Source organism: Chaetodon trifascialis, chromosome 24, assembly GCF_039877785.1.
Source record: "Chaetodon trifascialis isolate fChaTrf1 chromosome 24, fChaTrf1.hap1, whole genome shotgun sequence".
Taxonomy (NCBI): Eukaryota; Metazoa; Chordata; class Actinopteri; order Chaetodontiformes; family Chaetodontidae; genus Chaetodon; species Chaetodon trifascialis.
This window is the reverse complement of record NC_092079.1, coordinates 3,705,901-3,819,829: the sequence shown is the minus strand read 5'-3', so window position 1 is coordinate 3,819,829 and position 113,929 is coordinate 3,705,901. Positions and strand designations below refer to the sequence as shown.

At 43.4% G+C, this 113,929-nt stretch overlaps 4 protein-coding genes across 6 annotated transcripts in view; 3 read left to right on the top strand and 1 right to left on the bottom strand.

The window, feature by feature from the left end:
• Positions 1-1,082, bottom strand: part of LOC139327830 (rho GTPase-activating protein 6-like) — a 67,929-nt gene extending 66,847 nt beyond the window's left edge. Inside the window, exon 1 of the mRNA XM_070957833.1 lies at positions 475-1,082. Within this exon, the coding sequence (XP_070813934.1) occupies positions 475-969 (495 nt within the window). The 5' untranslated portion in view covers positions 970-1,082. The remainder of the gene's footprint in view (positions 1-474) is intronic.
• Positions 1,083-4,113: 3,031 nt separating this feature from the next.
• On the top strand, positions 4,114-14,355 carry LOC139327742 (MSL complex subunit 3-like). 2 transcript variants are annotated; one of them, XM_070957680.1, is made up of 14 exons: positions 4,114-4,316; positions 5,709-5,791; positions 5,981-6,076; positions 6,421-6,515; positions 6,591-6,688; positions 6,908-7,036; positions 7,238-7,395; positions 7,577-7,735; positions 7,863-8,098; positions 8,266-8,355; positions 9,050-9,159; positions 9,833-9,932; positions 10,084-10,168; positions 12,781-14,355. In XM_070957680.1, exons 1-14 carry the CDS (start codon positions 4,218-4,220, stop codon positions 12,878-12,880), a joined length of 1,638 nt encoding a protein of 545 aa, XP_070813781.1. In that variant the 5' UTR covers positions 4,114-4,217; the 3' UTR covers positions 12,881-14,355. The 2 variants fall into 2 exon arrangements, with proteins under 2 accessions (XP_070813781.1, XP_070813782.1); XM_070957681.1 differs by lacking the exon at positions 4,114-4,316 and adding an exon at positions 4,773-5,070.
• A 28,765-nt stretch (positions 14,356-43,120) lies between these two features.
• LOC139327769 (FERM and PDZ domain-containing protein 4-like) lies at positions 43,121-88,247 on the top strand. Of its 2 annotated transcripts, none has more exons than XM_070957725.1 (16): positions 43,121-43,584; positions 65,246-65,368; positions 70,641-70,792; positions 71,672-71,774; positions 72,852-72,897; positions 74,376-74,480; positions 74,765-74,872; positions 76,074-76,205; positions 77,414-77,533; positions 78,053-78,189; positions 78,958-79,084; positions 81,403-81,492; positions 81,656-81,838; positions 81,972-82,110; positions 82,578-83,600; positions 83,770-88,247. In XM_070957725.1, the coding sequence occupies exons 1-16, from the start codon at positions 43,544-43,546 to the stop codon at positions 87,150-87,152; spliced, it is 6,012 nt and encodes a 2,003-aa protein (XP_070813826.1). In that variant the 5' UTR covers positions 43,121-43,543; the 3' UTR covers positions 87,153-88,247. The 2 variants fall into 2 exon arrangements, with proteins under 2 accessions (XP_070813826.1, XP_070813825.1); XM_070957724.1 differs by lacking the exon at positions 43,121-43,584 and adding an exon at positions 64,074-64,169.
• A 956-nt stretch (positions 88,248-89,203) lies between these two features.
• Positions 89,204-92,327, top strand: LOC139328003 (uncharacterized). The gene is made up of 6 exons (XM_070958110.1): positions 89,204-89,341; positions 89,676-89,780; positions 89,927-90,057; positions 90,194-90,355; positions 90,671-90,897; positions 92,054-92,327. The coding sequence occupies exons 1-6, from the start codon at positions 89,275-89,277 to the stop codon at positions 92,154-92,156; spliced, it is 795 nt and encodes a 264-aa protein (XP_070814211.1). The 5' UTR covers positions 89,204-89,274; the 3' UTR covers positions 92,157-92,327.
• Positions 92,328-113,929: the final 21,602 nt, after the last annotated feature.

Here is a 113,929-nt window from a genome sequence, read left to right as displayed (position 1 = left end):
CGCATTTCAGTTGGTCAGGTAACTTTTTGGATGTGCGCTAAGAATCAGGCTGTAGTGAAAGGAGATTTTCAGCGCATGTGTCTCCTGCCATGTATTGGATTTGCTTCTAGCAGAAATAAACGGTGAGTAACGTTAGATGATGCCTTTTTCCTGTTGTTCCAGGAGCTGTCATTTGGACTTTGTCGGTCAAACGAAAGGATGGAGTTAGATGGCACCTAACCTTGATTAATCACTTTCCTACACTGACGTACAGCATTTTACTTTGCATCCATGAGAGTGAGGAACTTCTTTCAGACATATGTTAGCAAACACAAATGAACTGTGGCTGTTTGCCTTGATGGTGGATGCTTGGTAAAGCATCGCGCTGAACACGAACTCAAACTCTGTGACCCATTTTCCTTCAGGATGACTGAATTAAAACCACAGAAGAAGACAGGTATGCACTGCTCTGGAAGCAAAGTTTACAAAGTTTACCTCTGATTTCCACACGACGTAAGCGTGAGAGCTGGACGGCTGCACTTTCCTCTGAAGCCACCTCCGCGGGGAGAAGAGCGTGCCGGTGCTCCCGGACGGCGCCGCGCCGGGTCCCCTCACCAGAAACGGTAAATCCCCGGCGGTATTCCTTTTGGCACGCTTCACTGTGTCATAGTCAAAGTGGAAGTTGGAGGATGGAGAAACATCCAGAGGTATGGAGGGAGAGGAAAGGGACGGGGTTATGGGCTCCTTTAATGTCGGAATCTTGGTGCGTAAAGCCGGTTTCACAGCCAAGCGCTCCGGGGACGCACCTGCGTCCGCAACCGCCGCTCCGGAAAACGATGCGCCACTTACTCCCTCGGTCCGGGTGTCACAGTGTCTGATGATAGCGGGGTCCAGGCTCCGGGTTTGGCGTAGCCTCCGTTTGGTTATGGCTTTGGACGCAGGAGAGGAGCAGGAGAAGACGCTGTTGAGAAGACCCTGAGCGGCAGACATGGCTCCTTATTCTGGATCTCACATCAGCCCAGGTCAATGCGTCTCTCTGAAGCTCCCCTTCACTGTAAGACACGAGTTCAGCGTTTCCCCATTAACTGGAAGGTCCAAGTGCAAGCTGGCGAGGAGCTGGAATGCATTTGGCTGCAGACGCTGCGCAAAGTGGACGAAGAGCAAGTCTTCCTCTCCTCTGCTGCGTTCCTCTGCTGCGTTCCTCTGCACGCTGGTCATTCCCAAACTGGATTGGAGTGAGGAGACAATTTGAGAGGGTGTGTGTGTGTGTGTGGGGGGGGGGGGGGGGGGGGGGGGGGGGCGCTCGTTTAAACAAAACTTAAGATCTGACTGTATGTTTTGCTTAATGCCAAAATACTGTATTATAGAGCGCTTGGATTTTTGCTTTTCAGCTCTCCAGGTGAGCTCTCCATGGCTCACCATTGGATTTGTTGATAAAATGTTAACCCCCAGTGGGTCATCATTCATTTCACCCACCGAAATCCATTCAGAAAACCACCATTTTATCCTCAGCGTCCTGAATTTACACCTGTCTGACACTTTTAACTTTGATTTCTGTTGCCCTTTTCATAAAGATGTGGGGGTGAGTGCGAGTTTCTGTCTTTAATAAGTTCATTTTCATAGAGGTAATTAGGCACGTAGAGCAGTCAGACAGGCAGAAGGTCACGCACACAGACAGACCTGATTTACCCAGGGATGAAAATAGACATATTAATCCTTGTCTCTCATTAATCCATCTCGCTGTCTGGGAATAATAGGCCTATCAGTGAAGCCTGCTGTGTGCTATAATTAGCTAAACAATAAGTGAGCCATAGGATTAAGAGCCAATGGCTTTCTTTATACTCCGGTGCAAGAGGCTATATTCCAGACATTTGTTTACACAGATGCTTGTGCAGGAGCTCACTAATCTCAGTGTGTTAAAATGGCTGTGTGCATTTATTTAAAGTGGAGAGGGTAAGTTTGAGAGAGACAGAGAAGGCAGGAGCATGTGTGGCCCAGAGTGTGAGAGTATGGGAAAAATGAAAAGAGACAGCAGGAGTCCGGAGAGGAGGGTGCCGGACGGCTGATAAAGGAGCTCATGAAGCCGCGCTGCGTGACACACTCACACACATGCACACAACACAGCACGACATGACACTGATAACAGCTGAGATAGATCTGACCCTTCTAAAAACAGCCCGCGGGGTAAAAGAATGAGACTAGACAAGCAGGAGTAAGTGAGGGGAAAACATGATGCTTTGCTTTAGTTTGTAAAAGGTTTATGGAAAGATGCCAGCACTTGAGGCATTATTGCCCTGAAATGTGGCCATGCTGCTCCACTGTTTGGGGACAAAGCCAGAACAACAGTAATATAAAATAATAATAGTGTAAAATTGAGAAGACATTATACAAAAATACATCTAATTCCACCAGAAACCCTCACAGCATCCTTCACTGTTTGCAGCCTTTCAGCCCTTCATCCTGTGTTCAAGACAATTTGTGCATTTCAGGACTCGTGTTACTAATGTGTTACCATGGAAAACATTTAATGTGAAACAGCAATCATTTGACATGACTGTCACAATATATAAGACATGGTCAGGGTGGAAGGGAATGATAATATATCAACAGGGATACTCATAGCCAGTCACATACAGCGCTACATGCACACTGTCCATGTTTGGCATACAATAGAAGAGCAGTGCTGCCTGAAACCATTTTAAGTAGATGAGTCCAGATTCAGTAGAGACATGGTTTCCTGTCGTGGGCATCAGAAATCAAATTACTTGAAAGCCTAGATTTTAAGTGTGAAACAATAAACAAGTGATACAGGGTTTATTTTTATCTGTTCAAGACAATATCTTTATGTGTGATGGAATGAGGACGGAACAATATTACCAACAAATAAATAATCTGATGATTCAACTCAGAGATTGGAGAAATAGTTAAATAAGTTTGCAAAGCCACGCACAGTTTGCACCCTACAGCGATTGAACTATCCGAGATCTCACGTGTTCCTGGCGTCACATGTAAACATCCCCGTGCTGTGTATATTTAAGAGCCCCCATATTTTTCCAATAGAGGATGATTAGATTATTGAGACATGGTGAATTTTCTTTACTGTATTTTGCCTCGAGGAAAAGGATCTTTTCCTAAACTATGTTAACTGATTCCCCCCCCCCCAAAAAAAACATGTTTCGCTTCCCGAGGTATAGGGTGCATGACACCCAGGTTGCTGAATTTGTATAGGGTGGTTTAGTTTAGATATTTAATCTTAGAATAAGATCAGCAGAGTTATTATTGAGGCCATTTGCATATATGCCTTCAGGTTCTTCATAATTTTCATGTCATAGATCCCTAAACAGACACAGATGTCTTTACTCACTGGTGAGAGCCCATGCAGGACATAGTTTTTCACAGGGATGTGGAGATTCTAAAAATGGTACTAAAATATGTAATTAAAAGTGTGATAACCACTGGTGAATTATACTACAAATCTATTTCACGTTTGTAAGGTGATACATGGAGTAATGTAAAGGGCTGGAGGCCTGTGAACATGAGTTTGGAAACCTAATCTTCATTATGTCCCTCGTGTGTGTTCCACACAGGCATACTGTTTTTGGTCATATACTGACATCTTGTGGCTATTTCATGAAATTGCACTACTAGTACGATGTCCGCGAGAGACAAGTTCAATTTAATTTTTCCCATGCTGCCTTCACGGTAATATGACTGTCCTTTAACGTTGTACATCCATAAGTGGTTCAAAAAAGCAACGAAATGGCACACTATGAATGATAATGGAAGGATAGATGTACATTAATGTCTTTCTCTGGCAGAGTGTGGCGAAATATCCTCACACACAAACGTCATGAAAATAAGCATTTAATGAACTCATGATCTTGGTGGCTTTACATAAATGTTGAACCTAATTGTAAATTGTTACAGGCGGAATGTCCATGCGTCTGACATGTATTCTCAAGCTTGGTTTTTGGAAGGAATGTGTTTTGACTGACACAACCACAGCCTGGTTTCTGTGCAAGAGGCCGGCGCTGTTGCCGCAGGCCTGATGGGAAAATTACAACGACCTGTGAAGGCAGCAAGACAATGGTTGCATTTGCCTCAACAGCGCCATCCCTCCATCGTCTGTTTTTGGTGAAAGAGAAGACACTTTATAGGGAAGTGTTCGGCAATGAAAGGGTTAAGGAGGTTGTAGTGTCCAGATCGATGCCCCCTCTCCCACACGTCGCCATGAACAAATGAATTCGCGGGGAATTAAATATCAATTTCACCAAGGAGAAAGAGTCCTATGCTTTGAACCCGACCCTACCAAGGCTAAAGTGTTGTATGACGCCAAGGTAATGTTTTACGCAAGTAATTTAGCTGTTCGGTATTTCGACTCTGAAACGTTATACAGGAATAATTTATAATGGAAAAGCGGGGTTGTTTCATTGAAGTTTAGGATATAGAAATCGACCATGAAGACCACTTAGGCCACCGAAAAATAACGTTAACGAAGCTTTTTCATGTCACGCTGACTGAGTTGTTGAATTGTTTCCGGGTGCGTTTGATTTCACGTTTCTTCTGCAAGCTTGATTTAAGGAAAATTCGCGTTAACTAACAAAGACATTTTGTTTATTTGTAGCTGTTAGTTAATCTCATAGGAGGCTGCAAGATGACGCATTTCAGCCAAAAGTAATACCAATGCATTCAGTAGCGTTAATGCATTTTAATTAACGTCAGAGCTATTTAAGAAGACAGTGAAATAGTTAACGTTATAGCCGTGTGGCTATCACCTACAACAGTTCAATTCCAACACCCAATGTTAGTAAACAAACACACCACCGTACCTAACCCGTTAGCTTGACCAGTACTAGCTTTTGTAACGTTCATGCATCAGTTAGCGATATTGCTGAATAGCTATTTTAATGCCATTGCAGTCTATTCAAGAAGATAAGGTGCTCCAAGTAGACAAAGATGCGGCAGCCGAGTCTGAATGTTATTTCTTGGGTGCAGTGTCGTTTCTGCTAGCTGGCTAGTTAGCCAGCTAACGCTGGTAAAGGGCAATTGAGTGTACCACTACGCTTTCTAGCTTGGCGTTTGCTAGCTGATGTAAGCTAACAATGAACGGTTATCTGAATGTTTGTGAATTGCAGTGACACAAGAAGCGACAAGGACTTTATTTAACAGCAGTAACTTAGCTGGAACAATGTAAAATAGCAATGTAACGTTACGAGTGTAAGTAGCATTCTGCTTTCAGTATGTTTGCAGCAAAACGTAACGCTAGCTTCTTTGATTGGGGATGCTCCGTTTTACTGCAGATAGTTGAATATGTAACCATCATTTTAGTGTTATAGCTGGTCAATTTGATGCTAAGCTAACGCTCAATAAGTGACATAGTGTTGTGTATGTAGTCTCTGTTGAGAATGTATATTGTGCATGTAGAGAAAGCTTAGGCTTCAGGTCCGAGGTAAACTAACTAACTAAATTAGCATCATAATTCATGTGTTGTTTTGTTCAACCTAACGTATAACGTATCTGGAACCAGGGCCATACTGCATTCACTAAAATCATGATTTGCAGAGGGTAACTAGTGACTGCAGCTGACAGAAAGTCTCAAACTGTGAAAATACTCGGAGAACGTGCTAAAGAACAGTCCTTGCTGCTGAGTTGTTTTTGAGTGGAAGCACAGGTCATCAAAGCACATGAGCCTTCAGCAAGACTGTACTTACTCTGTGTCCACATTACAGGTCATTGATGTCTTGATAGGTACAGATGAACATGGAAGAAGAATCCCAAAATACCTGATTCACTTCAACGGTTGGAACAGGAGGTAATATTGACATTATCTAACTATGGATTTACTGCCACCTACCCACCTACCTAACTGTTGTACTCATTGTAGTGTTTATTGTTGTAAAATCTTACGTTCATCAACTTGTGGAATGATGTAGCTATAAAACACTGCTGTCAAAGCATACAGATGTTTATATTTTAGTTTTAAATGTGTGTTTTTGTGTAGCTGGGATCGTTGGGCTGCAGAAGATCATGTCCTAAGGGACACAGAGGAAAACCGTAGATTACAACATAAACTGGCTCGCAAAGCTCTAGGTCGCATGTAAGTTCATTTGCGTTCATTCATTTATTCATAGAGGTAAATGTCATCAAAATATCAAAACTGAGTATATTTTCTAGTATCACTTTGGCCTCTCCAAGCAAGAATTTAGATTAGCATCATTGAATATGCTTTGTTGCTTAATTATCAGGTTATGGAAAAGTTTTATTGGCGATTTCAAACAGGCACAATGCTGTTAGTGAACATAATGGCACCTGTAACTAAAACCACAAGTCCAATGAACTGCAGGTCATTGTCCGCTTTGGATCCTCATATTTTCTATTTGACCTTTCTATTGTGTTGTTCTATCTTTCCACGTATGTTTTTGTCTTTTTGCCTGGCGGCAGGAAGAGAAAGGGATGGGCAAAGAGGCGTCGTCGTCAGTCTGGCACTAAATCTTCTCTGAAGACTCTCCCCAAGGAGGACGACAGTGATGACGCATGTGAGAAATCTTCCTCTGTCTTTGTGTGTCGCTCCCAGTCTCCCATAGCAATCAAACACATTTTTCCGCCTCTAGGTTTGATTTCGTCTTCAGAGAGCAGTGACGGCGACGATTCTGACCCTGAATCTTCAAATAGCGGGGACAGCACCTTCTCTGAGGACATCAACAAAATGGTGAAGTGGATCAGTTCAGTTTTGCTCTCAGACAAGGCCATATATTGACCAGAATCTACTTGTATCACTTTGGTACACCAGTATTTCTTTATAAATTGTCTAATCGACCAAAGACTGGTGACAGCAAACATTAGTTTTAAGACTTCTGACTATAGAGACCCACATTATTTTAGTTTCTACAGAGCACGTACCTGAAGGTCCATGTCATGTTTGTTTCAGAGGGTCGAGCCGGACATTAATGTGAAGAGGGAAGGCGAGGAGAAGATCGTCCATGTTGACATCAGCATCCCTGATATTCTGAAGAAGAAACTGGAGGATGACTGCTTTTACATCAACAAGAGGAAGAAGGTACATGGAGCAGAATTTAAGCAGTTACACGTTGATTTTGGCGACTTTTCATCACATTTGCCTCAAGAATAATTATAAGTGGACAAACATAAGTTTGATTGGCTTCAAACTGGGACGTCTGGAAAGCATGGTAAGCTATGGGTGCTGGAATTGAATTGACTTGAGGCTCAACTGTGATTGACCATGTTTTTCCTCTCCTAGCTGGTGATGGTTCCCTGTCAGACGAACGTGGTGCACATCTTGGAGTCCTACGTGAAGCACTTTGCCATCAACAAGGCATTCATGGCCAACGAGAGGTACCGGCGTCAGCAAATCAGCACACAGAGCAGCAGCCCACAGCCAGTCCCTCCGGAGAAGAGGTGAGTCTGCACACTGTGAACAGAGCGTAAATACATGTTAGTTCAGACAATAATTGAATATTATCTGTCATCCTTTCTGCTCATATTCACAGTCTGGTTATTATTTACAGTATAATATGATTCCATGTCGAGATTATATTAAAACTAAATTGAATTAATTCTGATTTCCGTTGTTTTTCAGTGAGGAGTTGTGTAAGGAGATGGTTGACGGCCTAAGGATCACATTTGACTTCACCTTACCCATGATCCTCCTCTACCCATGTGAGCAAGCTCAGTTCAAAAAAGTCAGCTCCTCCAGGCTCTTCCTGACGATCAATGAAAGCTCCCCCTGCTCCAGCAAGTAAGTGTGCCATGGTAAATCAAGTCCCACGTGTTGTTTGAGAAACCACTGGGCTGTGTTTTATTGCATTGGACTATTCTGCTTCATCATCACGCCGTAAGCCTTTTCCCTCAATTCGTGTTTGAAGCGCCCAACGAGAACGCAGCCCGAGCCCGCTGGGCCACAACCCACCCACCCCCCAGTCCACAGACAGTCAACCGGCGCTGAGCGACATTTCTGCCACCACGCCTACCGCCCCAGCCCCCACCCCGAAGCGCCGGCGTCACCCTGACATGGACTGCATCTCATACCAGTCGCAGTCACTCAGACGCTCCACCAGGAACACGTCTGGAGGTGAACGGCCAGCTGAAGGAAGCAGTGGAGGTAATCAGTTTTTACTGGAATCATCCAACAATGCATTGCACATACACGGCCCGCATCTGTTCTTATGTGTTTTATCAGCCATTTGTGTGACAGCTTATGTTTTGGGATTCATATTGTAACAATGGTTACGCTCTTCGAGATTCAAATGCCGTGTTTGTAATGATCAGGTGGAGGCAGTGCCACAGCGTCCCCGCAGCTCAAACGTCGTTCGGTCGACACCTCGTCCCAGCCCAAGTTCTTCCTCAATCTCGACAGAAGTAAGCTGATACTCCATTCAAAGTTATTCCTGTAACTGTGCCACTGGTTTCACTCTTTTTTTGGCCATTACTTAAAATTGAGTTGCGTTCCTTTCTGTTTAGGACAGTTAGTATCTGGAAAATCAGTGACTGTTTTCAGCCGACCATCCAACCTTATTCTCATCTAAATAATAGTTTAGTCAAGCATTTCAAGGGCAGATGACAAAGTGGTTTCATCTTTAGTCCTCTTTACAGTCTGTGAAGCTCGTCCTCAGCGACTCATTTGATTTGTCATCGCAGGAAAAGCACAGGTGCTATTAATAACAAATGACGGCTCTGTTCCATTGTTAATATCATTAGTTAAACCAGTATTGGGCAAATCAAGATGTACGCAGTGAGACAGATCTATTGTCCTCATCACATTAATACCAGAATAATGGATTTCATGAAAAATTAAATCTAATCATTGTCAGTGTTGTGGCAACTTTTTATTCTGTAATAACCATTTTGGCCCAGTAGATGGCGTTATCTCCTTTCATTCCTTCCACATTCTGATCCTCTCCAGTGCTCAGCAGCTCCACTTTCAGAAGAATGACTTTGCTCCCTGAAAACTTTGTTGCACGCATTCATTCTTACTGTCAGTGGTGTATTTTGTTCGCCATATTTCAGCAGTGACAGCCCTTTAATCACGTGATCCTTCTCTGTCCTTACCCAGAAACCCCAGTGCACAGTGGTTCATCTTCCCCGTTGCCCTTGACACCAAGCAAAGAGAGAAGTGGGCCTTTCTATGGTCTGGAGAGCCGGAGAAACAATGAGCTCAATGAGGTGATGAAATGATGTGTGATGAACGTGCTGTTAACTGGAAGGGAAACGATGTCTGGCTCAAGGACACTAGTGCCTAGTCCAGTTCCTGCTTCGTTCTCAAATAAAAATCCAGTCCACACAAAAGCTGTGTGAAAATGCAAAAACAGAATGAAAGTGCTGTCAAGAGCATGCTGGAAAAAAACAGGCAGTGATATAAACGCTAACCATGTTTGCCTGCACAAAAGCTGTTACTGGTTGGCTACCTGCAACTCGAACACCATTGCACAAAATTAGCTCATGCAAACTAAGGTGATAAGGTCACACAGCAAAAACTCAGTTTTTCCCATCTGCACACCAACACTGCAAATGAAAAGGTCCATTTTCAGTGACCTAAAAGCATCTTTGTGTGTGGACAAAATGCCAAAATGCATAGGAAAAGCTGCCTGTGGACTGTGGCACAGGAGATATGCAGGAAGAAGTAGAAAGTAACTGAACTGGAATAGTCAGACCAAGCAAAACACAGAGTGGAGACAAGTGTTTGGTCCTTGCTTGAGTTTCATCATTCAATTCTATGGTGTTGCCAAATTCACAGTGACCAATCAGTGGAAATGCAGCAATCATTGATCATAAGCTTCAACTGTCGTCAGTTGTTCACCTCAAAGTTTCTGTTAAATGTTTTTCCTTCACTCTTCAGGTCCTGAGCTGGAAGCTGACTCCCGATAACTACCCTCTGAATGACCAGCTTCCTCCACCCTCCTACCTGTATGGAGCACAGCATCTCTTGCGGCTTTTTGGTAGGTGTCTCGGACCATTTGACTCTCAGTGGTTCACTTGTCACAGGTGATTTCAGGGATTGGACAGTGGTTTAGGGGGAAAGGCCCCTCTTATTTTGTGATTTTGATCTCATTCCCATCAGTCTCACTCAGCGCTTTGCTTTTCTTCCAGTGAAGCTTCCTGAGATCCTGGGAAAGATGCAGATCCCTGAGAGGAACCTCCGCGCCCTGGTCAAGCATTTGGAACTCTTTCTAAGGTAAATGCTCATTGTGTTCAAATTGAATATCAGCATTAGAGCTAACAAAGGTAAGTGCTTTACAAAGCAAGAGAGGGACAGAAACTGTTTAATTAAAATGGGTTGAAGAGTACAGGTTTCATGTTTCTTCAGGCTGTGCAGATGGCAGAGTAGCAGTCTTTGGTTCACTCTGGCCTGAAGGCTTATCGTCCACTTGCTAAAACATTCAGGCATCGTACTGAAACACACACATCTTGAAAAATGGATTGTGCCGCCAGGTGGACAGAAGCTGTGTGGAATCATGTGTCATTTCCTCAGATAAGTCATTAAAAAGGTGAGGCGCTGCATTCAATGAATGGAACATTAACTGTGAACATTCTGCTTTAAAATGCACTTTGCTAATAACCTGCGCGGTTCATTAACCAACGTTTGACCTGGCTATAAGCATTAAAGCTCAGTAGCTTGTCAGTGTTGAGCTGTAAGAAGTTCTCATTTCACAAAGACACCTGGAAGCTATTGTTACTGTCTCTTCAACACCCTTGACAAATACACTTAATGCCTTATGCACAAGTAACACAGTGAAAGCAAAAGATTAAAAGATGGACCACAATGCCAAAATTCATAGAAACACAAAAATAGTGATTGTCAGGAAATTACCAATACGCCAAAGTGACCCAAAAACATCAAAACAAAAAGGCAAGAGTAAGTAAATGAGAACATGGAGGGGAGGGAGAGACGGAGTGAGAAAGAGCATGTGTTGGAGGGAGGGAGATGAGTGGGCGTTACACAAGCGCGGGAGTCTAATCTTTAAATCCTCCCGAGCGATCTTCGGTTCAGCCGGTCCCAAACCTGGGGGATTTAGGTCCTCTCATTCTCTAATCAAATGCACGCAGTACTGCCTTCTGCCACCAAGTAGTGCTGTGGAGCAGCAGCTGAACTCACCATGGAGTGGGTACAGGGGTAAACCTGAGTCAAGTGCCAGAGTGACTTCTAGTCCACCACTCCACCAAAAAATGTATTAAATATAGACACTGGAGCTCTTCTGGTCTTCCGCATGTGGGAGTGGTGTGCAGTCTGAAAGGATTACAACATTCAGCTACGTGTGTGATGCTTCACCACGGCGGGAATGCATGGCTCTTATACAGCACGGCTAAAACGAGATGATAACACTCCATGAAAATGCAGTGTCACCAGGAGTATGGTGACAACACCGGTCCAACATCTTATAAGTCAGTCCTGTGGCACTCAGCTGCAAACCTCTGGTGCATCTCTTTCCCTTTGAGCATTGCTCTGCTGAATGACAGAGACAATAACTTGGATGCAAAGAAGAGTGAAGTGATTCAACGCAAATTACTTCTGCAGGTTCCACTTCCTCTGCAGCTGTCTAACTACAAGTCATAAAGACAGGGTTGATGATATTTAATGCAGAAAGGCAGACATTTCTCCTCAGTAATTAATGAATTTATTCTCCGTGCTGGAGACTCTGCAGGACACTAGATGCAAACCGAAATCATGGTGTCTTTTGGGAAAGCCTTCATGCCTTTTGCTGTGAAATCAGCCTCGTGGCAGATTGTGCCGAGCGGGAAAAAAAAAAAAAAAGAAATCTGATTGATGTCGCAGAGACTGAAGTGCAATGCATTCTGGGATTTGGCCACAGTTGATCTCTCACTCTCCCTTTCTGCGCAAGAATGATTATGATTAAGTGCGGGTGTGTGTGTGTGCACATGTGTACGCACACGTTATGCTGATTTACAATGTGTATGCCGAAAGCGGCTTGTCTTGTGTTATAACTGATCTTACAGCTGTGAAGATCAACACAAGCTGGAATTTTTTGCACCGAACGGCCCAAAAAATAATTTTCCAATTAGATAATATACTTTGAAACCCATTCAGTGCCTTTCTGTGAATCAACTTTTGTATTTCACATTGAAGAATTGGGCTTAAATAAAGTTAGTGTCTTTAAAAAGAGTCTTGCTTACCTTGAAGTTGTTCGTTATGGGGTTCTCACACGTTCCCCTGATTGTCCCATGGGGTTGTCTTGTTTGTTAGCTGTTGTCAAGGAGTTCTTAAGTTCTCCTCTGATGAGGATAATTTGTTTGCATTGAGATTAGGAAGGCCGGTGGAGCTAAGATGAGATGGCAAGATTTAGAGGATTTGGCCGAGTAGCGGATACTAAGAAGATTCCGGATTAGTTTTCCCCGCTACTGATTAGATGGGAGGGTGGGGGGGTGGGGGGGGATTTTTCACTCTTTCCCTCTCTGACTGTTGGTCGGTCATTTTCATGTTCTCTGTCTGTCTGCCATAGTGATTGGTTCTCTGCTGATGGTATAGGGATGGATGAGGGGACTTTGTCTCTGGCATATATACCCCGGGCAGAGGTCAAGGGGTCCGGGATTTGTGTGGAATGAGCCACAGATATCTAGGAAAACCAGAAGTGGACGTGACATTTGAGACGCGTTCCTTTCATCGCTTTATGGTTTACGTGAGCCTATCAGGTCGGCACCCTTTGTCATGTGACAAACGGCTTATGCTGCATGTTTCATGCGAGGACTGCTGAACATTGTTGGAATCAAAATATCTCACCAGATTTCCCTCTCTTGCACTTCCCGCCCTCTTCCCGCCCTCTCTCTTAGGTTCATGGCGGAGTTCCATGAGGATTTTTTCCCTGAGTCTGCATATGTGTCAGCATCAGAGGCCCACTACAGCATGAAACAACCGAGGCCAGTGTATTGAAGGAGACGTCGGCCATTCTGTTTCCTTCTCTTTCTTGTCTCTACCCTGACTGACCCCTAAGCTTGTCTAGACTGACCTGTCTGGGCTTGTGTCCAGAGGACTAAATCGCAGCTCTATTGTTTTCCTGGAGCAACCTTCCTTCCTCTCTGGCCTAACATTAGTTTTCCTGCTGTCACCGCGTGCGACCGCTTGCATCGACCGTGCCACTAACCCTCACCCATGCTCTGTTTGTGAGACTGTCCTGCATGTCACGCCACCCTGCGCTGCTTTGCTTCAGTGTCCTGCTCCGAGAAATGTCGAGCGCTGTGTGTTGGCATGCGGTAACTTTTTGGAGGTGTAAGATTTAATTCATAGGAGACGGCAGCTCGTCTGCTTGTTTTGTAACCCGGCCTGCCCTTTTTTTTTTTTTAATGTAAGCTGAGGCTGGAATGTTCTCCAGGCTCTCCGGTTTTCAAGGCTGGCCAAAACAAAACCGTTTTGAATCACTCAGCCGTAGAATTCGACACAGTCAGCGCTTTCTGACTTTGTCGCTCTTCACAGCCACAGTTCTTGAACATCGTGGCAAAGAAGGGAAAGAGACACAGATTGAAAAGCCCTGTGTTCTTGTTCTGCCCGCATTACTAATTTTGGATACCTTTTTGCGCATCATGTGCTTGTTTGGTCGTTTGGCCCCTTTATGTAGTGACTTCCTGTAAGCACCTCCCATGCAGTGCTGCCAGTGATGCTCGTCCGGATCTGATTCCTCTGAAGCTACAGTCGGACTTGCTCTTCTTATCCTGGAGATGCTTCACTGCTTTCGCTGAGCAATCCTAGCTTACTGACTCTGACTCAGGAATGTTGTTTTTCCTGTGGATTTAACAGTTTTTCAATGTGTTACATCCACTCAGAGTCCAGAATTTCACATTTCTTGCTTTGCTTTTCATGTTGTCCTATGCATGTCTGATAAATGTCTAACCTTTTTCTTTTTTCCCCATCCTGCCTGTTGCGCTCACTGTGGCCGCCTTGGAAAAGGAAAGGATAAGGCACAACTGCAAATGTGCTGTGTGCAACATATTCAAGAGCAAACCGTGTGTTATTCCTTCATTTTCACACACGGCAGTGTCGTAATGTCTCGTTCTGATGCTAATCTTTATCAACAGGGAATCTTGAAAAGCAGTTAGAGGCTGCTCGTATTTGCAAATATTAAAGATTGTTTGATACCGGCTCAGTTCATTGAGCACCAGAAAGATTAGACAATCACTTCAGTGTCTCAAAAACAAATTTAGCATACATTTATGTGATTTGCAGCATAACCACTGAAGCTGAAGTTGAAAGAAATATGAGGAATTATTTTTGCTGTGTTTCCCCGTCATGACATTGTAAAAATGTACAAAAAACACCTGTTGATCACTGTTTTTTTTATTTTTCTTTGCACACCACTGCATCACTCTGTTCATGTTTTTTGTTGAATTGGTAATAAAATACTTGACAAAGCGCATTCCAGACTTGTTAATACAGAGTTTGCCTCAGCTGTCAATGCAGTGTCCCATGAATCGCTGTATTGTAACACACTTGTATGTATAATATGTTTCTGTTTCTTGTGTTGTCTACAGAGGTATGATTAGTAAATCTGTCTATTGTGTTTAGTAACAGTAGTGTCTGTTTCCCTTAAGTCCTGTTTTCTTTATAGAGTTTAAATAAAGAGGTTTTTTTTAGTTTAATCTCATATCCATAAAGCACCATGATTGGTCGAGCAGTTTTTATGCATCTTCGTTCTTCCAATGTGTTGTACTTCCTTGATTGGTCCCTGCACTTTTTCCTACTTTTGTACCTTTTACTGGAACGATGAATCGGCAGGGAACAGGCAAATGGATTTGAATCGCCGGATACCTCACAAAGCACTCCTCTATTAAAAATTAAAAGCAGACAAGAGACTTTTATCAGCTACCTTGACCTTCCATGTCCCCGGACTATAGCTGATTAAAACTTATACCCGGAAAAAGCTGTCACTACAGCTTGACTTTTTGATTCTGCTGTCCTTGGCTCATTTCCGTGCCTCTTCTGTTTGTCTTAAAGCAATCGCCCGCTGAGTCGAGTGGTGCTCATTTCTATGAGAACTTGACTATTTAATCAAATGTGGTTAAGGAAAAACTGCCAGAGTTTAAGCTAAACCAACAAGACAGGTCCGCTATTGATGCGGGGTGATTCGGTCATTCCTTCCCTGGTGACCATTGGAGAAGAAGTCTTTTGATTAAATCAATGTGCTGTCGTCTGCTGAAGGTGGACGGTGTCTTCCAGTGCTTGTTCGAGACAGAGGTGGACCTGTTTTTGACAGAGATGAAAGTTCAATTTGTTGTTGAAATCAGGTAATTACAGTCAGACCATGTTTTGCACCAGGTTGTCCAGACACACCACTGTGTTGAGTGTCCAAAGTATTTTAACACCTCATTGGATGTCATTAGATGTGGTCAGACAGCACTGGTTCATTTTGGGCATGCTGAACCCTTTAGGCTCTCATACTGCTGAGGATGTATCACGCCTGTCTTGGGTGAAATCGATATTTCGGTAAATGGGCTTCTTTGCTTTCTTGCCAAGAGTTAGGAGAGAGGATCATACTACTGTCATGTCTGTGCATTAAGTCTGGAGCAGCTCACGATACATAACCCCTTCAAATCCACAGTAAACAAATGAGATGCAATGTAGCATTAGCTTGTCTCCACCAGGCTTTATGCTAAGAAGGTAATTGACTCCTGGCCCTCACGTCGTAGTTCATTTGCACACATGGAAGTGAAATCAATCTTGTCATCTAACTTTCAGAAAAAAGTTAATCAGCCAATTCCTAGAATGTCTCATGTCATGATTTCCCTCTATTTGTAATTTGGCGACTGTTAAATATACATACATATTGGAACTATACATTAGAGTGCAGAAGATTTGCTGTTGTGTTAGATGGGGGTAAACAGAACCTCCTAAGCTTAAGTCTTTTAAAGCTCTCATGTAGATGCTGTTCTTTTTGTCAGATCGCCATGTTTTATGCATCGTAATTGTCTTGCACTCTGTTCTGGTGCACCCTTGAACACCTTGAAAAAGGTCTCTTCTCTTCTGTAACTGTGTATAGTATCTTTCTGCAAAATTGTGCTCTTAGTCTACCTCCTATGGGAGGCTGGTTAGCCTGGCCTCCCCATATCAGGGTCCTAATGGGTTTTAGTGGTGAGCCCTAATTGTATTTGGATTGGGTCAGAATTCTTGTAATGAACCGCTTATCACCGCAACCCAAGACAGCACTCTGCCTGCTGCTATCATGTAGCCACCAGTTCAAGCCTCTCCATGTATCTCAAATCGATTTCCCGTCCGGCACCGTCTCTCTCCACTTACCACATGATTCAATTGTTGGGGGGGAAAAATGGGATGTAATGAGACGTAATGAGATGTGAGCTATCGCCTCATAAGTGCTGCTGCCCGCACCTTTCACCTGATTCCACCTCTCCTTTTGTTTGCGTTCACCCCCTTCCATCTGCAGCAGCCGGGACCTATCTTTCCATCCCACTCTCTGGTCTCTGTGTCTGGCTTCTTCCTTAGTCCCTGAGTGGTTTTCTTTTCCTGCCCTCACATCCATATCGCCATCTCTGCTGTCTAATGTTTCCTGTGATTGGTCTTTTGTCTTTTCCTTTCCTCTCCTGATTCTCTTCAGTCCTTTACTGAGACAGAAGAGAAGAGGCTGAGAAGCTTTTGGCCAATCGGAGTACACAGTCATATCTCTTTCCATTCGGTCATCTAATTTAGAAGTGCTTCCTGCTTCCTTCCTTTTCATCCACTCTAAGCTTTTGCTTTATCAAGACATCCTTTGACGCCATCATCTCCTTACCAGCCTTCATCCAAGTCTTTTCCGTCACACTCATCCCCACTTCATTCCCCAGTTTACTAACCCCATCATCCCATTCTCTTCATTTTCATTCTTGAACAATGAACCTAGGAGACGGATTGCGAGAGGAGATGGTGGACACCAGCCCTTCTACCTCCTCTGACTCCTCTTGGACATCATTTGACCTTAGCACTGACCTCACATCAGTCAGCTCTGACCACGTCTTGACTCCTGTAACAGCTCCCAGTGGCTGTAATCCATTCAGTGACCAGAAGCCGAAGAAGTCTCCTTCAGTCAAGGCAACCAGGGAGGTCGCATGGAGGGAGACATCTTTTCTTGGAAATGATGAGTAAGTACATCTAGTGATAACTAGAGCATTCATTAGTGACAAGGTGAAAATAAGCGAGAGACACACTTTCATGTCCAATCTACAGGTGAGAAATCGGAATTAACTTTTTCACAGTGTCGTGCAGATTCGTGTTGCAATTAGTCCTTGTCTACATATGTTGCATATGTCACAGGAAGATGGACTTTTCTGGGTAATTTTTCTAAAGGTAATCTGCTAAAGGAAAAGAGTCTGCAGCCTTGCTAGTGACTCTTCGAGGCTGCACTCAGGCACAGCATTGCCAAAGTCAGCATAGCGAGCATGATAATATCAACATGCAGATGTTTAGCAGGTGTTTACCGCATTCGCCAATTCATTTTAATGCATGCTAACATTTGCTGATTTGCACAAAACATGAAGTACAGATGAAGCTGATGGGAATGTCATTAGTTTAGCAGGTGTTTGATCTTTGGTCCAACAGCAAAGCATTAGACAAATGAAAACAAATAGACAATATCATCTTCAGGGTCGCACCACTAGCTTGAGGCAACAAAAAAGGTCAACGTGGCTGTGTGCCAAAGTGTCCTTGAAAATAAAGGCACATCAATCATGCTAATGCTATGTGACTCCTGTGGTAAAATGCCTGAATGATTGTCTGTGTTAGATTCAAATTTAATCAAGGCAACAGCAAACATGCAATTCTCCACGCTACAGCCAATTTGAAATATGCCACCTTGGTTTGACCTGTAATTGTAATAACGCTCTTCAGGCTTTTCAGTGTGTGTTAGTTTGTGCCCAAATGCAGCATAACATACATTATTTCCCGCATTTTCATCAGTGAGGTGAATCTGTTCTCATACATCATTTCACTCATGTAGACTTCTACATAATACAAACAGTTCACTTGATTGATCGATAGAAACAGGGTCTAATCATGTTTTCATTAAGCCCACCAATATCAATATGTGGGCTGCCTACTTTTTCAGCTTGTGATGGCATCACATTGATATTTTGATAAAGGTGTGTGAGTCATTAAAAAAGGTTTCATTCAGTGAAAGCAAGCTTTGTTCTTTTCCCTTTCCAGCTGAGACTTTGGCAGCAGGAAAATAACACTACCCTCTCTAGAAGGGGTGGGAGAAGAGGATAAAAGATTTGTACCAGCGGCACATGAATGCAAGTGTTCTCACTGAGACTTAGCTTTCAGCCCACAATGGCGATGATTATCTGGTTTTAATCATGAGTGGTTCTGTAATGGGAGTCTGATTCCCAGTAGCAGGACTGTGAGAGAGGATAAAACAAGCCCTGCATTAGTTTCGATGGAGACCATAAATCACTTCTCCTTGCGTTCTTCAGAGAATCATCGTCTCTGGCAAGTGGGAAAACCCGAGGTGTTGTTCATCAAGCCTTTCTTTTCTCTCTCCTTTCTTAGTCTCCATCACTCCACTATGACCCGATATATATAATTAGCCTTCCACAGAAAGACAAAAGTCTGAACACATTCATTGGCTGACTCTCACCGTGTCTGTAAATCACCCCGAACTCCCTGTAGGGTGTTCGGTATCTTTGCATGGCGACTGATTAAACTTTGCTTGAGGAACATATCGGAGCCAGCTGAGGAATATGAATGTTTTTTGGCCTTTTCTCTGTCTTTGTCAGTAGCTGGCTTTCCATCTGCGAGATGGAATGTCTGAATAGAAATGACAAAAGTCAGCTTGACTTTATTGTATTTTTAAACATATTCACTTTCAGCCGTGAAAATGGGAATCTTGTTGACAATGCTAAGTTTTCTTGGGTTAGGCTTAAGGTATATGTACATCTGTACATGTAAAGGATATTCAGTATACAATATGTACAAAAATGCATGAACTGAGTATGTTATATACTGGAACAAACTTCAAACTATCCATTAGAGAGTTAGATGAGAAGATTGATATCACATCCATGTCTGTGGTGTAGGTATGAAGCTGGAGCAAGGAGGAGAAAAGCTTAGCTTAGCATAAAGACTTGAAGTAGGCTAGGAAATAAACAGCTAGCCTAGCTTTGTCCAATGTTCAAAAATGCAGTTAATTGACCAACACCACCACCAACACATTAGAAAAATGCTGTATCTTGTACAGAGTACACAAGAGTACACAAACAGAAATGTAACAAAAACAGCAATTTGTAGTTTTAGAACTTTTGTGCTGGAGCCATGGCTAACAACAGACAGGCATAGCAACGTCCTTGGCTCTGTTTGTCACTGAAGTATATTTGATGAACAGATAAACTGTTCATCAAGAAAGAGCTATACCATGGAGCTGCCCCATAAACCTGTTTAATTTAAACATGTATAACTTTGAAGATAGCCAAGCTAGCTGTTTCCCCCTGCCTTCAGTCTTTTCGCTAAGCTAAGCTAAACGCTTCAATATTCCTTTATTAGTCCCGCAAGGGAAAATTCCAGTTCCACTTCTTGGCTCCAGTGAAATTTGCTTCCCTGTTGGATGGAAGTTTTGCACTCGACTCTCCAATGGTATTTCCTTTTCTGCGCTCTCTTCTTCTTCTGCTGATCTCTGACTCGGTGATGTGCAGGTTCTTCTGTGGTATCTAAAGTCAAAAAAGGCCACAGCAGTCAGTGTGCTTAAACCCCATTGGTGGGTGCATTTAGAGAAGCTTAGTGACGATTGGACCATCTGGAACAAGATGGCGTGCCTCACGTGAGAATAGTAATACAAATGTTACTATAATTAGCATTTCTGTTAATATAATTAGTATTTCTGAGCATAAATCGTGTGACTGACTGAGTTTTATGAACAAAACAGAAAAAAAGAAAACATTCCCAGATGTTAAAGGGGAGGGCTGGGGAGAGGCAGCCTGAAGAGGATCATGCCACAGAGGGAGAGAGCTAGAGATATAAAGAAACGGGGAAAAGCAGATAAAGAGATTGAGCGACTTTCTGCTAGCTGGTGAATCACCTGACCCCGATCATCACTCGTCTGGACCCTCTGCCCTTGATTCCCAGCTTTCTCCAACTCTCGTCATTTCTCTCTCGTCTCATTTGATCTTTTCTCCTCCACTTTCTGGTATCTGTGCTGCTTCACAACAACTTTTCTTTTTTTCCCATTTGTCACCCCACCCTGGCTGACCCAAACATAAAGCAATTTCACTGCACTTGTGGTTATTGTTTTTGTTGGAGCCTGCCGCTCTGCTGGTGGCAGCCTGAGGATTAGGATACAGTCGGGCAGAGACAGGCAGCGTGATGGCACACTGAGTCATGAGGTAAGATAAGATATAGTATTTACCCAGATCTCATCTTCCGTGACCATATGATGTGATGATGCGAATTGTTTCCTCATGCCTTGGCTGTTTATTTCATACGTTTTACATTCTGTATTGCACTAGTTCAGACTTTTCTGCACAAAATGCTGCCTCTATTCAATTTCGCCCACTTATGGCACAGCACAGATAATTGAATAAAAGTGTGTTTCCATGTTCTAGTGCACTTAGTGCCTCATTTCATTTGGGTCTTCTGGAGAAAGTTGTACCTGTCTCCTCAGGCGCGCTCAGTGTGTAGCACTGTAGACATTTCCACAGCTGGGTGGAGGCACTCTGACCAGAGCCCTCCCACTTATCTTACTGTAGTAACTGCGTTCTGTACTCTACTTGTTTCAGCCTCTCTGGTTCTGACATAAAATTTGAGAGGATTTAAAGTCGGGCCTCAGCGTGAAGCTCTGCAGTGCAGTCTGCCGGCTAGCCGCTCATAAACCCACATGTAGTATATGCGCTGTTACTTCCTAGCCTAGATTTATAGAAGTCAAGAATCTGAACACTTGTCGCACACTATTTCATTCGAGGCATTAAAACATGATGGATTTTAATGAGTTTGACTCGAATCTTAATAAATCTTAACAGTGGGTTCAGAATATGTTGAATTGTTGTCGTCCCCATCATGGTAGCAATGTACTATCAGTCATTTTTAGTGTCTTTCGGCTCATTAGCTGTGTTTTTATCTAAAACTGGTTTACAGTGAATAAACTGGGCTAGTTTCATGAGAAGTTGGCGGTGTAAGACATTGTGCATTGCTCTAAAAAATGGAGTAAAAGAAGAAGAATGTTGAAAACTGGAAACAACTCACCTTAGCCACCTGAGAGAAAAATGGAAATTGGTCTGCAGGGATTTGTAGGTTTGAGCAAGTTGTAATTGCTCTGTCATGTCAGCTAGCGTCGGCCATATTTCATGCTGTGCATAGATTCAGATTATTGTTATGGGAATATCCAGGAAGAAGAGGACAGCAAAAACAGCTTCTTCTTCTTTGGTTTTGTCGTGGAAACAGCTGATAAGGCGTGTGAGTTATGTTCACTTTATTAGCAGAACTTCACCGGCTTCTACAGCTCCCATTTAGTGCATTAAAACCTTCTTGAAAAAGGCAAAAGCCACCTCAAGTGAGTGTTGAAATGTTTTTGAAAAGTGAAAGTTTTTCATGGAAATTTTGCCATTTTCATCAATCTTTTCACATGCAGTATTTCAAAATGCACCTTGATGGAAACATGGCTGTAGTTTTTGGTTTTAGGGCTCCCAACTTTCCTTACATTTTGGTGATCAACCTCATGTCTACGTATCCTGCGCCAAACAACAGACAGACAAAGTTAACGACTAGCTGGTGAACACAGTGGAGGATTTAGCAGATAAAGAGCCAGATAATCCCCTCAGGAGTCGGTTGAGACCAAATCAGGGTTGCAAGGAGAGTGAATGGTGGACATTTCTAACCCGATTACCATCCCTTCGTGCCAGTTGGTTGAGTCCATGGCTACACCATCGCTATGGTTGCACATGGTGGCAAAGTGAGACCAGAATGGCTTTTATGATCACACTAGATAACATTATATGGCGGGTCTTGATGCATGAAAGTCACATGTTGCTCACACTGGATTTTCAATATGAACGTTATCAGACTGGAAACAATGCCGCCTCAATACAAAAGCGAAGTGAAATAATGAGATAGAAAAGGGAAATGTGTGTTTGTTTTTGTCGAGACGACTAAATCAGTTTTGTCTGATGCATCACATTTACAATTTTGACCTTTAGTTGCCATGTTCTCATTGGACCACCAGTTGAATTTGTGAGCATAGCCGGGCGCGCGTGGAATGCAGACTTGTGAGTTACGGCCCATCAAAGCGAGACATCTTGACATTTAATTAGAGTTGTTATTTTGGGAAAATACGTGCGCTATTCATCAAAATCGAGAGCAGTGCTATCTGAGATAACACATTTTGTCTTTTTGAGTAAATATTGACCTTTAAGCAGTGATTAGATGTGGAGAAAAGTTGTCGAGCTTACAGACTATTAGGGAGCTTACTGGTGCAAACAACAACAATATGGAAAAGTGAAGCACAGATTTTCTGTGCTGGTCAGCTGGTGGCTGAATCAGTGAATTCCTGGTGTATTATGGCTGATAGGAGAGATTGTAATGAAGGAGAGAATGAATCTATTTCCTTTTTAATGGAACAGTGAGGACCTTTGGCGCTCTGGAGCCGTCTGTTGCATCAAAACCACCAGATGAGACTCTTTCAGCCGTGAATGGCATGTGAATGACACAGATTATGAGAATTTATGACAGTTCGGCACAGAGACCAAGTTCTATTCTGACATTTAACAGTCCCGGCACCTTGAATTTCAAACCAGTCATCTTTTATTTTGCAAAATGAATCATCACCAACATCCTCCTCCCTCCCTTCACCTTGCCATTCATTTGTTCTCCCTTCTCTCCCTGATTTTACCATCCTTTTTCTCTCCAAACTATCCCCATCTATCTCTTGACAAACCACAAAAGATTACATAAAATAGAGCTCATGATAGTAAGTGGATAAAAATAATTGCCTTTACTGAGGAGACTCTTTTGCTTGCTTTTCCCAGAAAACAAACAGGGTTACATAAAGTCTAGTCTGAGGTCCAGTTATTTGGTGAGGAGTCATTTCCAGCGCAACATACACACAAAACACATACCTGTATGTGTGTGTTCTTGGGCATTCAGGTGCTTATTCTCATTCCTTAATCCCATATTTGTTCCCTAAATACTCACCTTTATTCCCAAACATTCACTTTCACACCAACCTGAAACCTCACTTTAATTCTAAATCCTAACCTTTGAAGCAGAGCGAGCTCACACATTTATGCATGTTCGGGGAAATATGTCAGCAATTCTACTTTTAAATGTAGAATTTGCTTGTAAAACACATGACTAAAGAAGAGGGTTACTGTACATGAGGAAAGAAATAGCATTTATTCACCTTTTTCCATGTGGTTGTGACCATATCTGCAGTGGAAAACACCAGCTGGTTGATATCTGATATTTCATATGGACAGAATATACCATATCAGCAGATATTTGAGTCTCACCTCAATGTTTTATCTTGCCAGTTATCAAATTAGACACAGTGGGGTCATGAGCATGTAGAAATCAGGAGTCACGTCCCTGTAGACATTGCTATAGATAGCGACTTGGCCATCAGTCACGGCCAGGTGGCATCTCAGAGGAAGCAAATGGAGCTGGCCTCCACTGAACTGGAATGTGCAGGACTAGCATTATATCTGCAAATAGACCAGAATAATCTGACTAGTTAGTATGTGGAATATTCTATAAAACAGACATTAATCATTATCATAGTGCTGCCAAAACTGCTAAATTTCCCTTGACAGTAATTTGGGTCATCGTACAATTCTTTGGAACATCCATTTGCATTTTGCAATACAAATAAGATGATATTTCCATATACAGAAGCCAGATTCAGCTGTCAAAAGAATGACGTACTCAGCCACAAAGGGTGACTGCGGAGGACATCAGACCATGCAGTCATAAATCAGAGGGATAATCAGACTTTTCACCAGCCGTCTCAATGTTAGAAACTCGAGTATTTTGAGATTGGAGGTGCTGTATATCACTTGGCTTATCAAAGCAGCATTTGCCGTCACAGGTGTTTTATTGAATTAGGCCAGCAGACCTCCAGCGGGCTGGTTTCTGGTGGCTCTGGACCTTCCAAATTGGCAGAAAATGCACCTAAAGCCACCTCCTCCTCTCACTAACATCACTCAAAAATTTCCTGGCTCACTGTTGATCTGGACAGGGGAAAGCATATGCTGCTTGCATCAATTTCGAAAGAAATTTGTCAGAAGCAAACACAGCATTTTAGAAATAAATAGTGGATTTCAGCAGCCAGGATTTCCTGGCAAACAATCAGAATTGAAGATGCGGATGTTTAATAGTTTGTTGACATATTGCTTTCTGCTTCAGCTGCCTGAACGCTGGAAAATCTTTCTCTTTATGGCTTCTTTCTAGATCCTTTTGTAACTTTCTCTGGAGCATTCTGATAAATCCTGAACACATTTTGTTAAGCCGTGACAATACACCACTGGGGCCCAAGGCCGAGATTTTGCCAGTGTCACTGTTTCTTGGCTTTACTTTTAGAGCACCTCATCTTGGTCTACTTTCTCTGCAACCTGCCTTCCATACCTGCAGTTCAGCAATTTGAGCCCTTCACTTGCAAGTTGTGATCAGTTTTCCAGACTTGATCTGGCCTGATTGTGGAAGGCTTTCTTCTGCAAGGGCACACAGCAAGAGAACACAGACACTGTGTAGCATAGGTTCGCACCCTATCAGAGAACTGGTGAAGTATATACTGTTTTTTAGTCTAACACAGTTGTCCTCTGTCAGAGTAAAAGACAAGCAAAAACCATACTATCAGGAAGGGTTTGGGCATTGTCCATTGGTTTCTCAGAGGTAATCTTGTGAGCTGTCATCTCAACTGATCATCACCAGTTGAGCATTAAAAGCTAGGCAACAAGCAAGGTCAGCAGAATTGAGTCCAGCAGTGAGGTGTAAAATCTGCACGGCACGCAATACTTACGGTAGTGTTGTGGTGAGGTTTGGCGTCTTCGTGCTCTCCGTAGGAAAACAATGGATCATGGCGACACAAACTGACCTCACCTTGATGAGCTTTATCCCTCTTGTATTCCTGCAAGGGGCATCCACTGTATACCATCGAATTTGTGTCGGGAGCTTCTTTTTGGAGGCACTCTCTTTGTTCTCTTTGTCGAGGTTTACACCTGATACCACTGAGCCAAAGTAGGTCATGTCCTCTTGTTTTTAGTCTGTGAATTCGTGGGTTTTGGCAGTCAAAAAGTTCACAAAACACACGTGGTGGTTAGTTCATGAGCTGATTCTCGATAATACTACTACTATAACCCTTTAATGTACAAACCATGCAAACAGCTTCAGCCAACGGCCATATTCATTTCCAATCTTTTATATTTTTTAAAATCAGTTTATTTTGTCATTTGATGTTCGAAGTATTCATTGAATATCTGGTTTTTAATTGCCACAGATTATTTTCCTTTCCTTGTTCTTACTTTATAAGAAAACATACCAACTGTATTACTACATCAAACTTACCCACATGGATAAGAAAAAACATACTATAAATACTATACTACTATCAATCATACTACTATACTAGTATAATGCTAATTTAAAAAATTACACATAGGTCATTTTTGACCTACCAGGTCAAACAAAACCCATGTTTGTTCATAAAGTGAGAAAGGAGAATGATGGATACCTACAACACTGACTGATGAAATTCATTTATTGCCAAGATATAGAAATAAAAATTCAATTGGGTCTTGACTTATATTGTGCATCAAAGGGCTCATTTTGAAAAGGGCTGGGATCTGACATTGGTGCCCACATGACACCGTAGTGTGGGGAATGTAATCATGTTTTGACCTATGTTTTAATCAAATAGTCTGAAGCTCGTAAGGTTCCAGTTTGAATCAGGAATATCTGATGAAATAACCAGTAAATGTGATCTGATACCTGACACTTTCGGTATGTGACGCTTGGTTGGTAGAATATACTGAGGTCCAAAGGATTTATACTTTATGCATGTATAACAGTTGACTGAATATATAGAATATAAAAACTGAATGCGGTTTGGGTGTCCACTGGGGATCTCATGACAGCAGGATTTCTAAAATCTTGGCTTCAGGCTCATCTCCCGTCCTTTATTTGGTCTCATTTTACCCTTTGAGATTTTTAAAGTCTGTGTAAACCCTGTCCTTGAATTCTCTTTGTCCACATGTTAATGCAAAGGGAGTGAAGGTCCTCAGCAATGACCCTCCTCCTCTGCCTCCACACCCCCACAGGGACCAGGATTTTACTGTGTGTTTAAGTAGTTTCATGTAGTTTGTGCTCACCCCCGATTTCACTGAGAGAAAAGGGAGGGCAGTAGTAGTTTATGTGACGCTGCGTGAATAAATTTTCTTTCTCGCTCTACACAATCAGATTTTATAGTCGCCAGTCCTCGTTTATCTCCTCTACCGAGTCAGCAAGGACGACTGCACTATTATGTGTCCTTCTCTTCTTGTATATACATTATTGTTGTGTTAAGCTGCATGCCCGCAGGCGCGGCTGACCTCTGTGTGTTCCAACAACAGAGAATCGCAATCATTGATTCCCATACATTCACACACGTGTGAAATGTCCACTGTGCCACACACACATTCTGACTCGGTGGTATCGGGGTTTAAGAGTAGCCTCAGACATCTTTGTGTCTGAGATCCGCACACACATGCTCGCTGTAAGTACAGCTGCTGATGTCTGCGCTTAGTAGCAGCTCTAAAGTTGGCACACATCTGTTCATGCATTGATCCACCCGCTTTGTGTGGGGAAAGAGTGTGCGTTTGTGTGTGTGAGTGTTCTGGACACACTGTATATCACACATCTTGTCATCTCTCTGATGATGCCGTGTGGGGGAGGTTTTCCCAATATTGTCCGCTGCGATCTCACACCGCATGACACTCCCTGCATCGCATGTGTGCGCACTGGTGTCCGTGCATTGGTGTGTGTGTGTGTGTGTGTGTGTGTGTGTGTGTGTGTGTGTGTGTGTGTGTGTGTGTGTGTGTGTGTGTGTGTGTCTCTGTGTGTGAGTGAATGGAGTTTATCCCCGCTGGCCCAGATGCCCCGGCTAAATCCATCACCAGCGGTGCTGCACAACAGTGCTAAGCTGGAACATTTGGCACCAAGCTAGGAATGAAAAAAGAAAAAGAAAATCAGGAACACACTCAGACATACACATATGCGCGCACACACACACACACACACACATAGAAAATTGAGTTTGGGGATTTTTTTTTTTTTTCAAAGAGATTCAGAGGTGGATTTTTTAGTGGAGGAGTTGGACTCAGGGAGCGGGACAGGAGCTCTTTCTCTGACGCTCTGAGCCTTTTGGCGGCGGTGGGGCCGGGGCGTCCATCCCACTCTCTCCACCCGTTCATTCCCTCATCTGTCCGGCCCGGCTGGCAGGATGGAGCCGTGCGACGACGATGACGAACTGGGGATGTTCACCGCTTTCCAGTAAGTTCTGGTGTCCCTTGACGCTTCTGGTTGCTACTTGTTGTGGCCGCTGCACAGGACACGTCATCTCCATGGTGGCCTTATTTGGAAAGCAGAATTTCTTTCAGTTGACGATACATTTTTAGCTGTGGCCACCTCTTTCAGCACTCCCTAATCAGAGTGTTAGAGCTTTTTAGCAGGGGCTTTGTTGATTAAGCTCCTTGGGAGGTTTACATGGACGTTGCTGCTGATTGTTGGAGCCTGTCATGGGCCTCTTGCCTCTTGCCACAGATTCTTCACGAATACTGCTGTGCTGTTTCTCACCCATTTTGGGTGGTTTATCTTTTGATGCCTTCCCTTGTTGCTCTTTTTGTTGTTATCTGAAAGATGTAGTGCACACAGATTATTATGTTGTACACCTCTTCTTGTTGAGAAGTTGAAACTCAAGCTGAAATCATGCAGAATGTCGTTATAATCAGTGGTGAAAGCAGTTTTCAAATCATTTACTGACATAAAAGTAACAATAATAAGTCAGAAACAGTCTACTACAAGTACTATTTCTACACTGAAAATTGTCTTTATTTAGAAGTCTGAAAATATAGTATGTCCAATGTCTAATGTTCAATGTTTGACCTCATCAGCTTCATTGATTTTTGTAAATATCTGCTTACTCTGAATTTAATGCAGCAACACATTTCAAACAAGTTGGGACAGGAGCAACTAAACACCTGTTTGGAATGTTCCACAGGCAAACACGTTCATTGGTAACAGGTGATAGTGTCATGATTGCATAAAGGATAGTACAGTTCTTAAGAGTGCTGTCAGCAAACACGGTGTGTTTGCAAGTGGTTGCACTCTGTTTTAATTTACATTTTATACACAATTAGGCTCGTAAAAGGCTGAGTAGATTATGAAGAATCGTCCCTTTCATTGTCATATTACTGGCTCATTATTACAGTCATTAATATACAAGCAGTACACGGATGATGTTTTTGGTCAAGGTGAAGCAAATTTTATCCACTTCTAACACTGTTAGGTCGTTTAATCTGTACTAATGCATCATATTTTATTGATGGATCACAAGTACACACAAATAACTGCGGTAGAGTGAATGTACTTAAACATAATGCATGAGGTTACTGTAGAAACCTGCTCTCACACACATAATTTACATGACCAAGCCATCTTTTTCTGGACTGTTTCTCTCTCTCTGTTTTAAAGCATTTTTAAGTTGCATGTTGTGTTACAGGGTGCTACTGCACCATTTTGCATCCACAATCAAACTGAACTGAAATGGCAATCGTATATTGTCAGTCTTCTCTCTGATGATCCGTGACGTGAATGAGGTAATTGTTTACTGATGTGTTAAATACAGCAAGCTGTACCTGATGGACTGACTGACTGTTAGCATTATGGCTAGTGGTCTCCTTGAGGTCAGGAGCACCACCATCTCTTTTTTCCTTTTATCTTTTTTTTCCTCGTCATCTCTTGACTGTCATGATCTGAGCTGAGCAAGCTGATGGATTTAATGCTGGACTGTCTTGCCGCAGGCTTTAAAGCAGCCATATTGTAATCTTGCTTACTGAACTGTCAGCACGTGAGTCGTCTGTTACATAAGGCTGAGGTGGCTCCAAGCAGCAGAGGAATCCAGGACCTTGTAATTACTGAACACATTAGAGATTACATCATGGATTGAAGGGGTTTAGCTCGCTGGCTGCTGAGAAGTATGGCCATGTGTGTGTGGTGTGGTCTCAGAAATGTTATTATTTTGCATATACATTTGTATGCATGTTGCATTCCGTACTGTGCATATTCAGTATGCAAATATACAAAGTATGTACAGTATACTGTATGTCTGCTGCAGGCTATAAAGTTCAGGAGTGGGCCTCCCTACCACACTGAGTAACCGAGGCTCAGGAGGGGATTTAATTGTTTTAATATCATCCCTTCAACAGCCGGATGGTGCGTTTTCTGATTGTCATTTGGAGTGATCATCCATGTATATGGTTTTGTTATTAGACATCATAGCCTAGCAATGATCGTATTGTGTCCCAGTTTTCCGGGATGGTGTAGAGGCGTTATCAAGCCTTAAACATATACCTTCATGTTATGAAGGCAGGAAAAGCAGAAAAGAAGTGAGTTTGCCCTTCTGTCTCCTTTTTTTCTTTCTACCTAAACATAAACCCATACAGCTGCTGGTCAGCAGTGGACTGAGAGATTGAGGAAGCGCCAGATCGCAGCATCATTGTCAAAGGATTACAGGAACGAGGTGATAGGTCATTGGCCAGGAAACATGTGGCCCAGAAAGCAGACAAATGAAATTTGATTCAGATTCTGCCCTGCTGTGTCAGTCAGGCAGGCAGGCGTGGACTGATTTTTTTTTCCTTTTTCAAATCTCTCCACCTGCTGTTTCTGGTTTTCAAACCACTGATATTCCAAATATTTGAATGTTGACTCAGCAGCTGCAGAATGAGTGACACACATTGTGGGACAGGTGAATGCAAGTGAACCTGCTGTGCTGCTTTTCTCATGCCTGTTGTACTACAGAAGGCTGGCAGCTAAACTAAAATTGGTAGCTCTGGTTTACAGTCTGGAAAACAAGAAAACCAACCGTTGAGCACATTGCATAAACAAAATGCTTTCATAAACACACTGATCTGTCTATCAGCCTGTTTATTTGTCTATGATAATTCCAAAGAACTTGACTTGAAACATTTCATGACATATTTGATACGTTTTTACAGGGTCTTTTTCCTCTATGTATTCTTTTTGAATAATTATGTAAGTTCAAATTTTTCTGATATTTAGTGTCATTTAGTTTGCTCTGAACCATTTTGCAAAACTAAGTAAACCAGAATTACATTTTTTTTAATCAGTGGCCAACACTAATGTTGTGTCATCTGCAGATATTTTGGGAGAAACTGTGTTTTAATCATGTATATAAATGATGAATAATAGTGGCCTAAGAATGGAACCCTGAGGCACACCGCATTGTAAGAATTGTTGTGTGTGTGTGTGTGTGTGTGTGTGTGTGTGTGTGTGTGTGTGTGTGTGTGTGTGTGTGTGTGTGTGTATGTATATATATATATATATTTACAGTACAACTGCTGTGTCATAAAAACCATATTTTCAGAATTTGCGTAGTGCATTGTGCAGTGTAGTAAAACACAACGGTTTCATCTTTCTGTGCTGTTGTGCACACTATTGCTAAAGGAAGAGGTTGTATATTTGGTAACACAATAGATGTTAGACTAAGGTAAGGTCAATACTCAGCATTTGACCACATCAGCCAATTAAAGATGCAAAAAAAAAAAAAAAAATGTTGCTGGATTCCACATAAGGGCAGTACCAAGTTGAGGCTCTGACCTCTGAACCATAGGTCATTTTCACTCAGTTTCATTCTCATTGTACATAACAAACTAAATTTTTGTTAAAATTGAATGTGATGAAATTCAATAGTTTCCTGTAGACACTGTGTCTTTTCAGTGCTAGTGAAATAAGACACCTTGGCTGCTGTGTGAGAGCCCAAATCCAATTCTCATATTCTCAAAAAAAAAGTGCAGAGAAGTAGTGTGCCTAATGAAAGTGCTCTTCCTTTGATTATAATCTGCTGTCACTCCACCTCTGTGCCCCGCTGTGCTGCAGGATGTTTGTGCTCGGATTGGTTGGGTCAGGCTGGAGGAGCCTTGAGGCCAAATCGGTCATAGGCCGATTAGTTTGCTGGCAGGCACCAAAAGTCTAGTCCTCCTCCTCCTCTTCTTCTTCCTCTCCTGCCTGTCACATGGAAATTCATGTAAATTCATGTTGGTGGCAGAAAGCAAACTGAAATGATTTGGAATGCATCGCAGTAACAGTCACTTTCTCGGCTCTTCCAATTCAGATTTTGAAAATCCAGCATTTCTGGAAGGAAATGCAAAAAGCACACACAATAACCAAGTTTTAAATGTTGCAGATACTTTTTGAGTTTTCTTTATTCCCACTTCTAAAAATTATACAACAGGGCTGCAAACCTGCCAACAGAGATGTCAGCTCCACTGTCGCTTTGATCTGACAGCAAATGTCTCGTAAACTACCTGCTGTTGTTTGCATGCACAGTCTGTGACTGCTAAAATTTCACCCATTTAGAAAATTCCTGACAACCTGCCAAAGTCAAACTCTAATTATAGTGTAGATTCTTTTCAAAATAGAAATATTGCATGAGTGAAAATCAAAACTTATGCTGTCAAAAATTTTGTAAAATCAGATGTGATGTGCCAGCTGACATGTTTGGTGAATCAAACCGGCGTGTGTACATGTAAATGCATCGTATAGTGCAGCATTTTCCTGCTGTTTTCCAAGTTGCTGGTGATCCACTAAGACAGCCATGAGGGGGGGCACAGCTGTCCTGAAAAACATGGGTAATGACCCTAATTATTCCCCCAGCTTTTCCAACAGTCAAGCTCTAACTCTTGTATGCAGCTTTCGTATTAATACTCTCTTTTCTCTCTGTCCTCATGTGACTATGGAGGAGGCGGTGATGACATAGGCTGGGTAGTAGGGCGTCTTCTAGTTGTGATATTGGCGGTGGGGACATTTTTCTCTTGCTTCTTCTGCAGATTGCTTACATGGATCCTCTGCATTTGAACAAGAACAGTCAAAACAGGGAGATGAAATTTGGGAAGTTATCAATGATCCTCGTTCTTGAGCAGGTTTGCGATCTTCTCATCAGGCTAGTAGCCATAAAATTGCTGTGCCACATTGTGACACATGATACAAATTCAAAGCAAATTACTGCCATGCACCAAACTCTATTTAATGTACTCTAAACACCAATGCAGTGGCACTGACAATGGCCTTTTCTTTAGACATGCTGTCACCAGAAAAGCTGATCACATCATTGACCAGCAGGAGTGAACCAATCGATAGCACCTCGCCAGCTGATGCTCCTGGGTGTCTCTGACTACCTTCGCTGACAGATAGTCACAATGCATTGTTGTTCACGCAGAAGCTAATGGAAGCAGATGATGATAATCTCGCTGGGGGTGCCACTCATCTCACACACACACACACACACACACACATGCACTGTATGAGTCTGAGTTTGTGTGTGTATCTGGATGTGTGGCTGCGCGTCACACTAAGTGGGGATTTGCGGCACAAATCCGTCGCCTGTTTCCAAACAGTGAGAGATCTTTCATAAACGTCAGACGAGCTAATGTGCAAAGCCGCAATCCTTTAATGACTAAATGCAGATATGGCAGCCGCCCTGCCAGTTAAAGTGCGTTTGCACTCAGCCGGGGTATCACATGACGCTTATCTTTGCATGCCTACCTTAGGAATGGTAACAGAGATTTAGAACAACAGCACTTAGTTGCATATGTTATGAGCTGTGTTCCGTCGCATGTTACAACTAGAACAGATGGTTAAGATTTGGGTTGGCAAGTTTTCCATCACCCATGATATTTGCAGCAGCAGTAGCGTACTGTATATCGTTTAAGGCCTTTTACCGCCACTTCTCAGAATCTGTATTTGTGAACAGGCTATGTGATTTAAAAAACTTCCTGCAAAGTAGACTTGAATAGCAGCGTTTGGATCTCCTTTCCCTTTGCTTGTACTGTGTGTGAAATATGCTGTACCTCGGCCAAAACTGCGGATGACAAGTCCATTAATTTTCAACTAAAAGCTGCATTCAGGGTAGGAAAATGGTTTTGTTCTGTTGAGGCGACTCATCTATTTTGGAGAATAGTGCATCATGACTACTCTAGTTACTGTGAGCTTGATGGAGGTGGTCCTCCTTCCAACTGCCCAGCAGCTGGTTGCATAAAGATCTGTTCGCTGTTAAAATGGGCCAAGGTGTACATATCTGGACCTGTTTACCTCCAAATGCCTCTGAAACCATTTAGAGGTATTCACTCTCTTTCTAAAACACATTTTCAGGCTCATTTGAAGGTGAAGTCCCATTATTCATCTAAATATGAAACAGTATTACACGTGAAATAGGATAAATGACATGCTATGGTGTGTATTGATTGGCTCATCGTGGTTGTGATTTCCAGCATGTTATCACCACCTCTACATGTTTGTAGATTTGTGATGGTGTTGTATTTCACAGCGGGCCACTTTGTGAAAGTCTCCATACTTTACATTGTTGCACTGTAGCACGCCGGTCCAAACGTACTTCAGAACATAAAACTGCTCTAAAAGCACAACACAGAAAAGGCACCACAGTGCGGCTCCTCAGCTTCTGTTCCAGGAAAAACGGTTATTTATTGCTTCCCCTTGCTGCCCAGAACACTTCCACCATTACTGTGACTCTCCCTTGTTTTCTCTCATCACTGGAAATGCTGCCTGCTTATGTGGAGCAACACTGGGACTGTTGCCCAAACAAGAAGCCCGCGGCCCCTTTGTCATCACACATTATTGCTCCATCGCCTGGTGTTCACACTGTTGGTCCCTACATTCACTGAGCAGTTTATGTTCACAAATAAACTGTTTCTACTTGATTGAAAACAACTGAAATGACTTCGTTCAAAGTGTATTTCACAATTTCTTTATTCCCGTTTGTTTGTTTGTTTCGCGTTATGTTGTCGTGGAGTCTTAATTTTTACCACAAATTACTGGACTATTACGCATTTGGCCCACTATAATGAGTTCCTTAATGAAAAATGAGCAGTTTTTACTGAGACGGACTTGAGTGCATGTCAGTCTGTAAGTGTGCGTTTGTTTGTGTGTGTGAGAGAGCAGATTTGGCAGCCAGACTATTGGCTTTTGCTGGTAGCCTCAAGAGATGTGGCTCAGAAGAAAAAAAACAAAACAAAAAAAAAATCCCACATCTCTCGTCAGCATTCAAGCTTGGTGAGTGAGTGCGTGTGTGCGTAATTAAATGTCACGCTGGGCTTGAAGAATAGCTAATAGCATTTGATCAATTTGCTCAGTCTACGCATGGGTCTCCGTCTCTGCATTTTGATGTGTGCGCACGCCAAGCATGATTAGAATGTGTGCAGCCGGTGAGTGAATATAGAGATATCCAGAGGTGCCATTTTTTTTTCCCCTGGAAATGAGGGTGTTTTTGGGGGGGGGGGGGGGGTGTTTGCAGCTACTTTGTCGAAGAGACCCCCACAAAAAGCTCAGGGTTCCCGGGCAGCCGGCGGCTTGCTTATACGTCGCGAGGTGACAAATAGCTCCCGTCATTTCCCACTCTTCCTTATCCTCATAAGTGTCTCTGACAAGCTCTATTATTGAAGAAAGACATTTAGTAGGATGACGACAGCAGGCAATGAGGAAAGAGGGAGAGACAGAAAGACAGAAGCAAAGAAGACCTGAGCCAAATGTATTATTTGTTTAAACCCATATGGAGCACTCAGCGGGTTTAATGTGTTTGCTTGCTGCCAGGTACAGCAGGTATGCCAGGTAGATAAAAACTCTGGGCGAACATTTGACAAAGTTTTGAATCAGGATTCTCATGGGTCTGTGTGAAGGTTTTGCGGGATGTTTAAGCGATCTGAAAGCTGTTGAAAGGTCGTTTATGTCGAACCACGCTTGCAGCAAGTGTTGTTCAGAGGTGAACTTTAACCCACCTGATCCATGTTTGGCACAGTGGATCTGATATTATCTAGAGACAAAGTATTTCTTTGGTGTAGCTGCCTTTGTTTGATGGTGGTGATAGTAGCAAGCGGAGACAAGAGGACGAGAGCGAGAGGGCGGTTGACATGTAACACAGGCCCCTGGCTGGAAGTGAATTGGGGAAGTTGCAATCGTAGTTTGCATTTTAACTGCGGGGCCACCACACGCTATGCTTTTAATAAAGAGGGCTAATGAAACCCCATGAAGGAAAACAGTGCAGGAGCTCATTTTACTTTGCCACTGAGGTCCCTGAATTATCCACTTCTTCAACAGCAGTTATCAAACATAACAATTAGCTGAGTTAGTTAGCGAGTGGATGATCCAACAGGTTGTTTATCAGCATTATATAGCCAACTTGTTCGCTAATGCTGTTGTGTTAAATGCCAAATCACCAACTTGGCAAGCACTCACATGTATTTCATCATGCACGACAAGAGATTCATCATTTACCCGTGGAGAGCAGCTGCCAGACGGCGGGCAGCTGCTTTAGCTTCCTGCTCTCCTCGTGGTCTGATTTATAATTACGTGATTGGCTGAAGCGGAAGGAGCCATCTGATTGGCGACAGATATTTCCCTGTTGAAAAAAAAAATTGCATTTGTGAATCGAGCCACATCGGGGGAAACTCAAAAAGCCCACACACAAATGCAAAGCGAACAAAGTATGCTACATCATATTTATGACCACAGTGGAAGCAGTTGAGTTTGACCACTGGTCAAGTCTATGTAAAAGCTACATAATGATGGAACTTAGACCAAATTGAGAAAGTTGAAATGTGCACAAGGCAGCTAATTAGCTTACAACACTGCTGACATAATGTGGACATGTAGGCTCCAGTACGACGGCAACATGAGGCTAGATATTAGATTATATTGTATAGATAAAGTACAAACCGTCTTCTCCTCTTCTCATATAATCCCTTCCCCTCTTGCCCCTTTTTCTCATCTCTCTCATTCATTCCATCCTTCACTCTCGATTCATCCACTCCCACATCACACCTTCATTTTACAACCCCTCACTTTCAAATACCCATCTCTCTCTCCATCCATTTATCCTCCCTGACCTTTCCCTTACTCTCCCCTTCACACAGACACACACTCTTCTTTGTCATGACCTCCCTCTGTCTATCCTTTCCCTCCCTCGCTTTTCGCGTCGTCTGCCCCATCAGATTAGGCCTGTGTCATAAGGAAAAGAGAGAAAGAGAGATTGTCAGTTGGATTAGAGTGCATGCGGGAATGAAATTCTATGATCTCATTGTTTAGACGCGTCACGTAAAGTTGGTGTATGTGTGTGCGTGTGCATGCGACGGGTGGCATTCGCTTTATCCCATGTAATGAAAGGGAGCTGGCCAGGAATGCCCTGTTGCATGCTGGGAAATCATACATGTGGCTTTAGTGTCATGACATGAAGAGTTTGATGAATGTCTGATTTGCACTTTAATTATATTCATATATCATTATGATATATTGTAGACTAGACAGCATATTTAGTCACTGTGTGGAAAGAGATTGGTCGACACAAACTGGAAGTTAAACAGCAATCAGGTATGCAATCTCATCACAAAAAAAGAAAAGGATGAGGGTGCTTTCACTGTTTGATTCAACGCCTCACACTGTGCTGTGACCCAGTAAAGCATGACATGATTTATTCATTTCAAACAAGACACCACCTGTAAAAATGAAAACACTGTTTACGAAACAGTGCAATATTTCTCCACAAAAGCATTGGTGCACCCTTGAAGATGAACAGATATCCTTTTTTTATTATTTTAATGTTTTCAAATTTACATTCCTTGCATGACTTGTAATCTTCTCCTTTATTAACTATAGCATTGCTTTTACAACACATATCCCCCATCGATGTGTCTCACACTGTAAGGGTCTGCTTGTTCGGATATAGCTCTACAGCACCCCTAGTGGTCAAAAACTCAACCAAGAAGCTTTAAATTAGATGTTTTGGACTTGTAACACTTGTTTGCTTTGGATTTTTGGTCAGTTTTTTTAATGCTTATGAACAAAATATATGCCTCAAAACAATCTTGAGTTTTATTTCAAATGTGTTATGCAATTAAATTAAAGTTAGATTAATAAGCACTGTTCAAGTGAGCGTAACTGTATTTTGTTTCCTGTTCTGGTGAAGGACTTTTGCCATCATTTTTGAAAGTAACAGTGTCAGTGCAATACTATAGTAATACACTATTACAATTCCAAATTATGTTTAAGTAGAAATATTATTGACAAAATGTAAAAGTAAACACACTCATTGAGGAGAATGACCTCTGTCTGGGTTATATTAACAAATTATTGCATCAGTATTATTGATAGGAATGCATTATGCATCATGTTTTAGATGTAAAATCTTACCCTGAAAAGCAGCTGGTAACTAAAGCTGTCAAATACAAGTGTAGGAAAATAATAAGTGCAATATTACTCTCTGATATGCAGTGGAGTAGAAGTACAAAGTTGGATAAAATGTATCTCAGAATTGCATGTAAGGCCAGAACTTGAGCAAATGTGTACTGTCTACATATTGCACTTGCATTTGTTACTATATGTGCTTGAGGTAGCTAAAGCATGATATTGTTGCAAAACTCAAGGCAGCTAAGGTTAGAGAAAGGTTGTGACCTTGGTTAAATGTTTCAAAAGTAACCATGTGTTTGCCAGAACTAAACCACACGTGGGCTGCAGGATCCTGATCCCGGTCTGCAGGCTCCTGTGCTTTGCATGCTGCGCCATCCACACTGACCTCCTCCCCTGTGACTCCTTAAAGATGTCACATTTCATGCACTGAAACGAAGCATTGCCAGGTACCATTAGCACTTCCATCTAAACATAATTTTCAAAGCAAATAAGGAGAACATTTCATAGCAGATAGAGCCGGCTCTGGATGCAGACTGAATACAGAATACAGGGCTGTTGCAAAGGTGAAAGTGATTTATGTGTGAACACCACCACTCAGAGACTCATGGGAATGTCAAAGACATCAAGGTTCAAATTTTATTGGTGGAAAAAGAAAAGAGACAAAGCTTTATCATTCCGTTATCCGTCATCAGCTGTTTCACCAGATGTTTAATGTATGATGATATGCTTCAGTACAGAACATTTCGTCTACCTTACTCTCCTCCTATGCTGAAAATCTCATTAGAGGATGCTGTTGTGATGCTCATTTTGTTGGGCATGCTACATCCTGCTATTTTAAAGGAGACGGATGTTGAGATACAGATACACCGCAAACACACACACACAGAGGTTGATGATTAACTTTATGAGTGTCAACCAGCATAGACAACAAGGTGAAGGCGCGCTGAATGCCGGTGTGGTGCGTAGCAATGCAGCACACGCGCTCCGGCTTTCTCGCTTTTCTCTCCCACACGCTCGCGCAGTCACTCACTTGAATGGTGACCTTGGGCTAAATTGATATTCATTAGTGGACAGAGGCGAGCCGACTGCCTTCTCTCCTCTTATCTCTATGGGACCACAAACCAGCAGAGGGATGCCCGTGGCATTCCTATCTGTCCTCACTGTAATAAGCATCGCTGTTTTAAATCAGCCGAGTGGAGAGATCAGACAGCAGCCTTGAAAGATAAAAGAAAGGTCCTGCCGTCCTGTCTGTCAGGTGCTTAACATTCTAGCGGAATGTAAAGAGGACTTCTTTTTAGAATAAAAACGATTTTTTGGAATTCAGAATTTCAGAAAGATGAGCGAAGGAAAGCTCTTTGACTTAAAATAATGGCATTGGAAATGACATTTTTGGATTGTCCAAATCATCAAACTCAAACAAAGTGCACATAATGGCTCAAGTCAGCCTAATGAATGCCACCTCTTTGCGAGAGTTGTGAGCATAATCAGCATCCCAAAAGTGCTCCGTCGGGCTACCCACTTCGCTCCACTTGTGGCAGCTTTCGTTCAGAGAAAGGTCTTCACACCACAGAGCTTTAGTGCTGTTGGAAATCTTCAGACACACATGGCAAAGCATGGCCGCAACGTCTTTTCTAAAGCAGAGCGGCCCATGACGAATGGAGAGGTGGTCAAGGTGACTTGATCTCATGGAGATCTATCAGAAGATATTGTACAGAGGGTGATGTCGTGTTAAACTGGGTGAATGGAGGATGTTCCCACGGACAACGACCTGCATCAAGATATTTGCACTTGCCACTGAAAGAATGAATGTTTGTACAGGCAGCTCTTGCATGAGGCCATTTAAACATTTTAAACACAGGAAAAGTTGGTATTGGAGGTTTATAGAATGAATGCTTTTGTGTTTTTTCGGCGACTGCAGCAGCGTTTCCATCCGAATGTGACAATCTGAGGTATCATCTGTTGTCTGCTGGTCTGCACTGCCAAACGCACCTTTCCCGTCTGCTCGCAGAGCCCGGGAGGATACCATTGGACTGGTTAACCAGTTGACAGGAAATGGAGAAGCTGATTCTCTGCATGCTGTTTTCTGACATTGTTTCTGGGCTTCGATCCACTGCGACATCGTAATTATTTTAAGAAATGTATATCCGAAAATGTAAGTTGCCAAGAACCACAAGTAGTTCATTTTAAGAGCATAAGAAAGTAGAAGTTGTGGAGAGAAAATACTTTATTACGTCTTTTGCTTTTATGTTACTATTGTACGAGAGCTAAAGTTTCATAAGGCAGTTTTCAAAGTTGGCACTGTTTGAGTCCCTGTGAGTTGGAACTCTGTTCATAACCTTTTCAGAGAAGCTTTGAAGCTCTGGGCAAGTCGCTGGAGGTGGAATCAGTAAAGTGTAGGAGCATCCTGCAAGCTTGGAAGTAAAAGGTCCTGGGTGTCCTTCACATACCCCGCTCAAAAAGCTGAGAATACACCGTCTTTTTTTTTTTCATTCTCTTGCATGTTTATTATGCATTTCTGCTTCAGTGTATGTGTTTTAGTGAACTGAACTGCTGTCCTTCCTGCTTTTAAAGAAGGACAGATGACACATCTGAAAGTTTGACTCACTCCAAACGATCAGATTCAAGAAAAATGGGTTTGCATGCAGTCTAAATCCTTATAGAACTGATCAGATGTGGCACAAAGGTGCAACCCCGGTTTAAAAGAAGAAAAACAAAATCTCAGTGAGATCATTTGGTGACCCTTTTGCCATAAACTTAAATGGATGAACTTTTTTAGCATTGAAGTTGTCGCAGTACCTCACATTCAGTTGCAGGGGGTTGGTGGAAAACATGGTTGGTAATCAATACACTCTTTGGTCTTGCATCCCTTGATGAAACATGTCATCATAATAAAATGGGAATTTGTGGACCTTAGCAAAAGTTCATTCACTCTCCCCCATTTCTTCATTCATTCCTCCCTCTCAGCCCTTATGCCTTTTGGCTGCTATCCATTCTCATAGATTCCTGCTTCCCTTCATTATTCAGTCAGCTTAAATGAGGAAACTCCTTCCTCAATCACATTATCCAGTCTCATAAGCCTGAAGGTACCACTCCTCTCACTTGCCCACACAGGAACCAATCATTAGTCTCCTTTTTTTCCCCAGCAGTCCAATCAGCTCCTCTCCTCCCATTGCCTTAAGCTTCTCATGCTGATGCCAACATGCTGCAACCAGTTACACACCAACCCCATCAAGACTCCATCTAGAACTGCTTTTTCTCAGCAATTCTTTGACTTGTGGGTGAACTGAGTTGCTGCAGAGTTGGGACATGATTTCCAGCCTTTTTTACTTGTTTCTGCTGTCCCCCTAAGTGAAAGATGCCCATTTGTCTAAGAGCATCCCATATGGCAGCAGTATGACACAAACAATAATTATTAAAAAAGAAAAAAGTCACTTAATTTCAAAGCTCATGGATCAAGACTGATTCATGAAAACTGTTATCCAAAAGCTCCAATGATGCACAACACAAGATACCCTAAAATAGCTCCCGTCTGTAATAAATTCTGACAGGAAATTGAATGCGTTAACAGATGAAAGGGTCTTCATTCATTTGTCTCCTTCTCGTCCTGAGATGGGATGCGACCAAACTAGTATGAAATTCGGAGCGCGCAAAGAGGCCTTTTATATCCTGCCACCCACAAAGTGCATTTGATGTGTGTGGATGCATGTGCTTTCGAGTGTGCCTCAGGGAGGACAAGGGTCATCAAAGAGTCTTTGCATCAAAGCTGCCTGACATAAATCTGCTGCTTTCTGACATCACTGCTTTGCGTCCAGAGTAAGAGAGGGGACACACATGATGCCTTTTATCTGCACACATACCCTGAACATACAGTACAGTACATGCAGAATTCCACTGGGCCATGGTTAACTTTAATAATATCTGCATGTGGGGCGGCTGGGTTAGCATGTTTTAGCTTATTTTCTGTTGACTGAGTGCATTAATGCTGGCGCTTTGAATGAATTTCTACCTTTAATGAAGCTCCCATTGATTTCTGCATCATGAAAATCAGCTTGCACAGAATTTAAGCTAGTCTTCTGTATCACCATCCACCCTTTGTGGAAACATTTATGGTCCCCAGCGGATGGATCACATGACTTTGGGTATGCCGAGTATGCTGATGTTAGCGTTTAGCCCAAGGCACTGCTGTGCGGCATGTATATAACTTTAAAGCTTTCTGCCTGTCTGGTGTCTTCACATCGAGAAAGATATAAAATGGCAAATCTAAGGGCCTGCTTGTACTAGCAGAAGTGGTTTGTGCGCTGTGTTGTGTGACCATGTTGGAAATCGAAATATTTTCTGCGGTACCTGATCTGCAATGCTCAAAGGTGAAAAGCTGCTTCTCATAGATAGGGGGAAAAGTGATAATATGATAATATTTTGAATGATTTCCCCCGTATAATCAGACGTCGAAAAGATGTCGGGGGGGGGGGGGGGGAGAGTTTTCAAACGTTAACATAGCCAAGTCACTGTATAATTACTTAAGATGGATCATTATGCTCTGCTGTTCCTCTATCTGGGCACAGTCTGAGCATTATTCTTGAAAACTTCAAAAAAAGAAGTAAAACTAAGGTTCAAACTTTTAATGTGATCAGGCAGTCGTGCATTGCTCCCCGGAGAAACATTCACACTCATAAATAGTGATTGGACTGTCCCGAACCATCAGGGTAACTTTTATGAATTCTTAAATCTTGTGGCGTTCATTTTGAGGATATCTGCTTCCATTTTATCTCATTTCATGTGTCAGTTGACATTATGTCTCCCCTGTTGCCGCTGATCTGAGCTGTGTAACTGCACATTGAAGAAGATGACGAGATCCAGTCTTGTAATGACTGTCACTTAAGACAACAGGCCAGGTCAATAAAATAACCAGGGAACTGTATTGATTGAGTTTTCCATTGCTGATAGCACTGAAGTAACAACAGCAAGGAAGCTGTGCTGCATTCATTTTCACGACCGGGTGAGCTGAGTTGCATTACATGGGGTGTGAAACAGACTTTCTGCCCTTTAACATTTAGTTAAAGTTTAAAATCACCACTGAGGTTCGTTTGTGGTTCGCCCTTGACCCCTCGTGGAAGCGGTCCAAGCGGGAGCAGCATCTCGCTGAAGCTGAACCATCTGTGCGCGTGCTCGCAAACACACACAACGCTCCAACTTGGTGTTCGAGTTTGATGATGCGTACTGCATGTGTGGAAACGCACAAGGAAAAAAAAAAAGTCCTTGAACGTTCTAAGAATGATCAGTCTTGAGAGAATGATAAAGGACGCTGTCTGTGGTCTGCAGGACTAATGCAGTACGAGTGCACACGCACAAGCTCACTTAGTGAAACCAAACAGGGGGGCTGAGGGACGGGGTCTTGCTCCCATCAGCGTCCCATTCTGCAGAGTCAGCTTTCCTCTGCCCATCACTGCCCCCCCCTCCCCTCTCTGTCTCTCTCAGTTGCTTTCTGTTTACAACCAAAGGACTTTCCTCTCCTTTTTCTCCCTCCTCCATCTTTCATCTTAATATCCTCCACTTCTACCTTTGCATCCTTCCCTCATGCTCTGCACTGCTCTGCAAGGGGACTTTCAGCCCCGATGAATGGAGGCTACAGCCGGAGCATCCGTCATCCATTCGCTTTGTCCTTCCCCTCCTCCCTCCCTCCCTATCCCATCCCTCTTCCATTCTCTCCCCCTCCTCCTCTGCTCTCCCCCGCCTGCCACGGCTGGGACCGCTGCACTCCTCCACGCGCTGAGATGGAGAGCACACACAGCGAGCTTATTGCAGATCAGCTGAGCCAGGTGGAGAGGAGCACAGAGGGCTGACTCGTCCCAGAGAAAGCAGAGAGCAGAGAGGTGGGAGGTGACCCTCGCTGCCTCTGTCATCACTTAAGAGCGCAACATTGTGGAAAGCCAGGGAATTGGACTGTCTGCGTACCGGACATTCAACAAGGGTGATACTTGCTGCCGTTTGAGTTTATGTGCTCAACTGCGAGAAATTCCTGAATTCTGTGTTCGAAGGGGTTTTGCTGACTCTTGATATGGATCCCGGTTGAAAGTGGATTGTCTGGGTTTTGAATGTGAAGGGGCTTGGATGTGGATTAGGATGCTGATGCGGAGCACCTGAGCTTCGGGACGTAGCATTCTGTAGCAGGACCACATGGACATGTTTGGTTTCTCCAAGATGCCAAAGCTGTCTGGGTGAGTGTGTGTATGTGTGATTCTCAGCTGCTGTGTTCCTGGGGTGACATAAATCATGCACTTGTTTTTGTTTTGTTTTTACTATTTAGTCCATTATCTTGACATAATGCCACTTACTTAGCGGCAATGTCAAAACAATCCATCCAACATATTTCTAGGTGAAATCGCCCAAACGGTGAAAAATGTCTTGTTGGGCTGATCAGTTGTTGCAGGGTATGCAAGTCATGTCTCCACATTCATCACTTGTCACCATTTGTCCACTGTTGTGTGTTTCACCCAAAAAGTTCTATCACTCTTTCAATGAAAGAAATGAAAGTGTTTGAATTGATAGTTTGGTGACAAGGCCAGAAGGAATGTTTGATCAAGGACAAGCAAAAAGAGTGTGTCGCAGCAAACAGACTAGTATGTGACCTGTGGGTGTATTCTGCTCTGTGTGAGCAGGTAGAGCCCTGATGTTATTTGAGGGACTAATAAATCATGCTGGAGACTATAAGAAGTCGTACTAAGATATGCAGAGTAACAACAGAAGGCCAGCGGGCGTGGAAAATGGAAGGTGGAATAGAATCAAAGTCCAGGGAGCAACCAGATGCAAGGGATTACAAAAGAGATAAAGAAACAAGAGAGGACGGACAATGGTTACTGAAAAGGATCAGATCAGCTAGTGGAGCCAAATGAAGAGGTGTAACCAGACTACTAAGTACTTAAAAAGACAGCTTGTTTTAAAACAGCTGCTTTATGCTTTTGTTCTTCAAAACAATGAAGAACGATGGAGGCAATGTTTTTCCTAAAGATGATATTTTATCCTATTTTAATTCAAGCAAGCTATCCCGTGAAGCAGTTCTACATTCCGAACAAGTTGAATTGAACCAGCCTCAGGCCTGAAACGTGAAGAAACACTAAGAAGTCTTAAGGCAGAGAAGACTCTATAAGTAGGAGCGATAATGAAGAGCTCAGCACACAACAATCCCCGCTCACTGTGATTTTATATGCCACTCACACACACACATGCACGATCTGCCATGTGGGCGTGCATGGACGTAAATACATGTTTGCATGATCCTTGACTCATGTGTGGTCACATCACTAAGCCCGCTAAACATGGCTCATGACAAATCTTTTAAACCTACACATGTACACAGTCAGAGGTTAGCATCTGGAGTGCATCCTCCACTCTTCTCAAAGAACTGACAAGACGCCACTTCAGATGCACGCCCGTCTACAAGCCAAAAGGTTGGAAATATGGAGAGATGCAGCTCACGTTGCAGGTGACGACGAAAGCGCGAGTGAATCTATTTCAAAAGCAACAACAATGTCATTTCCTGATTAAAAGGCAACACTGCGTGATTTCAGAGGACCCTTCGAAAACACAGAATTTGACAGAAATTAGAAGCAGGCATAAATATTCAAAACCTTTGAATGTAGATCTGGAAAATTTTGGTTGTGTTTTTGAACTTAAAGTTATCCTGAAACCTATTTCCAAACGCCAAGTAACTTACTCCTAATTCTATATTTGTCTGTGATTGTCAGCAAAACTGAAATTCATGTTTTTCTCAGTATATGTGATGGAATCTAGGTAAGCCCGTCAGATGTCGCGCTGGCTTTTTTCCAAGAAAACGTTAAAATAGGTTGAAAGTCAAAATATTGGTGAAATTGGGTTTTCATTAAATTATTATTTTACAACATCTTGTCTATCATTCCTGAAAATATCTCATTATATTTCACTTGTTTAATAAAAACGTTATTTAAAGGGCACGCTGTTTGTCATTATCTCCTACGAATGAAAAACGATCAGCGCATGAAATCTGCCCCTAACTTGTTAGTCTACATAGCCTACGAAGACGGTTTATCACTTAACATGAAGACAAAGTCATATTAATGCGCATTTTCGGGCACAGAGAGATATCGAAGCTTCAGAAACGGAGAGAGTTTGAGGTAGCTGGTCGTGTTTTGATTTAGAATCCTTGTCTTTAAACCAGTTCTCAAAATTCTGCTCCAAAAAATCCTACTGATCAGCTGACTTTGAGTGATCATAACACTTGATACAAACCAGATATAAAACTAATGGCAACAGATTTGAAAAAAAAATCTCCAAAAGGTAAAATTTCGACATTAGTGATCCCATCACATATTTACACTTCTGTTCATTTCCCATCTCCATATGGCACACAACATTGGTTGTTTTTAACGTGAACATGACCGTACCTAACCCTAACCCTAACCCTAACCCTAACCCTAACCTCTAAGTGTTTTTTCCCACAACCATGACGACAAAGGTCCTGTAACCTTAGCAAAGTGTTCGTTTAACTCCCTGATCGTTACCTATCAGAAAATCAGAAAATGATTCTGTGTCGTTCTAGATGGCATGGACAAACAACATATTGTGTTGCTTAATCTGGAGGATTTGTTCACCATGGCTAATAGTCTTGTCAAAAATCTGTGGTTTTGTAACACATCACTCCATCCTTCTGTCCCGTCCCACTTTAGGAAAATGTGCAAAACTTTTTAAAACACCTCCATTAAAAAAAGCTCTATTCCCAGATTAACTGAACATGCTGTCAAAGCAATACACTGCTCTCCAGTGCTTTTAATGCCTGTGTTAACGCTCAGAATCTTTTAGAACTATCCCTGCAAATCATGCGCAGAGAGATAAACAGTTTAAGGGTTCTTAAAGTGTTTTTTGCCCAGACAGACAGACAGACAGACAGACAGACTTTCAGTGAGCAGCACATAAAATGGAGATCATCTGTATTTTCCACATTAACATAGATGAAAGTGTGACTCAGCACAGAAGCAAGTGCCTGAAGCGTCCATGTGTTTTATGTTATCACATTTTTATCTTTGTTTGGCTTCTGACTTGAGCACAGAGCTTCTATTTCTCAAAAGTGCTCCCCCTCCCCTTGTTTTCCAAGAGGTTTACGCTCCTGGGAACAACTTCGCCGCACCCACTTTTACACATTTGGCTCCATCCGTTGTCGACAGACTGTAAAATGGCAAAAATTAATAAAGGCGTAATGCTAACAGGCACCGAGAGAGTGTTTGCATCACTGGCAAGTTAGCTGCGCTGTGCTTGTACCCAGATGGCCGCTGTGTATCCACGAGCTGTCACAATACAAATTCGGAGCCTTCTGTTTGCAGACGGTGTACAAGCCAAATTTGCTTCATAAACTTTAATGAGAAGTTGTGGATCATTTATTACAATTTAATGCTCGTAATAAATCATTCATTGTGATGAGAAGGTGGTGAGAAAGCAGCTGCAGCAGGTGAGAGCAGTTGTTGTTTGTGTTTTTATTCTAACCACAGACCAATGAGGATTTTGGCATCACACACCTGGCTTTATTTTAGGAACATTAACCTAATCTCTCTTATTTATTCCGACCCATGCATCCTAAAGACAAAGACAGGACCTGCATCAGCGTTTGCAGCGTGGGGAAATCTTGGCTTTCGTGTGTCGGCATTTGGCAGTGAAACTAGCCAGCAGGGCTTGTTTGTGTTCTGAATATCAGATTACAATAATGCGTGCCAAATTGCCTTCTGCTTTATGCCAATGCATGCTGCTACTTCAGAGGGCAAAGTTCCATTGTACTGAGAGCCATCTGACAAGTTGTGGCGTCCTAAAGAGTATTACGAGTGATTTTCAATTTTGAGCAAGTGAGAGCAGTCATTACTTAGAATCACCTGGAACCATTTCACAATCATTTCAAGCACTGTAATGAAAAATGTTGCATTTCATATGGAGGATTTCTGCCTCCCTTGTACTCAATATAGTACTGAATATTTGTGAAAGATCTTTCATGAATTTGAATTTTTCCCAACCCTATCCATAGACAAGAGTATTGGACAATCCTTTAAAAACCTTGAATACTTTTAATGGCAGTGTTCAGTGTCCAAAGTCTGCAATTGAGTTATGTTTGGGCTTGGGAAAAAAGCATGCGGGTGCCATAACCATGCCATCGTTAAGGCATGGTTATGGTTATAGTTATGGTTAATGAAATTGTGGGTATGTGATGGGACGCAAACTCTAATGTCCTGTATGAAAGCCTAATGTGCTATACGCTAGTCGGCCAGCCTGATCTCCACTCCCTTCGCCTCGTTACACATTGGGCGCACTCCAGCGGCCCTGACTGTTGGCACTGGATTTACATCGTGAGGCGCAGAATCGTCCAACATGGATATAATTCCTTGGATGCTGAGGTGACACCCCCATATTTGGCCACCTTGCACCTCATATGTGCAAGTCCTGTCTGTGGCAAAGGGGAGGGTTACAACTGCAGTGCTTCACTATTTACTGGGTTTTTACTGAGGTCACAGTAGAAAAACAAGAAAAAACGGTGATTTCCCCAAACAATGGGGACCATTTGTAGGTCCTGTCCTGGAACCAGTTTATTCAATGGTTTAAAAGATACATATAGAAAAGAAATAGTTGAATGATTTAAGAAATGCAGCTGTTCACTTTCTTGCAGAAAGTTCTCTCATGTCTGTATGCTAAATGTGCAGCTACAGCCAGTTAGCGCAGCTTAGCATAAAGATTGGGAGCTGGGGGAGACAGCAATTCTTGCACTGTCTGGACAGACCTGAGTTAACGGTTCCTCCCCTGTGTCTTTATGCTAAGCTAAGGGCATGCTAGCTCTGGCATCATATTTAGTGGTAAAGACATGAGATAGCGCTACTGATCTTCCCTAACCCTAAGTCAGCAGAAAGTAGTATGAGATGAGGAGTTTGAGCTGGTCAAACCAAGTGTGTATCTTCCAAAATTACAGTCTTTTTGGTATGAAATTGCCTTAAAAGCAACCAATAATTAATAAGTATCCTTTAACGGCGCATTAGATGTCACTATAGCTCGTAATATTCGTCAGCCACTTTTCACAAATGTGTAATTATTTGGTGGAGCTGCAGAGAGCACATATGTCAGGACACATAGATCAGTGGCTGGAGAGGAGGACATCATCAGGCTCCAGCTTTCCCACCCCCACTCCATTTCTCTCTTTCTCACTCTCTGCCTGTAACCCTTAAAGTTGCACGATTCTCTTGATTTGAGTATAGATAATCCTCCCAAGGGATTTGGTCGGTGATCAGTGCAGGAGAGGCCGCCAGGGTGAACCCACTGTTGGCTGTTTGATTCGTTGTATGAGATCGCATCACACATCTCTCCCTCTCTTTCACCTATCTGCTGTATATGAAGCGCATCCATTCACTTATCTGTGAATCCGTCCCTGCCTGTAATTTAAACCAGGCACAGCCTGCTTCATAGATATGATCCATCATTCAAGCTGAAAACTGAAAGTGATATTTTCAATTGTGTCAGGTTGCTGAAATGCAATTTAAGCCGTGTTTTATTAAAAAAAAATACTCATTTTTCCATTAATTGTAAAAACCACAGTTGGAAGTTTCATTTCAGCCCAGCAGAATAACACATTTGTTACCCTTCAGTGTTTATTTGATAAAAAAAACCCAGCTCTGAAATGGAATGCTTTAATCATTCCTTCATTCTCTTCTGCAGGGATTCATTTCCTGGCAAGGACTAATATTCTGTTATGTTATGATTACCGCATTTTACCTCCCATAATTCCACTCATATCTCACACCAGATAATGTTGAAAGACTGGAGCGATGCGTTTCATACTTCCGCTCCCCTTTGACGAGAGCCCAGATTTGATCAATTATGCAAATGAGGCAAAGCCCATTTTGTTTCTCGCTCCGTTCAGATCCGAACTTCCTTCCCTCGTCTTCCGCTTCGCGAAAACAAATGACTTTTGGAACAAGTATCATCTCCCAATTACGCTTCAATTCTCAAACTTGAGCGCACTGGAACTCAGAAACCGACTGCCTGCTGATCAGCAATGCGAAAAGTGACGCTCCTATTGAATCGTCGCCCACGGGAGTGCATTGCATGCTCTGTAAATGTTAAGGGAGTTCGACACACAGCATGTGTTTCTCTGTTAGCACTTTCATGTCTCATGTATTCTGCATGGAACTTTGGTTTAGGAGGCAACGCTGCTTTGTGCATTATTTAGTGGCACATTGGTGCATAGGCTTTTACTGCACAAACTGCCTTGTTGGAACCAAACTGTGACTGCACATGTTCAATTCAAGGCATTTCTTTACGTTAAGACAACCTTCTCTTTTTCTTTTTACTCATTGTAACAAGGCATGTAATGGTATCTGGCCTTAAGTTGAGCTTCTTGGCAATCCCTGGGAACAAAGGCACAGAAACCACCCATGTGTCCCGAGCTGATTCACTCTCTTGACTGATGTTCTTTCAGACGTTTCAGCTTCATTCTAACACTATGGTATGTGCTACGTTTAGTTAGCGGCTGGCTGCAGTGCTCCATCTTTCAGCTGAGTATTCTGCAGCTGGTGTATGCTGGGTTGTTTTTAGAATTACTTCAGGAGGGCACACTGTACACTGTTTCATCACTTTTTTTCTGCATATTGCATGCAGAATTCTGCTGCCAGTTGGTCGTCATATTTCAGCTTTGGTTCACGTTTGTCCCCTCTTCATTTTACATACTGTAGAGAACAGTACTGGAGACTTTTTTTTCATTGTGAGCATACTTGGCAACCAGCAGAAACCGACCAAGAAACAGTCCTGCACATAACTCCCTGTAAAACCACAACCGTAATGAATGAAACAAATGTGATTTAACTTGTTAATTAGCCATGGTAGCTGGCTGTGTGAGAGGCTAAGCTAACTGTCGCCTGGCTCCAGTTTCACCTTTCGCACACAGACCTGAGAGTGGCATCAATCCTCTCATCTAACTGACAACAAGAAAGCGAATAAGAGCTGTTCATTTCCCAGGATCGAAAGCCCTCATGCATAACAAATGATGGTCATGTGAAATCAATGATGCGGCTATCTTAAGGTACCACAGGAAGTGTATTTTCTCCATGTATGTGTGGGCTGTACATTTAAGTTTAAAGCATACAGTTGTGTGTGCTGCATGCATGAAGAACACACTGCACGTATGCAAACTCCCTTCAAACATGCACGCCAACATGTTACGTGCATGTTTCAGTGTATTGTGCCTTTGCCCTCCATTCTCCATAACATTTACCCTTACAGCTGCTGTTGTGCCCTTGTAAGCTAAAATGTTAAAACACCAAGGACACATGGAGGATTTTGGCATCTGTTTGCATTACATAACATCTTAAAAACTATTTATTTCTTTAGCAGTCACAAAGTTTTAAATGCGCAGAAGTCTCCACAGATCTCACGACTCACGTATTCGCAAGCAGAATGGATGAGGATGTTTCACAAAGTCATGCAGTCATACTGTACTCTTAGCAAGAGCATGCTCAATAATTGATCGCTTTGGCTCAGTTTTACTACATGCAGCGCGCTTTCCTGTGGTTGCAGGACAGAAGAAAAGTTAAAAATAACTCCTACATCTTACATTTTAGTCATTTGTCAGGGAACGGAGACAGCAACTGTGGAACAAATGGACCAAACATGACGGAAGAAATCCTCGTCATTTATTTTGAATGTTGAAGCAGTTAGCCTGCCTGCATGAAGGTTAAATGACAAAGAGTGAGGTGAGAGGAAACGGGAGGTGGAAGTGGATAACCTTACATTTCTGGGATTTGGGGGACAAATGCGATCAAACTAAATAAAGACACAAAGATAAGCGACAGGGCGGATGATGGATGAGCTCTTGCTGACTTCAGCCAGTTGTTTGTTCACTGATACATCTGTTTGCTAAAGTGGAGTGATTAGTTCTGCTCCAAATACGACCACATAATACTTAAGTGCCACTGTGTGTACTCATAGCCACGCTGTCACACAAATACACACACCAAATGTACTGTAAGCCTACATAAAGTACAGTACGCGTATTCACACACATGCACACGCTTGCATTGGCACACACGTTCAAGCCTAGCCTGTATCTGTACGTGTCAACCTGAGGTCAAGAGCCCGAAACTCATTCGTCCGCTGATTGAGCATGGCGGTTACTTCCCCTAATTGGTTTGAAATGAATTGACTAATTCACTTTAAACGAAACTGAAAAGCCAAACATCAGTTCAGCCACAGCCACAGCGGTTGGAAATGGATTAGAGTTACAAGTGAGCTGCACATCTGCGTTCCTCATGTGTAAGCACACCAAATCGGAGGCAGCAGATTGTTGCCGGTTTAAAAACACATTGGTAGTTAAATACGAGCAATCACTGAATCAGAAACCGGTAGTTTATGCCATATGCTGTGTTTAACCCCTGACGACCGCAATATGACCGCCTGATGACCTCATAGGCTGCATTTCTCTCCCACCTTCTCAATAACTCAATCTATATATGTGCTATATTTAAATATACCAGCACCATTGTTCTTATTTTATACAAGTGACATTAGAAACACCACGATTCTCATGATTGTTGAATTAAATGCTCTGAGTGGATGTTACAGTAACATCCGGTGATACCTTTGGGTTCACATGGTTGGATTTCATGTCGGTGGAGAAGCAGCAAAACTTGCAAACCTCAACTAACAGACAGGAAAGTGTGTCCCTAACTTACTGAGTGATTGATGAAGTTCCACCATTGGTCGGTTGGAGTTTTCTCATTGGCCGTTGCTCTTTCAAAATGAAACAGTCCTTAATTACATACACAGTTACATCATACACCATATACTAGGTTTCCACCTGATCTTTTTTTAACTTTGGACAGAACAGGCTAGCTCTGCCCCCCCCCCCCCCCCCCCCCCCCCCCCCCCCGTTTCCCGTCAGCAAGAGAGCAAATAAGCGTATTATGCAAAATGTTGAACTGCTCCTTTAAGCATCCATGTCTTTAAGTGCATAATTTGTCAAAGTGCTTCAGAAAACTCTTGACAGTGTGGCAACATGTTTATCTGTGGCATATCCTCCTCTGCTGCACTTTTTCTTTTCTTTCTTCCGTCATACTGCAAACGCACTCGCATAATAAAGAGGCGCTCATCGCGACATTATGATTCAAGAAGCGAGACATGAGCATAAGTGTTTCTTATTCATCCTAATGATCGCCATCCTCCTGTGTAATCTTATTTGGGGAGCGTTTAGCGACGCTTGTTCGGCAGTGGTATTTTTAGCCTGCGGAATTACGCCTCAGTGTTCGGCGCAGATGTTCCAGTCTGCTCGAACGTTTTCAGCCTCTGTGTGTTTTGACATGGGCTGAATGCGCCCAGCGACAAATAAAGTCGCTCGAGTGTATTCAGTGTGTTCATACAGTCTGCTGCCACGGGTTCTTTTACACACTGCAAGCAGATATGCATGCACACACACTGTGCTCTTCTTTAACCTTTACGATTGACTTGAGCCAAATAGACGGAGGTAGTCAATGCTTGGCTGTCATTGCATCACGCGAGTACAGCCAGCCAACCAACCAGAAACTAACTGGTAGTGAAACTCCCCATAGGCATGACCTCAGTTAAAGGACTACTCCCCAGTCCAAATATTAAGAAGAATTTAGGGTAAAATGAATTAAAAAGGGAAAATCTAAGCTTTGATTTTTCAATAGCAGACAAAAGTAGACTGTGGAGTAGTTGCCTTCGTCTCTGGGGAGCCATCAGGTCATCTCAGAGCTTATTCTTGGATCCATTAAACAAAATCCAGGGTCTTATTATTAGTTTTGTTTTGTTTTTTCGCCTCTATCTTAAAAAGCTGGATTTCATTTGACACTTGCAATAAAGGCGCAGGACTTTATTGGCTGAGTTTATGTAGAGACAAAACTGCAGGCAGACAGCACAGTACTGCAGAAGAAGAAGTTGCCCTGCACCAGTACGTGTTTTGGCATCAGCAGCAAGTTCAAAGAGCTGTTCCGGTGGAGCTTAAGGCCAAGTCCAAAAATCATGCATTCAACAACATAAAGATGATTCAAACAGCCAATCATCAGATTTCTTTTGAAAACATAATTTAAAGCTTGCTCTGCTGCCCTTTGTGTTTCCTGCCCCTCGGTTCCACCGGGCTTTATGTGACATTTGCAAGGAATCAATGCTGTGTTGTGCTGTGGACCGCGCTGTCCCGCAGAGATGTACTGCTGTGTTGCAAAGGTTGAAAAGCAGCAGTGTTAAGTGTTGTAGATCTGCTGCTGATACAGATACACTGGAAACGAACAGTGTGTCACACAGTGGCAGCTTGTACACACACGTGAGCGTGCTAACTTAAATATATTTCACCACTTTCATCTTGCATGCTGATACAACTGAAGCCTCATCCTTTATTCACCCCGTGTAGTTTCCTTCTTAGAGACCTGCCCTTGTAACTCCTCTCATATGCATTTACCATTAATTTTTCATCACATTACGAGTGCATGCTCTGAGTGTCTCCAAGGTGAGACAGGTTCATTCATACAAGGTATTAAATCACAGTAAAGAGCAGATTACTTAAAGACTTAAAGGCAGTATATCACTGAAAGCATTGATAACTGAACGAGCCTGACCTCCGATTGTTTTGGAACGGTCATGCTCCTGATTGATCTTTGTTTCAGCATCCCTCTTCTCATCACACCAGTTATTCTATCAGTCAACGGTTTGGCTTGCATGGCTCCCAAAGGGCGACTCAAAATGTGCTTAACTTAAATAGTCAGGATGAGTGTTAAATACCTATATTTTGATTTATCTGTGTTTTCTGTGAGCTTATTTTCTTTTTTTATGGTGTCTGGCTTATGTACTGTTTTATTGTCCATATATTGTCTGCCAGACCATTTATTTGAACTCCCCCTCTGGTGGGTTAAATATGATCTTATAAATGAACACACTGCAACCGAATGAAGCTCTCCCCTCGCAGAAAACTTGCATTCCTATGAGATAAATGTCATCCGTTTTCAAGTGCAGTTGAGCAGGCCTGGCTCTAGACTACAGCGGGCCCTTGGTTTGATTTTCTCCAGACTTCCTTAAAAAATCACATTGTTTTGTAGGTTCTTTGTGAATCACCGTCTGCATCAAATTCTTAATTAATTGCTTGCAGTTGTAAATTCAGCATATACCTGAATCCCAGCCTCTGCTCTTTTTCATGTCGCACTTTGGCAGCATAATGATTCATTGGACAGCTGCCGCACCACCTGTGCCAATCAAATCCAGTCACTGACATGATTTATCCATTCACATTGGGCCCCCTCGGTCAGAGAGATGTTTATTGACTTGTCATGATCTGTCCACTGAGGAGGTGGCTCCCTGTGCTGGGTTAGAGCCATTGATTGGCTTTTTGTCTCCCAGCAACTTTCTCTGTCTATTAAAAAAAATCTAATTTTCAGGGCCTTACACAAGAATGTCTTTAGCGTATAGGGCGGACTGGTCCTGCAGATGAGGACAGTCACTGAGCCGAGATGAGTATGTGTGTTTTCTCCAAGAGTCTGGCCGGCTGCCTGGGAAGTCCAGAGCTTTGCACTGGGAAAGGACAGGGTGTACCCAGTTCTAGCCCGATACACTCGCAGTGCGAGTGTGAGAGGAGGGGAAATACAGCTGAAGCCCATAAAAGTCTTTTCTGGATGAAGTGTTTAGAAAGGCTGCTCTCATATACTGTACGTTTGAGATGATACCGATGGGAGTTTCCTTGTGGGGAGTGGGTAATGAGGACGCAGCGGCCGGAGGTTTAACCAGGATGGACAGCTGTGATTGATGCAGCTGACTGTGTGCTTATTGATGTAACCCTGACATGTTTTTGTGCCTGGATATTCCTGTGTGTGTGTGTCAGTAGATGGAAGGATCATACTCTATTTTCTGCACTGCATTGACTTGAAAATCAGTATTCCCATCCTCTGCAGTGCTGTATAATGGAAGAGGAGCTGTCCGCGGTCCTGAAATCAGCTGAACGAAAGCCCCAATGAAGCAGCTCCTTCGCTCACCTGCTTTGATGCCTTTATAAGGAGTGGCATTTATAGTGAGCTTCTAATTGATTGCATCATCGCACACTGTTGGCATGTTTCCACATCAGTAAGACCGACCCGGTGTTTGGAAGGAGCTGAGTTTCATCTCCAGAGGACATAAAGATCCAGGTCCCACTAATCAGCTCATGAACAGTTCAGCCTTTATTATGATCTCAGATGATCGTGACTATGCGGGGAAAGACTTTATCATGCACAGTGCAGCACAGGGCTACAAGACAAATGCAACATTTACCCGCGACCTCAAAATAGCAGGATAGCGATGACTCACTGCTTCTGCATTTAGTGCTGATAGGCTATGGATCAAGCAACTTTGTCGCTGACAGGGAAATGCAAAATGGCTGCACATGGTGGCGTGTGGAGGCCTGAGCCAGATTTGAGACAACAGGGTAAAAATGAAACCACGTTTGAAAAAATTCCCTTTTGAGATATTGATTTAGCATCAGCGTTTATTTGCTTTCCATTTCCAATTAATGGCACGCTGAGTGTGTGTGCTAGACATCCTCCAGGCCTCTGAATCGCTGCAGATTTCTTTCATTCAGCAATTCAGATAATTATGGTGTCATGCTAAGTCACAGCTGTTCCCCTTGTTGAAAAAGCAGCCAGCCAATCAGAGCTTTGTGGGTAGAATTATGAATGGGGACATCGTCTTCCTGTGCAGGCCCTGAAAATACATCTGAAAAATAGTGGCATGAAATAAACTGCATCCTAATGCTGACAAGCACAAAGTAGGTGAGACTGACCCAGCTGTACAGGTTGTTGTAAGCTCACAGCTTAATAATACAATAACTTATTTCTTTGGTTGTAGTGAAAAATGAGAGCCAAAGTTGGCGGGGGTGTATCTATCACTTGACGCTATTTATAATATGGTTAGGGCATAAAGGCCCTGTCACACCGAAAAGTGGAAAAGAGAAATTTCTCTGTGTGTCTTTGCAAAATAGGCGCACTGGAGGCTCGGTGACAGTGACCACTGTCAGGGCTAGTTAGTCTACTGTAGCCGGTGAGCTAATGGATAGCACGCTAACAAGCCAAGAACATGCTAGCTCTAGTCAGTCACATTAACTATCTGAGCTTCTTTGTGTCTCTGACAGGGCAGTTTGCTCCTACTGGCATTTTGGTGACAGAGCTGTATTCATTTTATTCAAAAATGAGTTTGTGAAGAGGTATAAAAAGTAAACCAACAAGCTTGCTAACTGACAGTTTGCTAACTGACAGCTAATGAATGAATCCAGCTTCCATTCCACTGGAATGATTTCACTTTCGCTGGGAATTTTCAACCACACCTTAAAGCAAAATAACCCCGTCGCAAATAAGTGAACACAGTGCCAGATTGAATCCTGAAGTGAAACAAAATGGCACTTCAGTCTGACTATCAGGCTTGAGCTTGAATACTTTAGCTTGAGTGACGATGGACCCTGTCCAAAGCCTTGATGGGCTGGTGCTGCTCATGGTTGTTGTGACAGGAAACCTTGAATGCGCTTTCGAAATGGTGGGTTAAATGAGTTTTTTCAGTTTCAAATGGGTGGTTGGAAAAGGAAACTGGAATCATCTGATTGGGTGGACCCATTAACTTTTTAGTTTATGAGGGAGGGAGTGAGATTGGTTTTTGGGTTGTTTTTCCTCTGCATCCAGTGCATGCGTTTCATTTTCAAGAGTTTTCAAAGCCTCTGCCGTAAATTACTAACTTTCTGAAACTCTTGCAGTTTTAATTGCATTATGCTTGTTTAGCAAACATCCTCACTCTGCAAGATGTTCAGAGAGCATGCAGAATGGAGCTAAATGTTCAGGGGGGTTACATAAAAAGGATGCGCGTGTGCCCTTATTTGCGTATGCGTGCGCATGCTCGCGTGCGTGAAATGTGCTGAGAGCCAAAGCATGTCGGCGTCAGATTGTAAAGCTATATAAAGTGAGAGCACTACCAGGACAGCTTCAACAACTCCCAACGATGTTTCATTTATGAACAGCACAAAGCCAAGAAGAAAGACCGTGTGGCCAAGAGAGAGTGGAAAAAAAAGCCAACAAATAGAAAGAGGATGTGGATTGGACGAGAGGAAGGTCAGGCGATGGTTGGAGTTGCCTTGCTTGGAGCTCAGAGTGTGTTAATTTGGAACATTAATGAGAATAACAAGGAAGACTAAGAGGAAAGAAACTCCACTAGCAAGCAGATGAGGAAATTTCTTCTGACAGATCAATGCCAATTGCAGATCATATTGTGCTGACAACAGCATGCAGGATGAAGCGAAGTGTTCCATGTATTTATACGCATGTGTCCGTGTGCGCACGCCTGCACAGCGCGCTGAGAGCCAAAGCGTGTTGTCTTCAGATGGAAAAGCTATATAAAGTGTGAGCACTCTCAACAGCGTGCACCAATGTTTCATTTATGAACAGCACAAAGTCACCGAGAAGGAAGAAGGTCAAGCGATGGCTGGAGTTGTCTTGCTAGGAGCTTAGAGTGTGTTAAGTCGGAGCATTAATGAGCGTAATGAGGAGGACGAAGAGGAAAGAAGCTCCATTAGCAAGCAATTAGGAAATTTCTTACGACAGATCGATGCCAAACTGGACAATCCTTTTCCACTGACAGCAGCACAAATCCAGTTAATTCAGCTTTCGGTGTATTCACTGTGTAATCGAAACCTAAAACTGCCACATTGCGTGCTGTTAATTGTTATAAACCATGTGATACAAGGCTGCAACTAACGATTATTATCAATTAATCTGCCGATTTTTTTCCTGATCGATCGTTTATTGTGTCAGGAAATGGTGAAACATATACATTCTCAGAGTCCAAATCTTTAAATTGCTTGTTTTGTCCAACCAGAGGACAGAGGACAGGACAGATTTGTTTTTGTTCTTTTCAAACATGAAAAGCTGTTGATCGATTGGTCGTTTCAGCTCTAATGTGGTATTGGATTTGAGACTTGGAGACTGAAACCTTGGGATCACGCACGCACCAATGACTAATTCCCAGCTGTGGCGACCAATAAGGGCCTGCTTTGGCATTGTCAGAAATTCAGAGCCAGATTCTCCCACATGCGACAGAGCACGCTGGACAACATTTTAATTAGTGCTATTTTTGAATGAACTCAGGAGTGACTGTGCCAAAGATTTTTTTTGTGTTACATGAACAGATGGATGACACGAGTTGCTGCTTTTTTTCCCCCATCGACATCATAGCGCTCTGACTCACCACACATTCATCACACCATCTAACAAGCCTCAAACATGGCTGACACAGATTGCAGACAGACCTATATCGCACAGTTTTATATGCAGCAAAGCTGCAAGCTGTTATCTCCCAGTGTATATGGTTTTTTTTTTCTTCAGTGTTTTTAATGGAGCCTCCTGCTGAGTTGCGCCGATGCATTCTCGAAACGCGCACGCTGAGAGTTACTTCAGGCTGATTGTGAAGTGGCACAGAATCGCCTCTCTTCTTCCTCTGTTCTCTGAGATTCGCGCTCCCCGCGGTGTGAAATCACAGCAAGCCAAAAGTTGTCTCTCTCGTCTCAAGTCCCTTGAGCTGAAATACCTTTGATTGGAGCAGATTACCCGAAAGCACTTAAGTCATTACATCAGCCCGTGAAGGCAAGACTGAGGATGAACACTTCTCTATTTATTGCAGACTCAGCTGACATGGTTAAATGAATAAACGGAGGAGGAAATGACCTTTACATTATCTGTGCGTATTTCACGCCGCTCCATCCACCACTTAACTTCCATGCCCTTGCATGCTAAGAGGGGTCCTCAGCTCCACCAGCATGCAGGACCCTCAGCAGCTGAGCTTTTAAAAAGAAGAAAAAAGCATAGAATTGCGCCTGAGCTTAAATTACCCTAGTTGTTCTGTAGAGTGTAAAGTGGTGTGAATTGGCAGGGGGAGGTGGGTTTCATGCTACAGGCTGTAAGCATTGTCATAATGTAGGCTAAAGCATCTTGGGAGAGCTCCTCGCCTTTGTGCAAATTCAGCCAGACTGGATAAAGATCTTGAGGGGTTTTACAAGATTTAATGTCCCGTGTTGTGTGTGTGTGTGTGTGTGTGTGTGTGTGTGTGTGTGTGTGTGTGTGTGTGGTCTATACAAAAAAAAGGAAGGTCAAACAAAACTATCTTCACTCCCGGCAGGAATATGTCACCGGGCCTTTGGCAGAAACACTCCTCTGAATGGCCTCAATCCTCAGGCTGGATCTCCGAAGTTCTCCAGCATCTTGATGAAGTTACAATTCAAATTAGAAACTGGAAATGTGTGTCAATAAAGGTCAATGCAAAACCGCCCCGGTGACTCAGATCCCCCTCTGAGACAGTCAGATAGAGGCTGACTAACGTTAGGGTTCAGTGGCATTAGTAGACATCAGTATCAGGTCAAGCAAAATAAGAAGAGCGAGACGCTAACAGAACGTGGTAGAAAATGTGAGAGAATTATCTGAGTTGTTTTTCAAGACGGAGTTTTTTCCGCACTGATATGAATGCCTGGCAATCCATCCAATCGATGTTGAGACATTCATCACTGCACATAAAGACCCGTTCCGACTGAGTTGCAGAATATGAAAAGCCACAATAATCGTATTTACTGATGAAATGTCATAAATGTCAGAGAAAGGGAGATCGTAATTTATTCCAATGGACATGTGTATCTGCTACTGTAGACATTACCTTGGCTGAACCCTGGGATGGATTACTTTACTGGAGAGCAACTCTCTGAATCAAAGCTGCAGGACATGAGATATGAAACATTTGTTGAGATGCACCCAGAGCCCGGCGTTTGGGGCTGTGCGTTCTTGCTGACTGGAGCATGTGGTGGCTGAGTAGGGGGAGGTCTGCGCCAGCTGGCTCGACTGCTTTCTCTGATAGGGAGGTCTGACATATGATGCAGCAAAAAAACAACCTGACTGGCTCTAGAAACCACCATCTTTGTTGTTAAATAGGGGTGGGCGTTTCTTCGTGAGGAGGTGAAATAAATTCGGCCCGGAAAGTTGCAGCGTTGCTTCTCCGACTGAGTCGCTTTTCCTCTCACACAGTGGCTGTGCGTGTGCGAGAGATTATGCCTCGTCAAGCGACGCATCACTGCGATCCCCTGTTTGTCCTCAGTGTTTTACAGAACCCAGTGAAAAGACAGAGGATCATGATCTGTGAGGGCAGTCGATGAAGGACTAGCCATGACAAAACAATGAGGTGCAGGAGGTTTAATGTGGGAAACAGCACATGTAACTCCTGTCTCTGCAGCAGCCAGTCATTTGGTCAGTCTATCACCTCCACTGTATTGGATGGACTTATCCAGTACAGTGCAGCCAGAGACTTTTCCTTGTGTTTCCCTCAGGGTAGATTAACTTTGAGGATCCTCCAGCTTTTCATTTAGCACCATCATCGGGTCAAAATTTAAGTTTCACTCAGTAACATTGCTGTCAGCCTCCGTTGTGCATCGTGTTTAGGGCTAATTAGCAAATCTAGAATGCTAAGACGTGATGTTAGCATGCATCCATGCTAACCTTTTAGCTTAAAGCACCGCTGTGCATAGTTCAGCTTCTCAAAGCCACAAGCTTGGCAGGAGGCTGCTTGTGCAGGCAGTCTCTCTTTATACTGGCAGCCTGTCAAAATAAATCAATTAATCTCCTATCTAATGTAGGCTAATATAGCTATCCAATTAAGTCCATTACATACCACAGTTTCAAGAACTGCTGCCTTGTTTGCAAATGAGTCTTTGATATGTTAAATACATCCCGTCGTCCTGATGCCTCCTTGATGTCGGCTTATCTCGCGCCCCACTTTTAAAGGTGTTATAACACCTTTAAAAAGTGGGGCTTTTAAAGGTGTTATAACACCTTTAAAAGTTTAATTAAAGAATAACAATTTTTATTAAATTGTGTTTTAGACTTCCTCTGAAATATAGTTCTTGTCAACACATTTTTGTCAAGGAAAGAAAGATTGAGGGTTGATTGAGTTTGTTTCATGAAGTTTGAGCAGTGGTGTGAAGGACTGAGAAATTGATCCCTGTTTTTAAGAAGAATATGAATTGATTGATTTGAAAGGAGGGAAAAAAAGTACTTTTTGATAGCAATACATTGGCCTTTTCAGCAAAGGCAACCTTCGGAATAAAGCACTCTGCCACTTCTTTAAAATGTATTGGATTTCTGTTATGTTGAGGAAAAGGCATCAAACAGGGGGAAAAGTTGGTGCTACATCAGTTGGACAAAAACTCTGCTGCATAGTTCATTGAGGAGACGATTTTCATGATGTGAAGGCAGGGGTTACATAGCAATGGCACTTTGAGCAGAAACTTATAAACACTGACAGATCACAACGTTTTTTTTTAGTCTGTAACCATTTGCACTCGCATCTAAGAAAAATACTGAGGGAGAGAAAACTAAGAGAAAGATGCCTGAACCATCTCGGCTGATGGGGTTTTCAGCGTGGCTTCAAACACGCAGCTTTGAAATTAGCGGGACTGTCACTGCTGTGAACGGTAAACACAGTTATCTTATTTTGTGCTCTCATTCAGTGCAATTCGAGAGTGCTTGAACTTGAATCCACGTTTAAATCCATGTGTTCTGCGTCAAAAGCTTGAAGGGCCTTGACACAGCAGAAGATATCCATCCTAAGAGGCGTTATTTCATTTATAATTACAGCACCACTGTAAGACTGACTTTTTCTGTTTGCAATATCTTGACAGCTATTGGATGGATTGCCATGAAATTTGGTAGAGATATTCAAGGCTCCCAGACAGTGAATCTTCCTCCATGATCTGATGCATTGCCAAGCAGAATGGGATCTGTGGGCAGGGGGTAGCATTGACTAGGAGTTGACCAAATCCTACAGATATATCTGTATTATACTTAAGCCTTCAAAGATACAGAGCTGTAGAGGACTGTTGATACCCTGACCGACCCCTTGATTGACTCCCGTGACTTTTCTGCCATCATCAAGTCAAAATTTCCCTTTATCTTGTACTTTAGGGCGTATTCACACCTGCCTTGTTTGGTTCGAACCAAACCAAAAAAATCGCTGGTGCGGACCTTTCAGGCTGGTGTGAATACAAACCATCGAACTCTGGTGCGGACCAAACAGCTGGACCAAGACCCAGCCGGAGAGGTGGTCTCAGTACGCTTCCAAACGAACCCTGGTGCGTTTCGCTTGATCTGTGAAAGCAACCACGCTCATGCCGACCCAGTTCTAAAAATGAATTGCCGTTTCGGACGCAACAGGCTCCCGTTTGCTACGGGCATTATGGGAAGTATTGTTTTGATTAGCGCAGTTGTGCCAAACGCCTCTGATGCTCCAAAAGTTCTGCAAACATTTGTAACTGTATGAAACAAATCAATATAAGCACAGCGAGTGCAACACGCTGAATCTCCATAATCTCCATAGTTTGCTCCCCCCCCCCCCCCCCCCCCGCCTTTTTTTTAACCGTGTTACCCGCTCCCGACCGTTTTGTCCAATGATTGAATGATCTTTGCACACCTGTGGGTTTGTTGACAAATTCTCGGGCTCTTGCGAAAAATGCAATGTGAAAAGGAACCGCTCCAAACCAAAAAAGAAACATTATGTTTTAGTCCAAACCAAAGACAGCAGACCAAAGGACTTTCCTGTTCTGAATACGCCCTTAGTTTGTGGCCAAATACCTGCAAAAGATACTCTCTCCACTCTCAGCTGCACTTTGTGTTTGGTGCTAATTAGATACTTAAGCATTCTAACACGCTAAACTAACCTGCTGAACATCGGCGTGCTAACATTGTCATCGTAAGCAAGTTAGCATCATGATGTTGGTATTTAGCCCGTCATGCTAACATTGCTGTCCATCTCTGGGAGTTTTTCTTGACTCAACCACCCTTCTTGTCTTACTGGCAGCGCCATTTGACCTATTCTGTCTCAATCTGACAAAAAGACTTATTTTTTGCTGCAAGGAAACCAAAAGTGAAGAGGAAAACATTCATGCTGTGCAGGTGAACTTTGAGTTCCACTTCCCGCTTCATGCTGTGAGGCTCCAGCCCTGAGATGGTGCGGCATACTCTATCTGAAAATCCTCTCCACTCCACACGCGCGCTCACACACTTATGCATGCACAGTCACACATCCTGCTGCCCCTCTCTCTCACACACAAATACTCACACACATACACACGCAGCGTGGATTTGTTTTCTCTGTGATGAGAGGGATTATGGGATAAAGGAGGCGAGGCCACGCCAGTTTAGTTCAGTTTGGACCAAAGCTGCTCTCCGCAGCAGCACAATGACAAACACAGATGAATGTCTGGCTGCACACTGGAGACGTGCGCAGCCGTTCATGCCATGGCCTGTATATTTTGAGCTCAAGAGCCTCTGATTGGGATTCTGTAGTGGCGGTGGATCTGTTTCTCCTCCGGATGGCTGAAGATCAGCAGAGACACAAGCGCCTAAATGAAATCCATGAGTCGAGAGGAGTTTAACTCAAAAGCCCGAGAGTGTTGAAATGGATCTATTGCTTCTGAGGATGACTTGAACATCGGCTGTTTTTGTTTGGTATTCCTTGCATTTGGTGTTCATGGAATCGTTTCTCTTCTGCATGGTGGCTCAGCAGGATTTCTGAGGGTGTCTGACACTTTCACCAGCAGCCTCGCTGTCCTCCAGCGGAGCTCGTCATACACTTTCAGTCGAAGGCCACTTTTCTTTTTCACACACTGCGAGCTATGACATGACTGACTAATGTATTCCACCCATCAGCAGCACAATATGGGAATTGATCGGCTGGATTCTTACGGCGATGACGTCCTCATCTAGTATGCATTTTCTTCTGTTTCAAGAATTTTTATGCACATGTGACTCGACTGGGGCCTTGACTCTTGTCAATGGTAAAGGCCCCAGAGCTGGAACTGTGATGTGTGTCTTCTTTCCAATGGAAAGCACATACTGCAGAATATGCTGCCTAACAGAGTATTACCCTCAGTTTTGGCACTGAAATGCCATTCATCTTTCCATTGTTACGGCAGCTCTGCATCAGCTTGCTATCACAGATTTCAGGTCAGGACAATAAACTCGTCCTCCTGCTTTATGGCTGCAGGAGGAAGTGCTCTCCAAAATGAATCGAACACGAGAATGATTGCACAGCTGCTTGAATTCGATGGCATTTCTGCAATGATCTTTCATTGCATTTGTGATTATTTCTGTGGTTGCAGGTTCCTGGTGGTCTGCACGATTAGTCACTGTAGCATGTGAGACACCGGACACTTTGATATTTAAAAAAGAACCGCAGTTGATTGAGGAGGCTGCTCTGTTCGTTTCCCATTGCAGGACAAACTCTTTGGTGTAATTCATGCTGAGGTGAAGCTGCCGTCATCTCCTCCCCCCCCGTCCTCACCCTCCTGACAACCTCGGCGCCACTGTTTGTGTAATCTGCTGTAACCGACTCAGCTGTCACATCAGTGCTTTTCCTCGCCGCATGTGTATAGTTTTGCAGACCAACCACCGCAGCGCTGTCCGTGCATGTAGCCATTGATTGCCTATCTACGGCCTGATGAGCCGTTATTTGACTGCGGTCGATTGTACTAAGCAGTGCTATCTCACACTGCAAACCACACAGAGAGACAAGGCGTCACACTAATTGGACTGAAAGGAATCAAACCGGAGTAGGACAGAGTGTTTTTAACCCGAGAGGGGAAAATAAAAAGATTTATTTATTAACCTTTGGTGCTTGATACTCTTATTTTTAGGAAAACAATGTATTTGAGCTTGAATCTGGGACTAAAACACTTATTTTAATTATCTTCAGCGCAAATTAGCACACATATCTAACATAACAAAACACGTTTGATCGTGTGATGAGCGAAAGTTGATTTTCCCATCCTTTATTTTTCAGCCATAAGAACAAAATGTCGGGCTGGCCACCCCCTGGCCCAGGCTCCTGGGGTGGACTGCAGGGGCCTCCATACAGCTGGGACAGCATGAACAGCACCAGAGAGGGACGGGACTGCCTCACCAAGTATGTACAGTGTGATCAGAAACACCAGCACGGATTACTTTTGAGTCTGTTCCTGCAAAGAACGCCTTTAAAAATGCTCTGAAGAGTCAACTTAAGAAAAGTTCATCAGTGACTGAGAGCAAAGTTTTAACAGCAGCTCTCAAGCGATCTCATGACTGATGACAGCAATAGCTCCTCAGAAATATGCATTTCCCCATGTCCATACTTGAAAGAAATCCTCAATTAACATGTGAAATTAACAATGATCTGATATATTTCTAATGTATTGATACTGTATGTAAGAAATGAAGAAATAAATTCAGGATTCTGCTGCAAGATTTTCTGCTGTTGGCAGGTCAGAGAAATCATATGATAAGAAGGCTTTAGCAGTGCAATGACAAATGCAGACAATGAAGATCCACGAAAGGCGACTGCAAACAAAACCGTGGCTTGATTTATTCTTGTTGTTTCCGCCCCTGATAGACGATTGAAAAAAGAAAAAGTGGTGAAACAGCCTTTCAAATTTGAAATCCAATGCAAATAATCAGCTCCGGCCATTCTGTCCTTAATTGCGCTGCTTTAGTTCATGCATTATTCATCACGACCAATAATATATTGCACAATTACACACAAAACAGAGGTGTGCACACCGACTGCAGTCCGTCTAGCATCTAACCTTAAGAGATCTCTGGAGCGCTCTTAAATTTGATGTTGCAAATTTGCTGAGGGATACAAGTATTACAAGTATTATATAGAGGAGTCAGCTTATTCGTCTGCAAGTTAGCTGGTTTGGAATCAGTGGTGTAGATGCACATACACAACACTTTCAACCAACCCATCCTCAGTTTTTATATCATTGCATAGATTAAGTAGCAGTGTGATGCAATGCAGTGCAGTCGCTAACTAAGTGCAAACCGAAGCAAATAAGAGATTTGCAAAGCATGAAAACAGACAATATGCAAATGCGCAGTGTGTACAGTATGACTGGATATAAACAAAGCCATTGTGTGCTGTTAGATATAGGTCAGAGCTAAATACAGAGAGAGTGAAACAGAGATCAGACGGTTGAAGTGCAGTGAGCATGACGCCCTGAGTAGCAGCAGCGGTGGAGTCCAAAAGTAATTTTAGCTTCACTTTTTTTTCTTTTATTTTTTTTTCCTTTTGCCAAAACCATCATTCTTAATCATGACCACTTGCCAGTGTTATGGTTTCACCTGCCCCTTCTTTCCCACGTGCACAAAAGGTAGCCATCGCTCAGGTAGCTTTGCATTCTCCCTGCATGCAGTACCTGATGCTTGTGTCAACCTGTCCCGCAGGCAAACATGTAAATCCTCCAGTGCTCGGCATACAGAAAGTTAGACACAGTGAATCCAGCTTTGTGTAGACACATCTCTGCTGCTTTACATGGATGTGTCTGATTCTGATAAGCTGTGATCCAGTTAACTTGCGCTGGCATGGTGTGTTTTAATGCACAAATTGCTTTCTGTGACGACAAAACTTAACACATGGATGCATGAATGTAACTTTCATTTTTCCACCAATTTTCTTGAAGTTCTTTTTCCTTCCTGTCACTGCTTCTTCTCCTCTCATCTTATATCATAGATCTCCTCTTGTTGTCCTCATAGTTTCGTCTCTTGTCTTTTCTGCCCCTGCCCTCCTCTTTGCTTCACCCCTATTAAATTCTCCCCCTCCTCCCCTTGTGATGGGGGAGTCATGACAAGGAAGGCAGCTCTGGTTATGTGGCTTTGTTCCCAGAGAAAAGCTGTTGACTTTAGAGGAGGCGACATAGATTGAGTATCACAATTGGATTTCTGTGAGACAGAGAGAGAAAGAGGACAGAGACTGAGTGAAGCCAATTATTGATTTCCAGTAACTATATCGGACAGATAACTTCCCTTACCTTACCTAATATACTCTGGCAGTTTTTTGAATGCTGTTCTCCACTCAAGTGTATTAGAAATCCCTGAAATATTTGCAACAGCACACAGAGTACATACTGTATGTCCAAGCTTACAATCAAACTCAAACCTGTTCATTTCATTGTTTTTATGATGACAAATCAAAACCAAAAATCAGTTTACCCGTATCAAAACCATTTGCATCGAGCATATTTTCATTTGAACAATGTTAAGGTTGTGCAGTAGAGTTAAGTGGATTAGTGATGTTGCAGTGTCTGTAGTGTAAGCATATGCCATAATACCGTCCTGCTGCAATGTTCCTCTCTGACACCCAATATTGGTCCCTTTTTTTGATGTATTAGTGTCCATTTTTTTCAAAAATTTCTCGATGGATTATACCAGACAGGAATGTCTTTTGACAGAACATTAAATTCATTTTGCAGATGCTTTTATCCAAAGTGGCTTTCAACAAGTGAAAGGTTGAAAGGGCTCGATGTTGTACATCCCATTACATCCCATCCAAATAAACAAGTACGTTAGCTTTTTGGGTGCCCTCTGTCCAAACAAGAGGGATTTTTGTTTGTTTGTTTGGGTTGTTTGTTACAGTCTGAAAAGGTGGGCTTTCAGCCTCCTAGAAAAAACCCACAGAGCCGAGCAACCGCGGATTTGTTAGAGTGGCAGGTTAGCCAGTCATCCATAGGCAGAGGAGTGCATTGGTTGTGCCAGAGCGTAGGGTTTTAGTGGTGATTCCAGTCTCGCACTGGGTCTGAGCTGCAACAGGGATCTAGAATAGAGAATGGAGGAGCAAGGTCGTGCAGAAAAACTTTGTTCAGCTCAACAGCAGATGGGCCAGCAGCCTTCTGGGCTTGCTGCTGGCGAGGAGGGAGTTGCTGTAGTCCAGGCAGGCGATGACAAGAGTCCGAATGAGCGCCTGGGTTACCCCCCTATTGAGGATTGGGGCAAATCCGCCCGATGTTTTCGCTTTTATCACCGCAGCACGCACCACTGCGCCCCTTCCCCTGGAGCACCACAAGCTGAGACTTGAGCAATGGTGTCTTGACATCCACTCCGACATGTACACCTCCACCTAAGTGCCCTATTAGAGGAGTGACGTTTTTAATAGGCATAAGTGAGGTCACAAAATGCAGTCTTTATCATTGATTTGCAACATTGCTTTTGTTGGCTAGAAATAGAAAAAAAATCAGTTTCTCACGAGAAACAAAATAGAAAATGATAGACAAATTAATGTCATGTCACAGAATCGCTCACCCTCTGTGCGCACTTTAAGCATATACTGTAAGCGAGGCCTTTTAATCTTGCTATGTAAGGCTAACATGCTACTCTTTGCCCTGGGCTGTATTACATCTTTTTGGATTTATAAAGGCCCTTCGAAACGTGCTCGTGAGAGAGGCATTCAGCGTAAACATACATGAATCTAAACCTGATCTCGGTCGCCCAAACATCATGTTCATGCTGCGCTTATTTTGCATCGGCGAATTTGTTTTACAATTTCATTTTTTGGGACATGAAATGTTTCCTGCCAGCATTTTTGAGTTTGTTATTCCTGCAACATTTGTCAGTTATAATAGTGTGGGCTTTCGTTTGCAACAGTGCAAACACAGGACGATGAACACCACCATTTGACCTTTCCTATCCAGCTTTCCCCCGACCCCCTGACATCCAAGCTCTGCCCTCCGGTGGGATTAAACTCCACCGACCCTGACAAGGAGGATGAGCCTGCATCACATATTGGAACATGCTTCATTACAGACAGATTTAGTTAGAGATTTCTGCGCCATATGCACAATACAGATCAATGCCGTAATGAGAGGGAGGACGAGAAAGCGCAAGAGGGTAGGAAGGTGGGAGGTGGGGCAGAGATTGAGACTGATCTGGATTGGTTGGAGATAAAGTTACGGATGGTTGGAACATGCTTCATCATCAGGGCAGATTTAGGCAAAGCTGCAGGTACGTAGCCGGATGAATATCCACGGGTAAAGCCAACTGGTTGAGCAAAATGTGAATATAACCTGATGAAACAAATGAGAGAAATTAGTTTCGTGAGCGCTGCCAAAGTCATGCCGTTGCACACAATTTCAGCAGCACCTGCAAACAAATGAGACATTTGTAAATGATGTGAAGGTTAGGACGGATGAGGCAGGAAATTCAGTGTCCATGCTCTCGCTGTATGGACACTCGAGGCAGACAGTGATGGAATGGATGCTGGTCAGGTAACAGCAGACACCCTGTGCTGGTCTTAATGTGCAGAGAGGAGCAACAGCTGCCAAGGGAGCTTTTTAAGCTGCGAAAGAGGGAGGAAGAGAGAAATGGAGACAGAGAGAGAATGAGTTAACCCCTCTGAAAGCCTATATCACCTCTTAATTAACGGGCACTGTGCATTCTCAGCGTCCCGGTCGAGACAGACGTCTGAGGTTCAGCAGGCAGGAAGGTTTAATTTAATATGGTACATTTACATTTTTGTGGTGCTCTCATCCTGAGTGACTTACAGTAAAGCAAAGAAAAGGACAATGTGAAATCCCGCCAGCATTAACCCACATTAAAGTTGCATTAAGGGTCGGCGGCTCAGACATTTCTCATAAAAGTCATGAATCGAGCGACATTGACATGTTTTAGCATCAGTCCCTCAAAAGGAGCTGAGATGTTTTTCTAGACGCGCAGTTTTGCATTGCAGACTGCGTGAAATCCAAATGAGAGGCTGCCGAAATTGCACTTTTCACTAAAGCTAAAGCTGAACAAGCAAAAATCAGCTTCCTCACCAGGGTAGTTAGTTAGCAAGACATGCTAGCATATGTTGCCTACATTCAGAGCCCGCTATCCTTTACACAGAAAAGGTTAAATTAGATTAGAATCAATAGCAGACATAAAAAAAGAGAGCAGACTTTTATAGGGAACATATAAAAACAGGCACTTCCACATTAAAAATGAAGAATTGTGACTTGATTGAATGATCAATGTATAGACTTTTGTATGGATGGAAGAGGCAAGACGGATCCAGATGCAAATCTGAGGCTTTTTCTGAATGCAGAACCTGTGCTGTCGTACCTGAGGCCAGGCTCTGATTTATGAACCGCTGATCAGATAGCAAATTATTCATTTGAAATTTCATGTTATCTTTCAGAGCCAAAGTAGATTTCTGCTATCAGGATGAATGCATTGATTGGATTTTAAATGTGCACCACATCAGATAACGGCCTCTCTTTTAAAAAGCAGGACAGGTTTGACCCCTGCGACGATCGCTGTGTGCATTACTAGCGACATGTCTTCTTGAAGTGAAACTATTCGCTGACTCATGTTAAGTCACTCTAGGTAAGGGTGTGACCTGTCTGAGGTTTAAGTGAATGGTCACCGTGTTGCTCCTGTCCTGTGCTTTCCAGCCAAGTGTCCCAGAGCAGCTCCCTGGAGGAGGTCCACCTGGACGGGCTCCCCCCGGCCCCTCGTCTGGTGGAGATGAGACGGGACCCAGTCCTGGGCTTCGGCTTTGTGGCGGGCAGCGAGAAGCCGGTGGTGGTCCGCTCTGTCACGCCAGGTAGGTGCTCTTCTCTGCAAGGAGTTGCCAGAGTCAGAAATTCTAATACTGGAGACATAGAATGTCAGCCCAAATCGTCTCTCATATTGTACTAAAGTCTTTGCTATGCAATAACCAAGCATCCTCATTTTAGACATGTAGTTTCATGCATGATGCAAAAGTCTGTTCGCTCCGGTGAGTGTCAGATTAAGAGGAGTACGGAAATGGCTGATGGCGGGATGAAAAACATGACAGGACACAGAGCAGGACAGCACAACAACACAAGCCCCGGCATCTTCGTCAGCCCCTCATCTCTCTCTCCAGTCTGAGCTGGCACGTTGAAAGACCGCGCTGAACGATTTCATTAGTTCCTCCTCGCTGTTTGACGAGTGCTAATCAGCGCAAACAGTTGCTGTAATGATTGTCAAGGAGGAAACCATGCAGACGCTTGGCCTTTCCAGCCTATGATTGCACAAGTAAGCAGTACTGAGCCCATGTGACAACTAAAATGAGCAGAAATGAATTTTCTGCGTGTGTTGAGTAATGTTTATTTTGGTTGATTGGCTGATTTCCAAATTACTGTTTCTGCTTACAGACCCCGATCAACTGTCACCACCAGCGGCTGCACAGACACACACAGTGATTAGACATCTCAGTAATCAATGAGTGCTGAATTCCAAGCAGACAATTGAACTAATGAATATTCTATTTCGAGTTGTTGGCCAAGGAACGGAATAGATATGCTTGAGGGCGCTGCAGTTTATTAACGCTCACGCCTATTAGATGTGTCAGGAGGCAGACACACGCAAGCAAAGTCGGCCTTTTTGCAAATGACCTGTACGCTGACACGTTCGGCTGTTCGTGCACTGCTCCATTCATTCTCTCTGCGTGTGTGTGTAGGTGGTCCGTCTGAGGGGAAGCTGTTGCCAGGCGATGAGATCATCATGATCAACGACGAGCCCGTCAGCTCGGCTCCGAGGGAACGAGTCATCGACCTCGTCAGGTGGACGCAAAAGCCTTGTGATCTGTCAGGATAGTTAGAGCTCAGTTCACCGCAGCCCTGTGCGGAAGGTTATTGATAACCTAAAATTTAAAGGGCCAGGTCACTCACATTAGAAGAAGACAGTTCTCTGCCACGTGCATAGTGTGGGTTTTATTTGTCCCTCTCTGAGATTTTCTGCCTCCACCCTAAAACAATGGGGGTGAGTGGAATTCATTTTTTGATGCTCACGATTGTAAAAAAAAAAAAACGACATAAAAAATTCAACAGCAACATCTCTTCTCTTAGATAATGGTATTCTGGATGATCCACAGACCTCCCCGTCAACATTTTTCACTGAAACTACTGGCTGTTGAAGGAGTAGCCTCGGCGAAAATGGCTGACGGTGACATCTATGGATTATCCAGAGCGATCTGGACGCTGTTCCTGGAAAAAGATGCCCTCGTCAAGTTTTTCAAATGTGATTTGTTGTTATTATTATTATTATTGTGAGCAGGAAAGTCCGTTCACCTCCTTTGCATTCAGGTGGCAGAGGCTGATCAAATCCCAGCACTTTCAAGCACATCTGTCCGCACGGGTAGACGGCTGCACATGTGGTGAATGAGAGTGATAAAACCCTTTAAACCTGTCGTAAGCTCGAAAATCCAGTGCTTCAGGCTGAGATATGTTCAGTTTTGAAGCTGCTTTATGCGATTCATTTGAGGCTCTTCCTGGACTGCATATGTCATTTTTAAAAAGTGGATTAAATTAAATGGCAGGTTTAAGACTGATGATTGCAAAAAAAAAGGGAAAATATCAAGATTTTAGCTGTTTCCATGCTCAGTTTCCCATGACTGAAAACACGTTTTGCTTCGCCAGAAACATCACGTTTTTTCCAATGGGAAACTGAGTGTGTGCGCGTGTGTGCGTGTGCGAGCTTCTGCTTTTAACTGCTTGTAAGTGCTGATTGCCAGAGGCGTCTCATTCCATTTCAGCCAAGCTAATCAAGTTGCAGTTGCTTATCTGCGTTGTCGTTTGCTGTGATTGTTGTTTTCGGATGATTCTGTTGACTCTGTGATTTGCTTTGTCGTCTCGCTTCAGGAGCTGCAAAGAATCCATCATGTTGACTGTTGTCCAACCTTATCCTGTGAGTAGATAGGTTTTTAATTTCTTGGAGCACAATACGGCAGTTATATGTATCAGATATGCCAACTGTACACATATTTGTGTTGTTTCAAGCATGCAATGCTTTGTCTCTGTTTCATTTGCCCTCTTCATCGAGGCCCCGTACACCACTTACACTGAACATTCATACACAGCACAGGTTGTGTTTTTAAGAACGGCGGCTCCATACCGTGTGGTCAGTGGACACTACAACGCACTAGCAGAGCCGACATAAACCTCAAAATGTTTGAGGGCCAAGATAAGCGCGAGAGCCTGCTTTCCAATAGTGAAGTACACACGTTGATGCTGATTAAATTTCTTTAAGAAATAGGAGACTGGAAGCTCCACCCCATCATCTCCATCCTGAAGGAGCACAGCACCCGCCCCTGCATCGCTCGCATCAACAGACGGTTTAAACAGACGCTCAAATGTGGGCGCAGCCAGGACTGGGGCATGAGTTAGCAAGGCTTTTACACAGTCAAACGGGAGCAGGGAACGACAGAATCGCTTCAGCTTTGGAATGCACTGGCTTGACTTTCCCCCCCGACCCACAACTTTTCCCAAATGCGTCACTGTAGCTTGACCAAACTCACACTTTGCCAAGTGTGAGATTGGTATCACCCAGCCTTCCAAATACCGCATGAAGCTGCTGCATATGATCGTCCCACAAACTCGAATAAACCACAATATCATCCAAATAGGCCTCGCCTCCTGACAAGCCCGACAAAACCGTATTCACCAAACGCTGAGGGGTCACAAATGCAGAGATCTCCCCTGCCCCAGGAGTCAGCGGCACCTGCCAGTACGCTTAAAACAAGTCAAGTTTCGTAGCATCATTGGCGCTGCCGACATGATCATCCCAAAACTACTTAAACACATCAGTAACACTGGAGCTTTCAGTCGTATCACAGATAGAGTTCTGAAGCTCAGCTTTGAAGCTGACATGGATGAGACATGATGAAGATCATGCGATGTGATCGGAAGCTCTAGTGCAGCTTCTGCAAACAGCAGAGTTACTTTTACTTTCGGATCCTGTCATGGGATTTGTTGACACAGCAGCCTTTTCCTTCGAAGGGGATGAAATGATTATCTTGTATTTCTCTTACTGAATGTATTCCACCAGGGTTTTGTTTCTGGTCACCAAAATTGCACAAATAAAAAGATTTTGTTCCCACCTAATTTGCAATTTCCCAATTTCAAGAAATTAGAGATTATTGTGTTAATGTTTTATTTATTCCCCAATGTTACATAAGCTAATGTGCTGGAAACCTGTTTATTTTCCCCTGTCTTCATTTGTGCATGTGTTTATGCTTCTCTTTATCTCTCTCTCTCTCTCTCTCTCTCTCTCTCTCTCTCTCCATCTGTATGTCTCTTTCCTCCTCTTTTCCCTCTTCTCTCTCTCTCTCTCTCTCTCTCTCTCTCTCTCTCTCTCTCGCTCTCTGTTTGGACGCTTGCCTTCAGTCCCCTAAATCAGCGTTCATCAGTGCAGCCAAAAAAGCCATGCTCAAGTCCAATCCAGTCAAAGTGCGCTTTGCAGAGGAGGTCATCATAAACGGCCAGGTTCCAGTCAGTTCTACCACACACACACACACACACACACACACACACACACACACACACACACTCACCCACACACTTATGTATGACCTATATAGGCAACGCCAGATGGTTGCCACTTACCACATAAGACAGGCAGTTCACTGAATGCCAGACAGAAAAGATCATCACTTAAATGTGTGATGAAATGACATTTTTCTGAATTCCTTTCAAATGTCAAAGCTCATCTGACTTCTGTTAAAGGCACAGCAAGTGCACGGGACGAAAAGACTGATCATTTGCCTCTTTTGCAGAACCCGGTGAAGGACAATTCTCTTCTGTTCATGCCAAATGTCCTGAAGGTCTACCTGGAGAACGGGCAGACGAAGTCTTTTCGCTTTGACAGCAGTACCTCTATCAAGGTGTGTGTGTCGGAGATTTAGTGAGGACATTTTGCCCTGGCCGTCAAAAGGCTGTTTGAGGGTTAAGATTTGGTTTTAAGGGCATTTAGGTGTGACGGTTAAGGTTCGGGTAAAGGCCAAGGGAATGCATTGTGTCAATGAGCGTCCTCGCATTGATAGAAGTGCGAGTGCGTGTGCATCTGTGTGTGTGTGTTTTCCGCCCCATGCTCGACAAAATTAGCAGTCCCTGCAGTATTTATAATTACAAAGGGAGAATTTCATTTAGAGAGCAAATTAGTGTGTCTGGTGCACACACACAGACCATGAAATTCAATCACTTTTTGAGTTCCATTTGTCTGAGCACCTCATTTATTCAGGCAAGGTGGCAAAGAGCATACTTTCTTTTTTTTTTTTTTGGACTGGTAGATTCTTACATGCTTTTCATCCACTGCGGCTCCCAGTGTGTCGATTAGAATGCTGAGTCGCTCCTTTCCTCAGCTTCACTGCACACACTGTCATGTTATCTTAATAAGACCTTTAGTCGAATGTGATCTTCTCAGCCGTGAGATGCATAGGTCAGTGGATCCCACACTCTTTCATAAGTGGGTTCGTGGGTGTGTTCGAATTGAGATTTTAAGAATTTATGAAATGTGAATTAGATCTTCAATGCTACCCTAGCTTCTAAGCTAGCTAGCTAATATTAATTAGCGAATGAACTCCTTGTGATCTTGTTTTGAAGGGGGATCCCCAGGCACAAAAACATGGAATTAACAGACATGTAAACCAAAAATAAATGTATAATAATAGAAATGATAATAAACAATCCAGCTGGCACAAAGAAAATCTGCGGTAACGTCAACAAGAACGCACATATAAGGCCCACAATCCCAAAACGCAAATCTGTTACGAGCATCAGCACAGAATTAATGAGAAGTTAAATAAGATGAATAAATAAAATTATGGCAAAGTCTTGAGTCAACTAAAAAAAAGAAGGTGAATACACTCAAAAACAACATTTGGGGTAAGCAAGGTAAGACGTCTTGACATCTTTGAAAGAAGTAATCGATCAAATTCAGATGCTTACAAGCATGTCTCCCAGTTTTTTTTAAAGATTCCAGGCACAATAAAAAAGTATGCAATGAAGTGTGTTCATACTGGAAAGCAAAATTAAGAATGAAGCAGCAGGTATTGTACTCATCCGTGTGTGATGTTTTTCCTTCAGGATGTGATCCTGACCCTGCAAGAGAAGCTGTCAATCAAATGCATCGAGCACTTCTCCCTCGTACTGGAGCAGAGGACGGAAGGCTCTGGAAGCAAACTGCTTCTCCTGCACGAGCAGGAGATGCTCTCTCAGGTAGGAGAAGTCTCCCGTCCTGTGTGACACGCGCGTTCCCGCTCAGTATTCGAGCGGCATTCGGACCGCGGTGTCATTTATCAGCGCTGGCACAGCGGGGGCGACAGCTCGCATTACACCAACCCGCTCGCGCACACCGCCAAATGCACAAGCACCACACTCACACACACTCGCCCACAGTGCCCGCTACATCCTAATGAGGTTGCAGGATCACAGGAGGACAATTTTAATATTCCTGCCGCACAATTCAGATGTGACGCTCTGCATGTGGCGTGCTCACAGGCAGGCGAATGTTCAAGAGTCACACTTCCCTGGCACAGTTGATGAAACGCACACTCTGCTGTAGTACACCTGAGTGTCAATCCTGGTGGCAGGTGTATTGGAGAAGGCCCCTGAATTTGAAAGTAGACTCCCTCGCCCTGTCTATGCTTGCACATTCAATAATTTATCGAATATGATCAATATTTAAAAGATGATCTGGTCTCTTGGTTTTGTCTTGAATAAGAAATGGACTCAAAGGCACTGACATCGACTGAGCAAGTGAGTGTTTTTTTTCTGATATACTGCTGCTGAATTACACAACTATGTTTTTAGGTTGAACGGTGGTTTGAATCTTATATCCCGCTGCTATTAATGCTGCCGCTAGTGCTACCAGTGCGTCTACTTCACCAGTGGTGGAGTGCAACTAAGTGCATTTACTCAAGTCTGATGTCACATGATAGGGATGATGGCGGTCCAGGTTTGGGGGAGTCAGCCTTGAGTAGAAGCGAGTCTTTGCAAGGGTTTTTGAAAAGAACTGCTCACAAACTTCAGCGCAGGTCTCCTCACAATGGGACAATCCTCAGGACGTACACACAGTTCGTAGAACATGAGCGGAGGGAGGTTGCTGTCCCCAGCTTTGAGCTCATCGTTGGCTTTGCAGCTCAGTGATTTAGTGTTGTCAGGCACATCAGTCGTACATTCGCCAACACTCTGCTGCTGCTCTGTTGCTCCTCCATAAGGTTGGGAAAACAATATGGGTAAAGCTCCACATTACACTGAATCCGACACTTCCCATCATGCAAATGTGTCTTTCATTACCCTCCCTGCCTGGAAAATGCCCTCATCCTCCATGCATCCCACACATCCACCTACAACAAATACTACTGCTAGTAATACTGTTACTGATACTTTGACTACCTCTTCCCCTCTCGTCTCCTCATCCCCAGGTGACCCAGAGGCCCGGCTCTGACAAGATGAAGTGTTTCTTTAGAGTCAGCTTCGTGCCTAGGGACCCCGTGGAGCTGCTCCGGAGAGACGCCGTGGCATTTGAATACCTCTATGTGCAGGTGAGCGAGCCCTGGAACTGATTCTGATTGGCCTGAAATAAAAGGTGTTGATTGCTAGTAATAAAATGTCAACTTTCGGGGGGTGGATTATCTGCCAGATGGTTTCAGAATGATTTTTGGTAATTAGCTAAAGTTAATCAGATGGATAGATTGGATCCTGTCATAACAGAAAGCTCATTTGTAAACAAAATCCTCAACTAAACCCACTTGTTACTTCTTCCGAAAATACTAAATTGCCTCCCCGTTGGATTCTTTTGCTAATGAGACAAGTGGAATAGGCTGGGAGAGGGAAAGCTAATCATCTTTTCTGGCCGGAGTTCACCGCTTTGGTCTTCATCAGGGACTGAAAGCTGTAGCTCTTTGAAGCGATCTCAAGCCACAAAGGTTGAGAACAACTTATGTGAGCTCAGCAGGGACGCGCTGCTGCTCGGAATGCCTGACGGAGAGATGAAATGCGCTTCAAGAGCCCCGGACGGACGTCGGGATTCTTATATAACCTTGCTTCCTGCTCTGCCGCAGAGTTGTAACGACGTGGTCCTGGAACGGTTCGGCCCGGAGCTGAAGTACGACGCTGCGCTGCGATTGGCCGCACTGCAGATGTACATCCTCACCATGACAACCAGGCAGAGCCAGAAGGTCTCGCTCAAATACATCCAGTAAGTTCGCGTGCGAAAGCAGTTGTGGGTATGCGTGTGTGTTTTTGCCACTCCAGAAATGATCTGTAATGTTGAGCAGCCTGGAGCTGCTCCATCAATAATAAATGATGTTCCTCTTTTCTGAAAGTTTTTTTTTTTTTGATGGGTTTACAGAAGCTTATCAGGGAGAGATGAATTCATTGTCCTATTTTCCCTCCTTGGGTGGAGGCATCTTTGACAAACTTCTGGTTCAACCGTCAAAGCACATGATCTGAAGAAATGTCAACCAGGCTTCCAAACATGGAGGGAAGAGAACCGCTCATACAAACAGATGTTTTCTTAAGTTGCACAAACAGAGATTTAAGAGAAAAAAACACTTGTTTGACTTCATTATGATGCATTAATCTGATTGAATGTGTAGTTTCAGTATGACATGCTCGAACAAAATTACACAAATTGCAAATTCAATGCAAAATTAATATTCTGTTCATAGCATTGTCATCCTGGCTTGCCAAACGACTGAGAGTTTTCTAGTGTTTGTGCTTCTGTTGGCACAGCAGCTCAAACTTCAGTAGCTGCGAGGAGGAATCTCACATTTTGTGAATGGGCTCCTATTGAGGAAGCGCTTGTCCGCAGAGAAAGCTCCTCCTGAAAGTCAGTATTCTGTTCTGTGACAGCTTGTCTGAGAGGAAACATCATCTGATTTCTAGCTTTTTGACCCCTTTCTTCCGTGGAAGTTCTTTTTTTCCATGGGGGACTTTTGTGCTGAAACCAATCTCCCCTCAACAGAAAGGAGTGGGGTCTTTCGCTGTTCCTGCCTCCCGTCGTGCTGTCCAGCATGAAGGAGAAAAACATCAAGAAGGCTCTGACGCACATCCTCAAAACCAACCAGAACCTCGTGCCTCCAGGGAAAAAAGTAAGCCGCTCTCTTTGTCTTTCTTTGCCCTTGTGAATAAACTTCTGACACACACACATGCGCACAGAGACAGTGTCTGTTTTCTGACGCAACACCTTAAAATAGCATCACTGCCATGCTCAACCTTGTAAAGGTTCTCACCCTTGTCAACCTAAGACCCTTTGTTGAGCTAGACCTTGAATGCTAATGCGAATAACAAGCAAAGTGCCTTGACAAGCTGTGTGCATAATAAGATATTCATATTCACACACACATGTCCCAGTCAGGGGCCTCTGATCCAACTTCAGCGGAACTTTGTGAAACTGCTTTAATGATACAGGCAGCTGCTGGTCTGCTCATTCTCTAACACCCGTATTTCCTTTGACACGCACGAATCAGCAGCGTGGCGAAATGAAATTAACCCGTGCAACACTTTCAACGTCAGCGAGCAATATGCCAACAGCTGCCATGCAAACAAAGTTAGCTGTAAGTGGATCTCAGTTAGAAAATCAGAATTCAGGCGTGATGTTTTCGTCTGAGAGAAGACACAAACTCTTAAAATTATAAAGGGCTCAAAAGGAGGCTAAAAACTATACATTGAGAAGTGCGTTTATTTTAAGCTAACACACTCCTCTTGTGCTTTCCTGCTGCCGTTCCACCGTAGTTATGATTGAGCCGTGGTTTGCTGTTTTTCTTAGTCTGCTCCGTTGTAACAACGGATGCTGAAGCCACAAAATGAGCGACATCGACAAATCCCATGGAGAGACCAAAACCAACAATGAATTATATACTGTAGCTGTGTGCTGAGCTCTGCCGTTATCCAAAAAAATGACTCAAAAATATCACAATGGATCACATGTTCCTTCTTTGGAACATGGGCCATGTGGTTTACTCTGGGTCCTGCTGCCACGGATGCTCACTAGAGCACCAAATATGTATTAATCCTTGCTGAATATAATTTATTCTTATTTCTAAGAACTACAGAGCTCAACTGCTTTTGGAAATTACTGAGCCTTTTCTGTAATATTACGCTACGTATTTTTGACCCATTTGAAAGATTGACGTCTTCAGCAGTAATGAATGGGGCTTGAACACACTGGGAGAAAAATTAAAACACATTACTGGTTTTGCTCTGTTTATGGGATTTGTTCCAATAAGAAAAAGAAGAGATATAGTGATTGCAAGCAGCAACGAGCAGCCTTCTCACCCTGCTTGTTTTATTCAAAAGTTCCCCCCTTCATTGCATACATACATGTAAAAATAATCTGATTTGTGAAGCGATCACTGCCGCTGAACACATCACTCCTCAGCAGGCTAATTACCATTGCTCTGTGCCCAACTCAGTCTACCTGATCCAGCTTCATGTAGTGGATGAAGGAATTCAGTTATACACACCTGAACTCCAGATGTGTGTGTGTATGTCTATGAAATATCAGTCATACTCGAGGGATATTGATCTCTTCCCTCCAAGCCCGAGCAGTCTGATGTCTTAGCTCATCATTTGCATTCACAGTGGCAGCTGATATCCACTCTATTCATTAGGGAGAAATACAGCCAAGCCGCACCAATGGACTGACATGCAATTCAAAACGTTGATGCTTCAAATTAGCTTTCTCGCTACGGCCTTGAAGTTATCGCTCAGCCCTTAACCGAAAGAGGTTGCTCGCTCAGTTATTAGGGAAGGTGGCGGTTAAGACTCTGCAAGAATTTCAGAAAAACAGGATGATTTTTAACGGAGGTGTGTGGTTTTCCAACGGGCAAGGTCAGACATCCCATTAGCCTTTTGTTTCTGGAACTGACAGTGAGGTAAAATATCACACGATTACACTGTGGGCTCATTTCATTGTTAAATTCAGGTGCAACATAGGAGAATGTACTGTATATGTAGTACAACACATTAAGGATGAGGAGCATTGCAACTGCTAAATGAACAATAAGAGCACTGAAAAAAACCCTCATGTCAGTTGCATGCAAATAAAACAAAACGCATTAGAATTAGCAAATGTAATGTGTACATATGCTCCATATGTCTCATTGCAGTGAAAGCATCAGTACTTAAATATACAACACTTTCAAGTTTGAGTTTTGAAAATCCCATTGACCCTAAATGGCTGGAGAGGCACGCATCCACACAAGCAAGCAATAAAGAGCACTGCAGTGGAGCAGATTTTGATCAGATTTAAATGATATGATGGGATATAATGGAAAATCGGCGGTCCAGATCAAAATGACTGGAGGGTGCTTCACGTCCTGACTTCCAGAAAAAAAATACTCTGTTAAGGTTGAGGTGGTCGTTTTCAGATGCCTGCTAATGTGTCGCGCTTCTCTCCTCCCTGCAGCTGACTGCTTTGCAGGCCAAGGTGCATTACCTGAGGTACCTCAGTGAACTCAGACTCTATGGAGGGAGGGAGTTCAAATCAATACTTTTGGTAAGACCTTTAGTTCTGGAGAGGATTTGTAAAAGTTGTGGAACAAGCTTGAGTTTAGTTTAGAATTGCATCTCTGTCTCTGTTAAAGTCTTTCAGGACAAAAGTTTGACCCAGCTGATTTGTTTCTGAATTCATTTTAACAAAAGCTCACTGCTTTCTGTAGCAAGGAGAGAAACAGACAGACGTGACGCTGTTAGTGGGCCCACGTTATGGCATCAGCCATGTCATCAACACCCGGACCAACCTGGTGGCCCTGTTGGCTGACTTCAGCCATGTCAACCGAATCGAGATCCTCACTGAGGACGAGACCAACGTCCGACTGGAGCTGCACGTTCTGGACGTCAGGGTGAGCCCAGTTCTGTGTGAAGACAGAAGTACCAGCAAATTTTATCATGTTTGGCACAAATTATAGCATCTGCTTTGTTTGTTCCCCCTCCTTCCACCCTGCCTTCTCTCCTTTCCTTCTTTTTTTTCCACAGCCCATCACACTGATCATGGAGTCAAGTGATGCAATGAACCTGGCCTGTATAACAGCAGGCTACTATCGCCTCCTAGTGGACTCAAGGAGATCTATCTTCAGCATGCCCCACTGCAACAGCACAGGAGGGGATGATAACAGTGAGTTATTATTAACTATGAGTTGCTTCTCAAAATGCTATGTGGCAGTAGGTAATGTTTTCAACTGTTATTTAAGTGAAATAAAATGATGTCTGAAGGGCTTTTGACAAGTTTAGACGAAGATTTTGTTTATGAGATGTGTCAAAAGATTTGTGTTTGGGTGAGAAAAGTACAGTCAACTTGCGTCATAACTGTTGTTGAAACAAGTCATGTGGTCTTTGTCGTGGCAGCAATCCATTAAAACAAGTTAAGAAGTGGATGAACACTCTCGCTCTGACGCATTTTGGAAGGAAACGACTCCAGGCTGGATTAAATGGCTTAAAAATTGATACTTTACAGTACAGCATGAAACCTCAAAATTTCTGAAGTTGAGCACTCAAAAGTCTAAAGGAGGAAGCCTGTTTAAAATTTAATCAACATAAAATATAAAACAAAGTAATAAGACCTTGTATTGCTGCTGTCTGCAGGTCAGGATCGTGTCCTGGAGTGGCCATACAGCACATCTCTGGGGGACAATGAGGAGGCTTCACCCAGCCAGGAAGAGGTCTACAACAGGGACTCTGAGTATTCAGACAATGGGCAGAGAGAAAACAGCCTCTCTCCTTACTTCCATGAACCCCAAAACCCTGAAAGTGACTCAGGGGCACGGAGAAGCCCGTTACCCCCTCCTCTTCCCCCCGCTACCAGACACAAACCTCAAGACTCACCTCGGAGTGCAAAAGTGTCATTCATTTTTGGGGGGGACCCACCCTTGAACAAGGCTAAGAGCTTAGGCTATGAAAGACTGTTGGAGAGCCCTGAGGTACCCGAGCACAGACCACCCTACTTGCACAACAACACAGACTTTCGGACACAGGACAAGGTGCCATTTCAGTTCAGTGGTCTGACGCACGTCTACAGTAACATAATAAGTGAGGAAGGTGGGGAAGAGCCACTGCTAAGGGATCTGTTTTATCGTGACACGACGGATGATGCAGAGGATGATGACGATGCTTCCTGTGAAGAAGACTCCACAGGGGGTACACCTGTGGGTGACGACAGAGGAGGTGGACACGAAAACTGCGGCAACCAAGGAGGAGGGTTAGCCACGGCAGCTGGCAAAGCCACCTTCCTTACGCTTTCTGGTTCCACTGATGACATCATCGACCTAACGTCGCTGCCTCCTCCTGAGGGAGACGATGGCGTCGATGATGAAGAGGACGATGCCCTGCTGCAGACGCTCAACCTGGCAATTGCAGCGCCACCACCGGGCTTTCGGGATAGTTCAGATGAGGACACAGCACCCGAGGGAAGGCCACTCAACACATGTGACAGTGATGATATCCCAGTATCGTTAATTGATGCTATTCCAACACATGGGGAGGCGGAAGGGAGCAGGGGAGGGGAGCAAAGGCTGGAGAATGCAGTCATGAATACTCTACAGGCCCTGGAGGCTCTGTCTGTCTCTGAACAGAGGCCTCCCCCACCGCCACCCAACAGAAACAATCCAGGTCTGTTGAACACTCTTGCAATCACAGTAATGTTTGATCACATCACTTGTATCTTTATTTACTATTTGTTTGAGCTTTTTCCACATAACCCACCTCAAAATTAATCCTGTGTCTCAGTCTACAGCCTCTCACATTCAACATCATCAATTTTGTACCTCTTATCTTCTAGGTGTTTACACATCTCGAGGCTTTAGCCAAGAGTCGTCCTCAGATTCTGGCAATGAGACCAACTCATCAGAGATGACTGAAATCTCTGAACTGGCTGCTACTCACAGGCTCAGCGAGAGCCACATGCGTCTTCTGGTGGCCACAAGAGAAGGCTACCAACCTTTACTTGAGGAGAAAACAGAATTCCCCGTCTCACCTAGTACAGGAGGTACGATCCAAAAGAAACCCCACAGTCCAACGCGGCACCTTCAGCCTCCAGCAGTTCCTCCAAGACGGAGCCCACAGTTGGACGCCGCATCGTCAGGTCGAGATGGCTTGGAGGTGAGGTCGCAGACTAGCTTCTCATCCACCCTCCAGCGCCCAAGTTCCACCACACCAGGAGGCAAGCATCACAAAAAGTCTGCAGACTCCAGTGGGAAGTACAACACCTTCAGCACAAGGGAAGGGCATCGAGGTGAGAGCAGTGGGAGCCGTAGCCGTCTTGACTTGGACCAGCGAGCTTCATTCTGTGAGCGAGTGGAAAGTCAAAGAAGACAGAATTCTTTCTTGGCAGAAAATTCTACAGCCGAGGGCCTTGCAATGAACAGCCTCCCCCGCGACCATCACAGAATACCCCGCCCTCCTTCCTCTACCTCTGATCATGTGTTAGATGTTGTGGACTTGGGGGACTGTGGTGCAGATAATGGAGCTGCGGGTGTTGAGCAAGATGAACATCTAGTTGTAGCGTCCCTGCTGTCCCCAACCAAAAAATCCAGATCAGGAGGATCTGACCAGGGATCGGACATACAAAGTGACCATCAACCCATTTCTAGACAGCAGAGTGTTGCACGGTTGTGTGAGTACCATCTAGCAAAAAGGATTTCAAATTTGCAAGGAGAAGCCCACAGCTCATTGCAGGGTTCTCTGTGCTCATCGCTCGATGCTGGTGGCAGCACGAACAGTAGCACCTGTGCCACCCCGACCGACTCACCACTTGGCCCAGGTGCGGTTGAATCAAAGCACCACCATTTGCAAAGGCACCCGCTTTCCAGTTCCTCATCCTCATTACTCAGGGTGCTAAACTATGAAGATAACAAACCTGGAATCCCTCGTTGCATCCCTGTCCAGAGCTCTCAGGGAAAAGACCTCCACCCTCACGCAGACCCTGCCCTCCTTCGCAAAATGCTGCCCAACATTCACCCTCCTGCTGCTGGGGCTGAACCGGGCCGCCCCTCCTCAGCCACACCATCCAAGCATAAAGAGAGTACAGGTACTGGAAGCAAGAGGCCCCACAACGATCTGCATGCTAAACAACAGGCCTGTTTTAAGGGGATGAACCAGAAGGAAGGCAGTGAGGCCTACAGACAACTGATTAACTATCTAACAGTCAGCCAGATGCATCAGGGAGGGAAGCTGCAAAGTGCAGGTATGGGAGGGGCAGTGAAAAAGGACACCAGACGCTTTATCACGAGCAACCCTCAGCTTGTTGAAATGGTTAAGAATAGGGGCAATACCATTGCTCGTTGCCCATGTATGCCTTCCTCACTATCATCCCCATTTCTCAGCCCAAATTTAGTCACCCCTAATACGGCCACCATGCAGCTGGATAATAAAAATCCACGGTCATACCATTCAGCCACACTTCCTGCCAAACTCAAGAGAAGTCCTGACATGCATGCTCAGCGACAGAATGACAGTCTAGATTTCAGGGCAGTAACAGCTGAGAGGAGAAGCTCCTTTTCTGGCCTGGAAAGTGAACTAGAAAGGAGTGGCATGGACCCAGAGCACTTCCTGTCACTGTATAACAGAGAGGGCTGTATCAGCCGGGATGGGGGATTCATGACAGGTGGAAACCGCCACGGTGGGGGCACCGCTAATCGTCCCCCACCTCGGTCAAGAAGCCAACCGAGTGGCAGCACAGAGGACTGGTTCAGATCAGACCCGAGAGCAAAGCATGCAGTTCAACAGCCTCCTCATCCTCGTCCTAATGATTCTCTTTGTTTCTCTGCTGCCCCCAGTGTAAGTGGTCAACGAGCAGACCTCAACAGCATCTCACTAGGAAGGGGAGACCATCCTTCAGCTTTTATCAGGCAGGCATCTACTGGGACTCGAGCTTGCATTACATCTCCAACTCCTAACACACAATGTCCACCTCCTCCACCACCTCCCCCACCGCCTCCTCCATTGCCTCTTCCTGGGCAAGCCAACCCTAGCTCCAGCAACTCAGGATGCGCACAGAATTCCATCCATTCCATCCAGTCCCGGCAGAATCAGAACCACATTCAGGCTGTTCCCCCAACTCTGCCACCGACAGATCCCTTCAGCAATAACCTGCAACGGGGTCGGGAGCTCAAACGCAGCTCCAGCAATGTTACTGCCAATTCTGGTAGTGTGGAAGTTCTGTTTGATAAGCCCAGTCGAAGCCGGAGCCAGCAGCCCTTGTCACCATCTGTGCCCCAGCAAGGTGAGACCAAAGTCCAGCGGAGGCCAACAAGGAAGCGGCTCTCCAAGAGCTACTCCCAAGGCTCCGTATCTTCCCACACCACGTGCTGGTCTACAAGCACTCGGGTTGACAGTAGAAGGGCGTCTGTTGCATTCCCATTACAGAAAGACGCCAAACACATGAAGGGCTCTCAAAAGCTGGACACCAGTCCCTGGAGATGCAATGGACCTTTTAGCTACTGCTTCTTCAAACGGAAGAGTGAGGGTGAAGAGGATGAGATCGAGTGGGAGAGGCCCAGACGAAGCCGTGGTGGGAACGATAGTGACAATGACAGTGCCACTGCGTCAGCCATATTGCCCTGTGGCTCAGTTGTGGATGCAGCTGGGGAGCAGCTGTATGGGGAGGTCCTCAATAACATGAGCTTCAGTGACCGTCTCGCACGAATCAATGCACTCAAGGACCGCATGTATGGCTTCCCTTCCGGCTTCACCGATGTCCGCCGCGATGCCAGTGAGCTAATTGCACTGGTGAGATCCAGCGTAGGGCGCTGCGACCGTGGACCCCAGATGCCTCTCCAGGATGTAGCCCAATACAAGCAGCTCCTCTCTGTTGAGTCGAAAGAATTAGGCCGAGCATGCCGGAGGATGGCGCAGGCCCACGGCAGTCCTGAGGAGATGCTGCTTGCTGTAACTTGTAGCTTCCAGGTGCTATGCTGTCTCTGTGAAGCTTGCATGTGTCTGGTCAGGGGGCTCGGAGCCTCAGCCTCACACCAGCAGAGAGAGGTTGTGGCAAAGGTGGATGAGGTTGTCATGAACTACATCTGTTTGCTCAAAGCGGCTGAGGCTGCCACCGTGGGAGCACCAGGGGAGCACAGTGTGAAAGCCCTGGTCCGCCACTCAAGCACCATGTCGGCCATTGCTAACGCACTCACCCGCTCCCTTAAAACGCTGCTTAGCAAGTAGAGGCTACTTCTTTTGCTTTATAGTGTGGCCTACACAGTCAGTAGAAGTCTGTTTTTAAGCATCTTGCTATTTTTGAGTCTGCTGGAAGAATCATGTACTTCTCATATGAGGTCTGGATCGTCTCCATATCAAAGTCAATCAAGTGTACGGCTCACTGCAGTTAGTGTTAAAGTTGCATAAAACTCACGCTGAAAAATTAGGAAGATGCTGAAAGGCAGTCCTATCTGACTGCACTTGCTTTTTCTGATGACAGTATTATAATGTACATTTCCAAAGCCATGCTGTCACAGAACTTTGTAATATGTACCTAATAGATACCCCTTTACCTGTGCATTATGTAACTTATTTAAAAATAAATGTATATAATGTACATAAATGCAATATAATTATATTATTTGACGTAGCAGTTTCAAGAAGCCATTGAGTTTTCAGCTTTATTTGCTCTAATATTGTACAGGGCTGGAGTGAATTTCACTTTCAGTTCAATCAGTTCATAAAAGTGCAGTTTTACAATTTATAGTTGTGATATAAAAATGTACCTGTAGAAATGTAAGTAAAAATGTGTGACTGTCAGTCCAGTGAGGAAATTGTTGCTCTTATTTGATTCACATGATAAATATGAGGTTGAGCTAATGGATGGCCGTGTAAAAGTGAACTGATTTCAACCCTGTTGCATAGCAATGCATTTTTTTTAAGGACTGTTAAAAATACATGGACGCTCAAATTGCGCTGCATTTACCACTGCTTCATATTTTACCAAATGGATTATTTTCAGACAAGAAGAATAACAGTATACGATTACTATTCTCCAAAAGACTAAATACATAAAACTATAATAATACTATGATATTAACAATTAAGAAAAAAGTGTTCTTTATTAGGAAATATTTCAGGTTGACCACTGTGTTAATTCTATATGATTATTTCGAAGTTTTTGTGTTTTATTATCATCTGTTTTGGGATAAATTCTGTGCTTGAATGATTTATTATGCCACACTCTGTATCAAGATGCGGCTGTGTCTCTTGACAAGAAATTCTTTTTTTTTTTTTTTTCCCCCACTAATCCACCAATCTATTAAAAAACGTTTTACAGATATTTTATGTCTCTTACCGTGTGTCTTTTGGTTTGAATGGCTCACTTTGACAGACAGTCAGCACTGGTGTGTTCTGAGTGTTGTGCCATCCTTCCATAACAATATAATTTAAATGTCAGTTTCATAGAACTGCAATGAATAAAGCATACAGTTCTTGCAGCTGCAAGAATTGTATGCTTATGTCAAAGCTCTCATGTCAATATATAATCCATGTTGCAGAATACATTTTGTAATATTCATAAAAACATATGGTTATTATGTGGCTGCTCATATTAAAACACAAGATACCCTGTGAAGGAACCGTCCACTTTTCAAACTGAATGCAAAATGTGTTCATGCCAAGTTACTGATTTGAATTTAAAGACAACATAAAGAATTTAATACTATTTGATATCATTAGTATATTATTATAGCATTATTTATGTTATTTTTATACTGTTTAGAACATTTGATAAACTTTTTATCACTATGGTGTGTAGCCCGCGCGCACTTACGTTGAGTCCATGCGTGCACGAGGGCGCGCATGGGGTGTGTTCACGTGACCTTTTACCCGAGCTGCAGGGGAGACGGAGGGGAGGGCATTGGTGACCTTATTTGCATATTGGGCGCCTGTTCCACACACGCTGCGACGTTTACCAATCAGGTCGACGCATGCAGCAAACCACTCCCGCGCGGCAACTCGTGTCGCGCGCCTCAGCAGCATTGTATTCTCAGTGGAGCGGATGGAGGTTGTGAGTTTGTACTGACCTGCACTTAGGCAGGCTTCACAAGTGCGAGTACTTTTTGTGGTAGTTCGTTAAATTCAAAGAACTTTGCATTTGTAGGGGATATTGGCGGGCTCAAAAACTGCACTGACGCCTGTGGAGGAGTTGCTGACCGACTGCCGAGTTCACCAGCTGAAGCCACCGACCGCCGTGGAAAAGTTATTGTTGGGCACCCCGTGGGGGGTTTAAAGTTCAGCTAACAGTAGCGTCACAGGCTACTAGCAGGTAGTTAGCTCAGTATCCTTACCAGTTAGTTTGGTCACAATGGCAGCGGTGTGCCAGTCACGACGTGCTTTGGTGGAAATACCTGCTCCACAGCCCAAAATTGCAGGTTAGTCTGAAATGTGAGAGCTTTATTTTTAAGCTCAAATTTGCTGTAACGTTAACTCCTTTGTGCTGAAGGCGCCACTTTGCTCTCATGCTAATGTTATCACAGGCGCGCGCGCAGGATTAACAGTTAGCTGGTATGAGGTTATTGTTAACAGCAACTTAACTGTGTTACCTTTACACAATTATAGTGGTATATATTATACACTGACGTATATTTCACTCGATTTATACGTCGCGCCTGTGTAAAACCAGTTGCAGTGCAGGAAATATTAACACTAACTACTGTCACCCAAAGACAGAACACAAAGTTTGAATTTTCCCATTTCTTTCCACAGCTCGAATGAGGAGGTCCTATCTAGAAGTACTAAGTGCTCGTTTGTCCCCATCTCCACTTCCAAGAGTTAGAAGCACAACTCTAGGCACAAAGCGTGTGCAGTCATGTAAGTAACCAAGAGAAACCACCATCGGTCGCCCTGCAAAGCGTCATGTGTGGCTGGTTTTGTGAACTGACTTCATAGGAGGGAAAATGGAAAATGACACTTGCTGTGGTGTGTTACTGTCCTAATCATACGCCTTTGTTTTGCAGTGGACTTGTCCATTGGTAGCATGTGGAGTCGGGGCATGGAGGAGCAGTGTGACAAGATGGATGAGCACCATACCCCCCTCTCCAAACAGCAGCTTGTGCAGTTAATCAGATCCCTCATCCTAGTTGAACAGGTATCTATCCTGCCAATCTTAATAAGATGAGATGGAGCAGTTTTCATCCTGAGCAGAATTTTATCAGCAAGATATAAAATAAGATAGATTAATGAACTGCCAGCCTTCACCTAAAATATGATGTGTTGCATTTTAGAGCCAAGAGCCCAGGATCCTGGCATCAGACCTGAAGTATCTCCAGGAAGACCTGCAATTAAAGAAAGCGAATGTTTACAGGTCCATACCATATTCTCGGTTTGGCTCCAACAGGGATGCTCACTGTTACAGAAAGGCATATCCTCACCTGGTGGCATTTAAAGTGAGTTAAGTTATGGCATGTTTGTGTAAATGCTAACACTTTTTGGAAACCTACAGATTTATTTTTACTTGTTTACTGTCTAATTCTCATTTGCAGAAAAGTGATGCGTTTTATTTTAGCCTTTAAAAGGAGCTGTTGGCACTTTGAGAACACCCCTGCTGTTCTTTTCTAATTAAGCTTTTTTTCTTTTCTCCATATAGTGACTTTTTGTCACCAGTGTATCAAAAAACTGCTCCATATGTTACCTCCATGTGGCTCATTGTGTGGAGTGTTTCGTGTCATCCTAATCCTTTACCTCCTTATCCTCACCCTCAGGTTTCGTGTCAGGAATGGGGCCAGGTTCTTTTAAGGAACAAAGAGTGGGACGCAGTGTTGGAGCACACACTGATGGCGTGGCGCTACACCAGTGAGTTGCCGCAGTGGGATACAGCGAACCATAACGCTGTCCGAGAACAGTGTTACAGCATTTTGGCAGCTCACAGCCTCACTGCTCTTCAGCACTACCACCCTGAACCCAACAGAGGACGCGAGCTCCTCAGAAGGTAACACTTTAGTTATGGAGGATATGTCCACACAATTAATTTATTTTGTTTTCTTGCGTTCATGGATGCATCTGAAAATGAGTGAACCAGACACTCAGTGGTGCGCCTGTGCACTAATAAAGTCACTTAATTTCCTTCAATTATGTGGCACTAATAAGATGTTTACTGCAGGCTGCCCACATCCCTCTCAACAATAACCTTTTCCTCAAAGAAAACAGTTCAGCTCAGGTTACTGTGAAAATCAGGCTACAGCAAACCTGTATGGAAGTTATTACCATACTGTGCTTTTGCATTTCTGACCACTGTAAAGCAGAGAACTCTCAAAACTGTGACATACTTGATAAACAACAGCTCACCGCCTTATTTTTGCTGATGAGTTTTGCCAACTTAAATTTCCAACTGAAGCAGTGCATCATGGGTGTCCCACTGGAGTCCTGTCTTGCCACCTGTTGAATGTAAGTTCATTCACCTTTCAGCGCAGGGTTGGTACACCAGCCTGCAGAACTTAGCTGGGTCTGTTTGCCTTGATAGAAGCACTTTCCCTCACAACCTGGGTGTTTCCTTCAGCTCTCACTGGGATGCATAAAATCTGTTGGTGGGTGATCTTTATCTGTCATCTTAAGTGTTCTAGCAGCTGAAATAAAATTTAGAAACACAGCCTTAAAATGGCTGGTACTTATATTCCGAGTTAGCATGGAAATGTACTTGCTAATTAGTCATTAGCTCGCTGTACGTGCCAACTGTCTAGCCTCTTGATGAACTGTCAAGCCTAGATGCTGCCATATTCATAGGTGTTTACTTTTCTTACTGTTGTAGTTGGTGTTGTAATCCATTCGTCAGCCCCAGAAATTGTGTCGATCATCAGTTTTAATAGACACTAGAGGTCAACCGATCTAAGCCAAAAAAGTAATGATCAGTTGGAGCAGCATTCAAAACAAATTATGTCAAGTATACAGTGACATTTCCGTCACTTGCCTGTAAAGTGGTGCTGTATGTCTCCGTGCAGGCATTAGATGCTATCAGAGCCAAGTTCAGTCAATGGTAGTTTGTAAAACATCCTATTGGTGCAGATGAATCCGCCGACCTCTAATAGAAACAAGAAGGTACCCAGGTGAAAACTGTCTAACTGATGACTCTTCTGTTCCTCTGTCTCTAGGTTGAAGATGGCCCAGTTGCGCAGCCAGTCCGTTGGGCCGTGTGTTGAGGAGTTGCAGAGGATTATGGCATGTACTGATGTCTCCTCCATGGACACAAATTAACATGACAAATTGAAACAGCCCTTGATAGGAAGAAGGCTCCCCACCCCTGTTCTAAGTGGTTGGAAGTGTATTGAAACCCCTTATTTAATCATATTGTATTTGTACATCAGCTGGGAGGTATTGCTACGAGGAGTGTGACATGTCTTGCGTGGCACATCTCGTCTTCTATTCGTCATTGGTTAACGTTACATTCATATGTTACCGAACAGCTTGTTTTCTTTCTAGAGCAACATCTGAGAAGTGTGATAGCTATAATGTATATTTTTAGACCAGAATGACTTGCATTGACTAGTGAAATGTTGAGAGTTTGAAACAGCCTTTCGTGTCGCTTTATAAGGATGGGTGTGTATGTATGTCTTTGTTTTTGCTCACAATACTTGAAACTGTGCCATGTGCCAGTCATTGACTGTCGATATCGGTATTTTTTTTATGTCTGTCTGGTTTATAAAGAATTGTCTTTGTTACTGATTGCACTGTTTGTCCTGAAAACTTGAAGATTTTTGATGAAATAGACCACTAATTTCAATAAAGTCGTCGCTTTGTACTGGCGAAAGGCTTGCTCATCTGTTGGGAGTTATGGCCATACTACAGTAACTGTAACGATCAAACTGGTGACCATTCAGTTACCAGTCAGCCTTACCAGTATGACAGACTGCAGTTAGACGTGTCGTTTGCACCTAAAGTCGCTGTCATCAGATGTCTGCGTGCAACACTTTTATTACTTCAGCACAGCTGTTGTTTACAGGCTGTTGTCTCACAGCAAACGTGTGGAAAAACTGCATACAATGACATTTTTCATACAGTGCATTAAGACTTGTGAGACAACAATGTATGATGCTGCTTGTGTTGTTTTTCTTTTTCATGGATGAGAATTAAGGCTCTACTGTTCTTTGGGGGGTTTTTTTGGAGTGGAACAGCTATAAATTTACCATGCCTTTTTGAACCCTCCAAATAATCTGTGCACACAGTGTAGTTTTGCCCTGAAGCTAGTTTTTGTCTGAAATTGATTAGTCGGCTGGGATAGTTTGATTTGTAGACTGTGGAGTTTGCAAAGCCCCTTGAATGGAGACTGCTGCCCCTTAAAGATGGGCCATTCTGGGAGATAATAGGATTAATCTGTCAATGGATTGATCATTTGTCCATTCCAGCAGCCTTGGCTCGGCCCCTTCAGTTACCACTTTGCACCACTAGGTGGAGCCCACGCTGCACTGTCATCCAGCGTCCCCATCCTTGGGCTCAGCCTTTAGCCTTCAGCGGAGGCGCATTGTTCACATCACTGTAGAATCAGCTGTTGCCATGGCGCTCTATAGAGCGAATATTAAATAAAATTTAAGTGCTATTTATGGTTGAAGATGATCAGTGGCGGGTTGAGAGGCCGTTGGCTGACGCACAGACTTCCTGCTATGCCATGCATCAGAAATAAAGACATCATATTACTGAGCAATATTACTTACTGTTACTCATATAGAGACATCTGTAGCGGTATTATTGTCCTTCAGGGACTTTGATCTCCAATGATATGCTGTTTTTATGTAGAAATATATTGTACCTTAAAGGACTTTGTTGTGATGTTTATACTTTAAACACCAGGATTAATACAACTATTTGTCTCCAGGCTACTGCAGAGAGTGGAATATCGTAATATTACAGAAATATATGCAAATGTGGCCAGCTCACTCACATAGATATGTGGTGTTGAATTGTAATCTGTAAATCGGAGATTCAATTGGTAGGCTGCTGGTGGTTCAGGCTCCCACAGTTTAGCCCACATAAACTGGCCTACATCGAATCCCCCAGGAGTCGCTCTTGTATGTCTCACTCTGTCTTTTGTTGCCTCTCATTACCAACAGAAAAACATGTTTGACTAAGCCATCACAGGAAATGAACTTTCACAGCTGTGTAAGAGAAAACAAAATGGAGCAACATCATAGAAATTTTATGGCGATAATGTCAAAATTAGTGGTGCAAATTGTTCCTTTTACAAACTAGAACAACTAGAGGCTGATTCATATACTCTGCAAATGCATGGCCTGCTCTTATAAGGTGAATTCTTGGATGTTTTCTTTGGAGGTTGACCTCCGTCCTGCGCCAAGATCAGAGAGCTAGCAGCTACAAAGACGGACCTCCTGGTTTGTTTGCCCCTCTGCATCACTGTTGCCCTTTCATAGAGCGGTAAATTCTGTATGGGAACACCCCAAAGGGCCCAAATACGTTCTGTCACTCGAGCTTAGCCCAGGAGAGGATGTAAGAATATTTCACTATTCCCTTTGCTTATCATCTCCCAAGTAGCTCCATAGATAGCGTCCTTGTGAATGTCTTAATTCTTTATGTGAAATGTTTTGAAGACACCCATAAATAGCATTGAATAGCTGGCGTTTGGTGTTGTGAAGTACTGAATCATGTTGTCAGTCTGTGTTAATCAGCTACATTTTATTAGAGATGCATGGCAGTCTGTTGCTGTCCCATGGGAAAGGAAATATCCAAGCTGAAGTGCATTAATTGTTACAAAATGCTCCGAGCATTTATGCTCTTGATGGCATCGTCTTTTTTTTTTTTTTTGTACTTGGCTTGTAGCCTTCCTCCCTCTTGGTTGTCGTTGTTTTCTTTTCTCCATCACTGTGATTGCTCTACCTAGCCCTTACTGAGTTGGTTTTGGGCTTAAACTGAACAAAACCTTAACAACTGCTGTGTCAGATCAGGAAAAAGCTTTATTTTTACATTGACTTGTAATGGCTTTGGAAGGCCGATAGAGGTGTCGGATCAGAAAACGCGCTGTTCTGGAGGGCAGGTCTTAGACTTTTTGAGTTTGGATCACTCCACTGACCCTGATCTCAGTTAACTTGTCGATATGACGAGGTCACATGGTGTCTTCTGACTTCACAAGTTGACAAGAACTTCCTGAATGCGCTATTAAATTCTGTAAGTGAGTGGATTATAGGATTATAGGATGCTGAGGGCCCCAAAGAAAACATCTGATTTTGAGGAGCCTTTGGGATGAAACAGCTTTGTTACCCACAGTCAGACAAAGACAGTCTGTCTGACAGTCACAACAGGAAGTTACGACACTTCATCCCAAAATAACTCCTGCGATGCCCTGGACATCACAGATTGTGTGGCTGAGGAATGATTAATTTCCTCTCAGTAGAAGGTGAGGTTTACACCAGCGATTTTTAATTCTGCTGCTTTTCTTTTATCGTCACCCACCTAAAAAAAAAAAGGGCTAATTTCCACCTGGGATGCAGGTGAGTGTAATTACCAGTAATTAACTAGCTGTGAGGCTAGAAAACCAGCGCTGCATCCCAAAGAGTCGGTGGGTGAACACAGTGGCTGAGTGTTTGCACATGACTTGAATCGTCTCACACCGCTCAATCCCTCTCATAGACATCTGCACTGACATTCAAACATCTGTCGCTTCAGCTTGGGCAAACAGAGCTGAAAGGAAGTGAAACGGGAGCATTTTGACGACACGTAGGTGGAATTTCAATGATGAATCTAAAGACCCGAGCAAGTACCAAGGACACTGATAAGCACAGCAAGGACAGAACTTGCTGCCACGGTGCTGCATGCCCTTTACACTGTTATGTTCTCAAAGTTTAATAGTGTTTTCCAACAGCAGGCTCCTTCCAGAGAGTAATCAGTGCTTTGGTTCAAATTAGCAGGGCTGTGGGCCAGTTATTCATGTTATTTCATCCCCCAAATTATCACTGAGATATACTGCAGATATTGTGTTAATAGCTTTTCAGTCTGTGACCAAATTGCCCCCAATACAGTTATCACTTTGGACAAAAATGCTGCTGAGTGTCACTGTGTGCTGGAGTGTGCAGTTTGACTGGTGGGTATTCATTGCGGTCTGAAAAAGGTTTAAAGCAGCAGGGCTCGAGAATTAAACCGGTATTTGACACCCTAAATTTTAGGTTTAAATTCAGACGTTTTGCCATGCCATAGTAGGAGAACCACATGATCAAAACAAACATGGCTGTGTTTCATTTTGGTGAAGAAGTGTCAGGGCTCTGGTTTAGTGCATGCTAGCTCACTGGCTTGGCCAACCGGGACACGTAAATGGAACAGGGCCATTATTAAGGCTGTAAGAATCATTTGTACTTTTTGTGCTGTGACAAAATGATGCGTGGATTTTCGTTTTCTGAGATCTTCTTCTTCACCTGAGGTGTTTAGAGGTGGATTTTGTTGCCTTTAGACAAAGCCGTTTCCAGGCTTTGTGCGAAGCTAGCTGCTAGCTCCAGCTTCGTCATTAGCATTGAACACAAACCATGAGAGAGGCATCGGTCTAATTCATCTGATTCGTGGAAGAGAAGCGAATTGGCTTTTTCCCCAATCAAATCACAGTCACTGTCATATCAACAATATCTTGACTTCCTACTTCACATTAAAATCCTCATTTTCAGATTTCTCCCTCTGGGACTGCGGCGTGCAGTCCAAATTTGGAAATTCACATGCAAATGTAATCAGAGGCCCCTCCGACAACTTCAGAGCTGCACAATGGAACTTCTTCTTCTTTTTTTTTTTTTTAAACCAATATGTCATTTTTTTTATTTCATTGTTTGAGCCTTCAGTGTCGGATGTTTTTCAGCTCTGATAAAGCATCCCATTCATTCCCTATCGGCGGACATTTTCAGCGAGTGAGCCCAGCGTTTTTTCGGCAGAGAGCAGCTGGGTTTTTTTTTTTTTTTTTCCGTTCTCAGAAGTGCGAAGCAATTTGCTCGGCGGCTAAAGGTCAAGAGAAATGAGCGAGCTCCATCAAGTCCTGAAAAACAGAATCTGGGCCGGAATCAAAACACACAATGACGTGTGGTTCCTCCAAAGAGGTCCGCCCCTGTGTTTAAGATATTTCTGCTTCTTTTAAAGACCCTGCGCAGCGGAGGCAAGCAGACAAGATGGTAGAGGAAGGGATGAGGAATTACATGTACCAAAGGTCACAAGTCTTATTTGAACTTATGGTCTGCAGTCTTGTCCACTGAGTAATCCCCCTTCTCCTCCTGAATATAAATTGCAGTGGGATTCCATATAGAACATAGTGTTCCTGTCTCCCTCCCATCTACCTCATCAAAACTGAGGTTCAGGTCTAACTTGGATGCTATTTAAGATGGATACGCGCTCAAGGACTGAGATATTTATGTAACTTGGAGGCTGAGCACATCAAAAAGCCGTTGACTAATGACAAAAAAGGGGCATCACTCAGCAGAATGTGAGTAAATGACCGCGTAATGGCGCTGTCAGAACTCGTTATGTCAAGCTTTTTATTTTTTAGATGCAACCGAAATGTTTGGCTCCCAAATCTTGTCTCTCAACTTTTTAAAATGCAGGTTGATTCCGCGTGCCCCTCGGGTCAATGGAAGCAGGTGCTCATGAATAAAGAGGACGTTAAATATGCGTGAAGTTATTAATTACAAGCCCGATGTTTTTACAAGGTGCTTCTGTATTTTGGCTGTTTGGGCACGGCTGTCAATACATTTCTTCTTCTTGTGCTTGCGTTCTCTCACCCTCCAGGTGGCCTTGGGGGTCCGGCTTTATGCCGCTGACAGCCCCGTGAGGCTAAATGTCCCAATGCAAAAAACGGCAACAGCAGTTGTCTCAACTTTTCACCGTTTGTCTTTGCCGCATACAATAATTACTGTTATCCATATTTTATTCTTTTTTTTATTTGTGGATTTTCCGAAACTGCTCAGCAAGGAGCATTTGTTGCCCAGAGTCAAAACGATAAGATGAAAATGCAAATGCACCGCGGTGCATTCAAAACAGTGACATAATTGTGTAAAAGGACGTTATTTTTTGAGGTGACCTTTATCTGCAACCTGTAGCACAGACTTCAGGAAAGTTTCAAGGCCTTCCTCTTTAACCCTGTCTTCTACAAGCTTCCTTGAACAAGTCATGACGTTGGACTTAATTAGGAAATGGTCGATAGCAGCGTTCAATGCGAGTGCAGCATGCGGGTGCAGAGGTCACTTTTGCATAGGTCAATCATACGTTAGCTGCAGCTGTATCAACGCCATTGAGTAACATGTGGTGGCAGTGTTGGACTTTTGTTTCCTGATCCACTGATGGTCAAGTTAGTTTCATCTAAATGGAATTTGTTGGAGGTGCAGGTGTCTGCTGAGGCAAAATGTTCATAATATCCAGTCTAATCAGAACATAGTAGACCACACTCTTGGTCGTTTGCTTGGGACGTCTTCTTTGACTTGAGATCGTACGTGACTGAGTTTTCGCTCTGTGGCGGCGGCGTGGCTGTAAATCATTTAGCATCCGAGGGAGGAGAAAAATGAGCTGTGGCCAGAGTTTTGAGAGCAGGAAACCTCAACAGCTGGTGGCTGGCATTCATCACCACACTATCAACCCCTGCAAGTGCACCACGGTAATTTGGCGCTATGGGCGCGTAGAAAATACTCTGTGATTTAAATCATGGAATCAGGTTAATGGCTCACTGCTCACTCTTTGTTCCCCGCTCAGAGAGAGAGAGAATGTATCAAGGTTGCATGAAATGGGCTGGAGCTGACATTGTGCTTAAGTTTAATTAAAAAGAAAACAAACACAAAGATGCATAAAAGAGAACTGCTCCGACCTTAGCCGCTTGACTTTGTACTACAAGGGTAAAGTTGGCTGGTGTTCCCATTAACTCCGGCGCATCAGAGGAGGTAACTCCATGCCACATTGGCTTTTAAAATTCAGCCACAGCAGTTGCTGGCTAATTACCCTTTTAAATAAAGTTAAGCTTCGTGTTTTAATTGAGAAAAGCCTTGTCACGCGGTGTTTGAGGAAGGAACAACAACATCAAAAACACATGAAATTCCCACTGCCACCTCCCAGATGCTCTGAGAGTGGGAGCACCTCCGAGGGAGTGTGTGAGAGTAAGTGAAGGGCAACAGAGATGGACAGTATAATGACGGGTGGTGGGGTCTTAAAATGACTTAGGCAAGCCGCTGACCAGTCCTGAGGGGCCATCCACCCCCGTCCAAGGTCGTGTTTCATTAGCAGACTCTGAAACAGCCGAGCGGCGGGGACAGTTTTTACAGCTGAGCAGAAAGTGCTTTTCTGAGGGAATAAGCTCCATCCAGGCAGCGTCAGGCGGCCACAAGTTTCCTCCCACACCCTCAGCTGCACAGCCAGATACATGTGAAGATACACTCCGCAGGTGGTTGTATGAGATCAAAAAAGCTAATCTGTTGCTGTTAATTTAATTCTGTGCATAAAAATCCTCATTTAACAAATTTAAGCAAGTTTTAGCACGGCTAGTTTTAGCAAGCTCCACCAGCTGCATGAACCAAAGGCTTTCCAGGCACTTCTTTTCAAGTGCACAGCAATGCAACGACAAATTGACAAGGCGGACAAATGACTTTGTTTCTCTGGAAACAACACGTTTCGCAGTCCGCATCCGCTGTCCATCTTTCTCAGTCATAGCGACATTCCTGGTTAAATTTAGATTCTGAGTCACACTGATAGGCGTGAAAAGATCTGGAGTGAAAGCTAAATTACCGCCACGGAACCTGAACACAGAAGTGCTGATGGTGCTGAAGGTGGAACACGAAAGTAGAGAGCTGTCAAGCTATAAAATTACACAGCAAGCCGGGTGACAAGATGATTACGGGCAATTATGCAGCAGCAAATGCCCTCTGAGGGGAGACCTTCCGCATGTCAGAGGCTCGCTGGAATGGACACAGAAATAGCAATACAGTCGAGCATCTGCCATGTTTGTTTATGACAACTGTGATACCTCACATATGAATGAAATGAACCCGATATATTATAGAGCTTCATCACGATGCATGTCCACAGTTGCAAGACTTCTCATCAATGCTCGACGTCCTGGCTGAATTACATTGGCTCCCCGTCTGTTTAGGAATTCGTTTAGACTTTCTATTGATTGCTTTTAAAAGCCCTGCATGGTCTGGCTTCACTTTGCATTTCGGAACTCTGAACCCTTTCGTCCGCGAGGGGCCCCTCACATCAGAGAATCGAATGTTGTTAAAAGGTCCACTGCTCCTCGTAAAAGCTCAGGGCGTCAGTTTGAAAATCTTTTAAAAGCCCACATTCCGTTTGTTTAATATTTTCAGAATTACTATTCAAATGTGTGAATGTTTTTCTTTTAGATTATATTTTATCTCTCTGCCTTTCACCACCTCTTAAAATCCCTGTTTATAAAGCATTTGTAGTAGTTGCACATAAATATCTCCATTTTATGATTCTGCACTACCACTCCAACATATGATCAGTTTTTTAACATGTTACAGAAGGAACTACCCAACAATGAACAGCATAAAGTAGTGTAAACTAAGTTTCAAGTTAAAGTCTCGACTGTGTACAATATTCAGAAATGTCAGTTCAAAGTTGCGATTCGCCAAATAATATAATGTATAATAATATAACATTTGGAGGGCCGTTCTGCATAATGAATACAATATTACTGCCTTTCACTGATGATACTTGCCAGAGTCAGTCGTGTGTGAAAGCAGTTTGTTTTGGTGCAGCCGTCAGGACGGCAAAAATAGAGAAATAAAAGAAGCAAACAGGAATGGGGTTATGCAATTTAAGATGAGAAATAAACAAAAAAAAATGTAATAGAAGGATGTACATAGTTTTTCCATCACTGCTGATCGGCTTTCTCCTTCCTCAGACTCGCATCCAGACCACATCTTAGATCACCATCCAAACATTTCTTGTGCACCTTTGAAACGCGCTCCTTGTCTCTTCAACATAACGTTCTTCTTCTTGGACGCCAAAATCCTCAAAGCGGCTTCCATCACATCCAGGAGACGCTTTGGAAACACGGAAGTGGCCACGGACTAAACCGAGGCTTCAAACAAGTCATCATTAGATCAGCTTCCTGTTCCTGATATTCCAGGTGTTTGGACGTGTTAACACGTACAAGCTTTTTTGTTTGTGGTGTTTTTCTTTCAGGTTGTGGATAATTATTCACAAGAATTCTATGTATGAGGTGGTGCAAGGTGTGCCTGGCAAACCAGTCTGATCTTGATGTGCTATAATTAAGGTTAAGTGTTTTTTAAGCGCTGCCATTTCCACATATTTTGAATTGATAATAGATATATCATAATCCAACTGACTGTACTTATAGGATTTAATAATTGGAATACATTACATACATTTAAAGCCATGAAAAGCGGCTGTAGTGTGACATTTTTGTGCTTTCATCCATTGTTCATTGACAGTTTTTTGGTGGCGTGTCATGGAGATTTCCTTCAAGTTTCAAGAAGTAACAGAAACAATTTGAAACTTTTCTATAATAACTCACTTTGAGGAGTCATCCGCTGTTTTTCTGCTCCCAACTGCACCTTTTATGTTTCCAAACGGATCGTGTGTTTCAGCCCTCCCTACACGCCAGCCTTCCTTCCCAGACAGGAAGTCATTACAGGGGCTCTCACCCCATCACAGATGGCCATTTAACACATCGCTGGCAACTGCAAATGAACCAGGAGTAGCAGCCGCTTGACTAGACCCGGCCGACTTTGCACAAATGTTTATCTCTCGCTCACCTGCTGTGCTGGGACGGGAGGTGCACTTCAACCTTGGCTCGATTTTCCCTTTATTTATTTATTTATTTATTTCTATTTTGTTTGTCACAAGGAGCTGACACTTTGAATTCAGCTTGGGGGATTCTGCGAGGTTGTGCGGTTGCGACGCCGGCTTTTATTTGCTCACGCCTTGCTGAACAAACACCGTTCAGCACGGTTTTTGGAGAAATCTGTGCAACTCGGACGAGGGCTTCTCCTTCGTTTATTTCCTGATTTGTATCTTTTTAGTTTTCTCGAGGAGCAGGCAAACAAGCTGATTTCGCGCCCTCTGATTTATCTCCTTTTGCTGCATCCGTCGAAATTTGTAATAGCCATATTTGCTCTGTCAAGCTGTCTTAGCCTTTTGGTGCCTTTCAAGTTCCATTGGTGATAAAACAGATAAAGCCGACTTGACAAGTTAAAAATGAGAAAGCAATTGTGGCTGACACCCTGGAGACAGCCGTCCTCTCTCTCTCCCTCTGCCTCTTCCTACCTCTCTCTTGCTGTGTTGTCTTTGCACTTGTTCTCTAGAAATGCCTTGCTTGTTATTTACTGCCTCTCCTGAGTAAAATATTAACGAAGATACCTCTTGAGGATGTTTGCAAGTGCTGAGCGATGCGACTGCAGCCCTGCTATTAAGGGAAGGAGCCTGAGCACTGAGGAATGTAAACACAGGGCCTATTCATTAGTGCCTTCCTATCATTCCACCACTTTGGATTTAATACAGTATATCCACTCTCTGTCTGGATATTGCTGACATATATATCGTGATTACCTGTGGGTGTAAAGGCGCAAGGAAATGTAAATGGGTCTGTTTTCATGCATGGGTTGAAGTATGTGTGTGTGAGGGAATGGCAGGATGTGAGGACAGAGCGCCTTGCGTGTGAAAAATTCACATGAGAGAGGGGAAAGAGGGGGCCGATCGAGCAGCGCTGGCAAGACTGTGTGTCTAAATCACGGCTTGGAAAGGACCCTCGGCGTGGCGATTGGCTGTCACAGCCGCAGATGGAGGATGGCGCCCACAGGAAAAGGATAAACTGTCTGATAAGCACACAGTGAGGTACAGGGCTTCGACTGGCAGACAGGCACTTGAGGGGGGGGGGAGATGGGAATAGAAAAGGAAAACGAGTCAAGGGGGAACAGGCAACAGATGAATCTCCATCTGTGTTCAGAGGCGAGCAGGGATAGCAGCGAGAAAACAAGCCAAACAACCACCGAGGTGCAGCTTTGGTCTCATACCTCTTGTGGGTTTACCTCTCAGAAGGAGCCCTTAAGTGCATTTTGATATTTCCTAGAGAGGAACAGCCAAGCACGCACTTGTGTAATAATGAGCTGGGATGAGTGACATCAATCAGCTGCTTTTCGAAACGAAGCAGCTGGAGTAGCAACAGCTAAGTGTTTATCTAATCAATAAAAAAAAAAGAATACGAGCAAACGGCAGTGACTGAGTGAAATGTCCCGCAAAACTGATAGCTAGAACTCTATTATGAATTCATGAAGGTTAACAGCAGAGTGAGGAGCGGAAAGGCTAAAATCTAAAAGACCGCATCAGACTGATGATGATCCGCCATGAGATTTCTTTTGTGTTCGTAGTGTGTTCAGCAATTTCAAACTGAACACACCTGTATCTGTGTCTGGATGGGACTTACTGAGCATACAGGTGGATACATGGGACCGAGATGATGCAAATTTTTTTTTTTTTTACTATAACAACCTTTGAAAGCTCCATAAGAAAATGGAATTCCAGATCATGGGGAGACAAATGACTGAAAAGTTTTTGTGCACTTAAAACCACCACATGTTTATATTTCCTTTACATTTTGTGGCAGCGCAAATGACGTTTTCTCTCATAGGTAAAGGCGTAGTGGCATGATGATATATCCACAATCAAGTGGGTTTAATTACCCAACATAACCAAACTTTAATCAGATCAGAAAACACTCATCGCTCCCAGAAGACACTAACAAATACGTATCATGCCATTTCGCTCTTGTGACTTGTTGAGAATGTTATCTAGGTATATCTACGTCCCCTGGAGCCAGAAACTAATTCAATAATTAAAAAAACTCCCCCTGTGATGGATTTAATTTACATACATTATCCACGAACACACTCCCTCAATCATCCTCATACCTTTGTGAAAGCGTAGATTCTGCTCTTTAAAGCTCAAAGATGATGGATTTTTGCAGCATAATCTCAGAGCGCGTGATGTTCAAGTTGAAAGACAGGTAGTATGTTAAAACGCGTCTTTAAAGAAACTTCATTATATCCCCTCAGTCATATAAAGGGATCTATGAATGAATCCAAATACAAATACCTCCCAGATTGACAGTCCTATCTGTTATTCCCACAGCCTGTTCTGGGTTAAGTGGCTTTTCTGCCTAAGTCCATGCTGTATGGAGTTGGCTCTTGAAAGATGGCGCTTATCTGGCGATGCGGGTGTCTGTATGTAATATAATGTGAATTATAGAGCCACCTATTATTGCTACATCCAATAAAGTGACCTTAAAGTGTTATCGCCTCCCCGAAGATGAGCAAAAAAGAGCAGGATCTTTCTTTCTTTAATAAAAGAAAAGCTGTTGCATGGGAATTACAAGTCAATATTTCTGTTTTTTCATAACCTTTTTTGCTCCATATTTACCAAACTTTTATTGGGGTCACTTCATAGAGAAGTAAATTATAAATCCGTTCTTTGGCGTGTACTGTTTAAAACTCAGTATGCCCTAAATTGGAACAATTATTTCATGGCAAGCAGCAGGGTTGGGCGATGTGTTCACATTTTCCAGCCAGGCACCGTCAGCCTAACAACCAGCGATTGCTAAAATATTGGTGCAGGTGTGCAATCGCTGCTCCCAACGAGCCCAGTTCATTTTATCCATCTGTCAATGTCAAGACGGAAACTTGTTTTCCTTATTAAAAAAAAAAAAAATACAATTGGATACCTTCTGAATTCAGGGTTCTCACTTTCACCAAACCAAATTTTTTTTACCTTGTTTGCTCATCCGCAAAATAAATCCCACCCAAACCATCTTGGTTGGTCCTTCCACGGGTCTAACAATCACCAGCTCTGGTTTGATCAAAATAAACCTTAATTCACCCACTTAGATCTGACTCTGGCTCTGTTTTGCCGCTGCCTCCCTGCCATTGTCGGGCTCAGTGATGGACAGTTGATTGCTGATATATTCATTATGTTATTGTGTACTTTATCAAGTCTTCATCCAGCTGAAAACACAGACGAGACTTGGCTGAGACAAATGTTTGACCTCAATTGATCTTGTTATGTGAGCCGTATATAGTCTGGTAGACTGCTGGCTGTCAGATGTTAATCACCTCCACCTTTTGTCCAGGAAGCTTTGTTTGTTCCACGCCTCCTTTCCTCCTTCTGTGTGCTTGGAATTGTTGTTGATCCTCGCTTGCACATATATTTTTTCTGTTTGGAACTTCACTTTGTTGCTTCTAACTTACAATGTAAGAAAACAGCTGTTTGATATTCAAGGCAAGCAACTTTCTCCATACTGGTGAGGACTTTTGCATATATATATATATATATATATATATATATATATATATATATATATATATATATATATATATATATATATATATATATATATATATATATATATATATATATATATAGTATGGTACGAAAAGTATCATCAAACAGACAAGTTGGAGGGCGGGGGACATTTCCTCCAAGACTGGAGCATCACAGGCAGGAGCTAATATTCTTAGCCAACATCTGAGACCTTATTCTATTAAGATGAAGGCCATCCTATTTTAGTCAGGATGGCCTAGCCCAGAAAAAAATGCAGATATTCAAAAAAGGAGCCCAATATCAACACAGCACTGAGCTAGAGTTGTAGAGTTAACAAACTCTTCAGCACCTCCTCTGTGGCAGGTGGGAAGAAGCCAGAGATGAGTTTTCTGAATATGGCGTCCAAGGGGAGGATGGGGAGTTAAGCTGAAGAACCTGGAGTCATTGAAATTCACGTGAACAATGGAGGACACCTAGTTTGTCTTATTTGGTGATGATTCCAGGGCCGACTGAACAACGAAAGAGCAGTGAGTCTTGGCAGAAACTGAAGGCGATTGCTGCATCCATGTTGTATTCTGCAGAATCGCAAGCAGCCGAATAAGAAAAACATTTTCAAATCAATCTTCCACTTGTTATTCCTATAATAGCTCTCGTGTGGCATCATCAAACACAGAAGAATTGACTGCAAAACTGCCAGCTACGCCTGGATAAAATAGTAAAGATAATGCAGTCAATTCAGTCTTGCAATAATGGTCCCGAGTTAAAATAATGGGAGGTTTACTGTTTTTCCCATTATGCCGACATGGTGTGAATGCAGCATATCAAGTCAATAGAGGGTAAGGCAGTCAGAGGAGGAGAGGAGAGTGAAAGGAGTAGCTCTGGCGTCTGCTGACTTAACTGCAGCATGGTGAGTCAGAGAAGTGGCCCTCAGGTACAGTTGCTAAACCCAGACCTCCATACGGACCAGTAAACTCAACACGTTTCAGAGCTCAAAGAGTCCAGAAACACTTGATATGTAGAAAGTAGAATGGATCATGATTGAGGTGTACATATCATAGCTTTGATCGGCTATTAAGGACTAAGGACTGCAACCTAAAAAAATAAATAAATAAATAAATACTCACCTGACAGCTAAACCAATATGACTAATCACGCAGCAGCAGAACAGCCAAGACAGCGACTCAATCTGACTTCCCCTCTGTGCTGCTGATTGGCGAGTTCAGCCGACCAGCTGTGACGGTGCATCCTGAGAAAGTCTCACAAGCACGGCCTTATTCAAGAGTTTTGACAGTGGTGACAGACACGTATGACAAGCCGCCTCTCATCAGACGGGCTTCCTGTGGAAAAAAAAGAAAAATGTTTTCCTGTTCTTGACAGGGGTTCTTTGTTTGCAAAAAGATGCTGCGAGTACTGTCGCGGCACAGTCATAAAGCTGCTTGCTGAGTCACATGTTGACTCTAATGAATGGTCACATTCATTTTGCTACTGATGTGTCTCTTTGACAGTTTTGTCACTAGTCAAGCCAAAAGGAATTTCGATTTAAGTGGTAAAAAGCATGTGTCACCAACACTGAATTACCCCTCAAACAGCCACGGGCTCAAACTACATGTTTAAGCATGAATTCACATGTCGAGCCTCTATTATTCTGTCTCAATAGCAGCTAAATGAAGCTTAGCCCCGAGTTCAATCGGGAAGATTGCCTCATTCACAAATCTCTGCCCTCTGCTCTCTCATTCACTCCTTTCTCCCAATCAGTTCAAGCTAAATTTTCTTCCCACGAACCTCCCTTTGTTTGAGTCAGAGGCTGAAGTTGATTCCGAGATGTAAAACCAGTCACTGTGATCGTGCTTTGTGTTAGAAGTTTAAAGGGGGGCTGTAGCATGGACGGAGTCAGTTATGTTATTCTCAAGTGGCTGAGAGCTTTGTGTTATGTTGTAGTAGCATCCAATTACTGTCCATGGTGGTACTTGCCATCTGAAGTAGTAATTATTGGCCGTGCAGTTGGGGCATTCCTGAGCCTTGGCTGGCCATGAAACGTTCCCAAATGAAGTAATCAGAGCAAGAGATGAGCAGCTGCTTCAGAAAACATCCGGTTGTTTGATTAATTCTAGTCAAATATTATTTATGTTCATGGAGCCTATTGTCCCTGGTTTGAGTGATTCATGGAGAGAACAATTTTTGAAACAGGTTGAGCACTGAGTAAGAGCACTGCAGCAGCTGTGAAATGGGCTGCAATGTAACCCCTCAGGGGTTTGCACAACCCGACAAAGTACACCTTGGGCATGTTTTAGCCACTGACAGGCTCAGACTGTAACTCTGAGTGTCTGATGACAATGGATTCCCAATAATATATATATATATATATCCATCCATTCATTTTCTTTCTGGGTCGCAGGGGGGCCGGAGCCTATCTCAGCTGTCAACGGGCGGGAGGCGGGGTACAGCCTGGACCGGTCGCCAGCCGATCGCAGGGCACATACACACACCATTCACACTCACACCTAGGGGCAATTTAGAGTCACCAATCAACCTAATGAGCATGTTTTTGGTCTGTGGGAGGAAGCCGGAGTGCCCAGAGAGAACCCTCGCATGCACGGGAAGAACATGCAAACTTCACACAGAAAGGCCCCACCCAGGAATCGAACCTGCGACTTTCTTGCTGTGAGGCACGCGCACTACCTGCTGCGCCACCGTGTCATCACTGAGTGAGGGAAAGAAGTGTGAATAGATTGTTCAGCTTGACACGGTGGAAAAAACCTGATGCAACCGTTCCACAGGGTGGGGATGACAGTGTCATTTCATCAACCTGCTCTTGCTGGCTTGCTTGCGGCATTACAGATGGTGAAAACTGGTAGCCCTTTCACATCTGTTGAGTTTGGACCCCACATTAAACTGGGAGAAAAAAAGGCTGTCCCCTCTCCCCCCAACTCATCATCTATCTGGCGGTGGGATTGAACTGAGCCGGCATGATATCGCCAACCCAGGACACATTACTTAGTCCTGATATCCGCCCACCATCAGACTCGCCATCGCTCATTTCATTTAGCAACTGGAATGCCTGTGTGGCATCCATGAATCTCTGTTTCTGTAGTATGAATGACTTGATGTTGTTTTCAGATCTCACACGCTAAGAAATACAGTAGAATAAACATAATAATACTAATAATTTTGATCGCATTTTCATACAAGAAATGCAGCTCAAAGTGCTTTACAAGACCACATACAGCAAGTGCTTCAGTTAAAAAAGACAAAGAATGAAGATAAAACTAGGACAGAAATTTCAAAATAAGATGGAAAATAAAACTAACCTTATAATATTTTTTTTCCTGCCACTTGGGGGCAGCAGACACAAGCTGTGAACATGGAAGTTGACGCAGTGAGTTTGTTAGACAGTTGCTTTTTTAAAAACACTGAGCAGTTACGGAGCGACTTCATCATCGTTTGGATTTGTGTTTCTGGTCATGTGGTCTAATATTTGCTCTTTTAAGCTCTGTTTTTTGTCTCTACCAACGCCTGAGGGAAATATCGAGCATGCTGAACAGTCCTGTTTGAGGTTTAAGATTGAAAGCAGGTGCTTTTACATTTCAAAGCTCTGTAAAGCAGAGGGGAGCTGCAGATTCAGCTGATAATTTGTCATTTTTAATTTTTTTATGCTTGTTTTTTATTGTGAAGCACTTTGTGGCATCTGCTGTGTGAAAGGCGCTGCATGAATGAACCGCCGACATCAAGCAAAAGCTGGAAGAAGCTGTGACTCATGGGTATTGTTGTGTTTAGAGCAGGAGGAAACTCATGTTTCTATGTTAGCGCTTGCACGTTGTAGATCTGTAGATGCATCAGCTGACGAACTGTGATTCCACTCAAGACAGCAGCTTTGAATAGCAGATATTTTCTGAACTCTCTTTGTGATTAGCTGATACACTAACAATATGTCCACGCTTTGATGTTGGAGAGCGGATTGAAAACAAAAGAAGTAGACCTAGCCAGCAGTCATTCCCAAATCTCAATCCACACCTGATTCTATGAGCAGAATTAATTAAAAATAAAAAAGAATTCTCGCCCTTTCTCGGGTTGCAATACTTCATTTTTGCAAAAATCCCAGCAAGGCATCCATTCCCATCCTTTTTGTCATGGCTGAAGGGTTTTCTCCTTTTTTATGCCAGCTGTACATATTGATAGCAGACAGTTAGATGCCGTTCACAGTGCCACAGTCTGGACACTTATTCCAGCATCCCTTGGCTATATTGTATGTCAGAAGATTGGACTTGCAATATTCTTAGACCAAGAAATGAATCCACAGAGATTTCTTTGTGGCTTGTCCAGATAATCCTTTTGGTCAAAGGAAAATAAACCCTCTGCTTTCGCTTGAGGCGCCAGGGGGATTCTCGGAGGAGGCAGTTTTCATTTCAATTTGTGGCCCGTACTTGTGGCGCCTGTTTACTGTGCTGCGATCCAGTTTAAAGATATGGAGTGAATGGCTGAGTAGCATGAGTAGAAAGCACTTCAGGTAAATTGGCAAAAATCTATTCAAGGATACATTTCTTTTTCTTTTTTTTTTAGTTAATTGATGTGTTCAGCAGTGTCAAGACAAGGGAATGGAGGGAAGGAACGAAAAGAAAGGAAAGGACCTTCTTTCAAGTATTCCCTCTGCAATTGACTGTCTGGGGAGGAGTAAATATCTCTTTTTCATTATTTAAGTTCCCTCAGGCTGTCAGCATCCAAACCACTAAGATTTAAACAGAAAAAATATTGTCTGATGTGGTCTGAATGCTGAATAAAACTGCAACCACTTCCTTATCGGAGATGTTTTCATGTTGGAATAGTGTGTGTGTTTATGCTTATGGGCATGCATGCAGGCATGTTTGTGTGTGTGTGTGTGTGTGACGAGGCACCGAGTTGCTCCCATTCCTCGAAGCCCCCCAGGCGCCGGGGAGCATCTGCAGCCCTCTCTATTCCATATGCCCCGTGCCTCTCAGTCTCACTCAATCATTAATTCAGGGTGATTATGAATTAACAAGCCACCGTCACTCTTTTCCCTGTCAGACCAGCCTGATTTTTAAGCCCTTAGTTTATGATTTGGACATTAGAGGAGAGCTTCTAATTATGTAGGCAAAGCTGTCTCAGGTGGACGGTTTGGCATGAGGATGCTGCGGATGCGGTTACTATCGCGATCCAGGATTTTTTTTTTTTAATTAGAGAAATGTGTTGCTGAGATTATCCCTTTGGAAATGCATTCTGGGTGGCCTGTCGGAGGGAAGGAGGTGGGGTCAAGTTCTCGGTTTCATGACTAAAGCGTCACCAGAAATTCAGGCTGGAGAATTTTGTTACTATCACTTTTTTATGTTTTTGGCTGCGGTGAAGTGGGAGAGCTGTGGATGGAAAACAAGTGAATGCCACACACGGTCTACAGAGTGCATGTTCATCTACGCAAAGTGTGTGAGACTGCTGGAAATACCTCCCCAGGTGGCAAAGAGAACATACCCCCCCTGAGCGGCCGGACAGATGCTTGCCAACACCAGGCCTGAGCAGAGCATCCTCCAGCTGAAGGGCAGTCTGCTTAATCACCACAGCACCCCGCTGCTCTCTTGTTTTGGCAAAACAATGCAGAGACTAACACACAGAGCAAACTTGATTGGATATGTTCTGTTGAGAACGAGATTTGCGGGCGTCAAGTTGCTTCTTTTGCGGGGGGTTTCTGACTCTAGATCACAGGAAACTCTTGAAGAGGAGAGATTTTTGTAATCTCACAGGATCTAATTTGCACAGCCTTATTGTTGAAATCGTACATGCTGAAAGTTTTTACTGAGCGAATGTTTCACGCGTGGGTGTTCTCACACCTTCTTGTGATCTGGTACATCATCAGGCAGTTGGTTAGATTTGTGACAGTGAGTAAGACCATAAATGCTTCATTCAAAACAAACCCAAGACGGGGACCAAGACTGAAGTAAGCGATAATGTGGGAAGAATTCAGTTTGAAATTAAGAATTTTCTATGATAGCTAAAATGCTGAAGTGAAATTGTAACTGTAACTGTGTCGATTTGGTAAAACTTTGTGCAGGATGGAGGAATTTCAGAGGTTTGTGACAGTGATTTAATAAAATCTTTAATTCACATCTGAGAGGGACATAAGAGGGAAAAGCTCAAGTGGTCTTCTGCAGTTTAACCCTTCATTTTCCAATATGAAGTGAAATCGGATTAATTCTTTTTCTTGAATATCACGTATGTACAGATGCTGCTGTTCCATTACATTATAGTACAAAGATATTGATTACAAAATCAGGACTGCACTTATATTTTATCATCTTTATTACTTAAACATTTGGCACTGTTTCATCACAAGGAAAAAGGGTCCAACTCAAAAACACCTGGCACTGAGGGTTTCTGCTTACACACAAGCAATATTGTAGTCTGGCTTGGCGCACTGAGCTCTGACTCCAAAAGGGGAAGCTTACTTAACTGAATGAGAAAAACAAATGCACTCCATCCAGCAGCTCAGCTTTGCAACTAAATCTCACTAAGCAGAAGCATCCTCTCGAAAACAGAAAAAAAAAGAAGATGAAAAGTATAGATTTAATTTAGATTCAGCATGTAGGAATGCTCCTTTTTTTTGTAGTGTTGTCGCCATCTGCTGGACTGGACCAGTACAGCTGGACCTCCTGAGCCACAGGTGAACCCCCAGTGATGTACCAGGCTACCAGCAGAGCGGGACAGGGTGGCTAAAAGTCTTTCAAGCTCAGAACAGCAGTTTTGTGGGACGAAATAATGCTTGGGGCCCACATTGCACTGGGTTTCTGCTAGAAAAGTCAGAATAATATCACGCGAACACCAAATTAACATTATTGATGCTTTTCTCCAATTGGCCACGCAGAAGTTTCATCATCATCATCATTTCCAATTAAATGAGGACACTTACATTCTTCATCATTATTCCACTATGCTTATCCACATGAACTTAAGCAGCGACAACTTAAGCAGCTCATTCGTTTTCCTAACTCAGCAAGTGTGGGTTGGCGGAGTGAGCTCACGGTAGCACTAGCGGCACTAGCAGCAACTACATGTTTACATGTAGCGTGTAAATGATAATTCAGGCTGGAGATGCTATGGTGATAGGAAAATTCTTTTTTACACAAGGTACAAATCACTGCGTTCTTGTTGATAGTCCCGTCTTTGTTCTTTTTATAAATAAACTTGCCGTTCAAAGGTCCAAGTAGGCTTGCCTCGCTCTCCGGTGTCGCATCCATGTCTGTTGTCACCCTGCTTTTGACTAGTGGCGCAGGTAACATGCGACCTGCCGCTGCAGCCTACGGGTCACTCAAAGGGCCAAATTGAAAATGCTTGCGCATTGACTTGCCACTCATGATTAATTGCGTTAATTTTTATAGCGCATTCATTTGCAGCGTAATTAATTAATCTAATTAACGCGTTAAACTGACAGCCCTACTATATATATATATATATATATATATATATGTATAATAGCACATTTTCTCATTTTCTTCATAAATGCAAACTGCCCGATAATGTTTGGAAAAGCAATGAGTGGTTATACTTTTTCCATGCAATGTTCAGACCCCCTGCGGTGATTGATTTTAAAATGGCACTTGTCTTGCTCATTTGTTGTGAGGTGTTATTTGTAGCTATTTTCAGACACCCTTCAGGTTAAACCAAATCATTAACAGCCAGTCATTAATCGTAATTGCTGTTTGCACCGTAATTACAGATACATCCATGCTGCGGCCGGTAATAAAGTGTCTGTTGACAATTCAAACAGTCGCCATCTAACAATATAGCAGGTCAGAGTTCAGTTCAGGAAGGAAAGGCAGACATACAAGAGGCAATGATTAGCATTGTTATTATCTGGCATTGTTAAGTGTTTTGCCATTGCTGCTGCTGGTGTGTATTTCTATGCATGTCAAATGAAAATAGCACAGGTTTTAGCTGTTCCATCCTTGATAAGTGCAACAAAACTAATGGTAGAGTGATGGAGGTGTCAGTCAAGCACAGGCATGGCCACAGAGTTGAATCAGACAGAGTAAGTAGAAACACCTGTGCAGGTTTATCATGGCTGTGGAGGGGCTTTAATCCAAAACATTTGGGTGTAAACGTGCATATTCCTCAAGGTTGCTTACATTTCAGAAGATGGAGGGCCTTTCCTGTCCACTATGCGCCCTCAGTGAGTTTGCCTGCTCACATGATCACATGCCTGCTTGTGTTACCTGCTGCCTACCTGCACAGCTGAACCTCGTTAGCCTGTTAGCTTTGCTGGTGGATTGAGGTGGCACTCTCTACAGACTGTCCCAGAGTGTGAACATTATTTACCTTGAAGGCCTGTTTATGTAGCATTGCTGGATTGTGCCCCCGCCTGTCAATTTGTTTGACAACTGACTGCCTGATCCTGCCTTCATGGTGCCAACTGTGAGCTTGCCCAGTGATCAGGTAAACTGTCTTTCAGCCTTTCACACTCTGTCACTCAAGCTAGCTTGCTGCAATGTTTCTCCTTCATCATGTTGAATATTACTGTGAGTTTTTTTGCGGTCCAGGTAAAGAGTGTTAAAAGTAAGTTATGTATGCATCTGTATTATTGAGCTGAAGATTTGTTGTTTTAGCAGTGGAATATTCCATAGAATACAAATAGAATAAATGTCTAAATTATATATTTTTTTTTATTTTGCATTGCTCGAGGCTGTTTCTGAATCAAATGAGGTTTGCATGGAAATGGT

Bases quoted from the DNA above. Each gene is read 5' to 3' on its own strand.
- LOC139328003 (XM_070958110.1), top strand. From the start codon at position 89,275: ATGGCAGCGGTGTGCCAGTCACGACGTGCTTTGGTGGAAATACCTGCT. The intron at 89,781-89,926 runs GTAAGTAACCAA...TTTGTTTTGCAG, and splicing joins CACAAAGCGTGTGCAGTCAT to TGGACTTGTCCATTGGTAGC. The intron at 90,356-90,670 runs GTGAGTTAAGTT...CCTCACCCTCAG, and splicing joins CTCACCTGGTGGCATTTAAA to GTTTCGTGTCAGGAATGGGG.
- LOC139327769 (XM_070957724.1), top strand. From the start codon at position 64,096: ATGTATTCCACCCATCAGCAGCACAATATGGGAATTGATCGGCTGGAT. The intron at 65,369-70,640 runs GTATGTACAGTG...TGTGCTTTCCAG, and splicing joins GGACGGGACTGCCTCACCAA to CCAAGTGTCCCAGAGCAGCT. The intron at 78,190-78,957 runs GTAAGTTCGCGT...TCCCCTCAACAG, and splicing joins GTCTCGCTCAAATACATCCA to AAAGGAGTGGGGTCTTTCGC.
- LOC139327742 (XM_070957680.1), top strand. From the start codon at position 4,218: ATGAATTCGCGGGGAATTAAATATCAATTTCACCAAGGAGAAAGAGTC. The intron at 7,736-7,862 runs GTAAGTGTGCCA...TCGTGTTTGAAG, and splicing joins AGCTCCCCCTGCTCCAGCAA to CGCCCAACGAGAACGCAGCC. The intron at 9,160-9,832 runs GTGATGAAATGA...TTCACTCTTCAG, and splicing joins GAAACAATGAGCTCAATGAG to GTCCTGAGCTGGAAGCTGAC.